Here is a 144,179-nt window from a genome sequence, read left to right on the forward strand (position 1 = left end):
GTGTCGGTATTGGATCCTCATTTGATAACATCCAAAGACAAGTAACATTGCAGTTTGCTGACACTTTAAGCAATCCTTTAATTGGGAACTACTAATAGTGTATTTCTATTGCAGCCAAGGACCAGGAAGATGCAAAAACATATTCACACCTTGCTGAGATGTTCACTACATTACTTTTTTTTTGCCCTGCGTGCCCAGTCTTGGATTTCTATTCTCAGTTTAAGGCCACTTTATGTGAAAAATCAGGCCATAGGGATAACGAGGCAGAAAAGATAGCCACGCAACTAAGATGAGAGCCTAGGAATGAGACATGACTGCTTACTCTGTGGCTTTTGGTAAGTCATTATAGGGTCAGATGCATAAAATCATTTAGTTATTTGAATTGTAAGTTCAGCTGGTTTGGTGCACACCTGCTTCCAGGCTTATTTATCTACTTTAAATATAATCACTCACTGGATAAAATAGTTAAACAACATACCTGCTAAGCCTTCTAGAACAGCATGTTCTTGCAGGTGTTCTTGCTATTGTTCCAGACAGCAGGAAAATGATGTCTTCTTGTCAGATGACCAAAACTTGGATGGTAGCAGCTGCACATGCGCATATCAACAGCTCAGTAACTGCCTAACGCCTGTCATGCTCTGTGTTGAACTGATGATACATGCTCAGCTCATCTGTGCATGTATGGTCAGTCCAATATATTTGGATTCAGTGATATTGGCAGATCTGAAATGTTAAAAGCAGGACCTTAGAAATCATGTATGATTTCTTCCAAGGAGATATCTCATCACTGGATTACTCTTCATGATTGGTTTACTGAGTCTTATCACATCATTTTGTCCCAGGGTTCATGAATCTTACATTTTTGACTGTGCAGTTTCACAGATTCACTGATCTTACACAATTACTGTGAGGAGAAGTATGTTAAATATTGGAAAGAGTACTGATACTGCTGGGAATTGCATAAATACCTATATTTAAATAGATTACATGTAAATAGACTCTACACTCCTATTGATTTCTTTAGAAAAAGTTTATGGCCTGGAACTTTTAGCTTCATTTGTCCTACTCACAATAGCAGGCTAACATAATGATTTCAAAACTGTATTTTACAGTCACCTGGCAAGAACTCTGTAAGACTCTTGATAACAGATGTGGGTTGTTAATCAGCTGCAGGGTTGTTGTGTTTCTTCTGTCTCTGTAACTTTTAAACCTTACCAGCTTGAAGTTCAAGAAACTGGGGCCTTTCTCACTCGTGATCTACTTTGTTGATTTCTGTGGCATGACTCCTAAGTAAAGTTAGGAAACCTGCAAAACAAACTGAGTGCTCCTCATGCTCAGTAGCAGTGGATCACAGAATCACAGAGTCACAGAATGGTTGAGGTTGGAAGGGACATCTGGAGATCATCTGGTCCAACCCCTTGCTCAAGAAGGGTCACCTAAAGCAGCTTGCCCAGGACCATGTCCTTGAGTATCTCCAGGGATGGAGACTCCACAACCTCTCTGTGCCAGTGCTCAGTTACCCTCACAGCAAAAAAGCATTTTTGATGTTCAGAGGGAACGTCCCCGGTTCAGTTTGTACCCATTTCCTCTTGTCCTGCATTCAGACACCTCTGAAAAGAGCCTGGTTCCATCTTCTTTGCATCCTTCCTTCAGATATTTATACACATTGATATGATCCCCTTGAGCCTGCTCTTCTCTAGGCTCAATAGTCCCAGCTCTCTCAGCCTTTCCTCATATGAGAGATGCTCCTGTCCCTTAAATATCTTCATGGCTCTTTACTGGACTCTCTCCAATATGCCTATGTCTCTCTTGTACTGAGGAGCCCAGAACTGGACACAAAATGCAAATCATAGAATAACTGGACTCTCCCCTTTTTAATCATTTGAGACATTTCTTTTTCCCCCATATTTCCATGGCAACCTGCCTTCTGGGGTCTAAATCATTTGTTCTACATGGCCATAACAAGCCCAATTTTCACAAACAGGTCATTCTTTGCTGAGGTTTTCCCCTCATAGGAAAAAACAGTGGTTGGTGGGTATAGATGTGTCAAAACTTCAAGCAGACATGGACAAGAAATCTGAGGGTTTCCTTAGGCACTTCTTCACCATGCAGGTCAGTACGTTGCACTGGTTATAGTGCTGAAAGTTCAGTCTCTGTCCTAATCCTATCCCAGTCCTCTTTCATCTTCTTTTGTCTTTCCCACTTCTCTTGCTCTAGTCCATTCGTAATATAATACTAGCAATCAAAAAATAGAATAAAAAAATGACAGAGCAAAGTCGGAGCCAGACTGCTCTGAACAGGATGGCCATATCCAGGCTTTTGTTTCAGACTTATGTAAAGACATCATGTACATTGTCAGTCCTCAAAGGTGTACAGTTCTATTCATTCTCAATTATTCTTTGCCATGAAAGTCTCCTATACTTAGAATGAAACCTAAAGACAAATAACAGAAGTCATTCAACTGAGCTGATACTCAGTAAGCAAAGAACCAACATAGTTTGTGAGCTCTGAAGTACCAGAACCACTCAAATATTTCTAAATGTGCTTGTGCGTTTCAGCTGCCTGCTGTAATGTTAAATTTTAAGGTTGTACTTTCCCCTGATGTTTGTTTACCCTACTACCTTTCCCTGATACTGCAGAACACTTATCAATTGCAGAGAAATTTGCAGAGAAATTATCCTTCTGCTTGTGCCTGTAAAGTATGATCCTCTACACAAACTCACCCAAAAGATTCTGGCTGGTAGTGGGGTTTAATCTTCTATCTGAAATTTAGCCACCCCATCTATCAGATTTAATACCAGAAGCAGCAGGCTTTAAAAAACCTAGGTTTTCTCTTTTTTGAGTAAGTAGAAATTTTTAAAATGGACTTCAGATATTGTACTTGCTTAAATCTCAAGAAACCTTTAGAAGAGACTTGAATAAAAGGTAAGAGATCATCTGGCCACAAAAATGATCAGGCAATCAGAGGGATAGAAAACCTCTTATATGAAGAAAGGATGAGAGAGTTGGGGTTGTTCAGTCTGGAGAAGAGAAGGCTCCGGGGAGACCTTATTGTGGCCTGTAGAAAGACAGACTTTTTACTAAGGCCTGTAGTGACAGGACAAGGGGCAATGGTTTTAAACTGAAAGAGGGTAGACTTAGATTGGATATAAGGAAGACATTTTTTATGACGAGGTTGATGAGACACTGGAACAGGTTTCCCAGAGAAGCTGTGGCTGCCCCCTCCCTGGCAGTGTTCAAGGCCAGGTTGGACGGGGCTTTGAGCAACCTGGTCTAGTGGAAGGTGTCCCTGCCCGTGGCAGGGGGTTGGACTAGGTGATCTTTAAAGGTCCTTTCCAATCTAAACTTTTCTATCATTCTATGGTTTAGAGCATGTTAGGTAAGGTAATGAGTCTCTGGTCTGTAATTTGTAACTAAAATCTAGCTAACTATCCAGTCTTAGACGTTAGATGTAGCATGCATGACATTTTCAAATGTAGGTTAAGGATGCATTGTTTGCTTGAAATTTTTACATGACTATTAACATCATGTTGGGAACATGCAAGTTTAGTAACATATTCTCACTTTAATGTCTTAGAAAAGTCTAATTTCTAATTTAAATATCTTTCTGTAATTTAAGACCATTACATTTTATTCTATCTGTAGTGGGCAAAGAATATTATATTCTATTTCTCACTGCCCCTATACGTATTTGAAGAATATTTTCATACATGCCTTCAGAGTTTTCTTTAGGTGAAGTGAGCTAAATTCTTTCTGCTTTATCTCAGAGTCCGTGTGTTTTACATCTCTCAAATCTCCTGAATTATCTCCAACTGGTGCATGTAGTTTTCACAAGTGTAATGTCCCAAAATCTCATTACGTCACATCTTCAGTGCTAAATTTTGATTTATGTATCCCGATCCAATGTTTTCTGTTTTCATTCCAGACTGATGCTATTGACTCACGTTCAGTTTGTGATGAAACATGCAGATATTTTTCTGACTGCTGCATCGTGTTGGGAAAATGCAGCTGTTTTTTCTATTCATGATTCGCTGTCAAGGTGGAAAGATTCTGCACATGGGATTGTGTAGGATTCTACCTCAGGTCTAGCACTAGTCAAAACTTCCATTAATATTTTGGATAACACAGTAGAGAGGATTATTAAATACCATTCAGCCATCAGCTGCAGAGGATCCCTTAACTGCCTGTGAAAGGGTATAATGCTGATTAAGAATCATCACAAGTTAAAAAATCAGTGTGAAAAGTATATGCAACCCAACACAGAAAAATGAGAAGTACTGCATTTATGTAGGAATAATTAGATACACATTATTAAGAGTGGGAACAACCAGACAGCACAATCAGAAAGCACTGTGAAACAGTGTCAAAACCACAGAGTTAGGATATATGGCTTTAATTGCTTGTTCCTTTTCCCAAGACCTGTTACTTTGTTATAGAAAGAATTTTTTTCCATTTCATACAATTTTACCCTGAGTAATCACAGCCTATTGCCTTTTCTGAAGATGATTTTTATCTTTATGAGTCATCTGGAACCTCATCTGTCTTTCAGGATTTCTCAAATATGTAGTCGGTCTGAGATTACAGCAACTTTTAAAATATAAACCACACTGGAAACGTGTGCCAGTCTCCACAGGTAAACTGGCTTTCCTGTACGGACATTTCATGCATATCTCAAACTGTTTCATAATGTTCTGTAGTATTTAATAAACATTTTTATTGCTGTCAGAGATAGTAAAATATTAGTTATTACTATGAAAAAGCACATTTTCACAATGCATATAGGTACCACAAAACTTGCATATTGAAGTGGAATCTCGTTTAAGAAGTTGTATAGACAGAAGGGTAAATATCTGATGTTGGCCCCTATGAATCTGACAGATATTCAGATATGAAGTCCTGTGGTGATCTACTTTCACAATGTAATATGACAGTAAACTCTGATGCCTCAGAGTTGAGGCCCAAAATTGCAGGAGTTCACATCTGATCTTCAGAGACAGAAGACACTAAATAAGTTAACAAAAGAGGCTGTGCATAAAATTACTTTGTATGACTATGGTTGGTGTGGCTTTGGACCAAAATGCAGTCAGACATTTGCTCTTAGTCTCTCTGGAGACTCCCTCCAGTTTGATTTCACACCTTGCCTCAGAATTCAAATAAGCTGAATATATCTTTGCCTTGCAGTACAGTTAAATTAATGTTCCCATGACCTGAGTTTCTAAGTTGAAAGTTGTCTTCTGAAAGACCCTGACTGTGTAGTGGGAAAAACGGAAGATGACATGTAGTTTTCATGCACTTTTGTAGCTAACAGAGGCAATATTTTTGGTTTTGCTTCTTACAAGTCAGCAAGTCAATTTCATTCATTTTAACTCACTCTGTTTTCTAAGAAATTAAAGTGAAAATATGTTGCTAAACATGTAAGTAATTGTACTCAGCTTAAAGCAACTCTCAGCCCTCTGATTTTAGAGAACACTGTTAAATTACATCTTAAGAAAACACGGTACTGCTCTTTGGACAGATGGTCAGTGTTTTATGAGCTTTTTTTTTTTTTTTTTAGTTCAATGAAAGTCCCACACCTGTTAACACAGAATATTGATAAATACAGTCAAAGGATTGGAAACTGTGTAACATGTTTGGGTTTAATTGAGACCTGGCAGCCCTGCAGGATGAAATAATCCACATATGATAATTTCTGAATGGGTAAAGGCACACATGTTCCCCAGTACAGTTTCTGGATATTAGTGTGGAGGTACCATTTGTTGGAGCAAAAGAGTAATTAAGTCTTTGTTCCTCTTCACTTGCACTGAGATGATTAGCAGGAGAACCTCGTTGTGCTTAGCATACTTCTGAGTTTTGCAAGGCAGACACTTTTCTCATAAGAGTTGGATTTAAGTATTTCAGACAGTCCAGTGAACAACCATGAGAGGACAACTTCTCTCAGCTGCTATGTCAGGCTCCATGCAGTGTGTGCACACCTTGCCACACTACCCTAGTTGCTCAGATGAGTAGTTAGCTGTTAGGCAGATCAAGCTGTTTATTCAGCTACTCAGCTCTTCTGCAGTAATTCTACCTTCTTCCTTGGGATGCACTAGTCCCTCCTCTTCAAGGTGAAAATGAACTCAATAATGCCATTTGTGGACAGAGATCATCTTAATTCATTTTCCCAGTGACTTTTGTGATAGACTTTTTCCTTTTTGGGCATCTATTAGCCTGTAGTCAGCTCCAAGGCACCTCACCTATTTATGAGCATTTTAACAGAAGGATATTAATAGGAATCCACATTGGATGCGAATTTACAATTCACTAATTCACACTATTCTTGCTGGAGACACTTCAGTGCTAAAGGCAAAATAGCTTACTGTACTTTCAAAGCAAGATTACTTTCTCCTAGCAAGACAAAGTGGCCTTAGTGGGAATTAGAGCAGCTAAGCTGCAGTGCTTGGAAATTTACATCCTAATTATCACAAATTAGCTTCTGCATCTGGGCCAGAACAAATATATGAAGAATACTCAGGGAGTTGTCCAGTGTGTTACCATTTCTGGCAGTATGATCTTCACTGAGATTTGTCTGGTCATATTCAGATCATCACAGTGGAAAACTCTTCTGCAGTTCAAATCAGCAAAAATGCTTTCTGATTTTCAATTATTTGGAAGCTTAAACTACCTCTCAAAAGGTAGCATACATATATACATGTTAGTGACAGCAGTAACTGATAGATGATTAATATAATTGTAAATGCCAGTACTGCTAAGTTGTCATCTTTGCTTCCATTTCAAGCTTGAGTCTGCCAACTTGATTAGCTTTGCTTAACTGAATAGTTTTGTTGATGTTAAGTGTTTCAATGGATATGAATTATTGTCACTAAAATGAATGCTGCAGAAGGCAAAATAACACCTCCACCTAAATACTTGCTGAAAAATACTTTTCTTGTAGATAACCATGTCCACAAAGAAAACCTGCCTGGAGTCAGTTTGATTTTGAGCGTTGCTTAAATTGCAATCCAAAGCAAAATCTTACGATATCTGTCAGGGAAAAAAAAGTTCATTCTTGTTATGTGCTGTTTCACATCAGTTTATAGATCAACAATTTATGTAACCCAGTCAGCAAGAAACATATATATATCATCTAGCCTCTGAATCAATCACCTGGCTGATGTCAAGGCAATTACATTAATATAACGCAGTTGCAGGTTCAAGGAGAAAAGAACTTAGTTTCTCTATAGAAGAACTAAATGCTTTAAACTGAGAAGCAGTGTGTGTGTGTGTGTGTGTGTGTGTGTGTGTGTGTGTGTGTACGCGCAGTGCTTGTGAGTCATGATAGTTTCTTAAAGGCTGTTTAACTTTCTGAAGTTGACATGAGTCATTATTCTCTTCCCAGGTAATGACTAGTTAAGATCACATTTAGCTCTTCCATTTCTCTAGTAATCTCTGAGATTTGTATTTCATTGATCTTCCAGTGAACAACTGCTTCAGAGCTCTGAGTGACAAGTAAAGGATTTAAGAAATAACACAAGATAGCTCCATTTGGAGAGCATGGATGACTAGAGCTGGCACCTGTTACTGCTCAGCCACTTTTGTCTCAGAAATTAAAGCGACGATTGGTTTAACAAAAGAAAGCAGACCTTGTCTTTAATAATTAATGTAGGTACAAAACATATAGGACTTCAAAAAAGGCAACTCTGAATGACGTAGATTTTATATTAACTTCCAAAAATAAGCCCAATAAGGGCAGAATTTTTACTCACTACATCATAATCACTGTTCCTCCTAGCTATTCCTAGAGTTAAATTGAGTATTTTCAGATGCCATTCCAAATATTTACTAAAGATCTAGACCCAAACTTTCATTATCTGACTCTTGTGGTTTAGGCAAATTTATTTAGATGTTTCAAGATAACAGAAAGAAAAAGAAGACAGAACACAAATTATTATATTTGTGGTATAAAATGCACTAGAACCTCCAACCAGGATTTCAAACATTTCCTGTTTTCTTCTTCATAAGAGATGGGTGAATCGCAGAGAATCACCTCTCTTGCTGGATATGCTTCAGACTGGAAATATTTTATATGATGTTAAAACCAGGACGGCTAATGTATTAAAGGTTTATATTTAGAATAGGAATGATCTTTCAGCACAGCATTCTCATGAGACTTCTTGCTAAAAATGTTCCCACTCCTCCATTGCCACCTCCAACCTTTTCTTCTGGTATTTTTCCAATTTACAATATGAATTCTTCAGTTCTTGTTGTCAAATGCTGAAATAGTTTTTATAACAGACTTTAACTGAACTGACTAGAAATTCTAAGTGATAACAGTGCTACAATCATTAGTTTAACTCCTACATTTAAAAATATCCCTATTTATGGGTTTTTCATTTTCTCTCCGGTATAATACGAGGAATGTGTTTCAAAGTTACAAAAGCTTAGGGGATCAGTTTGGACAATCTTTAATTAAATTCAGCATTTGATAAAGAGTTCTGTTATCAATATGCTAATAATAATAATAATAATACAACTTGTGGTTTTTGAGCAATTGATGGTTTTTTCTTTAAATGGAGGTCAATAAAACCTGATACTAATTTAGCAGAGGACAGGCAGGCAGGGTTATAAGGGTCCTGAGCTGATGACCACCAGTCTGTTTGTACTGTCACTGCAGTGCGTGCTGTTCTACATCTGTATAGCCTCCCCCTCCTTTCATGTCACAAATGTACCCACCTCGCATGAAACTACATCAAAAGGGAAAACAATTTTTCTGAATAAATACAGTCATAATTTAATGTTTATGTATTCCTTAGTCAATACTGTTATTTATGCAGACCATATTGTAACTATTCATTTATGCATGCAAGTTAAAAATGACTAAGATTATTAATTCAGTTAGAACACATATGCTGGCTTGGTGAAATACTGAATTTTTTTGAAACTATAGCAAAGATACCAGGCCTTGGTTTACTGCACTAGATTGTTGTTTGCTGGACAGCAGGGATAAGCATTCAGTAGCAGTTGCAGTATAAAGAGATAAAGAGCATTTGGTTTAATATGAGAGAATTTAGTTTTCCTCTGAGAAGGAGAGGTATTGAAGGGCAACACATACTTGACTTGTTCTGGCTTCTCTGTTCAGAATGATGGAGCCATGAGGTGTGATCTGATACAACCTGCAATGGGTGGGAGCAACCAGCAGGGTTTGTAGATTAGCAGAATATTTCAGCATCTGGGATGGGAAAGAAACACCATTAGGACAGAGGAATTTGGCCCAGAACGTTATTTCAGTGTTTGGACATATGCATATCTTATGCATATTGTCTAATTAGCATAGCTAGCTCTTCAGGATCTTTGGTGACTGTTGAAGCATAGGTTACTCATTCCAAAAATTTGTTATTCCATTTTGATTCCTTTGATGGAATTCAGTTATTCAGGATTGATAAAGTTGGAGCCCACTCTTTCCCCAGCTCAGACCCAAATTAAATTCTTTTTTAGCAGGATTAAGCAATGAAGTAGAACAGATAATGTCAAAGACTGTTAAGACTGTTTTAGATATTCCATGTTAAGATCTTATTCCTGCATGGGCTCTCATTTTTATGTTGGGCTTCCTCCCCAGACTTGAACAGTTCAGAAAAATGTTCATAGAAAAAAAAGGAGACATGTTGCCAATGTTGAAGATCTTATTACTAATTTACGGAGGGCTCCTGCCTTCTCCATGTATTGGAAGGACTTCACATATAGAAGGAGCTAACTTTTGGAAGATGATAATGACTTCTGTTGTTGCCATGAGTAATTATGGGGTTTGGCTTATTCTAATCCTTCTGAAAATTTCACACATAGTTATTAGAAATCTGTTGAAATTAAGCAAATTCTCTTTCTATTTCATTTTACTGGTTGTGCTTTAAAGCAGGACCTCCCCTGCAACTGCTATTTCCACTTGCGTTTACTACTCTGTCCTAGAACCAAGAGCAGAGATCCTCTCTTTCTGGAGCGTTTAGTATCCTGCCAGATAGCTCATCAATGGCGAGGAAGCAGTCTTAACAAAATCCCAGGAAACAAAAGCTGAATTTGGAGAAGGTGAAGAACTGTGAGGCAGTGGATGGACCAGGCTGGAACTATGAACTAGCAAGAAGGTAAGGGAAAGACAGGCTAACAGAAAAGAACCAAGCTGATAGAGGGGAGAGGAGGCTGGATAAACAGGGCAGAAAAGAATAGCTTAGGACTTAAGAGATGCAGTGAGACCCCTGCTCACAGAATCACTCTGTAACCCTGCAGATAATGGAAAAAGTTCCAGATTCCCTATTGTCAAACACTCTTCTATTTGCTAGAAAAACATCAGTGATATTGAGTCAAAAATGTGTATCATACCTCTGTGGTGCTGCTAATCAAAGCATGGGACAGAACAGTCACTGAGATCAATTAGTTCAGACGAGTATTTAAGTTGCAAATCTGAAGGCCCAGTTTTGCCAGTGGCCATTGTGGGCATGTGTGCAATAGTATACAATTCTGATATTGGCTGGCAAGTGAATAAATAGTGGAAGCAAAGCAGCAGTATAGTGTCATGCTCTGAACAGTCTTATTTTGCTATTTAGGAACATTTCGGTATTGCATATTAATCTATGCTTTTAAAATTGCGTTTTGATAATTAAAGACGGAGATCATAGACTGAGAGGAACCTTATGAAATTCAATAAGGACAAATATAAAGTTGTGTACTAGGGAAGGAATGGACCCTGGCAATGATACAGGCTGGGAACTCAGAAGTCCACTGAGACAGGCAGTGGAAGGTTGCCCAGAAGATGTTGGGCCATCTTTGTCCTTGGAGGTGGTCAAGACTCGACCAGATGAAGCCCTGCGCAACTAGTCAGACCTTGCATTTGTCCCTGCTTTGAGCAGGAGGCTGGACTAGAGACCTCCTGAGGTCCCTTCCAATGTAAACTTCCCAATGATCTTATGATAATGTAGTTAAAATTTATCAGCCAGTACCTACAAAAGAATGTAGGAACAGTATTCTTGCTAACAGCTGGTGGAATAGCATATTTATTCACCTGACAGTAAAATGAGATTATTGTCAGTGGGTTTGTGAACTACCATATTCCTGGTGTCTGAAAATAAGACTTCATTTAAAAAATGTCACTTGCCTTTATTATTGCAGAGGTAACCTTTCGAAAATGAACTGGCCATGAAGTAATACAGTCATTTCATCTGGAATCTGAAGATAATCTGAAATAATAAGGCATAAGAGTATGAAATGCTTCTGTTAATCTCTATGGGATACTAGCTGTAAAGCCCAATGACGGCAATTTTTATACAAGCATTGTTAATAATTTAGTATTACTTAAGGTTCACAAAAGAGAGAAGTAGATGTATTATTAAAATATACTGTCTAATGAATGACAATTCTCTACTATAATTAATATTATGGCTTTTCCTCTAACAGGCACCCAGTAGTATGTTACACTTAAAACTATACATTGTAACAATGATATATGAATCTTTAAACTATGGGCAACCTTGGCTGAGGGTATATCACCTTGTTGCCGGATTTATGGTGATTTTAGCCTCTCACTTCAGGGACTACTGGTCTTATAAAGACTTTTCCTTTAGGTTTCTACAGCTGTGGTATTTATTGGGGAGTTGAAAGGACTCGTTAGCAGTCCCTTCTCATCTCTGATGCTGTTCTATAAATTAGCCACTGGAAATTTCTTTCAGTACCTTCAAATTCTTTCATTATCTAGCATGAAATGTCATTTCATATAAAATCAAGTGCTCCAAGACCTGCTAGTGTAAGGACATCCTGAACTCATAAATCTACTAAATCTGTTTTCACAACGTATATAGGAACATTGGATGTCATTTGGTTTTGAGGGTTGCCTGCTGCTCACCAGATGCGCTTCTTTGTTATTAGTTATCTAGTGACTGAATTTTTATGGTTCCTTCATAGAGGTCCTCACAAAGTAAAAAGCCATCGTTAAGTAAAAAATCCCAAATCCTCTCTGTTTGTGCTTTGACCTATGATAATATTTGCAGAGTGATAGCCCTGAGAATCGGCATCTCAGTACTGGTTATACAAAAGCAGAACCACCATCTATTGTGATGACTCTGTATGAAATTGGGATCAGTCTGTACTGCAAAAAAAAGGTCTGCTTGATTCTCGAATTCCTTTGGGAACCTGCAGTCCTATTTTCCAATAAATATGCATGGTAAAGACAAATACTTTCTGTTTACAAACACCAAACACAAACTACAGAATATGCTTCAGTGATAGCCATAGCATTCCAAAATTTAATCTGCTTAAGCAAAACAAGGACCCTTACTGTCTTTTGTAAGAACCCTTTCTCTGAAGGTTTTACAAACACAGAGTCATGATCAGTTTGTGTGTATTGTGGAATACAGCCTACAAAAGCAGTTCATGTAAAAACCTGTGCTAGGAAGCATTGTTAAACTTGAAGTACCTTGTGTGACCCATCAGCAAATATATTTAAAAGAAATAGCCTCTGGTTAAAGATGAGAGAATACCATTTTTTAATCAATCTGAACATGAATATACTTTCAATTTCTTACTGACTTTCTACCTGGTATGAATTTAATCTCCATGCTACAGCTTTCTGAATATTTTTTGCTGCTGCATGCCCAGGTTACAGGTGTGTGCCACAGGGTGAGAGCTGCAGTCCTTTCTGGGGACAGACTGGGAGTACACGACCTGGAGCACGACCTGGACACAAGCATTTGTGAAATTTTGAAGAAAGCAAAATGAAAGATGAGGTGCTAAATCTGAGACTGTGGCTGCTAACACCAGTCACTGAACACCAGAGAGCAAGGATTACTGCATTTCCTAATGGACTGCTGCAGAACCTCTGAGCCTTTCATCTCTAATAATGGAAAAGAAACCCAGGTGTGTCTTAACGTGTGGATGTCATTTTGTTTATTTTGGGGAAAGGAGTGTTAAAATAGCAGTTTTGAAAGCAACAGGTTTTTTCTAGAGGTGGTTATACTCTGTCTGATGTGCCAGACCCCTTCAGCATTATCAACTCAGCTCCCATACCCTCCTTTCTGGCCTCTGTGATAGGCATTATTTCAAAGGAGCTCAGCTGGGTGCTGGACTGTAATTTCTCATGCAGCTAGGATCAGATCCATCAATTTATTTGAAGGTTAGGACCAAGACCTTAGAAGTGGATGGGGAGCTAATGGACAGACTGATGTTCCTGTTGTGTTCACAGAGGCTTAAACCAGTGAGGAAGGGGTCAGACACATCCATATTATTTTCACCCTTTGCCTCAGATGCCGTGGTCTGCAGAAGTCTCATTCAGAAATGACAAAGGAACGGCTCCCTGCTGCGAGGTCCTCATGCCACAGAGAGCTGTAATGAGTCTGTAACGAGGTGAGATAAGGAAGACTTCTGAGTGATTACCCAGACAAATCACAGAGATGTACTGAGTGAAGGGTAAATCTTTGCACCACTCTCCATCACTTAAATATCTCAGAATTCTTAAGGTATCCTCATGGTATAATATAAGAAGACAGCAGGACAAAAATGTCCTAATGCATCTTGGTGGGTTTTCCTTTCACTGTATAACAGAAACTTTTGTAATTAGTCAGCCACTAGCAATGAAAAATGACTAGAAATATGGCTAATGGGCAATATATGTTTCAAAATCCACATGAGGAAAGACTGCATGATCTTGGAAGTGTTGAGCTGTGCAACTGTCTCCTTGCAAAATGAGAAACAAATATTTTGTCTGTGTATTCACTGAAAAGTTCCAAATACATAGCTGGAATGTAAATGAAGATGAGAGACAGTGAAAAACAGGAGAATATTTACCTTGGGGTGTAGTCCTAAACTGAGATGTAATGGTTGTTTCCACTTCTGTCTTTTATGATACCTAGAGTGTATTTATATTTTTAGAGATATGCATATATATATATGTGTGTGTGTGTATACATATAAGTGCTCCAGAAAGAAATGTTTTGGTTTTCTTGGAAGCATCAGTTTTTCTGTGTTGAATCTTAACATAGGTAATATATATCCAGATATGAAAGTAACTGTGGCAAAATAAAAGAAAATAAATCAATCCAAGGATGACTTCTGTACCTCATTTAGAGCTCTTTTCAAAATGTGTGGTTATGAATAAATCATTTACTTTTGCAAGCATATGCTCTGCAGGATTTCAGATACAAAAGAATTAAAAGGTCAGAGAATTACAACGCGTTTACTGCATCCCTGTATGACAGAAAAGCTCATTACTATTTGCCGTCTTCTGTCCTTCTTAATTAAAGCATCAAATCACATGTACAGTCTGGAGTGGCTCGATTATAAAAATTTACATCCACCAGTTTATTCCTGATTGATTTATTAATTACTGGCCTTGACTCTTTTTTCAAATCAGCACCCTTTCCTCGGGGTAAAAGTGAATATTATATTAAAAAATAATACACCATAGCTTTAAACAAAAATATATTGTAAACTTAGAAAGCCAGTACTGAACTTGGCTTTGATGGAATTGCTATCTCTTGTACCATGAATTCTGACTTTTCACAGGTGACCACTGGCAAATTTCTAAATAGTTTTGTTACCGAACCCCCTTCCACCCATAAAAGGATAGAAAAAATGCTGCGAACTGGAATTATTTTTAAGTTTTGTAAGGATATTTCAAATATATAGCTTTCATCCATCGTTTTCAGAATATTTCTAAATGAGACTTCTGGTGGTTTTGTGGTGTTTCCTCCTGAAAAGTTTATGCTTACCAACCTGCCGTATTGTGTCAGCTGATGGGCTCCAAGGAGGTGGAAGAACTTTTGATGGTAAATCTAAAGCAGATCTACCGAAATGCTTAAGTCATGTCTGGAGACGTAGTTAAAGCCAAGGTAAGACGGCAGGTGCTTCCCCTTCCTTCTTCTAAATACGTGCTTCAGCAACTCGCTTATTGCCTCTACCTGAAAGTCATCGAGCGCACTCTCCCGATTTCTGGCATTTAAGCAAGGTTTGTCTTTATTTATCGGTAAATACCTTCATCTAGCGGGAAAGGTCGAGCTGATCCCACTTTGCCGAGCTACTCCGTCCCGGTTCATCAGCTCCAGGGCTCGGCTTGTGCCCCCTCTCCTGCCCTCCGCCTCCCCCCGCCGCCTGGGTGACGCCCGGGCCGCCGCCCCGGCCTCCGCCGACCGCGCTCCCGCCTCGGCCGGGCCCAGGCGCCCGGGCACGCCTCACCCCCTTTCCCTGATCCTAAAATGGAAAAATAATTTAAAAAGAAAAAAAAAAACAAAACCAAAACCAAAAAAACCCGAGGAACCCAAACCACTTCAAGTTTAGGCATATAACTGTCTTCTCAGGATTCGGCCTAAACTGATGCTCGTTCGTCTCGCGCTGCCGCGATCCACGATTTCGGTCAGGAACACGCGGCCGTGACGGCGGGCGCTGCCCGAGCGGCGGCAGGACCCCGCCGCCACCGAGCCCCCGCCGCGGGGACTCGCCCCTCGGGGGCGCCCTGGCGGCGGGGCCGCCCACCGCCGCGCCCCACCGGGGAGGGGAGAGCGGCGGCGGCGGCGGGGCCGGGCCGGGGCGGGCAGCCCAGAGGCTGCCGGCGCTGCGGGGGTCGGGGCGGGCTCGGCTGTGAGGGGCGCGGCGCGGCGGCCGCCCGTCCCCGCTCCCTGCCCGTCCCGGCTCTGCCGGTGACAGTCCCCTCCGCCCCGAGGGCGGCCAGTCACCCCGCCGGGATTTCGGGGGTCGCTGTTCTTTCTCTCGGTCGTCCGCCGGGACCCTCCGCGGGCGGCGGCGGGCGGCGCGGAGGGCTCTCCCCGCTATGGCCTTCACCTTCGCCGCCTTCTGCTACATGCTCTCGCTCGTCCTCTGCGCCGCCCTCATCTTCTTCGCCATCTGGCATGTGAGTACCCCGGTCCCCCCCGACCCCTCCGCCGCCCGCGGAGACCATTAAAAACGGCTCCAGCCCCGGCGGGAACACACGGACCGTTGAGGGGGGTCGTGCCGTGCGGGGAGAGGGGCGGCGGGGCTGGGGCTGGGGCGGGCAGCCCGCCCGGCGCCCGGGGAGCCGAGGCGAAGCCCCCCGCGGCCGAGCGGACCGCGCCGTGAAACCTCCGCGTGCGTTACTGTATTTATGAAGTTTTTACCAGCGTAAAGACCACCGGCAGTGCTTCGGCCAAAGCTTATAAAGCCGTAGGCGGCCGCCCGCGGCTCTGGGAAGCGCCTGCAGCCCGGCCGCCGCCCCGGCGCTGTCCGTGTGGGGACGGGACCCCCTGCGCGGCTGGTTCGGGCAGGAACGCCTCGAGCAGGGGCTGTGCTAAAGCCGGAGCTCGTCGAGGTAAGAACAGCCGCCCTCCTTGCCCGAGGATAGAGCCTTGTGAGGGAGAAACCGCCCCGCAGCCGATGAAGCAGTTAGGTTGTTTTCCCTTCAGTAAATTACTACGTTAAGAACTTTTTAAAAAGTCGGGTTGGAATTTGAAGCTTCCCCATCCTTCTAGCACGTGAACTGGATGCTGGAGTCCACCTTCACTGATGTCACTCGAAAGTGGTGGTGGCTCGTTCCTTACTGGACGCTGGGTGACTGGGGTACGTGTAAGCATGTAGCTCGCAAGGTGTTAATTTCCGCAGGAGTGAAATTATTCTTGCGCATAACTTGCAATCCTTTTAAACGGTTACATATTTTGGTATTATTTACGTGTGTCCTACACAAATAACTTCATGCCATAAACATTCAGGATGGAATAGGTTAAGTTGAAAAATAGAGCAAGTCTCACGAATGCCTCTACAGATAAGATTAAAAAAACCCTCTTTTGACTAACATACAAGGCAGGTACAGAATTTCTTTTTACTGAAACGAGAGCAAAGCTGCTAGCTCAGTTGTATGTAAGCATATTAGAAGTATGAAAGAGATCACTCTGTTACGAGAATTCTTTGAAAACCAGTTATTTTGAACTCTTAATGGTGCAGTTACAAGTTTTTTCTTCATGAAACCATGAAGGGGTGATGGTAGTGCCAAGTACTGTAGTGATGTCAAGTACTGCAAGTCTGAAAAACGTCTCTCTAGCAGTCAACCACTGCACTCTTGTTCTCTGAAAAAAAGGAGTAGTAAAATTTAGATGATTACTCATGTTTTTTCCCTTGCTCTTCCCCAAACCTTTAGGTCCCCGAAAGTGAGAATTCTGCAGCTTCTTCAAAGAATTTATAGTTAAAAGTATTCTACTCTGAATCTCTTACTACAAATTAAAAAGTTATTTTCTTCATTACTATCACATTTTAAATGATTTTTTTATATCTTTGAAGCCTGTTACTGTGTCATCTTTTCCTGGACTGTAGTTGTTGTTGTCTGAAGACATATAGTACTTCTAGCAAATATGGCAAATTATTCATCCGTGAATCAGTGTAGTTACTGCAAATTTATTCTTAGTGAAACATTTTTTAACTTTCAGTCTGTAAACTCGTGGAGAGCAATCCATTAGTTCTAGAGTTCTGTAAGAGGCAACTAGGAAAGGAAACCTTTTGTCAATGGGCTTATGTTTATGGTGCATGTTTCTTACATCTGTTGAAAAATTGTTGAGGGATTGAAATTTAAAATGGCTGGAAATGCTGTTCTGTTGTAACAGAGCAAGAATCGATACTGTCTTTTCTTATAAATAAATAAAAATTCTATTAAAATACATGGTTTGTGAAGGCCCATAGAATAACAGATTTCACACCCTTCCAGAATAAACTTTTAAGCATACCTGTTACCCACATGTACAAAACACAAGGATTTTTATTATCATTTCTGTAAGAATGGTTACAGTCTGGTTTCTTATTTCTTCTAAAATGTAGTCTAACACGTAGCTTCTGTATTGAGTCATAAGAGTTTCTTTTACCTTAAACATCTTGTGAAAATCTTCACAAGAAACAAAACTCCCACTCCTTCCCAGTGACCTGATTTTTTTTCACGGTAATATACTGTAAGGGACAGTAGATACATTTTAAATAGGGTCTCATAAGGGCAGTGGAGAATTTCAATAATAATATTTTCCTGTTAAAGGGCATTTTAAAGTGTTATTTTTTAAAAAGCCCACATTTGGTTACTAAGAATAAATTGTTGATTAATATGAGAGTCTCATCACTTTGAAAGATTCCTGAGGTTCTAAGACTGAATGAAAACTATATTTTGTAAATTATTTTAAAGGCAAGAAAAAACTGTAGCATTTGGACTTGATATTGTTCTAACCTGAAGCTGGCTGAGGTTTGGGCAGTTATCTGGAATGAATTAACAGTGGATCAAATAAATTCTCATTTTCTTCCTGCTGGGAAGTCAGATGAATTATAATTGTCATTAATATTGATGTAATAGGTTCAATAAAAACTGTGAAACCAAAATGAAGAGAGTAAAATGAGGATTTTTATTTTTGGAAACTGCTTTTCTGATGCCATTCTATACATTCTTGTGCTCTGTACTCTATGGGGCAGACAGAAGCTGGTCAGAATACTTTAAGGGAATTGTGACTAAAATACAGAAACTCCTTCAGACATCTGGAATATGAATTTTTTTTTTCCTACCTCTGAGTTATCTTCTTACATAGGTTACCAGTGGTGTCAGCCATGATTAAAAAACCCCGAAAACCCATATTAGATACTATCCGAAACATTTGTTTAAACTATGCACAATATTTATCTTAATGTGTTATTCCTGGAATTTCACTCATACATATTAAATGAAAGAAAACAACTGAAAAATTGAATTCTCCATGTACTACATAGTACCAATACCACTCTCTGTGGTGTGGGAATTTTTTAAGCATTTAGGTTTAATGACCACATTACCTCTATCTGTAATAACATGGTATCAGAAACATCATACAGAAGTGGATGTTTTCATGTCACTGTTGTGGAAGACTACTGGAGAATTTAGTAGAGGATGGTGACCTTTATGCTTAGTTTCTTCTAGCTAGCCTCTAGAATTTAATAAAACCTTACATTCCCATTACAGAATGATATAGACTGTTTTAAACAACTCTTTTGTTGTTCAGAGTAAACTTTATCTAACACTATGAATAAGTCCTTTCAAAATTCAGGAAAACTTTTCCATATGTGGCCTAAAACTGTTCCTTGAATTTGAATTCTCGTAAGTAAACAGTTTGGTAAAGTTTGCTATATTTGCAGCCATATTAGCTGAACGGGTATCAGCTAAATGAGACTGTCTTCAGATGAAGCTAGCGAGCATCAAAATCTTGAGCAAACTTTAGCGAGTGAATATCTTGGGGGGGGGGAAAAGGAATACACAGAGATACCTCAGTACAGTTGATTTGAGTATGTACTGCATGTGACTCTTGTTGCAGAAATGCAGTTACAGTAGTGCTCTGCTTGCTTTACTAGCTGAGGTATCATCTAAATGTGTTTTGGCCAAGGTGTCCTCTCATTTGGACTAATGCAGCTGAGCATATTTTGGTGCGGTTGCATGGTACAACTAACAGTAGAATTTGGTCTACTTAACTACATAATTTTATATCCTCACCTGATCATGTAATAAACTCAAGAACAGGGTGTACGGTCTTCTTACTAACAATCGCAGAGACTTTGTTTTGCTGTCCTCAGCTATTATTCTTCTTTATAAACAGCTTTTTACTAATCATTTTTACTCCATTTCTAAACTGTCTTAGACTAAGATTCAGCTTCCTGTTAACATTTAACTGAGCTAAGCCTGTCTGAACTCCCAAGGAGATTTGGCATACCACATTCATTTCTAGTGTAGCTCCACTGAGTTGTGTCTGAAGTGAAGTTGACTGAAGTTGACCAAATTGTGGTTTATTTTTCATCACTTTAAAATGTGACATGCTTGTGTGAAGTCCCATTCTCTTCAAATACTCTGGTTTTGGTAATCTGGGTCCTTCCCTCTTTTAAGGTGAAATGATCTGCTTTGAGATTTGTTATTTTAAGGAAAGCTTTAAGAAAGACCTTTCCAAAGGGTTCCGTTTTATAATACCACAGTAAAACAGTTCATAAATACCATGAACGTTACTGTTTAAAAGAAAGCATTTCTGGGGTGGGCCATCTCTTTCTGAAGTCATACCCCAGCATATCTGTGAATGTGTGCAACTGCTTCATAACCAGTAGTACTTCTGGATTGCCAGAAAGTATTAGGAGTATCATGCCAGTGAAAAAATTGATGGTGCCAGCCTGAGAAGTTGTACCAAACAGAATGCTTTCTGAAGTACTCTGAAATGATTGTGAATGCAAATGAATCTGGGAACAGCTCTCTGGCATGACAAGAATTGTGTGCGCTGAAATTGGTGACAGTTACTTGAACCAAGTATAATAAGAATAAAGCAGCAGAGTGTGGAATTTTTTTTTTTTTTGCTTTTTCATTTTAGGCTTCGCCCCTCTCCCCCCCCCCGCACCCCCTTATTTTTCTTGTGAAGTGTGAGGATAGTATTTAATTCTGATAAACTACCTTAGTATGACTTTGACTTGACTTACCAGTTAGAGGTTCACAGGTATACTTAAAAACAGTGGGAGGCAGGGACTGAACAGAGTAATAATACAGGCTAAGATTGACTTTCAGTTTTAAATTAAAGCTTTTTTTTTTTTTTTTTTTTTTCCAAACACCAGGGAAAGAAGCCCTTGGAATCTGTATTCGCTGCTGTTTCTGCTGTTGGTTTTGTGTGTTATGTTTAGCAGACAGCTTGAATTATCTATGCCTTGTTTTCTCATTTACTAAGTGTGGGTAATAAAACTAAACTCCAAGTACTGCATGTCATTTTATTTAACAACTATTCCTAAAATGCCTTTGCTTTCTGACAGAAGGTGCTATGGACATATAAGATGTTGCCACTTCTGTTATTTGTCACTGTGCTGTCCTGGTGATGTGGACAGTATTTTATAGTACTTAAGTTGCAGTAGCTTCGGTAAAAAATTCAGAAGCTCTCCAAGAGTTAGATATGTGGAACTTGGGGAATATTCAGTATCTGCTCACTTATGCTTCCTCATAATATTCCTAGCCTAATTTCTGATAAATTGTACAACCTTAATTTTAAAGATACATAAAAAGTACACAAGAGAATCATTTAAAGCTTGGGCTGATAGCAAATTCAGCTGAGCAAAGCACTTCAGCTGCAAACTAGGTGGTACTCTATCTATGTTCGCTGTGTATAAGTGTCTCACTCTGTAACTTTGGTTTGGAGGATAGCTATCTGTCTTACCTGAAACCAGTAAAGAGATCCATAAGCAAACTTGAACCCGTGCTTCTCTTTAGTAAAGGCTGCCCGTCATCTCAATTTAACCTCTTTACAATGCTTTAGAGCCTGTCTTGAAAAAGTAATTTCCTTACAGACTTGTGGTCAAGCTTGAATTTTCTTCCAGATATGGAAGTTCAGTGCTGTCCTTTAATGAGTCATTAATTCAGTGCTCTGAGAATACTGGATAATTATGTGATTTAAAAGAAAATCAAATTAAGGTTTGAACCGGAGCACAAATGCCATTGCTGTATGTTATACATATTTCTTGAAAACATTTTTTCTTCTCTAAGCAGCTAAGCGCTTTGTGTTTGAAGGTTTCATAGTCATGACAGTTTAAGGAATGGGTCTGGTATTTCCACTCTTTTTAAAGATAGAGCACAACCAGACTGGTCTGGCTATAACAGAGCTTTGTCAGTTCTCTTACAAGTTTTCTTTCAGAAGTTTGTCACATTAATGCTGACAGACAGTTATTAGGCCAGGCAGCACAGGCTGTGGAGCAAACTATATTTTATATTTTGGAAAATATGTGTATTTCAGTTTATTTACCTTGTCATGATTAAATAATTTTAAAAATCATCGAAGTCTTTGGGCTCTGCCACAGACTTAAATGCTGTGGAAAGATTAAATTGGATCTCTGTATATTCTTGAACTGTCATGATGAGATTTATTTGGAGAAAGGTTTTAAATTATGAGTGGTTGCCACTGGCTGTTATTCCAGATGCTTCACAAGTCACAGTGACTCCATTATCTGTGTAAAATAAATTATTCTGTGGAGTTTTGTGCCTCCACAAAAATGTGCAGAGAACTATTTAAATGTTATTTGGTTGTCATATATCCAGTATTTTTTTTCATCTTAAGATTAGTTGGAAAGTCCGTTTCCTGAAGGGATTTTATATCCAAATTGGTAAATAATGTATTTCTAGTGCTTTTTTTAAACTGCTATGCTTGTTAATAAGCGAGGCAATGTAGCTGTCATATTTTATTAGACCGTGAGTACATACAACTCTTAGATTGAGTCCGAGGCATGAGATTATAGCTCTTGCTACATATATTTGTTTATTCAGCCACCACTTACTACATTAAATCACACTTAAAACATTGAATTCAACCCTTGGACCTCTGGCTTAGTAGCTTTCCCCACCTCAGTATAAATACCCTTTTTATCAAAATATTTTTCAGAAAGAGGAAGAAGCTCAGCAGAGAATAAGAATCTTCTCCTTGCAGATACTAGACCTTTCTTTGACCTGTTTCTCTTCCTCAGCGCCTTGGACATGCAGTTCACTTACAGAATCACAGAATCATCTAGGTCAGAAAAGACCTTGAAGATCACTTAGTCCAACCATTAACCTAACACTGACAGTTCCCAACTACACCAGATCCCTCAGCGCTGTCGACCCGACTGTTAAACACCTCCAGGGATGGGGACTTCACCACCTCCCTGGGCAGCCCATTCCAACGCCTAACAACCCCTTCTGGAAAGAAATGCTTCCCAATATCCAGTCTAAACCTTCCCTGGTGCAACTTGAGGCCATTCCCTCTTGTCCTATCGCTTGTTACTTGGTTAAGAGACTCATCCCCAGCTCTCTGCACCCTCCTTTCAGGGAGCTGTAGAGGGCGATGAGGTCTCCCCTCAGCCTCCTCTTCTCCAGACTAAACACCCCCAGTTCCCTCAGCCGCTCCTCGTACGACCTGTGCTCCAGACCCTGCACCAGCTCCGTTGCCCTTTTCTGGACACGCTCGAGTCATTCAATGTCCTTTTTGTAGTGAGGGGCCCAAAACTGAACACAGGAATTGAGGTGAGGCCTCGCCAGTGCCGAGTACAGGGGTAAGATCCCTTCCCTGTCCCAAATAATCAGTGTTGCTGCTGACAGTCAGAGGTGACTCTACCCGTCAATGCAACTAAGTCTCACTTAAGTCATAAGCTGGGGTTACTGAGACTCTTACTCTCCAGAGATTGGTGGTCTGTTGGGGTGTTCGGTAGTGGGGGGGGGGGGGCTACAGTGATGGCCCCTGTGAGAAGCTTCTTGGAGCTCCCCAGCTCCAAGTCGGACCCACCTCTGGCCAAGGCTGAGCCAGTTAGCAATGGTCACTGCACCTCTGTGATAACGTATTTAAGAAGGGGAACTTGCGAGGAGGAGTTGGAGTTGTGAGGAGAAGTTGCAAGGGGGACACCTATGCAAACACCGAGGTCAGTGGAAGAAAGGAGGAGGCAAGGAGGAGTGCTGGCGCAGAGACGCACTGCAGCCCGTGGTGAGAGGGCAGGGCCACCTCCCTGCCGCCCATGGAGGTCACTGGAGGAGCAGAGATTTGCCTGCAGCCCGTGGAGGACCCCACACTGGAGCAGGTGGCTGTGACCGAAGAAGGTCGGGACTCTGTGGAAAGAAGCCCCCACTGTTGCAGTTCATCACTGGGAGGACTGCAACACATGGGAGGGTCCCACACCAGAGGAGCGCAGGAAGAGCTGCAGCCTGTGGGAAGGACTCATGTTGGAGAAAGTTCGTGGAGGACTGTCTCCCGTGAGAGAGACCCCACACTGGAGCAGGGGAAGAATGCGAGGAGTCCTCTCCTTGAGGCAGAAGGAGCAGCGAGACTGCAACCCCCATCCCCTGCCCCTTGTGCCACTGGTGGGGGGGAGGTAGAGAAATCAGGAGCAAAGCTGAGCCTGGGAAGAATGGAAGGGTGGGGAGAAGCTGTTTTTAAGATGTGGTTATACTTCTCACTGTCCTACTCTAAGTATTGGTGGTGGTGTTTGAATTAGTGATGTTCTTTTTCTTCCCTTACGAGTCTGTCTTTTGACTGTGAGTGTAATGAATGAGTCATCCATCCCTGTCCTTGTCTTGACTCCTGAGCCTTTTGCTTTATTTTATCTTTCCCATTCCTGGGAGGGGGAAGGAGTAAGCAAGCCGCTTCTTGGTGCTCAGTTGCCCACTGGGCTCAAACCATGACAGGTGGCTTGGAAAAGACTTGTACTTTCTGTGGCAACAAAGTTATCTCTCCCACATGAAAGATGTAAGAATTATTATTAATTCTACTCTACAAAGAGATAGTCACTTGAAGTCACAGGACAGAATCAGCTAATGAGGTAAAGGTAAAAGAATGTCAAATACTACTTGGTTTACTGGATCAACTTCTAGTGTTTCACAGTTGGCAACTCCCATGAAAAAGATTAAATTTATGACCATGATGCTGTGCAGAGAGCAAGATGCAATTTTATTGATAGAATAGTTCCTATGTTTCTTAATAATGATTAAAACTTCAGAAAGATCCAGTTGTTGTTAAAAGAAATAATAAAAAGTTCTTAGAATAATATTGATTGGAAGGGACTTAGGAAATCATCTAGTCAAATCTCTTCTTCAAGGCGGACCTAATTTCAAAGTTAGATCAGTCTGCTCAGGGCATGTCCAGATGACTTATGAACTCTCCATGGGTGGAGAGTTCACAGCCTCTCTGGGAACCTGTTCCAGTACTTCACTCCTCTCACTGTGAACATTCTTTTCTTACACACAGCTGCAATTTCTGTGGGTGTAACTTCTGGCTTTTTTCTCTCGTTCTCTTGGTGCATGCCCCTGAGAAAAGCTTTTTGCTGGCTGCTGTCTAATCTGCCCCAGGAAACTGAACGCAGTAATAAGATCCTGTCAGAGCCAAACCCGCTTCCCTCAGTCTCTCCTTGTATGTCATGTGCTCTAAACTTTTGTCCACCAGAATGTCCAGGTCCTTTTCTTCTGGATTGCTCCCAGACTGCAGTGTTGCATGTGGATAGTCTATCCCAGATGCAGGACTTTGCCCTTGTCTTGGTTGACCATCATGAGGCTTTCAGTGGCTGATTCCTCCAGCTTGACAAGGCTGCACTGAATGGCAGCCATGCCCTCCAGTATGTCAGCTGATCTCCCCAGTCTGGTGTCATCTGCAGACTTGCCTCATGTGTCTCATCTTCCAAGTCACTGATGAAGATGTCAAACAAGGCTTGCTCCAGTATTGATAACTGCAGAACACCGCTCCAAACTGGGCATCAGTCAGACTTCAAAACAGTGACTGCTACCTGTACCACCATTCTGATGGCACATCCAACTTTTCACCTTGTAATCTGTCCATTCTATCTCCCCAGTCTGAGTACTAAACTTTTCTTCTGGGACACAGCATGTTCCTCTTGCTTAGTGTTTCGTTGTGTGCCCAGAAAAATTCAGAGGAGCGTCAATGCACTTTGTGAAAGCAGGACAGAAGTCTTTATGTTTTTCTCCAGTTCTCAGTGAAAAAGTATTACTATATAAAGCAAGGATTTATTTTAGGAATGTCATTGTGAAAAGTTACATTAGAAGGCACTGAAAAATCACAAAACATTTACAATGGAAGTAGGTTTTCTTAGCAAGATACTGCTGGAGTTCTGAACGTACAGCTCCAGTTTTGATAGTATGAGCACATGAAGCAGAACATAAGGGAGATGAAAAAATAGTGCCTTCATTGAGTTGTCCCATAGTGCACTGCTTGCATCTCCTCACCAACGCAACAGGTCATGAAAAACCTTTGGGTTGGTTTTGGGTCCTTTTCTATTTCTGTGCATTTGTGGGTCATGTCATATTCTAGCTATAAGAGATAGATTAAAAAAAAAACCCAAACAACTGGAAGTCTAAGCTAAGCACATTGCTGGAGGAACCAAAGTTTAAAAAATTAAGGAGATCTACCCTGAAATGGTGAGAATGAGTAGTTATAGTCCTTATAGTTCTCTGATAACAGATATTGTGCAAGTGTCAGACATTACTGATATAAGCGCCATTGTTTTTAATAGAACGACATTTGATTTTTGAATGCATTTAAATGCCAGCCATCTTCATGCTGTGAGTCACTGTTTCAAGTGTTTGATTGTTTAGTCAATCTTCTGTTGCATTATTATTTTATTGTGTTATGAGTTCTGGCTAAATAGTTCACATTGTATCACCACCTAAGTATAAACTGCCTTGTACATTCACAGAATGGGCATTTATAAGCAAGTATAATGAAGGCTCCCTTGAGATCAATTTGATTGAGTGTGCTTCAGAGTTGTTCTTCCCTCAGTATTATATAAACACTATTAGCAGATCCTTTAGAAAATTGACTTGCTGATCATTTAAGTGGCAGGCCTGTTTGGAGCTTTGCTGAAATGTATCCTTAGCCTTAATCATGCTGCTGTAATTAAACTAAGGAGTTTCATAAGAACACAGGGGGACAGATGAGGATACTTTTTGGGCTGCTGTTATTTTACTCTCAACATTTGATCATTTTTACTAGTTGCTGTATCCCTTCCCCTTGCCCTGTTTCTGCAACCACAGCTGCATTGTTGCTGTATTACTTCACCTTGCCTTTTCCCTGCAAACGCAGTTGTGTGGCTGATTGACTGTTTTGTGTACCTGTGTGTGTCTTGGCCTTGGAATTATTTCCTCCAAGATATGCCCGACCTCTTTCTGGGAAAGAAAGAAAACTTGGGAAGATCTTGAACGTGGTCATCCCTGCCTGATGCCGCCTGCATTAGAAGAGTCCCTGTTCTCTTGTCCTGTCTCTTCTGGTCTGGCTGGGCTCCTGCTGTGATGCTGGGAGGCAGGAAGCACAGATCTGGCAGCATTTCTGCCTGCTGCCCCACAGCAGGCTCCTTTCTGAGACAGCATTGGTAGGGGCCCATTGATGAGTGAAGAATGGGGAATAAAAGCTGTGTGGGAAGGGGGGAAATGGGACTGTGGGAGGGAGGAGTTCAGGGAGAAAGATGTGAAGAAAAGACCAAATGAGAGGACGTGTATGAGTAAGGGACTAACAAGAGGGAGGATTGAGAACACAGAATTCTTGTTTGGGAGACAGTTATTTGAGAAGAGGCGGCTGCCTGAATCCAGAAGGTGTGGTTCAATTCAGGTGGTGGACATTTTTGGACAGCCAGTGTAATGAGTCTTCTGTGTGGGTATGGTGTAATATGTGACATGCCTGAACAGATTTTTTTAGTGACAGAACCCAGATGCCTTTATGTGTTTCCTGGATTTTGGTGAATGTGCATAAATCACTGCTAGTAGAAATGGAGAACACGAAAGAGGGGAAAAGAAGTAACAGCAGCAGTGTGAAACCTGTGAGGAAATGGAAGAGAACTCAATGTAAGGAGCATGTGGAGGAAAAGAAGGTAATAATTCTCCCAAGCATATATCAGTGTAGCAGAAATTAAGAATGTCAAAATAATAACTTGTGGGAATATGTGGGGATCTTTGAAAACTCAGGAATAGAATAAATTGTGGTGTGGTGACAAGATTGGAAACTTGCTTAGAGACAGCACTATCCAACTGGTCAATCTCTCATCCATGACTTTTATGTTACTGATACTAAAAAAAAATCTTCTCTTTTGATCTCATTCTCTTACCTCCGTCTTTGGAACAAATATTTTTTCTGGTTATATCTATTTTGGTACATTTTCCCATCTGTTTACTACCCTTTCCCTTAATTTATTCTGCAGAAATATCCTGTTTATTCCTAGCTTTGGGATTATCAGCTTTGTGCTGTTAACTAATAGAAGAAGTGCTTCAGTTCATTTTGAGAATAATTTATGAAGGTGGAGCTTTGTGGCTTTAATGTGTCTGTGTCTTTTTCCTCATATCCCCCATACTGTGGGTTTGATGAAAAGAAAAAGACAAGTAGAAACAAGTTTGAGGAAAAGTAAGGACAGAAGAATACACCCTCTCACATCTATAGGTAGCCACTTACATTGCCTCCAGCCAGAATTAACCTGCTATGGGTCCAATGTGACCAGACTATCACCTTCCAGATATGGCCAGCCTTTTGTATTTGATCTTTTACCAACTCATGTCTAGCCTGTCCCCAGTTTGTTGTGGAAAAAGATGGGTAGTGAAGAATTTGGCCTATGCCAGTAGAAGATGTACAAGTCGGTAGCAGTGTATCTGTGATATACAGGTAGTGAGAAATACATCTTAGTTGTTTCATTTCTGACTGTGCTATCTTAGTCGGTATGGAGTTTAGTATAAAGGGAAGCAAGGGCAAAGCAGCACTCTCTGCTGAAATCAAAGTTCCTCAGCCTCTCCTGGGTAAAGATAGAATATAATACTACTTTCTTCTCACCCTGGTTGGTTGAGAGGTCTGCAAACCAGTTCATCTGCACTAGCCATTACCTGAATCAGCGGCACAAATCTGAGATTAGCACTTCAGCTGTAAAGCTTGAAATCAAACTCCCGTAATTTGTTCTTGGTCCATTGAAGAGATCAAGTCTAGGAGTAAAGCTTTGGTTGAACTTTATACATCTGCTTGTTCAGTTTATCTGCAGATATGGTCTTTCTTTGCATCCTTTCCAGGACAGAAGAAAAAGCTGGTGCAAGAATCTGTATGACCTTTTCTAGGATGTCCTTTCTTAGCTTGATGATTGGGTGACTGTGGCTGAGAATCCATGCTGTAACAGGTTGTTTGTTTGCTTTTCAAGACAGTCCTGACTATCAGATCAAGTTAATACATAACGAACAAGCGACAGCTTTCCTGATACGACATGTCAATTTATTGGCACTGGTGCTCTGTAACTGATCTTGGGGTTTTGGTGCCGAACTGAAGAAATCAGAAGCAATTAGATATTGAAATGTTGAAAAGGTTTTAATCTTGTTATCTAAGTGGAAAAAACTGTTTGTTTTAGAAAGAATCCACATAACAATCTCCATTGCATGTGGGAGGAGGAGACCATATGCAGGACAGAATATTGGCGGCATGCTTGTGTCAAAAGTACAGGGAGTGTGGGAGATTCCCTATTGCTGCAGAGATTCAGCCTGTATTTCCCATAGCCTACAAAGGTGCAGAGATTTTGGGCCTTTTGGGCTGGTGGGAAGCATTGTCAAATCCTCTGTAAGATTTTACTGGTAGAAAGAAGAGCATGCATACAACTGTGTGGGAGTGCCAACTTCATATCTGCTGCCTTTGATTCAGACCCTGACATTAGCTTCACCACTGATCTATTGAGTCTCCAGACACAGGCATCCTGATAAGTGGAATGGTCTCACACTGTATTATATTCTTATACAGAAAAATTAGAGTAGGTCTCTTGCCTCTGTAATCCCTTCAGTGAAATGTATATTTTTGCACAGTAGCGTGATACCAGCAGTGGAACTGACACTGTTATCCATGTTTCAAAAAAATGAGTAGCCTGATGGTTCTCTTGTGAGAGATAGAAGGCATGATTTTTTGAGTCAGCTGAGGCAGAAGAATTGTTGCTACTACACTGAATGTAATTAAACTTAAGTAATGCATCTCCATGTATATGCAAGCTTTTTTCTGTTCAGAACAATGTGATGTATTCATCAGTCTTGGTAACAACTGTTTGTGTCCCTTTAAAAAAAAAGTTGAGGGGTAGCAGAATACTGCTGCTTTCCGAACTGTTTCCCTGTACTTAATGCGGTAATCTAAGGGTTGGTTGTGGGTTTTGTGTTGGTTTTGTTTGTTGGTTTTTTTTTTTTTTTAGAAAAAGAAAGAATTATGACAAAAAAATTATGAAATCCTTTGGGGTGGGAAGGAATCATGGCAGTCTGGACTTACCTTAAAAATTCCTCCTCTGCGTGAGGTCTGTTTTGAAATGTGTTCTAGCTGCAGGGAGCAAAACTATTAGCCTATTTAGAAGCAGAGTCTGTACAGCTATATTAGCAGCATCCCTCCTGCACAGCTTGCTTACTTGTCTTCCTTCTCTTAATGAACTGCAGTTTATATGTGCACAGCTGATTTTTGCCTGGCTGGGTTTCAGCTGGTCTAGACTGGAAGACAGTGAGTGGGTATAAAGTTGTGGTACAAGCACAGGTAGTCTCTGAACTCTGCCTTTGGGGAACATTTGTCTCTCTCCCAAAGGAGAGGGTTGACATCTCTGTTTCAGGATAACTGGAGAACATATTTCATGTCTGTGGTGAGCAAGTGAAATCTGTGTCCAGAATCCTGTTGTTAGCCAGTAAAACTGTTTCTCCTTGCAGTTGAACAAAATTATTTTAAAATGCCCGTTTCATAGCTGTTGTGGAAGTCTGTCAATAGATGCTTGTTAAATCATCCTTTTGGGAACATTGCGTTTGCAACGGAATTTTGCAGCTGCTGAGGTTTTTTTAGTGGTTTTGTCAAAAGTAATAACAAGTGAATTCTTTACATTCAGAAATCAGGTTGCTTTTTCAAATTATTGTCTGCAATGTTGCAGTAATAACCAGTAACTCATGGAGACGGTAACTTTCCATTCAAATCACTCAAAGCTCTGTACAGTATGGATGTATTCCTGAAGATAAATTTCTGTCTTTTTCACAATGTGGATGGAGTTTTTCATTCTTGTGCTAATACTGTGGACTGTTTCAGGTGACTGCCAAATAATTATTCTTAGTGGTTTCTCTTGCACCTCTCTGCAGACTTGAAAATCTGATTTGGTGTAGCTGAAGCAACAATACTCCTTTTGTCTAGCTGTAGAGTTTCTGTTTTTTCTTTTTTTTTCCTGTTCGTATAGTTTTTATTTATTCAGGGGAATACAGTGGTGTAACTGTACCAGTGCAGACTGCTGTGTTTGTGCACGTGTGCTCTCAGCAAGAGATTCCTCCTCTATGGATTTTCATTAATATATAATTAGAGTAGTATAATTATACCTCTATATTTCCATAGGTAGATAGGAAATCCTTTTGAATCATGTTTGCAGTATGGAGATTATGCGTTCTTAATTTTGCATATTGGTGTGTCTATTGAAAAAAAGACTTAGGATCTGGCTTAAATACTTGAGAAATTGCAATAAGATTTTAATGACTGTTAAGCTAGCTTAAGCTTCCAGTTAGAGCCTAAAAAGTTTAAATCATGTTGGCCTAAATGTAACATCCAACTTCAATAAAAAGATGGAGATGCTCAGGTGTATGTTTGGGCATCCCTGGATGGAGCCACAGGAGCTCGCTTTGCATTAGCAATGTGTTCAGATTTCTGTGTGGAGAGTTGTTTAGTAGTTGGCAGCATATGAAATTCAAGTTAAGTAGAGCAAGGAAATGCCATGCAATTGTTAGTGTGAAATCTGACAAATAGAACAATTTTCTACCCTTGAGTGATTTAAAACCATTTGCAATCTTAATCCAAAGGCACTGCTTAAAGCAATGCTCTGCTCTAGAGATGAACAACAGTACAATAATGAGACAGAAATGCATAGTTTCACTTCTCATATGTTATTAGTCTACTGACAGTATTCTTTGTTTCCCCTACGTTTTACATGGTGCAGCAATCCAGAGGCTTTGGTTCTGCCACTGATTCTGTAAATCATTTAATTTCTCTGAGCTTCATTTTTCCCCATGTATAAAAAATGGAAACAGTATTTTCCTTGAATTTGTGAAGACCTTAACTGCTTTGAAGGGAGATTTATAACTGCAAGGCATTGCTAGTTATTGTTGTTTACTTTTATTAATATGTGGTGAATTAGTAAGTGTAATATTTAGAGAAGTAAATACATTGGAGAGTGATAAGAGGAGAAAGGAATACCTTTCACCCCACTTTCTTCTGTGATTCTCATCAAAACCAGCATTTCAGATGCACTGGTCTGGGAAGCTACCAAGTTACTTGAGCAGGTATGATGAAAACCAAGATCTGAGCCTTTTTTTCTTTTTTAATAGGAGATGTTTAACAAAAAGATACAGATAAGGAATAAAATACAATAAAAAAGATAACATTTTCTGGCTTTTGAGGCAGGTTGCACATCCATTCGTGCAATTCTGAATAATCTTTCTAAGCAACTGCTGTCTATCACTCTCTAATAGAGAAGACCTCTTCATGCTAACAGAAAGTCAGGAGGGGCGATTTCCACTAGAATTATACTTGACAGTGTAAAGATCACTCTAAATTATTTTGCTTTATGTCCTGTCCTTGCTTCATTGATCATGTAACTGCAACTTCCAGAGGGATTTAAGCCTCACTTTAAATATAATCAGGATGCAAATGTGCCCCAATATGGCAACTTGAAATACCAAGCAGGTTTGTAGCTGACATCATATGGAGAAAGGCATGGGACTAAATATGAGATAACATTGAGACACTGACTGATACACCCATCTGGCTAATGGGGAAGTGCTGTTACAAATATCAGAGCACTTGCTGGGTTTCAGAGATAAGCAGTTGCAAACAGTCTAATAAAGGGGTGAGGGAAGGAACATTGTTGAGGATAGGCAAGGATTAAAGGTTTATTCTTTGATACTAACATGCAACATGGAGTTGCATACTTCACCTGTTAGTATAATATATCCATGTAAATTGCATTAGGCTGAATGATGTTTTTTGTCTTCTTGACTTTATCTAGTGCTTTTTCAGGGCGCGTATGTCTAAACTACCACGTGTTTTTCAGTACTCTGCCTGCTACAAAGAAACAGGTAATGCGTCATTTATGCATGTCATTGGGAGCTAAGACTGTATTCTGAAAGCTTGTGATGTGAACCAGGCAGGCAATATTTATTAACTCTATTAATAGTTTCCTTATCTGAAGTACAAACCCACACAAATGTTGTAGGTATTTGGCCTACAGGGCTTTCTAACTCCATTCCCCTGAATCTGAGTCTAAAGAAGCAGATTTTAGTGCATCTTTGGGTTATCTTTTCAAATAAGGGATATTGAAGTCCATAAATAGCAGTGATGATATTTACCACTATAAAACTCTTAGATTTCTAGATGATGTACTGAATTCCGTTACTAATTTGGAAGGTCCTGACTATTGAGACAGTTCCTACACCTGCCACTTATAAATTCCTGCAGTGTGGCTTTGATGCAGGGGTGGGGAGCAGAGCTGTGTCAGGCCTCTCTACTCAAACAGCTCCTGATCAGACTAAAGCTGTTAAGATGCAGTCATATGGGTAGCATGCAAGCAGCTTATCTTTGGCCACAGCTTGGCTGGATAGATTTCCCTGCCTTCTGAGTTGTCTTCATAGGAAATTCCTGATGTACTTCCTTGTCAGGGACACCTCGTCCCTTGGGATGCAGGAGCAGGCACAGAGTTCTCTTTGGACTTGGTTCCTGTTTAGATCAGCAAGGGGAGAGTGTGGTGTCCTCTCAGCCACAGAGAGCTGAGCCTGCTGGATAGCCAAGTAAAGCCCAAAACAGGAACCTTATTTCACCATTTTTTATTTCTCTGCCACTCATTATTGTGCTATCACATTATCCGTGGCCCTTTTCTCATGTTCATAAGGATCTTCCTTCTCCCTGCTGTTGGAAGTGAGGAGCTAATAATGCCAGGATAATTTGATACATGTAACTTATGTATAAAGGCTTGCAAAGAAATTTGGCAAGGAAAAGGTTTTGATTTTTTTCAAAAAAGGGATTGGTTAGATCTAGTTTCTATTGGCAGGTGTCAGTATAAAAAAGCTCCAGACACCCAAGAGTTAATCCACTGTTTTAAGAAAAAAAAAATCAAGTAGAGAATTAGTGCCAGCATCATTTAGCTCTGTTATTAATTCATATACAAGGGCTCTAATGCATAAGATTTGTGTGTGTATATGTGAGTTTGTATGAATGTCAATTAGCATGAGCTGTGATGGAATTGAAGACAAATGGATTTGGAGTTGTGTCAATTTTGATGCAAGTTCCTACAAAATAGAACTTTCTCATTTTACTAAGTAGCTGTTGTAATGAAGCAGTCTCGGTAATGTAATACATGGTTTGTGTTATCTCTGAACAAATTTAGAATTTAGGAGAAGTCTCCCGAACAAAACTCCCGGGTTTGTGCTGTCTTTCTAATGGAGTAGTGAAAAGGGAAATCATATGCCTCCTCCCTGTTTTAAAAATAAGCTTGGTGTATTTACCACTGATGTGGTGTCTGCAGAAATTGGGGGCTGAAGCTGACAACCCAGGAAGTCCCCTCCAGTTCTCTTTCCTGGATTCTGTTTTGACAAAAGTGACAATAAATTAATAACATTTACTGGCATTACTGTTTAATTGTAGGACAAACAAGATATACTTTGATCTAGAAAGTAAGAGGAAATGTTTCTACTAAGAAGTGTGTTTTCTTTAAAATAAATACAATGAAATATTGAACTATGTCTATAATCTGATTTGCCTAAAACCAAAATAAATTCCAAAGCAAAGTGTAGTGTTGGAACAAAATTTTGCTTTTTGTCTTAAATCTGGAAATTGTTTCAGAATCAGTTATTGGAAATGTTGGAAATACTTTTCTTCTGACTTAAAGAAAATATATTACTTTGAAAACTCTGATATGTGCACCTAATCCTCCTCTTACTGTAAATGAGGATCAGATTGCTTGTGGTAGTTACAAAATGCTAGTGTTCAGCATCATTGGTAGGGAGGCTAAAATAGACTTAAAATGCTTCCTTGATAGTTTGTATGTTTTCTGACTTCCATGTGTTGTTCAAAACGTACCTTAAGTTTTACTTTCTGCTTCCTTAAATCCTCCAGTACTGCAGTTTCAATATGCATTTCTTCATTTCCCTCTCTGAACTGTTTACGTAGTACTGATGCTATTGGTTACGGAGCAGCTGTACGCCCCCCAGGCTCCTGAGCAAGTAAATGTTAATGAATCTGTAACACATTTTGGATCCCCAGTAAATTGAAGTAGTTTGTTTTATGAAGAACTATTATTTTATTGGAGATCTTTTTACACCCAAAGAGAAAGTCATTGGGGCATGAATGAGAACAGCTTTGTAAACTTGTAATATTGCACAGCTCCAGCATTTTAAAATCAGCACACCTTAGTATCTAGCTCGTTGAAATACTGAATTTACTATAGTTACAATTGTAACCTTAATGAGTAACTTCGTGCTCTTTCAGTGGGTCATAAATTGAATGTGTGAACTTGAACGTGAAGCAGCTCTGAGGCTTGCCAGAAAACCTCATGAGCTGTGTTAAGTATAGATCTAAAACTGGGTAAAGACTGCTAGCGTTAAGAGCATCAGTGAGTAGCACCATAAATACTCATTAAATACAAAGTAAAAATATAAAAATTCCCTCTTTAAGAAGTGGAAAACAGAGTGTTACACTGATCTGGAGATTTTCTGAAGGGTTTGAAAGTTAACCCCAAGACCTAGAGCAGATACTGTATTTCAGCTTTCTGTCAACATATACATGATGCGTACAGCATGATTCTGTGTAGCATTGACCTCTGTGTTTAGCCTATTTAATTTCTCCCAAATTGACTCAAGAAGTGACATTGTACTTTGTCCCCTCTTCTGAAGGCAGAAAGTGACTTGTGAAGGGATTCTGGGAACTACTCTTTTTCTGCATGTCTACCCAGTTCCAGGTGTTTTAAGAATCAACTGATAACCCCTCTGTTACAAAGAAATGCAGGTATAGTCTAAAGGTGCATATTCTTAACTGAGAGCCTGCATCCTTTCCATGAAGTTAATTTTCTATTTAAGTAATAATTATAGAAAGTTTATAAACATTCTGGGTGTTTTCCCATCACTGTACCTTCATGTTTTTATTTGATGCCCTTTTTTGAGGGGGTGCAGGTAGATGATTGAGTGCAACAGCAGGCTGGGTTTTTTGCAGTAGAAGTTAGGTTCTGTCTTTTCTGCCTTCAGAGGCTGTGCAAGTTGTGCTCTGCAACTCAGTGGCAATCAAGATGTTGTAGGAAGACATTGATTTATTATAAAACTATATGAAATGAGAGCTGAACACAGTTTCTGCTGAGCAGACAGCTCTTGGTTTCAGGGGCTTAAAAGCCCCAGCCCATCAGATGTTTAGGAACATTTAGTAAAAACAAGTAATGAACAATACACTCAAGCACTGGCAAGTTAAGAAAAAAATATATATATATTCATGCATTCCATCCTTCTCCTGTGCTGATGAGCCAAAGTAGGCCAAATTGCTCTTATGTAGTTTAGTATCGTATAACAGGATTTGTTAGTATTACAGGCAGATTTTTTCCCCAGTAATTTGATCTAATTTTCTTCTTCTAGGCTAATGTCAGCACTTTATGGTGTTCTTAAAACGAGATTGTCGGGTTGATTCAGACCTGGTTTCAGTCATCTGTGATGCTGTGAGTGCTGAATTTATCAAAAAGTGGTCCTGGTGAGGGGGAGGGAAGACAGTACTTAAAAAGCAGTTTAAATCTCACCGCTACATTACTTGATGTGTCATGTACGGTCTCTGGGCCATATCAAAGACTGTAACAGTAATAAAATTATTTTACATTTAGCACTTCTTGGTAATTATAGGGTATTACAAGAATATTGAAAGTATTATGACCAACAGCCACTTAAGCTGAAATGAATGCTCTCATTGGAGATCGCAGCGGAGTTGTCAACTCAGAGGAACCCTTACAGAGGGGGAAGGGTTTTCCTTCCTGTGTTTATGTTCTTTGGTAGCATGAACCAGATCAGTTCAGCCAGAAGGGAAAGAGGGAAGAGAAGCAACCATCTTGAAAAAATGTTCACCAACCACATAGCTGAATTTCTTGTTCAGATTCATTTCATATCATCTTAAAAATTGGGTAACAAAATTGTTCTCTCAGTCTGTCACTTTGTCGATGTCATCATTCTCTGCATCTCTCTATGGGCTCCCCTTACTCCACCATGTCAAGGCAATGACTTATCATTTAAAAGGACCTTATTTTATGTCCTTTTGCATTCTTACCTGGCTGTCTCATCCATTTTGTCAGCTGCTGCTTCTGCTCAACAAAGTCCAACAAAGTAACTCACCCAGCTTGCATTGACATGGTTCAAACATGATAAATGTTCAGCACTATTTTCCAGACACAGTAAATATGTACATACAGCAGTTGATGGTCAGTCATGAAGTTTAGGAGCATGGTATGCTCCTAAACCTGTCCTCCTTCTGCCCATGTGCTGACTTGCAGACAGCCTATGAACTGCAGGTATGGGTGCTGTGAAAACTGTGTATGAGAGTGGAGGGGCAGAAAAAATGTTTAAATGAATGGTTAAATAAAGTTTCTTCAAGATGGGATTGTGGTACATTGACAGGGTGGTGGCAAGGAAACATATGTTAAGTGTTACTGTTATGTGGTTAGTGTGGTTGTCATCGAGTTCTGTTTTATCTTAACTTTTCTGAGATGCCAATAAGGAATAATATCCAACTTCTTTGCTGTCACTGAATTCACACCCACACCAACTCCACTGCCACCCTGAAACATCACATTCTCAATTAAAATATATTTCTGTAAGAGCTCAGGGATTAAAAAAAAATAGTATCTTCCTTAAAAATGATAAATCATAATTCATTCCTACAGTTAATAGGTGACATTTTCAGTTTGGGTGCATAAGTATAGGAAGAAAACAAAATTCAAATTCGATCTTATGTGAATATTTCATTATTCAAAGCTGTTCTTATCTGGAGAGATGAGCACAGAGAGTGCGGGTAATAAAAACAAATTTTATAAATATAATTGCAGTTGTAGCAGTACTGAAACATACGTTGTCATCACAATTTCATCTGTTCAATATGTGTTTAAACTGGGGCAAACTCCTTGCTGACTTACACTTGGAGTTTTGAGATTTGCAGATGGCGTGAATCACCAGAGAATGCAACCACTATTTTTATAAACCTTTAGTTTTATTAGGTGGGTAACACCCACAAGTACATTTCTATCAACAGAAAAAAGCATGGCTAGGGCAGTGGCAGAACAAACTTCCTGCACTGTTTTGCAATGTGGAATCACAGGGAAAATTCCCCAAATCAGAAGATAGTTAGGTATCCATTTTCCATTCAATCTCTGGGCATTTTCTGCGGTAATGATAAAAAGTATTTCTAAATATGATGCTTTTATTTTCCTGATACAGCTTTGCAAATAAACAGATAACTTTTTTTTTTTTTTTGAAGTTCCTAAATAAATATCAAATGGCCTTTATTCTCTTTATGTGAAGCTGTATACAACATTAGTATTTACTAATAGAAGTAAATTTCTCCTATGTGTGAGATCGGTCCCTGGCACATGTTTCCAAAATACTATCCACTCAGCTACCTCTCTAGCTTTGTGACTAGAGGCTAGTAATTTTTCTTTGGAACAGTCTGTTTATTGTGAGGCCTTTGGAGAGATGGGCTCGCTGATGTCCACATGCACAACATGTGTTTTGTAGTCTTAATTGCCACCCTGGATCAAATTAGATTGGATAACTAAAAGTTATTGTATGGTTTATAAAATACACTCATTTGTAAAGGCAGAATTATGGCAATTCATACGGTGAAGTGCCCTGACCAGGATCTACTACATTGTTTGCCTCCAAATGATCTACTCCGTCAAGATGCTGGTAAGTGTGGCAATTACAGAGGTGAAACAGACCTTGAGCATATGCAGATGCTGTCCCAGAGCATTCAGCAGCTCTGATCTGCTGATGTATGAGTAGCAGGTAGCTGTACTGCATCCAGCTGAAATGTAAATGGGTAGAAGATTGTTTCTCTAGAGTATGGCCAGAACACTGCACCTCCTCTGAAAGCATTGTGAGATACTTAATGGAGGCAAGTAGTTACTTGGTTTTTGTAGGGAAAGATGGCAACTCCAGCCACACAATGCCCTAGGTCATTAAACTGCTACAGTTATAATTGAAAGAGGAAGACATTTCCTAATTAATTATGTAAACCATGCTGCAGCATAACCCAGCCTTATTTTCAGTAATACAAAATAATTTTGTAATGCACAGTTACATAGTGTATTGTGAGCAACTGCCAATCTTCAGAAGCTACAGCTTTGTTTCCATCATTTCTCAATTGCTGTTTTAGGGCACACAATATTATGAGATTAAAAAAAAAAACCAAACATGCCCCCCAAAGGCTTTGGGAGTTTCTTTATATTCCTTCTAATTGTGAGCCTGCTTAATGTTATGCTTGCAAGCTTTTCACTGTGACTGAGAAATAGGAATGTTATTTTTCATAAATTAAAATAGATATCTTCATGTCATCACTGGATTTCTATTCCTGGAGATTTAACAAAATAAACTATTATGGAACTTTTTTGAAATAAAATATTAAGAATTGAGGAGGATTTATTTCTGTCAGCCTCCTTCCAGAGACACACTGAAACTTTTAATGAAGAAACTTTCCTCCAATCCTGTGTGCTTGATACAAGACTTCAGTCTGTTTCTTGCAGGTGTAGTAAGAATGCCTCTTAACATTGTCACAATTTGCATCCCAAAAGGTTTGTCTGTGAGGCTATTGTGTTTACACTCACTGGTTCCATGAAAATGATGTGCTTAATACTGTCAGATTTGTTTCAGTGCACTTAGATATAATGCATAAAACAACATAAAATAAATGATGTACCAGCAAATAAAGAGTAGGTTCTTGACTATGGAGCTGAGAATGCTGGGGAAAAAAAAAAAAAAAAAAAGAGAGAGAAAGCAAAAAATGGGGAAATCTCAATATGTAGTATATTTGAGGCTAATCTCTTTTCCAAACTGTAATTTAGGATTTCTTCAAGACTTAGCTGCATTAGTTAAGGCTAGCTCAACAGAGCTCTGCCTTAATGGTTCTGTCTTTCAGAGCAACCTAGTTCTTCATCTAAACATGCTGCAGGGTTGTCATCTTATCTCTGTGTTCAGTGGACCTTTAGAGGTTTTCCTGGACTTCTTTGGAGGGCCTCCATCTTATGATTCCAGTATTCAGGTTCCCCATGTTGTTGTCTCAGACCAGTCTTTCTGCACAGCATGAGCTGGATCTTGTACTGTCTGTCATTTCATGATGATCTCAAACTCCTGGTTGCTGTTACTGACTACCAAAAGGAAAAGCATAGCACATTCACTTTCCCCCCTCCCCCCCAAGGAAATTTCAGCTCATTTACAACAGAAAAAAAGCTGTTACCACTGTACATTCTTAAAAATAGTTGTCACTCAAAGCTCATAACAGTTTTCCATATTAAAGCTGTGTCTGTAAGTACCAGTGCAGTGAAGCAAAGAGAATTTAAGGGAGATGCACAAGATCCCAAAGTAAATCAGTGGCACAGCTATGAGCAGAGGCAGCTCTCTCACCTGTTACAGGACGATCCTTCCCCCTTTCTGTCAGTGCTGTCAGTGCCGATCTCAATACCCAGTTACAAACAGAAACGTGTGAGTCTCTCTGGCATGGTTGTTACCTGCTTAGCAGTTGGCCCAACTTGAGAATATGAAGATCTGTTCAAGAAGTATTAAATACAGAGGTGTCATGAGTCTTATTCTTCATAACTGTACTCTGACCCAAATAACAGGTTCTGTTATTTGCTCTTTTACCTTAGTCTAAACATCGTTGCAGATCTAATTTCTAACTTGTAGAGGTACTGCATCCGTGGGGAGAAATGCTTCACTTATAATCATGCTTTATAGTTCCCTTTGTGGTTTATCCTGGCACTTTGACTTGTCATAGTTGAATAAATTGAATACTGTAGAGTGCTCTTGTAAAATGCCACACTTTTGATTTTAAATGTGCTTCAGTGTGATGAATGCAGCATTAGAGTGGGATGAGGAGTAGTGCTTAGATTTGTGGATTGTGGCTCTAGGTTTTATTCTCAAGCCTCTCACCAGATTATTATTTTAATCACGGATAGACCATTTTCAGGATTTCCACTCCTGCATTCCATATATGTCAAATAAATGTGTTTTATCTGTACAACAGGTCTGTGTTGATACCCAGTTGGTTATTTTTTGAACAGCTAGGCAGCAGGCATGCTGTAACATGTCATAAAATGGTTGTTGCACTCATATACTAATTACCCAACTGCTACCTTGTACTTCCATCATCTTTTTATTGAGAACAAATACTTTCCTGGATTGTAAGTTGTCTAAAAAGGAATAATTGTTTTAACATCTATTTATGTGGTGCCTGTCATCGTGAGCTTTCATTCCTTGGGTGAAGCAAGCAGAATTACTAGAATACAAACATAAAGTTAAGAACATGCTTTGAGATCTTTGAATGAAATATGCTGAAGGTTATTACAGCTATTTTCTTTCCAGGGAAACATTATCAAACATTATTAGTTTTATGGGCACTTTTATCTGCCGTACTTTAAAAGCAGGCAGTAATTATCAGTGTGTCTCAATTCATCAGTTAATAGAGGAAACTAAAAGGCATGAGCAACAGACATCCCTCCATTAATGAGGTCTGAACTAAGGTTCTAAAACCTGCCGGAATTCAGGAAGGGCATGTTTTGCTCTAGAGTGGTTTACCTTTGAGGAATTTGCTTGGTAATGAATAGTGGCTTAATAATAATTAAGCTGATACTAATTCAGAATTAATATCTGAAGTGGGTTTAACAACTACTAAAAAGGGATGGTTGTGTATGTATTAAACCCGGAATAGTGTATCTGATTCATCTGTGTGTTTTAGAGAGCTAATGATTTTTTCCATCAACCCTGGAGATGTATTTTTGAAATAGTTTTATGTCATTTGGAAGTTTGAGAAAAGAAATCTAGCTGATATGAGGAAAGAAATCTGGAAAGCAACAATGCTGGAAAGGCTATAGATACAATTTTACAGAGTGACAGATTAATGGATTCTAGGTATCATATGTAGGAGTATCCCATGTTTTGTTTTAACTAGTCAGTTCTGAAAGAAGCATGTTATGGAAGCTAGTTTCCTATCTTTTGTCTGGAAAGGGAGGAAGGGAGGTGATGCATCTAACTGGTCCCTAAAGAAAGAATATGTGTTTGAATGTGTATTCATGACAATATTTGAAAAAATTGTTTTTCAGATAATTGCCTTTGATGAACTTCGGACAGACTTCAAAAGCCCAATAGATCAGTGCAACCCAGTCCACGCAGTAAGTACGAGTGGCTCACTAAGCAGCAGCTACTAAAGAAAGGGAGATGCCCAGAGCTGTCCATGAAAGTATGGGTATGGAAGTGAATGTACAGTCTGTTGCAAAGTCAACTGTATTTTGGATAATTGATTTATTGGGCCAGTCTTAGGAAGCCAGATGTTGACTGTTATGCTTGTAGCTTTCCATTCTGCTGAAGGAGGCAGGAAAATATTTTGGAAGTTCAAAACTGAAGGATATACATACTGTGATGATAATGCTTTCTTTTTATATTTTCATTCTGTGGCACAAGTTTTCGTTTTTGAAATCACTTGCTTTCTCTACGTTCAAGTATGGGATGACCACCTTTTCTCATACTGTCTGTATCAATGAGACAAAAGCTTGAAGGGATTTGAAAAGAAGTGCATTCCTAGACCTGTCTGTCCCATGTCAGGGCTCTATTTTCTGTTGTGCTTTAAGAGTAAATAACACATTCTGCTGCATCTGCTGTAGAAAAGGTTAAATATCACCCTGGGACTGTAAACTCAGTTTTACCTAATGAACTAAAATGCAACCCAGATTTAAGCATGTGAATATTCCTCTGTTAATTAAAGTGGTAATCTAGGGTGATTTAGCTGACTACAGATAAACATGCCTCAGATTTGTGCCACCAGAATTGAGAGCAGAACTTGGCTCCCTGTCATCTCACTGGGAATTACGATTATGACGGGTGCTGAATTTGATCTCTACAGAGTATCAAGTTATTGAATTGCCTACAAATGATAACGTAATTCAGTAGCTAGTACTTTGCCATTTGACCTTGTTTCATAACTCAGCAGAGGATTTGTGGTACTGCTTGGACCACTGACAGTTTTAAGCGTAATCTTTACGTGAATCTTTGAATAAGACTTGTTTCCTGTTCACTAACACATAAGCAAAGAATGAGAACAAAAGAAAGAAACTGTATGAAGAAATCCTATAGAGGACTTCAGTGGAAGTAATCTGGTTTTGAATTCACTTTATCTGTTTTTACTTCCCATCTTGAGAACTATGCACAAGCAATGTGTATTTATATGTACCAAATTCCAATAATTTGTTCTTTTCCCAAAACTTGTAAGATGCTCCATGCAGATAATTTCCTCTTACTTTAAAACGGTAATGGAATTAGTCTCCAGGATAAAAATGTTAATAGGTCCCTGTTTCAGTCATATTAGTGGTGGAATCAAAAAGTTAATTGTAGAGTTTCCAATAAAACACAACAAAGTAATCTGTGATCAATTGACATATTTGACTCTCTTCTATGAAACTTTCTGTGGTAACTCAAGCAATAATCTCAGATTGCTTTCTTCTGCACGGTATACACGTTGATGCCTTTTGTATTGACATAAAAGGAAGATTTTTAGCAGGTATTCCTTATTTCTAATATATTTGGTATTTTTTCCTTTTTCCATATGCATAGTTGCTCGTGCTCATCTTCCATTTATTTGGTGGAATAGTTTTCTTTACTGCAGTATAAGAATGTCTGACTTTCACTCATGTATCTTCTACAATGTTTTCATGACATAGAGCCTTTTTGACAAGAGAAGGCTGAATCAAGGGGCATTGCAGGCAAAAACAATGGCAGTACTGAGAATTTAATTCAAATTTCCTGGTTTACACTCTGTTACCTACAGTTCAAAGATAGGCTTCCTACTTCTCCAAGGCCAGCTGTAGGCATCTGTCTTCTAAAGGGAATTGAGAGGATTATCTTTCCCTCCCCTCCACTTTCCTCCTACTAAAGGCAAGAAAGTTTTCTGCAACTTCACAGGCACATTCATACACATCCTTTCTCATGTTTTCAACCATGAGTTTACAATTTCTGAATCCCTTTTAGGTCATGGATACCAGACAGAGGCACAAGATTTGTCTTGTGCCTATCAAGCTGCCACTGTCTCGTTGTCTTTCCAAAAGGATACTTTTTTTTAAAAAATGGCTTAAACTTGGGGACAGGAAAGGAAAAGAGACATTTCTTTGGAAAATAGAAATAAAAGTCAAGCTTGGAGCAAATTTAAGACACTTGAAAAGCAAAAAGCTTAGGGAGAGTTAGCTTCTCACATTGGTATGTTACCTGTTTAAAAGGTCATTCTTCAGAATATTTTTTCCCATGTCTAAATGAAAATATTACCAGATAAGTCTTAACAAGGACAACAAAACCACTGGGCCTTCTGCCGTGTAACCAACAGTAGAATCTTTCTCAGTAACTCCAGTAGTGGGGTTATATAGAATGAAATCTGATTTTTCTAGTGAATTTCTCATTATGAGCCATTTAAAAGAAAACCTGTCTTTGACTTGTCATCTTTCTGTGAATCAAACTTAAAGCATCTTTTTAGTCACAGTGCTTAATTACAGAGACTTTCAGTATTTCTGTATGCATCTCTTGTTTAAAGTGGCATTTCTAGGATGTTTCATATATTCCTAACTAATGGGTTAAATTCTAATATCATATGTTGCTCAGGCACCCTCTTAGTGATCGATAAAGGGCTGCCATACTAACTTTGTAGTTGTTTTTCCCATTCAGAATCATCCTGAAGCCAGAGGTTGTGAATCTGAAAATGCAAGACTGAGTATCTGTGGTATAGATTGGCACCATTGGATAGAGGTCACAAATGCTGACTTAAAAGGCGTTGCAACCTCTAGCTCAAGGCTAACACAGATTTGAATTCCCAGTTTCTATTGTGGCACCCAGTAACAGGTGAAAAAATAACTTATTGGGACTTTGAAATGGGTAAATAATTTGGCTTGCAAGCATTAGGTAAGAAGTGAGTACTCATGTTTCAGATTAATAATGTGTGGCTTCCCTGCAGCCATTAATTATGATCATGATCTTGACCCATTGTAATTGTAATACACTGTCTTTAATTCATAGCACCAGCTAATCTCCTACCTTTTTTTGTTACTTTTTCTTGACAGAGAGAGCGACTGAGAAATATTGAGCGTATTTGCTTCCTCCTGCGAAAGGTGAGCATAAAGTAGCCTAGGATTTGTGAAGTTTATGAGAATTAAAGCCATCCAGTGGTGATGTGTATTCATTTTCTCTTTGAATGATCCTCACACTCCATTCACGAAAGGCTGGTTTCTACTGCAGAAGGTGGAAGTCATCATGACCTTGAAAGGACAGAGTAAGACAAATTATAAAAGGTTAACATAATAGAGGACTTCTGGATAGGAACTGAAGCTTCAGAACATCAGCCATCCTTTTAGAACATGGTTTTCAAAGGTGGTGACTCGTTTTGCAGTTGCAGCTTGAGGTGCTTTTTATAGCCCTATCAGCAGATGATATTGTGGTAGTACAGGTTTTAAAAATACCCTTTTTTTGAACAGTGGCTTACTATTTGATAAGCTAAACATTTTATTAGCTACATATTTAATGTTTAAGTTTTTTAATTGGCTGAATAGAAAAGTTGATACAGTTATTATAACTTGACACAAGAGAGATGCTGAATGCCTGTGTTTCTGAGGGATTTGGAGTAACTTTTAAGTTGTAGTATTGATACATTCGTGGGTTTTACTCATCTGTAGCTTGGAAGAGGGTTTTCATAAACACTCATTGTTCTCCTGACTCTGTCCCATTAAAGTCAAAATAATCATAATTCCAAACCATTTCATTATATATATGTAGGTCTCTATAAATTGCCTTCCACAGCATAGTAATGGAGCCATCCAAATGATTCTTCATTTTTGCATAAAAAGGTCACTACTGAAGTGGACTGCTGACTGCATCCTAAGAACTAAATTGAGATACGGTTTTAAAAAACTGGTGGCCTCATCCTTACAGGTTTTGAGAAAGCCAGTGCTAGGGGATTATTGGTTTGGGGTGATGCAAAGACGTAGCTGTGACTCCATGCAGAATCTATGAAGTGACCTGCTCTGGTCAGAACCTGAGTCATATCTGTTTGGCACCGTTATGAGCATGTGACTCTTTGGAGCCACATTTAAGAACTTACTTAGCCTGTTTGTGAGACTAGAGGTATGAAAATAAAAGAAAATACTTGTCACAAGTAGCTTTCCATTTTATCAAATAGGCAGCCAGCCAGTTTCAAGCTGTGTCCCAGTTTCTTTGACATAAAGCAACTGGTGAGTAGTAATGTATTAATATATGTGAGCGCCATGGGAATGCCTTGCCTGCATCAGTGTTTAATTTTTATTGAGCCTCAGCCTCACTGTGAACAGAAAATGGAGCATTTTAGCTAATTACAGACTCTGTGTTCTTAAGGGATTGGCTTGCTTCTGGTTCACTTAAACAGTTTGTTAATTCAGCCTCTTCTTCAAAGTTCTCTGGGGACACATTATTTTTAATTGAGAGATTGTGTGCAAGAAGAGGAAGATGCAGTAACTACAGAGATTTGTAGTTTTCAAATCTGACAATCACTAAAAATAGCTTTAGTTTATGTAGTGTAAAGGATTCACGGTTCGGGAAGATTCTGGAAAAACAGTAAAAAAATGAGTGCCAGCTATACAGATACGGGAAAATAGCAGTTAAGATGCTTTCAGCAAGCACTAAATATATCCCTCATTATAACATTGTGTGGCTTTAGGTCTGTTTCTATGAAACAGCTACATATCTGTTTTCCTATGTCTTGAAGTCAGATAATTAAAGGGCTTTGAAAACAGTGATATCTTGCTATTTATGACATTAGAACTTAATGCTTAAGATATGCTGTAAATCTGTTTTTTAAAGAGGTTGTAGGCAGGCTATAAAAATATATTAGGTCTCATTATATCCTGGTTTTAGAAGGGGTTCTTGAGAATTATTAAATGGGCATATAATATGTCATATAAATCTGATCCTAGTGGGCAAAGAGTTTCTTAAGGATGGATTTTTTGGTTTTATCTCCAAAATACTTGGAGAAGACTATTAACAAACTGTGACCAGGTATGTGATATGTCATGAGATACTATAGAACTTATCTACATTTTCCAAAATAGAATGGAGGATGTAATTGTTCCACAGCCAGGCATTTTCTGAGATTTGGTTTGGGGAAAATGTTTCTATATCATTAAAACAAGTAGGATCATGTGAAGTAGATATATACGGTGTTGACATGTGTACATGCATGTACACATGGGTACATGTTTTTATGGTGCTATAGAATGAGAATTAGATCAGCCTAAGTTTTCTGCTTACTGAGGGATGATTAATTATGTATAAAGAAGCTAAGAATTTTATATAGCCATGGTCAAATCTGTTCTATCCTGAAGTAAATGAGAGGGAGGACTTATGTTCTGAAGCTAGCACAAAGCGAGGTTCTCTCAGGATACAGGTATCTCATTTCATTCAGTGGTGTGTTTTGGGGGTCTTATAGTATATATATGAGTTCATCTGTGTGCTCATTAAATTGTTGAATGTTCACCAGTGTCCACTGTGTGGCCGTTGGTGTGTCGTACAAGTGTTACGTGATTCACATAGGACATACACTAGTTTTGGTGGATGCTGTGGAGTCTGTGCTCTCTTGGTAAACTGCCTTTGTTTCTCTGAGGATATGTTTACATGACACACTACAATGCCGTACGGAGAAACACAAGCTAGTTGTGAATGAGCTGCCTTGAGCTAGTGGAAACAGTACAGGATACAGCAGTACAGGCTTCTTGGGCTCATTAGCCCTGCTGAGGAGTGGGATAGGTGAGGTGTGCCATATAGGTCTACCATGATTTTTGTGATTGAATATTTTGGTGGAGTTATTAAAATATATTCAGTTAATGGTGACCACAATATTATATAATTGCAGATGCATTTCAAGAAATCTACCTACCTGCTTGATTCCTGTTGGATATACTTATTTTAGCACTAAGGACAATTAGGAATTTCCTAGATTAAAACACAACCTATTTCATTAATCAACCACTGTGATATTATTACTTTACCTTTGAGGAAATTTAAATTAAGTTGTGTCTAGGTTATGCTCTGTAATTTCTGAATTAGACTGATAAATCCTTACTAAGGAGGAGAGTTGATTGAACTTGCTTCCTGCTCAGTGAGTGTATTTAGACTTCAGTCTGCTCATGCCAAGCACTGTGTCCAGATCCAGTCTCAGGAGAGGTTTCGATATGATCCCAAGAGCAAGATTAAGACACAAATGAGGTCAAATGCCATATACCCAGAACAGGTTTTTATTACTAAAAAAGTGAAGAGGGGTAGCAATAGGCAGAATGGAAGAAAAAGACAGAAATCAGGCAAAGATGCAAGATGGGGCTGCAAGAATAGACACCACCGTGGATCCAGCGGCGTCCCGTTGGTCCTCAGCCTTCAGTTCTTCTGTGGTGGGTGCGCATGGATCTGGCTTCGATGATGGATGCACCCTGAGCAAAATTTTCTGCTGCCTTTTTAAGTTCATCGTATCTGCTGATTAGCATATCTGGCCACGTTTAGGTTTTTTTCTCTCTGCTCCCACAGGTTCTGTTGCATCTGGCTTCTGGGCAGGAACGTTTGCCTCTTGTCAGTTCATTAGCAATGCAGGCATGGAGTCTGGCCCGCACAACAGAGCCACAGAGGGCTGCAGGATGGAGCCAGCTCAGTACACGTCTGCCCCTTTGAGGCTTGTCTAAGGAGTCCGACAATGCAACCGCAAAGAAGTGGGGGGGTGCATCCTTCAATACACTCCTACTTCTCTGGGCAACATCCCCCAGAGCAATTCACAGGCCGCAGCAGCTTCTCTTGGAGAGAAAAAAAAAAATTTGCACAGACACAAACAAACTTTGAGACAGTCATATGACATTTCAGTCTCTCACTGCTGAACAATATAAGTGACCTTTCTCAAATTATCAGCAAATATTTGTTTTTAAACCCCATTAAGCTAAAGTAAGAGTGATTTACAAACAGCAGAACTGGAACTTACCTGGGAGGGAATTGAGGTAGATAAAAGACAGACTTTTACTCATTTTCCTGCAGTAGTGGAGCATTTTAGTTAAGTTGGGCATAAAATTTGTGAAACTGCAAGTGTAAGAAAATATTGTACCAGAGCTCAATCCCTTTTTTAGTTTTATTTGGGGGAGGGTTGGGACTTTTTTTGCAAGTCCTGAAGGGATGATTGGAAGACAGCAAATCCAGCAAGAAATGTAACCACAGGCAAGGTGACATTAATCTCAAAGATGTTCCAGATGAACTTGAACTTGTCTTGAAAAATACAAACGTCTTCAAATAATCTTTTTTGAAGCAAGTTTTAACATTTATTTAGGAGTCTGGGGATTGCCAATGCTTGATCTGTTCTAGTACTTCTGTCACTCTGGTTTCCAGTGGAGCTGAATCTGAGTTGTAGTGGTGGAAATTTATTCTGTACTCAATAGTTCTGGTATTTACCAGATTCAATTCTGGTTTTTACTACTCTGCAAAAATAAATCTATCATCTTTTAAGTTTATATTCTGTAGTATATACACTAATACACATCAAAATTAAGTTTTACTATATTTACAGGTTTGAGTAAATAAATAAAACGAATGTTACCTTAAAGAGCAATTATAGAAGACATTCCATTTAAACTGAGATACTGTAAATAAAATGTAAAACCTAATGAGCATAATATATAGTCCCAGTCATCTGAGTGCCTGCATACAGTTTTATTTTGATATGTTTCCATTTTTAAATACTCTGTAAAAAAAGTCGAAATTACTTACATGTGTGAAAGTAACAGCAATTCAGAGGCATGAGTAGTCAGAAGCTTGAAGGGTTGTGGGTTAATACTACAGGTTCAACTGTAGATGGAGCATTCCAAGGAAGAAGATAAGGCTTGATCCTGTGTCTCTGTCATGCCTGTTTGTCACTATTGAATGCTCACTCAAAGCTTGAAAAAATCCCCATGATGTTTTCTGAAACGTTACTGAGCCTGTTGGATCAGCTAACAGGGAACAAGTTAGCTTTTTAGTTTTTCTTAATAGCAGATGAAAACAGTATTTTTGGAGTATGGAGGTGGTTCTACTTTATGTGTAGGTAAATATTATGGGAAATCAGATTTTTAAAAATTATCCCCATCTTTCCTTGTTTATCCTTATTCAGCTGACCATTTTTTTCCCCTGCATATTTCAGATGAAGGAGGCTGACCAATGTGCACTAGTAATTGCCATATGAAATATTTGTACTTGGACCTTGTTAGGTTCCAGACCTTCACCTACCAGTAGCTCCTACCATTGTCTGCATGTAGCACCTACAGTCAGCATACCCCTTTGGAGAGTGTCACGTGTCACGGTAGCCGATTTCAGTTGACTGATCATGTTCTTTTCTTCTTGATGAATTTTCTGGTTATTACAATGATCACTCTTTCTGTTGTTCTGCCTCATAGTCACTGACAAGCCTGAAATAATGTGATGGATTTTAAGTGTGTGTTTCTGGATATGTCAGTTGATTGCTTCAGCATGGATTTAGGGATTTATAGATGTGTGACATTCTTTTAGCCAGTCTGCAGGCTGATAGTCATTAGCAGAGTACTTCTGTAAGCCTGTAGTTTAATGTAAAGGTTATATAAACAAGTTTAGCAAATGGGATATATAATCACAAAAAAATTTCAAAGTGGTGTGTATCCATCCATAAGTAAGAAGGAATCATACTTCCTTCCTGGGACTGAAAAATCTCATAGGCAGAAGCTACAGCAATAAGACAATTAGTTCATTGCAGAACTGGGAATAGCAGGAATAGTTTTACTTTTTGTAGCACTATAAATGTTTTACAACCTCAGTAGAGATGTTTTAATTCCTCATTTAGTTACACTTGACAGAAAAAGAAAATGCTGCAGCATAGCCACATTAGAGGGGTAAGTCTGCAGAGTAAAAACATACCGGGTTTGTAGTATGCATTATATTCAGCACCTCCTAACAGTAGTCAAAATTTAGTCTTTGAAGTTTAGATGCTTGTGTTATCTGAGAGTAAACCAGAATTTTTAGTCTAATCATAAGGTATTTTTGGACTGTGGAAATAGCAGTGGAATTCTGCCTCACAGGACAAAGAGGCTGATGTTTCCAGAGTCTTGATAAGCTGCTGCTATAACAAAGATCACAAAGGGAACAAAAAATTACACCATGTGACATTTTTTCCTGTTAATAGTGATTGTTACAATGATGGAACACATGAACTTTGTTCACTGTCATTAGAGACCAAAGAGTTCATCATTGTTACTGATTTCTCAGTACGTGTTGTATTTCTTGACGTATCTAATTCTCTCTCTTTTCATACTTCATCAATATGATGAAACTGCTGAGTTTTGACTAATCAGCTGGGTAGCAGGAAAACTGTCAGGACACTTTCCTACTGAGTGACTGGAAGTGCAAACCCTTATCAAGAGACAGTGAGGATAACTTCTGAAGAATGGATATAGAATTATGTGTATAGAAAACATACTGAGGGTACCCAGGTTATTATTCAGTGTGTCTCTGTGACTCAGTGCAATATAGAAGCTTGTTTCCAAGCAGGCATTGCTGTGTATAAAACGATTTAATTAAATACTGTGTATTTTTAAAATAATTTTAATCATCTCAAATGTGCCTTCTTTTTTTTTCCCCACTCTTTGCACTGAAGTTCAGTTGTTCAAAATGGAGTTGGTTTATATCAAAAAGCTTTCTGAACATCCCTGGATTTAGGAAGGGTTTGACTTCAAGTTTGACATTCATGCTTATTGTTCATCTCTGAGATCGAATAAGAACAAAAGCAGCTGTGATAGCCCTCTGTGGGCCCTCTGTCTCTCCTTGAAGTCAACAGCTTGGAGCAATCTCTGTTTATTGCTCTGGGATGAGAAACGTGTTGATATTCAAGCATAAACCCATGTGGAATAGGCCTGGACATTGATTTGGATTTGAAGTTCTTATAATTTAGACACCATTTAGATAAAATCATCATTGTTGGTGGTTATCATCAAATATGTCTGACTTTGTGTAGAAATTCCCAGTGAAACTCAGGAGGAACCACAAAGGTCAAACTCTGAGTAGAATGAGGGGAAGAAATACAAGTTTTAGATTAGACAATTCAGCACTTGCCTTTATAGCACTTCATTTGAGCTAGTAATGCTTTACTCCTTGCAAAATCATAGTTTTCTTCATTTTGGGTTTGGCCATTACTGGGAGAGAACTGTGTCATGAGGGAAGGTGGCTGGTACATATTTCCAGGAAGTCGGGGGTGCCTTTTGATTGCATCATATAGTTTTGTCAAGATCTGAACTTTTTATTAACTGTCCTGATAAACAATTGAATATGAAACAGTTGTTCAGTGATACTTTTTTTAGAGGTTTAAACATATAATCTGTTGTGGGGACTACAGTGATATTCTGAATTAACATTATCTTATGAAAACTTGCATTTTAAAGGTGTCCTCAATAAATTCAAAAGAGTGGTTTCAGGCTGTTCTATTTGTCTTCCTTCTGGAAGAAAATATAATACAGGAGCAAATCTGCTTTTGTTGCCTTTAGGTGGAAATTCTGCTGGTTTACGTTTTGCTGCTCTAAATATTACATTCTTTTTTTATTTCCTTAGTTGGATACTTTGATCTTTGCAGGCCCTGTTGTGCTTCAGCCAGACATTCCTTTCAGCAAGACTTGGCTCTCCTTTTCTATTATGCTATCATTAGTGTTTGTGTTACAGCAATGCTTCCAAGCTCAGGTAAAGAATAAGGCCTTATTGTGCCAGGTGCTACAAAAACCACATGGTAATAAATATGAAGAGCATTTGTTTACACTCATAAGATATGTACACAACAGGAAAGGAAAGGTTGTGCGGCTGATCTGATGACAGAAATCCTGTTTTTGGAGAGCTACTTAGTTTTCTTGTTAGCAGGCAGTTTGAATCTTTTATTTTTAATTGAAGCTAAGTTTTGTTCACTGTTTTTGAGGGCTCTGATGGTTCATTGAGTTAATAATTGTGTGTAGTCTTTAATCTCTACAGCAGCTGTTCAAATCCAGACCAATCTGTAGTCAGACTCAAACTACTGTAGTCTGACTGGTGACTGTTGGGAGTAAACTATCTTGTGTCGTATGCTTGTGTGATGCTTGCTTTACAGAAATAATAATAAACATAGAAAATATAATGAGGTAGATCTCTGTCAGCATTATAGAGAGTATGAATTACACCCCCAGCTATACATATGCACATGTAATTAGCTCCTAAGCTGCCTCAGAAGAAATTCTAGAGTTTGCATGCAGGCACTGGAATAAAGGATACTGCTGTTTCTAAAGCATTAATTAGATCTGCAGATTTTGTAGGATGTAAGCTTGCCACGCTATATGTATTCCTTCAGTTAGGACTTGGATTGTAATTACAATGTCTTTCATAAAACTAAATTAATTTAAGTTCTCTCTTGTTTGAACTGACCTAGGATGTTTTTAGGTACATTAGACTGAGCATGTGTGAGAGACATAACACTGGTAAGTGTGTATTTCAATATTCGGTACTCATTTGAAAGATATTGCTAAGCTGCTATTAGATGATAAAACCAACTTTTCTTCTGGCTTTCAGAGGAACTCTGACGAGGTATTTTTATATTAGGAAAGAGTGACTTTACACTCTAAGGATAAAATTTGAAGTTAGCTAAAAATGTATTAGTACTGAATTTTTAGTTTATGGAAATTGTGACTTATGGATGAGTCCGTTTTAGACAATTTGGTACAGCATCTCTTGTTAGTCAAAAGAGGCATGAGGTAAATTTTGAATCTGCTGGTCACATAAACAACAGGGCTGTCCTTAGGTTGTGCAAGTGAAAGAAAGCATAGCTTGACAGGGGAAGTAGGGATACAGGAAAAGCAAGTAAAATGTTTTTAACTAAGTATTACACACTTTCACTAGCTCTGTGTTGGTTTAGTTATTTTCTGCAGCTTGCCTAAAAGAGGGTAGAGTTAACATATTGATAGTAATTCAAACTTGGTAGAGATTTTATTTGCATCTGGAAACATGAGGGACATGTTTTTCCCTGAATCTTGCAATAAATTTGCAGGATAGACAAAAAATGTAGGTCTTCAGTACCTTTGTTGCTGAGCTGCTGTTTCCTCTTTTGCACTCTGATAGGACATTCACTACAGATCATCTAAAAGCTTCTCTCCTTTCCTCTCTTAAATCTTTTCTGCCTACTCTTTTGTTACATTTATTATCTATGAAGAATGAAATGGGATAAAATGGGGGCATGCCCTATACAATTAGTCTCTTGGGCACCAACATAGTTTTAATTTCATCAGAAAGAGTGAAACTTGGCACAGTAGCTATTTTGCAGGCCTGACAGTAGAATTGGGACCAAAAAGCTGGCAGTATTTTTACTGTCTGCATGAATAATTCCATGAATATTCTTGATTAGAGATAGTGCATCTCTTCTTCACACTTTTTATTTTACTGTAAATATTGGTTTCATATTTACTAGAAAGTTATTACTATTGCAATAAAAATACTGAACATAATCCCTTTCATCCTTTCCTTGTATACAGTACCATATCAGGAAAGAAAGTCCTTAAGATAGGACTTGAGAATTTAGAGGAAGTATAGTGGTTTTGGCAGGCAATTCATTCACTACTGACACTCATTTATCATGTGCATTGTGCCAACACTATTTTTAGTGAAATTTACAAGTTCCTGAATTCAGCACTTCTCAAAACTTAGAACATTTTTAGCAATCATTACCTAAGGATGTCTGTGTGCTTACAGTATCCTGCTGTGTCTGCACAGGTGTTCAAAGCAGCGGTAGATGGTAAGGGGAATAGTTACAAAACTATTGCAAGAGAGAAGAGTGGCAGTCACAGTTTGGTCCTTATTCCCCTTTTACTCCAGGGAGGAAGTAATAGTTGCCAGTGCAATTCCTGGTGGAAATGGAAGTATCCTTTGAAGGGAGATACATATGGTTATTCATAATATTATTACTCATTAAAATATTTATGTATAAAACTGTTTCAGGTTAACTGACTGTATTTTGCTGTTAATCTCATCTTTTAAATGTTTATTCAATAATGAAAGTGGCAAGCAAAGTATCACCCTGTAATAGCTAACCTCTTGCTTTACAATTTAGCTTCTTCCAGTACTGTTCTGGAGGATATGTAAACATATGCCCTTACAGTATCAGAACATCGCAAGTAACAGCAGAATAAGGCTGAAGATGCAGAAAAATGTGCATGAGTAACTGTTGCCTGTAATGTACCCCTGAGAGCAGTGTACTTCTCAGCTGCTTGGAGTAATGTAATTTATGCATCTGTTCCTCAGAGCTGTGTTGAAGATATTGGCAAAATTTGACTTGCTAATGGAGTGGATGTGCTCTAATTTGGTATGCTATAAAGTAAATATTTGCATTTTAATAAAACTAAAGAAATTGGGGTTAAATCAAATGTCGCTGTTATGTTTAGCAGAATGTTCATTGTGGATTTAAGTCAGGATCAGACCCTATAAAGCCACTATGCAATTACAAAAAGCAATATAGTACCTAAAAATAGAGTGCAATGATTTTACATCATACCTGTTATATGGATGAAAATTGTTTCTGCTGGGAGTTAAATGTCCTACCTTGCATTTAGATGGTGATGTTTTAAATAAAGCTGTTAGAATAGCAGGGTGGGGATTGTCTTTACTGTGTCTGCACTGTGCCAAATCTGCTTCCTCAGACTGACAGTCTTTGCACTCCAGATACTGAAACAGCCCTTTAGTGAACACTTAGTTTTCAGCATTTATGAAACCGTCAATCTTAAGGGGGACCCCTGGGAGAAGGCCTGAGGGCCCTTCCTGTGACATGCAGATGGCTGAACTTCATTTTAATAATTGCTGAGATTTCTGCAATTGTAGACCTGCTTCTGAAATGAGAGACTGGTTTTTGAGACCCTAGCAAGCAGCTGTCGTTTTAACCAGTTTGGGGAGAGCAGTCAAAGATGACATGAACTCTTGGAGTAACCCAGCTGTGGGGCATCCTGGCGGGTTGTGTCTGAAACACAATATGGGGTAGGGCAAGAAAGTGTTTGTTACCCTATTTCGTGTCAGGGCTGTGAAAATTAAAGAAGTTCACGCTCCAGGGTTGCTAACCCAGCTTCTGTTACTGTTTCTGAATTAAGGTTAAAAAAAGAAAGGTTGTGAAGATACCTCCCTGATCCCTGCTGAGTGGAAAAGAACAGTTAGCAGAGGAGAGATACACTTGTAAGATCACAGCACATCTGCCTTAATGATGTGTCTTCCAAGGACAGGGCACTTTTTGAATTGTGCTGGTGGGTGCCAGTGCAGGCTTTATAGCGGAGAAGTCTTTTTTTAAATCCATTTTATAACCTCTTCACCTGTTGGCTGTTATGACCTCCCATAGTCTATGCAGTACAGAGATATTTATAGATATTCTTGATGAATGTCCCATGAAGACCTGATCTTCTGCTGTCACTCTTGTTAAAGTTACTATCTGTATTGTGACAAAGCTTAAATATTCTAGTCATAAATGAGCTCCAGTGGAATCTATAGATTTTAAACATAATTATCCTTATATTGCAGAAGGCAAATATGAGACAATGAGAAGTGAAATGATAGGCCTAAATATAGGTGTGTTTAGTAGCTGAGATAGAAAGAGCATCCAGAAATACTTTATTATAATATTAGATCTTGTACTGTGTTACAGATAGATATGGCGAGCTTTGTGAGAATGATAATTAGGCTCTTTGTGTTACTCATTTCGTTGTCTGGTATTTGTGCTGTGGAGTAACTTATGCTCACATCCACTTAATACTGTTTAAAAAAATTCCAGTAATGCATTAGAATGATGACATTTCCTTTACAAAACGTTGGCTTTTTGCTGATTCACTTCATTGTAATCCAGAAAGGTGGAGGGGTGAAACACATGTTATATCCTTTTTTTTGTTTATGTTCTGCGTTTGTTAACATTGTGTCTTGCATGTGTGCACCATTGCTTTCCTTCAGATAAAATGTAAACCTGTACATGTGAACTTAGTAGGTTCAGCTGCAGGTTGTTGTTTTGATGAACTGGAATCCATTTTCCAGACATTTTCTCTTCAACTAGTTGCATACATCTCTGTAACAAACTGTTAAATACTTCTAGAGGTTTGCATAACATGGTTTTGAATTGCTTAAAATGCTGTGGTTATAGGTTTGTGCTATAACAATTTAAACTATGCAACTGAATTTCTAAGTGATTGCTATAAGCAACTAGAGAACAGAGCTTGTAGAGACGCAAGCAAGTGTGGATTTTAAAAGGAGAATTGAAAGAAATTGAATTTGAAAATTTGGACTGAAAACCTTAGTATATTTACTGTGACAGCACTGTATTGGGCTCTAGGGCAGCCTTTCAGAGGAGGTTTTGGAAGTCAAGTAACTCAAATAATTTAAAGTAGATTAGAAAGATACACTAGAAAATGTATGTGGGAAGCCTTCCTGTATTTCTACAGTAAATTTTATGTGTTTCATACAGTGAAGTGCAAGCAGTATGTTTAAAACTGTTGTAAATGTTAAGATGTATGGTCTGTGTATTTAAGTTACACACAGTTGACCCTGCTTCCTTGGTTTGTGCAACAGCAGAAGCAAACAGATACGATTTATTGGTTTCAACGTGTGTACATTCTACATAGGTGCCCGGTCTGGGCTAATGCACATGCTGCTACTATTTTCCTGTGTGTTTCTGCTCCCCCCCCCAATTTGCTTGCATTACATTTCTGACTTTTGGTCGATGTTGTTCAATTAGCAGAATTTCAGTCATGTAAATAATTGTCTCCCTTTGGTCTCACAATGCCTTTAATTCAGCAGTTTATACTCCTCAGTAACTCCAGTTAGCTCTGGCAGGCTCTGTTAGGATCAGCTATAGAGTGTAATTAAAGTAACTCTTGTGTTCTGAAATCCTTGGGTGCATGTCCATCCCCTCTTTCCCTGCTACCTATGAGGAAAAATTCTACATGTCACCTTTAGCAAAGGGATATGGTGGCAAAAAGCAGCAAAGTGAGCACCACAGGGGCAAGCTGCAGCCATCCTTAGTGGAAGTAGGTGCAGCAGCATTAGCCACAGCAATAAAGCAGCATGCACTTAGATCAGGGCCGATTTGGGGCTCTGGAGTGATTCAGTGCATGCATGGTATTTTCAGTTTCTTGTTGCTTTTAGGTGGATGGAAAAGGGCTTGTGTGTTTGTAAGGTGAACAACTTGTTTTCCACTTGGGTGATCACCAGAGCTCTTACATTAGGTGAAGGAGATTCAACCTGCACTTTTCTTCCATTTTTTTCCTGCCATCTGTGGGGTGAGAAGGTAGGCATTCAGAAGGGACGTTGTCTTGGCCTTCAACAGCGTAATGAAGACTCTCAGAAACCCTGGGAAGGGTAGAGTGTCTAATGGCTGGCAATTTCTGGGTATGCTGTAAAATCTGTGATTACAGTATGGAGGCTGGCATGCACAGATGGAGACAAATGCAGACTCAGAGTCTTTTTGGGGAAGAAACAGCAGTTCTGTGAGAATTACTGTTATTGTGTAGCACTTGGGAGTATTGGTACTAAGCAAAGTGCTGGAAAGGAGCATGAGGTCTTGACACTTCAGTGGCTTAGCAGTGACTGAGAAAACGGTTTGATTCACTTGTTGCAGTTGATTTGCTAAGCGTCAGAATTTAATAGCACTGATGAAAGGAGATTACTATTCCTTCTATAATATCTTCCCAGTTTTGGTTTCTGCAAGGTATTTCATGTGTCCTGTTTACTGTCAAGACAAACTATAAGAGTCGTTCCATGTAAAAATGACACAATGTTCTGTAAAAGCAAAATTACCTTTGAGAAGGAGGTGTCCATATGTAATAAACAGAATAAGGAGGAGAAGTACTGACAGAAAAAGGTGGCTTTATCTTTTGTATAAGAACAACAGAATATATTTAGGAAATAAGAAACTGAATAAAATTATTTAGGACTGAGCCTCCCCCGAGATGCCCTTTTGCAGTTGCTATCTACAGAGATCTTTGTATTCCTGTAAACACAAAGAAACTGCTGACAGGTGCTTAGCTTCAGTGCTTGCTTTCCCATGCTTTAGCCAAACCTAGATGTCTATACATAGCAAAGCCTGCCTTATTTTCTTTGGAATTAGGGGGGAGGAATCTATCTACCTGTGCATGTATGTGTGCACTACTTTGAATGTATTGAATATTTATGGTGAGATGGTAATAGTATGAGTATGGTATCTACTTAAGATTTTACATTTTAAATGCAAATGATGGATTGTTAATAAGGATTTTGAATATTTACTGGTATGGTTGTTTACTTAACTATACATACCAGAGCAAAACTTAGAAAGGTATAGTAGTTTCTTTCCCTTGCTTATGTTATAGCAAAAGATGTTTCTGATTAGCAGCATTTTGGGCTAGAAGCTGGCGTCCTTTTCAGTCTTTCCTGTGGTTTTCCACAAGTAAATGTCAGCCAGCAGAATTTCTGGTGATAAATTTGTAATGCCATTAGCTTGGGACTCAAAGCAATCAAGTTGCAGCCCTTAAGAAAGAACTGTGTTGCTTTGCCAGTTTCTCTTTCAACTGCGTGTTCCATAACCATCTCAAGATGGTTAGAAAACAGAGGTTGTCTTCTGAATCAGGGTGTTCCTGGTTCAAAATAGAAGTATAGTGTTTATATCCCAAAATGTTTACCATCTGACAGCTTCATACACTCCCCCAGGAATGAATTAAAAAGCTTAGTTTAATTCCTGTTGCACAGATATCTGTATCACAGTGGTTACTGCTGTAGTTGACTACCTCAGCAGGAACAACAAGGATTGACTGTTGCTTGTTTCTCAGCCAGCTTTCTTCTCTCCAGGAGCCAAAGCCCGTGTTTGCTAAAGTTGATTGAAAGTTTCCATTGGTTTTGGAGGGCATCGTGTCAAACTGCAGGATGATTCTTAGAGCCAAGAACTGAGGCAGTGTTATTTTTCAGTTATTTAGTTACTCAGTTTACTTTACCTCACAAGCCTTGCTATTAGTGGCTTTCTACACTTTATGCTTTCAATTCTCTCACCTCCTTTTAGATTTGGACTCTTAGGTAAATCACCTGAATAAAAGCTGTAATTGGCTTTGTGGGCTGGGCTTTGTTTTCTTCTTTGCATTAATTGTCTTCAGAAACAGGGATCAGCACTGATCCTTCATTTATTTATGTCCACGGCAAAATATCACTCCAAGAAAAAGGTGCAGAGACATAAATGACCCATTTGTTATTCTGTCAAAAGCATAGGTAGATTTAATTTACACCAGAAACTGTGACTGTTTCTGAGAGTTCACTGCTTCCTTTGTTTTCTTTCTAGCTCCACAGCAGATTTCTCCTTTTGTTTTGCTTTTTAAGCTCTGCATAATTTTCACCATGGGTTTCCTTCCGTGTTATTACCAGCCAGGCATGATCAGGCACCAGGGTTGTGTTCTTGCTAAGTATGTGGACTGTGTTGAAATCAGAAATCAAATACGTGATAATGAATGTAATATGCTTTTAAGTGTTGTGATGTTTAGTGGGTAGATGTACATCATGAAGACCTTTCTTGTCTGCAATTTGTGATGAAGATGAATCATTCTTTAGGGAAAGGTTATAGTCATGTTGTAAATCACATTCTAAAAATGAAAAAAAAAAAATCCAGCAGTGATAAATAACTACCATCTGGAATCTGAACTATGTAATTGTATTATGATTTGTCATCCACATAAACTTTTGAGAATGTTTAAGTTGAAGGCGTAGACACAGAGATAACCGAATGTGTTAACTACTTCAAGTAGTGAAGTTAAATGAAAGCCAAAAAAAGATGTTCCATGTGAGGTGGAAATACTCCTAGAACCAAGAAGATGAAAATCATTGCAGCAGAGCTGTATGGGATTAGGTAGGCATTGGGAGTAGCTGTATAGTAGTAGGTTTTACATTGTTTTCAAACACAGGTCTCACTTTACTTAATTGACAGATGAAAATGAATTTACATCAGAGGAAGCCCCTCAAATGCTTTTTGTGATTTAACTTTGGTTGATGTAGCTCCAGTATGCAGCAAGAGGTGCAGATGAACTGTGTATGGGATTGGATAGCTTTGAGAAATATGTACTGCTGGAAATTAATCTCTTCTGTGACTTGAAGTAAAGAAATAGAGATTTCTGAGAAAAGGCATTGGAAGAAAACAACAGAAGAAAGCCAGCTAAGAAATGAGAAAGCAGTGAAAAAAGAAAAATGCCTTTAGAAATAACTACTCTGAATCAACATCACAAATTTCTTCTTCTGCCAGCTGCCCACTCACTTTCTCTTTTAATAGAAACAATCATCTTGGGTCTGAAACAAGGAGTGTGAGGAGACATGGATTTACTGAGGAAATGAGTTTACTGTCTTAGTGGGTTTTAGCTGGCAAGACTGACTTAGTAATGGATTTGATCTCTTTAGGGTGTATATAACATATCAAAATTGTAGAAGCAGCCTTTTATTTTTCCAAGGACACTCCTGCAATATAGAAGTGAAGCTTCAGTAATAGTTTTATTATTTCCTTTCTGAATGCATCAGTAATGAAGCAGTTCTTTAAGAACTCTTTTACAGACACTCATTTAGTCTCACAATGTTTCTGTGAGGGAGGCAGTAATGTAATCTCCATTTTGTAGACAGAAATCTGGAGTACCAGCTAAGACAGTAAGTGATTTGTCCCAAGCCTCCCAACAAGCCCCTGGAGTACGGCCATGGTTAGGGCCTGAACAAACCTCACACTATCTTGTACTCATTGCTCATAGCCAAGCCGCCCTGTCAACTGAGTTATGTCTGGGGACAGACACAGGGAAGACTAGCAGAGATAGTTTGTTTTCCAAAAAACTGCTTAAGTGGCTAAAATCGAAGAGGTGTTTTACTGACATCTGTTATTTCCATTCCTTTCTTTTTAGCTGGTGTTGCCGGAGTACTCTATCCATAGTCTTTTCTGCATAATGTTTTTGTGCGCTCAAGAGTGGCTGACACTGGGGTTAAATGTTCCTTTGCTTTTTTATCACTTCTGGAGGTAAGCGCATCTTTTATATGCTGACTGCTTGTTAGCCTTATTTGCCAGCTCGGCACACACGCAGATTGTATGAATTATAAAGTGCAGTGATAGGAGTATGGCTGAGTATCTTTGCCTAGAAGCTTTTGCCTAGAAGCAACTGAAACTTACAAAAAGTAAAATATTTTTCATGAATATTTGGGATGGGTAAAAAAACCACATAATAATATAAACGTGACTTTCAGTTACTAACTTAGATAAATATTCTGAAGACTGTCAGGGTGCACCCATCACAACTGAACGAAAACTTGGAAATTAAATAGGCTGGAATCTGAAAGGGGAACTTGGTGAGGCTCTAAATACTTCAGAGATAGGGAGTTGTAAGGCAGTTCATATCTGAAAGGTTTTGGACCTATTCATTCAGCCCTAGCCAGAAAACCTTTCCATTGGAGTTGTGAAACAGAGACTGGACAGGTTGATGGAATTTTGCTTCTCATCTTTGTTGGCAGCTTTATGCTTTCTTTTTCTAATATAAAGTAAGTTGTTTCTTGCTGTACAGTAGAGAGTTTCTGTTCTGCAAGAGAAGTTGCTCTTAGAGACTCTTGGAGTAGGGATTGCGGTAGGTGAAGAGCTGTTGTCTTCACCCTGCCCACATGAAAAAGTGGGGAGTGTTTCCACTCTGGATCTCTGCTATGTGTTTATATTCGCCTCTGCTATGTGTTTATATTCACTGAGGAGCTTTCAGACTTGATCACGTAAGACCTGTTGTTGAGCAGCTTTAATGTTTTTTGGAAGGGCAGTGCAGGTGCTGCTGCTGCATCTTCCTCTGCATTCCAGTGGAGGATCAGCCTTCTGTTGCCTCTGAAGATAACCAAGAAAGAGACATCAGTTTTTGTGGCTGTCAGTCTGGAGTCTTCACTAGTTTTGCATTTCCACAGTGTTTGTAGAAGCACAGGTTATTTTTGTCTGTCAGGTTCTCTTTGTGTTACAAAGATACGTGTGGTAGCATATATCTCCTGTTGTGAAATAGCTTGAGAATAGTTCTGTAAAAAAGGCAAAACCATTATCTCAACAAGGAAGTAAAAACTAGTAGCTTTTTTACACTGTTTTCTGCAAAAGCTTGGTAGTAATAGAGAGGCATATGATAAAGTGTATTATTCAGAAGTTAGAGTACCAGTATAGTCTGCAAAAAGCTAAATTATGTGAAGCTATGAGTGCTTTTCTCCCTATTGGTTGGGTGCAGCAAAAATAATAATGTTTTATGGTGCTGTTTCACTAAGGGCTAACATTGTCACGTTGTATGACAATAATACTGGTTTTTAAAGTTTTTATAAACAAATTAAAAAAAATTTATGTCCAAGGTGAAAATCGTCAGACTCTAAATAATGGTATCAACCTTTGGTGAGAACTTTTGATTGTCTTTGTTTCCACGATTCTCCATATGCTTTGCTGTAATTACTCCATAGTTTCTACTGGTTTATCTACAGACAGGTTTTAGTTCATTGTGTGAAGTCCTGCACAAAACCATGGGAAGATACTGTGTAGTATCTTCATCTCAATGAAGATAATTAAGCAAGGTCTCACCTGTGGTCTCTGTAAAAGAATTTGTAATGTTATTAGAGATTGTAAGTGGATGTGACTAACACTGTAAGGGAGGAAGGCAAAGTTGTTGTGAGAACATTTACTTACCAAGTTTGCTGGTGGTCACTTGTTTGGGGCTTTTATATCTACCTGGCTGTCTGTTTATTTATCTATCTATCTATAAGCAATCCCAGCAATCTTCAGTGTTTACATTACTATTTCAAAGCAACATAAATAGCAATATTTCATCTGATTCATGCTAATCTTAAAGCAGCTCATTAACCGTTGTTGGGGTCTTCTTTTTGGTTTGCTTTTGCTTTTTACTGCAAAGTAACAGACAAAAACTCCTTTACCAAAAAAAAAAAATAAATTCTTTCCTCAGGATTTTCTCAAACATCCAGTCATTGCTGAGAATAATCAGAAATTTCTCCTATGTAAGAAGAAAAACATTTTCCAATTAAAATTATTTGGATAAAAAATTTTTGGGCAGTGCTATGTGTAGAAAACATTAGTCAGCCAGCTCTTATATTACTCCTTATTGACTTTTTTCCATTTCAGAGTTGGAGGAACTGAGCTATCAGTTGGTTGAGACTGTCACCTTTCATCATGTCTGAAATCAGTTGTGTAGATGCAGTTAAAGCCCAGTAATCCTTCCTCCATGCTGTGATCACAAGCTGCCACATATTGTCACTCACAATATGTTAGTTGTTAGTGAGTGAGCCAGAAATAACTATATAGGAAGGGGGTATGTTTCAATCTAAAGAATTAATAGAACACAGAAAGTCCACATTCATGAGTTGCTCGGTTTTATAAGAACAGTCTTTTAACAATGTCTGGAAATAGAGGTTTGAAAAAGAGAGGAAAATTCCTCCTATAGCATAGAGGATGTTTCCTCTGAGCTGGTGATCAGTAGGGTGTATATCTGCACATATTTAATACAGAATATTACAGAGTCATTCCATATGTCTTCTCCTGCTCTTTCAGGTATTTTCGTTGCCCAGCAGATAGTTCAGAGCTAGCATATGATCCACCTGCAGTCATGAATGCAGATACCTTGAGTTACTGTCAAAAAGAGGCCTGGTGTAAGCTAGCTTTCTATCTCCTTTCCTTCTTCTACTATCTGTACTGGTAAGTCTGGTCATCTCACTGAGGCAGTAGTAGCTGCTTTTCAGTTGGCATGTGAAATTGTATTTAGGAATGACTGGAACCAATTGGCCCATTTCCTTAACCTTTATAAAACTTGCTTCTGATCTTGATTCAGGGAAGCATGCTTACTTACAGAAGCATGTGCTTACATCTGCTGAAACCTCAGTACAGAATATTAACTGTTTATCTAAGGCCTGAGCCAGGCCCCAGGGACAACCCAAGGAAAAAATTTTTGCTCCTCTACATAGTCTCTTAGGATGGGTGAAATAGCAAATATTATGATAATGACATTACATCAAATGACAATGATAATGTTCTTATGAGTCAAGAGAATTATAAGAAAAATACTACATCTGCTGGTGTAGTGGTGCTCAAGATGGTAAGTAAATGGGTAGGTAGGTGGTGGGTAGGAACATGGGGTGCATCATGCCTGTAGTCATTCCTACACACTCCCTTTGATGACAGGGTAAGTCCGTGCGTGGTCCAAACCCCTAATTTAAGTACATTCTTGAAGATACACACCCCAGTCGTGTGTTGACCCCCCTGCCCCTTTCAGCTATCAGATGTCCTTAGGGCACAGTCAGAAATGCCCAGTGCAAGAATACGTGAGGATCATGTTTAAGGTAAGGCCTTGGCAGAATCCGTGTGCTTTTAGTCATCCTTGTAATCACACCATAAAACTACTTGACAACAAAGGTTAACCCACTTTTAATGGAGGTGGTTTTCTATGATGCCTTTCTTCTGCTCCTTCCATAATGTATTTGTGTAGAGTGCCTCTTCAAGACAGTCTTGCATGCAGTAATCCCTCTGTCAGTCGGGTTTATACACTGGTGGAAGAAGATAAATGTCATTTCTCCTTTGATTACCAGTTCCTTTGCTGTTCTGTTGTTCCCCATATCCTGAGGAGTCATTGCTGCAGGTTTTTGTTTCTCAATATTACTTTTAAATGCTATTGAGAACAAAGTTTTCTGTCCTCATGTGCATGTGTATGTGCTTGTGTCTGCATACATGAGAGGGAGAAAGAAAGTAGAAGGGCCCAGACTTACAGAAGCTGGTACGTGTCTGACTCACACTGAGATGGATGGGGCATGAGAATCTGAGCAGTTTAAGATCCGGTAGCTTTGTGGGTTTGGGCTGTGCACCTTTGCCTGCCAGTCCTCTTCATGGGACTGAGAGTGGAAAGCATGGCAGTTATGCTAGACAAGCTCTGTTGGTAGTGCAAGGAGAGATGGCAAGGCATGGCTTGAGAGAGAAGGATTTTTAGCCCCACTTTTTTGTGATGGCTAAAAGACCCTGTCAAAATCAGCTATGCAGTGTGGTCTAGCATTTCTGCTGGGACTCTTCTGTTGTGCAGCTTCCTCTGAGCCCTGCTTTCTTCATTCTAAAATGTGGCCATAATCCAAAATCCACTGCTTGGTGCTAAATAAAATAGTATTAATTACATTCATTTTTGCTGTGCTTTCCAGGGTATTGTCAGAATTAGAATTGCAGTAAAATGGAGCCGTGGCAATATATTCTGATTTCTTCACTTTTCAGAGTTGCACTTAATATGTATGGATTCACTCCAGCTGGTGTCTGCATTTTATGTTTCTTCTACTGCAAGGTTTTTTTTTCCAAAGGAAACAAAATAATGCAGTTTCATGGGAAACCTTGCTTGTCCTGCTGAGAGTTGCTGGTTGAAGTTTCAAACATCAAACATGCTAAAGCAAAATGATTTTGTTTCTTCACTGTTCAAATTCAGACATCAGACTGCACTTTAATAAGCTCAAACACAGCTTGTGGTGCAGTAGGATTTCGATAATGAATTTGTTATTTCTTAAGTGCTTTTTGATACCCATCTTGAATACACCATAATTAAGATGCTTTAGAGAGATAGAAAGAATGCAAAGGAAAGCACAGGCCATTACAGTCAGACCTGAGGAACAGACAGTAGAGGGTTATAAAAATCAAAGTGCTCTGTATGCTTCAAAAGGATACTTTCATATTGTGTCTTTCTTTTACATTCAGCATGATCTACACTTTGGTGAGCTCTTAACTGAAAGATCATCATTAAAGACTGAAAACAGCAAAGGCTGGAGGTGCAAGAATGAGTGAGCCAAGGGATGCATGATTTAAAAAAAAAAAAAAAAAAAAAAAGGAAGACTTTGAAACCAAGAAGTAAATAGAGTGCATGAAACAGACACCCAGCAAGAAGAAGCAGAATAACACGGGAGAATGGCTGAGTTAACTGTGTTTGTCTCAAGTTTCTCAATGTGTTGCAGTAGATGACTTTGAAAACCCAAACAAAAAAACCACAGCAAGGTGGGCTAAGTTACTCAACTATTTACCTTTCCAGGGTTAATGCTGCTTGTTTTAGTGGATTCATTATAAACTATAGTCCCTACTATATTCCAGGGAGCAAAGCTTCTTTTCTTAATGACTGTTCTGGACTGAGGAAGCGGAGGGCAAGATCACCTTACACAGAATGAACAGCTATACAACATGTTCTGAAAATGAGCACCGACTGGAGTTCAGATAAGAGTGACTGTTCTGCAGGGATGTTCGCATGACACTAATCAAGCAGGGATGTCAGATCTTGTGGAATGTCTTCGGTGTTGGTTTTTTTTTTTAAACCCATAATAACGATAACAAAAGAATTGGCAGTTGCAGTGTTCTGTTTTGTAATGATATGCTATTCCTGTAGGTGAATATCCAATGTATTTCTGTACTTCATTTGTGATGCACCAGTAACATACAGTGATGTGTATAAATACATGGGATTTGACCTAATAACAGTAAGCACTAATCAGAATACTGTTCCTCTGACTGAAAAAAAAAAAAAAGTAACAAATATTAAGGAGGATTGTAACATAGATATTATACTCATCACAATACTGGATAACAAAATACTGGACCAAGTAATCATGGTCTGTAATTCTGTTTTGCAGCTTTATTTCTGATGTCAAATTTAAGCTGAAACAAATGTACAAAGTGTTTTTGTCTTGTATGAGGTTTGTATTGAAAGATGTTCAGTTTTTTATAATTTAAAAGTTTTTAAATTTTATCATATAATTCTAATTTAAATTCAAATATATGGGCTGTATATGTTTATATATATATGTATATACAAATGCACATCTACATAAATACTCACAAACCATTTACATTTTAGGTTAATCTGTTTGATTGACAGGTCAGAGGCATCAAGTGTCCAGAACTGCTGCTAAATATATTTCAGCGCTGAACCTAGTGGACCAGGGCTGGTTCCCTCAAAGTCACTAAGGTATTTCAATGCAGCCACTGGTGCTCTGAGTAGTAGGCAAGCTTGTAAGATCAAGACTAACACCAGTGCATGCACAGAGACCACTTGGATCTTGCATTGTGAATGAGCTAATAATGTTGCAGAGAACAATGCGGAGAGGCCCATCTGTACCTCAGCTTGGTTACAGCTGGTCTTGTTAGCACTAGCTCATTGTTGACCCTGCTGAATTTGGTCTGGCTATTGAAAGCCAACAGATTGTTCCTGGACCAAATTCTGAGGACTTTTTAGTCTGGGCACAGGATTTCATCAGGAGAGATGCAGTCTCCTGTTCAGGGCTGCCTCTGTGCTAGCATACTGTGTTTCAGAGCACAGTGCAGAAGCAGTGCCTGAATGGAGTCTTCTCATATCTGGCAAGATCCAAACTGAGCTGGAGTTACTGCATGTGTACTGTGCCAAGACTCTTTCTGCTTTCATCTGGCTACGTTAACAAAATTAAATCCTGTTAGCCTGCAAAGCACAGTTGCTGCCTGCAAACTGTCTGCTCCTGGACCATGCCAACTCCCAGCTCGTGCCTGGGTGTTGCTTGGAAGAGTACTACCTGGCCTGCACAAAAATTATGCTGGGGTCATTCAAACAATATTTAGATGATCAGGTTGTCCCAAGTGCTGGCATTCTTTAATTTACAAGTACAGACATAACCAGTGGGTCTTACTGGATGTAGTTTAATTTCTTACAACATAGCATTCCCAGTTCTGGAAGCACACGACAAGACTGCCAAATCAGGTTACTTGGGAAGCTAATTGGGGTTCTGGTGGTTCATTAGTTTGGATTGCACACACTACAGAAGTGGCTAAACTGCCTTCAAAATCACCTGCAATACAGATGCATTCGCTTGGAGTGTGCTTGAGCTAAGGAAGTTTGCTGGGTCATTACAGACCTGACTGATAAAGCTCTACTGCCATTAGTTAGCCATTACGTTAATGCACAACCCATAACAAGCTGATGATTGTCTGTAACTGAATTCCTTCTCTATATCCTAACTAAAGCATCTAGTTCTACAGAAGTATAGGAACTAGATTCACAAGAACAAATCACAGTGAGTAACTTCTAGGTATCTTGCTACTTCATAAAACTCTCGACTCTGAGCAGGTAACTGAATCTTTTCATGCATCTCTCAGGACATGTAGGAGGTGGAAAGAAATTAATTCAGGTTTCCTATATTCCATATATGTACTTCAAAGTCAGTTTCATCGAAAGGCCTGGAATTTTTTCATGAGGTTGGACGGGTGAAAGTATGATCGTGTCTTTCTTGAAAACACACCATTTTCAGATCCTGAGATTTAGGCATGAGCTAGACTGCTAGCAGGTCAGTAGCCTGCCCACAGGGCTGGGTAGAAGCTCTGTGAGTTTTTGTAACTGTGATTGGCATCTAATTCTTGACTTTGCACAAGAGGCACTTAAATGCGTAGGTCTTCTGAATGTAGCTTCAAGGAAATAATACTTGAATGGATGTGCTGGGTCACTTGAAAGAAGTTTTCAGTTTCAGGCAACTTCATCAATAGACTTCTGAAACTTCACTTGAAAGCAGAACAGTTTGTTTGATCCCACTAGTGCTATAAGCAAGCATTTCCAGGATCTCACTGCTCTGGTACTAGAAAGTATTTCCATGTTTCCAGAGCTAATTTATTCCTTGATAATTTAGTCCACTTGCTTTTTAGCCACATTAGCCTAAATATACTTTATCTCATGCTGCTTATATATATTTATATATATATATATATATATATATATATGAGCAGTCCTTTCCAGCCTCCATTCTGTTCAAAGTGAACTGTCTTTTTTTTGATCCTCCCATAGTAAAGCTCTTCATTCTCCAGGTTTTTAAAGGATTTCTCTGTTGTCTTTCTGGTCAAATTAATATTTCTTAAAGGTGGATGATCACAGATGTTCAGAGTATTCTGGAGAGTATCTTACCCTAACTAGTCCTTATGGACTAGTTCTAATGGACAGTGAAAGCTAACATTCTCAATTCTTTCCAATAAACCTTATTCAAAAAAGTAATCCCACAGCTCTCAATAGCATTTTGTTTCTCTTCAAGCAAAATGTAATTTAAAGTCAATGGAAAAATTGTTTAATATGGGGATATTTTCCCTTTCACTGAAGTTAGTGAAGCTTCTCCTGAGCAGAAATGATTTATGAAACTGGCCAAAGCGTTAGTTGGAGGAAGTTTAATGTAAGACAGAACCAACCAAGAACACCCAAGTCCAACCCAGAACACAAGAGCAATGAGATCTTCTAGAGCGTCAGTATCAAGGAGCTAGTAGTGCTGTGGACTTCACAGACAGCAGAGTAAGATACAGCCCTCAGCACGTTCCTGGCTTTATGTTGTTACCCAGGTGGGTTGCAGTATCTTGCTGGGTTACTCCAACAGACTATGACCGCTTGGCTACAGTCCAGTGCTAAACCATTACATGGTGGTGCTGCTGTAGTGGCAGGTAGACTTCGATACTGTATTCATACTGCTATTCAAATCAGTGATTTTCTTACACTGACAGGCTTGTCTCTCTGGATTTGTCAAAGGGTACAAAGTACATTTTTTTTCTAAAGTCAAATCGCTCTGTTATATAACATGAAGTTTATGATTATTGTAAAAAGTCCAGAAATTTACCCTGGATTCTTCTTCTGGCAGTGTGATCTGGCCCCTGAACAGTTGTACTCATATACAGTGGATGTTCTCAAGATCAGATTTGTCGTTTTCTCTGTTAGATTTACCAGCCCTATTATAAAAGAAGCAGCACAAACAGAGGAAATAAGAATGAAGACTACAAGATATCCATTGCCCTCTTAACCCCATGCTATGTGTCTGGCTAAACACAGGCTAAGCATACTTTGACCAAAGCAAGGGACGTAAATAACTGCATAGCTGTTGATGAAGAACATAAAAAATGCTGTGATCTTTGATCACAAGGCACTCTTTTCCATGTCACACTTTTAAGGGGGAAATAATCTATGCTATCCCTTTTGTCTCTGGTTTCCTCCGTGCTGGTTGGTGGAGGCTAGAGATTCTTCCCCAGGCCTGCTCCCTTTCTGCCTTTTCCTGGAAAGGTGAATGTCATTACTTAGGACCAGCAGTTCTCCTTCTCTCACATACTGTGGTGATACAGATATATCCCACAAAAGTCATAAGAAAACATGTCATCTCCTTCTGCTCCTTCAAACAGGTGTGCAATAAGCACACACTTAAATGAGTATTAATTTTCCTCATTTACACCATCTGTAAAGCGAGAGTGGTGATACCTAGATTGTGAAATTTTTCCATACTTATAATATGCTTTTTTGTTGTTGTTTATCTGTTTCGGATTTTTTTTTTTTTTTTTTTGTAACTGTTGAATCTGCTTAAAGGAAAAATGTGGGAGATGGAAAAAAATGTGAGTGCATGAGACCTGAACAAGCTGCTTGCCAAAGGGGTAGCTACACAGTGTGGTGTCCTGTAGCTGCCTGTTTCTGGAAGCGATGGAAAGGCAGCCTGTTGGCAAGGTGTTGCTCTGTGGTTCTGCCTGTCCTATATATAGTCAGGTAATTGAAGCAACGCTGAATAAAATTTTTGGTGCTATGACTGTTTCAGTTTCAAATACAGCAAATCAATGCTGATAGCAGAATGCTTCGCCTACAAATAATTAACTGCACTTAAGCTGTCAGAAATGTTTTTCCATCTGTTTCCTTGGGCCGTACTCTTCCTTTTGCAGAAGCCACTGAAAGTGGAAGAAAAAGTTCTTCAACCTACACCTTCTTACAGGAACTACACTGAGGTCATTATGATCTGGCACTGCTGTTGGGGTCATGATTACTCATACATTAGTGTGGGTATTAGCAATCTATTGCCTTTTCTTTCTCCATTCTGTCTCCACACAGATATTTTTGTAAAAAAAAATTTTTTTACGGGGAATGATACAAAATCTTTGAGTTTACTGAAGATTTTCTGTTGTTACCAATAGACTTCAGATAATGTTCATTACTCTAAAGCTGTGTGGGAAATAAGTTCACACTGGAAATTCCCTAAAGTTTTGCTGGTAGGGTTCTTGTCCTTTAGATCCTGCTATCAACATCCATTTAACTTAATTGTATTAATGGAAGAGGAAAATGCACTTGAGAGGGATTAAGTGTAACATTTCATTGCCCATGCCAGACTGTCACAGAAAGTTATACCAACTTGGTAAAATCTGCCTTCATGGAAATTAATGGAAATCTTGCCTCTTATTTCACGTGAGCCCCACTTAGGATTGTACTATTTACGCCAAGAAGTCAATGGAAATTAAAAATAGAAAAAAAACTTAAAGCAATTTTTAATTAATCAAAAACGTTAATGGATGTTACATAAAGCTTGGGTCGCTACAAATAACACAGGAGATCAAAAGTTTGAAAGCAAGATTTTTTTTTATTTGGGAAGCAACAAATATTAGACTGCCATCCGTGCTGCACTGAACTTTGCATTGGTGATCTCAATCCATATTCCTGCTTTGGTGAGTTTTTTCATCATTCATTTCTCATGAACACGTTGTTCTGATTTATTCTGGTTCTGCACAGTAATGCAGTTGTAGGTGGGAAGGAGGGAAAATTCTGCTCTAAAATATAGAATTCCCCCTTTTTTTCTCCAAGATAACCTATGAACTTGCTGCAACATAATTCTAATGATGTATTTCAGTGGTACATCTCAGCCTAAGAATGAAGCTGTTTGCTGCAGATAATATTCTGCTGCAGTTTAATAAATCACAGTTCTAAAAAAAATTTAAAGTGCTTACACAATTAAAGGAGTTCTTTTCTTACCTTTAAATTGCTGGCCAACCTCTCATGCAAGAGAAAATGTACTTTTGTGGCCCAATTCCATGACCTTCTGGGTAGTCAAACTCTCAGTAAAGCTCTGAGGGATGTAAAGCACTTCTAAACATTTTTTTCTAATAATGAGACCCCATGTTTAAGTCATATATTATGGTAATGGAAATGAAGAAGTAAAAAAACCCAAACTCTCTTATTTAGTCAAAGCTTTAATAGATATTGCTGCTTTTTTTCCCCATGAAGTATCCCTAATATCATTAGTCTGTTGACAGATCTGAAGAAACTTGACTGTCCTGCTGTTCTGACAGGTTCAGTCTTGTTTTGCAAGTCAGATTTGCAACCACTGATCATTAGCATGAAACACTGACTGGAAAGCATAACTCCTCTAAACCACGCCAAGATTTATGAGAATGTCTTAAGTAACACGGCAGAGATCCAGTCTTACAGAATAGCTCTCACCTGTGCATAGTAATATAGAGTACCAAGCAAGTAATAGTACAAGTAATATATAATACAATTCATATAGTACAAACAAAGAAGAATTTCTGTTCCATCTGTAATACTGATATTTTTTGTAATACAGTATTTTGCTTGGTGTAAAAAGCAATAGAAATTACAAGACAGAAGATAATCAGGCTGCAGCAGTTAACAGGAATGAAAAGTTTCACCAAGTTATTGCTAAACATTTCAAGTAATTACTGTTTCTGACAGTTACGGACAGCTTGGAGTTAGCAAATTTTGATGCTGATAGTGGCTTTAGCAACACTTATGTTTGCTTCTCTGGGAATAAGAATCCATGTTTCTATCTAAAACATTTAACACATTTTCAGACCTTTCCTGGCTCTCAATATATAGCAAATTTAAATGTATACAAGTGAAATGCAAATACAAAATTTAGCAATCCTGGTAGAGACTTTAGCAAATTTCTGGAGGGCCTTGTTATTCAAAGGTAATGTCGAGGTTTAGTGTCATTTATTGCCGGTCTTTGGACTGTTGAAGCCCACTTGAATGCTGCCGTTGTCAACAACAGTTCTGCAAGAATATGATCAAATACAAGCTTGGTTCTGTCTTCCCAGCTGCCCAGAAACATCTTGTCATGTAGCCACATCTACAACAGAACAGATGACATCCACTTTGTCACTTTGAATCACTTGCCCTTCCAGAAGGTAAGAACATCACAGTCCAAAACTCTTTTTAGCCATTTGCAGCCTGTGATGTTGACCTGCCTTGTCTTTACAAGAACACACTGGTCTCCAGGTTGAAAAATACCATCAGACAAGAGCAATTTCCACTGACCTATTCTTGAGCTTCAGGTTTTACTGTTTTGGGGTGCATTTTTTTTTGTCTGAAAGGACAATTCATTGCTTATGCCTAATAACCAGCATCACTACATTGGTTTTGGAAGTCTTCTTCCCACCTATCCTTTTGTTGGGTGCATTTTAGTACATATCAAAGTATACTAAATCCATGTTTCTCCTCAGGTCTGACTTTCCACATTCCTGCTCTTTCAGTGCTGAGTAGTTGTCCAGCCATAAAGGGTATATAAATTAATTATAAAGTTGTATAAAATAACTGGTAGAAGAGAGCTCTTATCTATCCTTTCTTATAAAAAAAATTGAGAGGCAAAGATGTGAAACATAAAAAAATAAAAATAAATATATGCGTTTTAATCAATGAACGCATTGTCACAAAAGATACAAGTATCAGGACACCAAATATTCACTATTGTTCCATGTGAACCTATATCCTCATATAGTTAACAAACACTTCCATAGTGACATTTGAAATAATAGAAGAGTTATAAACCCACAGCTTTCAGGAGCCATCCAATTGCCAATGCTTTGAGTTCAGTAGACAATTTAATTATTATAATTTATTATTATATTATTATCTATTACAAAGTATTTTCCGCTTTGTTCTGAAATGCCTAGAGGTGGCTGCTGTCAAGAGATAGCAGCTGAAGCCAGATAGACCATTGCTGTGTTCATTCAAGGACTGAGATTCTGTTTTCAAATGACCATAAATCCAGAACATCTAGTGAGTTAGAAACTGTGTTTCAAATTATTAACTTTTCTTCACCGAGGATAAAAATTTTAAAAGTTCCTAAATTGCTTTGAAGTGTAAGTCTAATTTTCACAAATATTTCAATATTTACTTAGTAGAGTTAACAATCCTGAGAACCTCTTGAAAGTGAGATGAAACACTTGTTCACATACCAAGACTTCAGTACACAGGAGAAAGCAGTAAGAATTTGCCACACAGTAGCTATTCCTCACCGGTTCCTTGTATTTGCAGTCTGTATACTACAGCCCTGTCAAGCAAAGTCTGCAGTTTTACAAGTAGTTTGCACTGGAAGTGCCCACAGAGGAAGTTAATGCAGAATAGCTAATGAACTCTTCAGTCCTTCCTTGCTCTTTAGATTTACTTTCCCCACAGGTGAATTCTTAGGCTCCTAAATACTTTAGGCACTTCAGAATGTTATTTGAGTGTGGTCTACTTATCCTGTTAACTGCAGGATACATCCTCTAATCAGCTAACCAGAAAGGATATCAAATTAAGGCAAAGTCAGATAATCCCTTTTTAAGAAATGAAGTTCTCATGGTTGAGTTAGCCGAACTGAGAAAATGAGAGCTCAGTTCTTGCCCACTACACAGCCTACCTTTGCCACTTTGAGCAGGCACTTAATCTCTCAGCTCACCATCTCCTAACTCGAGGTGATAGCACTTCCTTTCTCCCTCATTTTGTTTGTCTTGTCAGTTTAGATTATGAACTGTTGTGAGATGGAGCTCTTTTTTTGAGTAATGTCTGGCACTGCATAGTTGAAATTGGGAATTACATGTCTAGATGGTAATATAAATAATTAATTCTTTTTATCATGGGAAGAAGCAACTGAATTCAGTAGAATTAGTCAAAATGTATTTGTTCCACTGTCACCCAGATCGGTACCTGGGCTGGTATGTTGCTGTGCAATAGGGCCTACTGACAAGTGTGCTTTAGCTTCTGAATGAATGCATGTAAAGCTGTAATTTGATGCTGCCAAAAAGCACTAAAATGTAAAGAATAAAAAAAATCCAAACAGCTCCCTATTTCAGTATTTTACACCCTTCCAATTTCTCTTTGCTCTACCCTTTAATCCTCTTCCTTTATCACACAATGGCATCCTGTTTTACTCATCTTTCAGTGCTGCACTGAAAGCAAACCCAGTGCAAACTCAGACTAAAAGAGCGGGACTGGTTCTAATCCCAATCGTTTGTCTGCTTGTGGATATTTATTTGAGAATAAAATTATCATATATTTCTTTTAAATAGGTATAAATGGAAACCAGCTATTCTGATAGAAATCCTTTTTATTCTGGAATATGAATAAAGCCACATGTGTACAGGACTATGATTTTTAAATTTATTTATCTTCATTTGCACAGATTTGTTATTAGACTAGATCAGAAGCATAGAAGTTGTCTCCATTTGACAAAGGATGTTAGATTTTGATAGATGTATCCTAGCTGCAAAACAGCAGAGCTGTGTTCACAGGCAAGAACGTGCCCCAGTTGCAAGCACTGGTGTAAGCCCTCTCCAGCCTTTCATGGTGTGGAGTCATGCATGTTACTGGTGGGCAACTGGCCTCCAAGCCAATGCACTTGATTTTGCACTGCAGCGGCTGCGGAGCATTCACAGCTTAGCTCCACTATGGGACCAGTGTTTATAATCAGAAGGGAAGTAAAAACCACCCAGGAAGTTACTGTATTAAACAGTGCCAAACTTCTGCAAAGTGGAGACATGTTTAACCCTTGTTTCTTCCATCACAGTTTATATCACCCCTTGAATTTGGCAACGTAGTATTTCAGTTCTAGATCCTTGAGTTCAACACTCAAGTAGACTGGGTTTTTTTATACATGTGTATATATTTTCTAAGAGATTGAACGAGATGAACTATAAAGGAATCCATCCCCTTTTGTAAAGGGTTTTCCATCCCTTTTATTGTCCATTTATAAGCCTTTAAATACTTTGGTATTTAACTTCATGTTCCTTGATATGCACATACACACACAAGCTAACTAGAAGCTAAATAAATTCTTGTCCTATAATATAATGAACAAAGGCAGTGCTCTTCTGTTATCTCTGTGTATCTACCAGTTATAGCAGGTCCAAACAGTAATATTACTTATGGGATTATACAGAGCAAGAAGAGGAAGCTGTATTTCTGGACTGCAGTGGCTTTTGTAAAAGTTCATTTAAAATTCATTTTTGACAAGCGCCACAGGCGGCTTCAGAGGAGCCACTGTGCAGTCTTTGTAAGCCACACCACCTCAGGTTTTTTGGGAGTCTTTGTTCAAGGGATGTTGGAGACACTCCCTGAAAGTGCTCATTCTTTTACTCTTTGGCCTTGAAAACCTAGATGCAGTTAGCAAGGTCTGCAGCAAGAAAATTAAAGCTGATCAATCCTGCCTGTCATCCAGAGCACTGTCATTCTTACAGCAGCAGACAGCACTTTGGCTTTGAATATCTGTGAAGGCATTTGTTGCATTTTCTATCATGGATTTGCCTTATGAGAGCAGGAAATGTCCCTTTAAGTTAATTGTTAAATAAGATTATTAAATTGTATTGCTAAATGTGAATCATTCTTTCAAAACCTGTTGCCTTTAAGTAGAAGCAGTATTTATACTCCAAAAGCTTCCTGAAGTGGTAGCGGCAGCAGCAGAATTTTAATGTACCTTCTCTCATTCATCATTTGAAGTCTACAACAACAAGCGATGAATCTTTGATGAACCTTGTCAAGCTTCCTTCAGATTCTAATAGCAGTTTTATAAGCTTCAAAGAAGTCAGAAACATTTTGTTATGACTGTGTCTACTTTTTTCTCTGTGAGCACTCAGCCCAGTGCTGAACACTAATACATCACTGAATTAGAAGGTCTTGTCCCTGTGTTTTAGTGTAAATGAAAACCTATGTGGCAAGTACCAGAAGGGTGTGTTCCACAGAAATCCTAATAAAAACTGCCAGGCTGCAGGGATCTTTTTAAAGATTTTTTTTTTAAATATATTGTTATTATAAGTGTAATGAATCCGTTGAACCTATCTAGAGGCACTCTCTTTTTCCAGAGCACTGAATTGATGATGCTTTTTTCATTTCTAGTTCTAGGGCTTCATTTTCTCTCTGCAACATATTTTAACATCCATGAAACACACTTCTGTCTCCAACAGATATCTTGTTCCCAGAGCTCGGTACAAATTTTATCAGAGACAAATAGTTTGTTCTCAAATGAGGACATTACTTTTGTCATTTCTTCTTTTGTCATCTTGTTTTCATGCCTCACCCTGCTAGAGGCTAGAGTCTGAACTACTGCATGCAAGCACGGGGAACTCAAAGACCTGGAAATTTGTTTATTGTTAACACAACCTTTGCAGTCACCAGTATTACTGGCTACAAAAATAACCTGCTCTTTTAAAAGTTTGCTCTGGAACTTTATGATTGCAGAAACTCTGGATATAGTTTCACTCCTGGATGAAGACATATCTGCATGGCTGTCTGGTTTCAAGGCTCTCAGAGACAGAGCAACTGATTGACAGAAGATTCTTGACACCTTGCAAAGCCCAAATGGAGCAAAGCTGCCTTGCCATGTCCTTGCAATGATCAGGAGCAATGGGAATTCATCCTGCCTTGGATGAATCCATCCTGCCTTGCTGATTATGACTGCTGGAGTGGCTCTTTGGGAACTGCTATTAGCTGGCCCATGCTGAGATCAGCTTTCTTATTATATTAAATGATGGGCTACCCTGTCAGTTCTCGCTTGTTTCACCAGTGTTTCAGTTCAGCAGTACATTAAAGAGATATAGTGATTGCAGAGAAGTAGAGCAAAAATACACAGGTTGTTTAATGGTCTTCTGCAAATTAGTAGTGAGACTACAGACTCCTTATATCCTCTCAGAGTAGACAGGTATTTATCAATTCCGGTCAACTATGAAAATTTTAGTTTCAGTCACTGATGGCTTAACCTGCAGGCTATGTGTGCAGAGGTGAATTTATCGGGAAAGCTTCATCAATAGTGAGTGAAAGCAGTTATCAAGTAACACTGGAAGTGATGTGTTCTCTTTTAAGCCTGACTTTTGAGTCTATGGTTTCTCCAGTATGTTCAGAAAATTCTCATAGTATTGGTCCATGTAATTCGTTTGACTGTGACTAGTGACCCCTCTTCACATGAGGATCGAATTCACTAGTTGGATTCTTGATCCACCTACAGTCAGTCACAGTGGCCAAACTTTTAGCTGTATCTCCTTGTTCCTTCCTGGAAAGCTTCTTGCATTTCCTGACTTCTCGGTTTCTGCCAGGTGATGTCTGGAGATACACCTTTTCACAAAAATGGGAAGTTTGTATATTTACATGAGGTGTCCATATGTAGCTCGGACAGCACAATCCCAGGAAACCAGAGTATGGATGAGGTGACTGTTTTGTGTCTTCAGTGCTGGCAAAGTAGACCGACTTCATCCTGTGATAGATGCCAATCTTTGGTAACCCGAAACCCTGTGAAGTGCCTGGGATGATCAGATCCGTGGATGTCCATGCCTAACTGTTCATACGGACTGTCTACCTCAGTAACCTGTTTCCTACAGTGGCCAGAGTCTTAGAGGAACACTTAACGGGGCGTTAATAGATGTGATACAATCTGTCCATCATGTTAAGTCTCATCCTGACCTCTTATAGCTGGAGATTGGTACAAATTCCTTAAGCCTGAATATCCCTGAAATGTTAATTGTAACTAATTTTTTTAATAGATACAAATATCCAAACTTTTTAATTCCAGCTAAATTTTTGGGTTTATGTTGCTATGGGCTCTAGAATTTTATTAGACGTTGTTTGGGGACAAAAAATTCTTTTACTGCTTTAGAATGTAATCCTAGTTTCATTGAAAGTCCCCATTCCCTTTGGTTATGAGATTGGTAAGAGAGAAGTTCCTGATGTATTACCGTTACAATATTCATGATCAAATTCTATCATGAACCACTTTGTCTTCTTTTTTTTAGTGATAAATACCAGAATTCTGAGTGTTTCTGCACCTATTTTTCTATGCCTCATCTCAGCCTTTCTCTCTTTTTGTGACAACATAACTGCATATATTTTTAGTCTGGATAATCTGAACAACATTTTTGTATTCTCTGTTATTCATTGTTCTTCTTCACATGCAACTGTGCATGTTTATTTTTTTGTGTTTAAATTACAGCTGCTGTGAAGCAGAAGTCTTCCCTGAGCTCTCCAACTGTGATAGCGAGCTGGGCAGACATCCAGCTGGGCAGATTGGACTGAAATATCCAGTTGGACCAATTCTTTATTTGTATTTGGAACCCAAAGCAGCTACTTTTAAAACTGAAATAAAGCTGTGTTCTAGCCGTTGCAACATACAGTCCATTGACCAAAGAGAGCTGTAGAACAACCTCTTTGCTCTGGCCCGTGATTCTGCAGCAGAAACATTACTTCTGACAAGCCCCCTGAAAGGCACATACACCCCCAAACAGAATTGTTGCTCATCCTGATTTCTCAAGCTGAGAGGTGCGACATCGTAAGAGGGAGAGGAGAGAGGGAACATAGACGTAGATGAAGAAAATTAACTTTGGAGGGAAGCAGGACAGTATGGAAAGTGTGTAAGTTCTGAACCCATCTGGCACTCGTAGCAGATAAACTGGAATATTTAGTGGCCCATCCATTTATCCAAGCAAAAGTATCTGCCCACCACTGGAGCTGCTATTCCAGGACTCATTGCAGCAGTTTATTAGTACTTAGTCGAGCAGCTTACCGAGCTGCTTATCACCATTTCTCTTCTTGAAGCTACTGCCCCTGCACCTCTGCTAACAAGATGTTTTTTTATGAGTGTTCCCTAATCTACACCAGTGAAAAGCATCAGCTCACATTTACCAGCCCTCTGAACTCATATAACGATACTGAAGACCATATTGTCAGGGGAGCCTGCACATATCTCCTGCCTCTGCTGCTTCTGGCATGGTGCATGGTGGATGGTCACAAACATGAACATCTGAAACCATGACAGGTGAAGCTGCCATTAAAGACCCTATATGGAAAATAACAACTCGTTTTTTCTGGCATTTGGGGCGTTATGTACTAGTTGGGAATTAGAAAAGACTCAGACAAACTTGAAACTGCCCTAGGCTTAAAATCTGGACTGACTCTTTTTGGAGAGTCAGAGAATTTGTATCATCTCTTTATTCTCTGGTTGCTGGGACTGGAAGAGAAAACTTGGAAAAAAGGAAAAAATCTGTTTTTCCCAAGCAGCCAGTTCTCTTCCTCCAACCTGAAGAGGCTGGTTTGTTTTAATAACCCATGCTATGGGTAGGTGGTTGTCTGACCAGGCCCATCAGAACTTCTGAGGTAGATTTTCTGTGTCATTGCTGCAGACTTGAGAAGCAGATGAAATATTGTACTCTGACATGGGTTCAGTATGTGATCATGGTCAAATGACCTAGCATTTCTACACTTCTGTTCTTTCATCCTTACAATGGAGATTTAGATACTGTGTCCTGGCACTGCACTGTGAGGTGCATCTATAGCCTGTAAAGGAGTTTGCATACATCAAGTGTGACACGTTTTACTAACAAAAAAAACCCTTTTCTAATGAAGAGAGGCAGCATCTTTTAATATTTTAAATATTTGACAGAGAAGCTTAGGTTTATTTCTGATTATCCTAATGACTTATTGTCAATGAGGCATCACTTCATTTTCAAGAACATTGATTTCCCCTCTCTCTAAAATTGGGTGAATGCTGAATTGAAAAAGGAAAGTTCCAGATCGAAAATATCAGAGAAAAGAACATTATTGATATCACAGCTGACTAATACTGTGTACCTTGAAATAAGGGATTTTGAATGGTTAACAAATTGCATGTCCTGTTATGAAAGCTGCCTTGGCAGCAGAAGCCTTTAAAATTGTATTATTGAATGACTTTGTTTTTAAGAAATTGTAAGTCCTTATTTACCTAATAGTCCAACAAGTTCATCAACTCAGCTCCTGTTTGTAAGAAATTTAATGCATTTTATTAGCACTCTGAGCAATTCATAAGCCTGTGGGTTGCAGCCCAATACACAGAAGTCTTTCAGGTCTGACTGCATGCTAACTCTCAGGAATATACTAGTTGAATGACAGTTACCAGAATTACCTAGTTTTATTCACATTCAGCAAGTGAAGGGGGAGACAATGGTTAAGGCAGCCTGTAGAACAGTGCTCCCATAATCCTCTGATTCAGGTCAGTGAAGTTAGTTCACTTGAGAATCTGTTTGAGAATGAAAACTAACATAACTAATGCTGGTGCCTGACAAGTGATAACTCATTTCAATTACCAAAGAGCAATTTCTGCTCTCAGCAGCACAGCAGGTTGAGTTCTGACTTATAGAAACAATTTGTAATAGTGGATCAAAAATGCATTCTTTTTCATCTGGAATATTTAATTTATTAGGCAAGTTGGGGTTGCACAGTGGTATAGCAATTCCATTACATTTCCAGCTCAAAAAATGGCATTTAAAAGCAAAAAAAAAAAAAAAAGAGACATGCTAGCTATTTGTTATGCTAACAAAAAGTTTGGCTGAAATCTTGGCAGGTCCTTAAGGAGATGTTGTGGTTCTGTTCTCCAGGTTCTGAACTGTAGCGCCCAAGGTGGGACTGGATCATTAACACCAGTGATGCGCAAAAGCCAGAATTTCTAGGGCTCTTTAAAATCCTGGGGTAAAGAACATAATTGATTTAGAGTTGGCTTGGTTTGGGTTTGTTTGTTGTAAAAAGCATTTAAACTATTGTAGGAATTGCAAGTCCCTTCCTATCTCCGTACCAGAAAACACACTAAAAAAACCAGCTACAAACTTTTAATATAACCTATGTTGTGCTCTGACACTATAGTAATGGTAGGATTGCTGTTAATTTTTTATATTAGATTTACTGTCTGAGACCAAGCTGTGATAGATATCAAACAACTTAATTGTGTATTTATATTCTCAGAAAACAATTTTGGTTTCACAATGTGACCAAACTCCTTACTGGGTTATTTGTAATTTGAGAATATTCTGCCTAAACCTTAATTGGCTTTCTGATTTCCAAAGTCCTTGCAGTCATTTGAAGAGGGAAAGGTTTATTAATACTCACTAGAGACAAGAGGTGAAAAATAAGAAAAAAATGTTAATTTCTGTTTATAAATTAATAAAAGATGCTGTTCTTGAAAATGTTTTCTCTACCTTGTTGCACTTGTAGCATCTTGCGGAAAATCTTATGGTCCGTCTTCAGAAATGAGTTAATTGATGATTAGGCTGATGTATTCAGGGGACAGACTCTCTTTCCTGCTGGTTTTATTGCTGCTAAGAAGTACCCTGTGGCTTGGAAAATGCAAAAGGAATATGCTGTACTGCTAAAACCACTAAAGCTGCTAAAAATTTTAAAAAATTTGCAAAAAGCCCCAAAACTGCAAAAAAGCTATAGATGCTCTGATAAACCTGATAAAACATGCTAAACCACACTAAAACATACTAAAATTGCTTAAAACACTACAACACAGTAAGCCTGCTAAAGCATGCGAAGCACAGAAAAACCACAAACCCACAAAAAACCCACATGCACACACAAAAGCAAAAAATGCAGAAAACAGTATAAGTTGCTACAACGTGCTGAATCACATAAAACATGAAAATCTTGCAAACCCCACCAAACCAGCAAAAACTGAAAGAACAACAAATGCTAAAACTGGAAGAAAAATATTCAGAAAATGATAAAATTGCAAAATTGATAACAAGTAAAAAATGCTAAAAACGCTAAAAAACTGAAGATGCGAGAATTCAGTCTGAAGGGGAAATTCAGTCCCTTCTCTGAAGCATCTGGAGTATCCATCAGTCTGGAAGTAATACCCATTTCTCTACACTGCAGCCACTTTATTATTCTTATAGCATAGAACAATTACTTCTGTAACATAGACAACTTTTACTAATAACATTTTGCTTATACACTATGCACTACATCTAAGAATCTAGGGGGCTTTCAACTTCTGTTGGTGTTATAATAAAGATGTGGCACACAGGAATGGTGCTGGCCTCTGCCACACTGGATGAATTGGCCAAGCAAACAGCTGTATCCCAGTAGCTTACTCCAGCAGCTGCATTACATCAGTTCTTACCCCTGTTTCACAGCTGGAGATTCAAGAAGACAGAGAGGTGAAGGTCAAACAGTCTGAACTTTGAAACAGGTCTCTAAAACTACTTTAAAAATTCCGTCTTACTGGTTAGATATCTACTGCCTGCTTGAGGACTGTGGGTACTTGTGATCCAGGTCATTCATCTCACGAAGTGATGACATCTGATATTCCATGGATTAAACAGCAGGTAATGGAGGGACTCAACAAAGTCATCAGCTATCTCCTAAGCTATTGCTATCACTATCAACTATCCACTAAACATAACAAACATTCTCTGAGACTTGAAGAATAATGATGCCTTATCACTTTTTGCATAATTAACTGCTTGGTTTTACAGTAAAATTGTTTTTATTGTAGATGTGTGGTCACATAGGACGTGATGGTTTTTTAATCTTTTTTATTTCATCACTTACTGCCCTGCCACTATTACATGCTGTGTTCCCATGGAGTTTAATCCTCACGTCTCTAAAATATTAAAACCACTTGAGACACAAGGTCAATGTTGCCATGCATGCAGTGAATACTAATGCAGATGCTGTGTTTCACATTCCAGACTGAGTGATGAGTCTTTCAGGAGGAGGAAGGATCAGAAAATCTTTTAAATGCTGCATGAACATTGACAGCTTTATTATAGTGTAAATCAAATCAAAGGAAACACGTTCAACAAAACTTAAGAGTTCGTTAGGGGTTTTTTTTTATTATTTAGGAAATACCACATAAGAAATGTAATTTTATTTTATGATCTATATTAACTGCATGTCTAAATGCAACTGTACAGTTTCTGTAAGTGTGATGTATACAGAGTGAGTAAACTGTTGCATAAAATGGGGCTATATAGAACACTTGTGTGAATGGCAAAATCCATACACGAGCTAACATGTGCAACAGACTGTGATTTATTTCTTGGCATGTAAAATTGCATACATGGAGTTCAGAGTTGCCTGGCAAGTGTCAGCAGTTACTGGTTCCAAGAGCTGCTGTTGTACTTGTGTATTACCACAACATCTGGTCATAATTCATAAATATTTCATGGGTTTTCATGGTGTCTCACTGAACTAGGAGGACTTGGTGGTTAAGGTGTAAATTCAGACTCTGTGCTCTGCAACCAGGAGGAAAGAATAAAGATGACAAGAGAAGCAGACAGGTAATCAGACTAAATTAATTGATGGAGTAGAGGCAAAAGCCCACTTAACAAGGGAGAAGAACGGATGAGCAAGAGGGAGAATTTAAAATGATAAGTAAATTTGTTCTGTCTTTCTGTATATGTTTCTTACTGGTCATCTGAGTTCCAAGAAAACACAATTCCAAGTATGGAGACTGGGAAGCTTGCAGTTACGCAGAGCACAGGAGCAAAATAATAGTGGCAAGTAAAATCCTGAACTGGAGCTTGCTGATTTCAATTTCTAATCAGACCTGTCTCATGGCACAGAATAAATGATAATTATAAGCACTGCAGGAGCTTGTTGCTGTCACGACAGAATTCTGATCATTCTGTATCTGTTATTTAATTAAATTTGCTTATAAATTCCACATTACATGACATTAAAGATAAGGTTCGAAGTTGTTCTTCATTTGGTTTCTTTTCACCTTTTAATCCATCAAAGTTTCTAAGCCCAAACCGCTCCATTATGCTTTCTTCCCTGAAAAGCTGTTAAATCTGTTATTTTTATTATAACAGCCTGCTCCTTTCAAACTCATTCATGCATTGAAACAAAGGGCTGAGTATTCCACAGTGACTTAAACTTTGACTTGTTTTTATTAAGTGTAATGGATCTGATTAGCTATTTACGGAGGTAATCATATGGCCGCTGCTGCACAGCATCTGAATACCTGCAATAGTACAAAAATTATCATACAGGATTTCCAGCCTTTGGGGACTGTGTTTCTGATTTCAGATTGAACAGCTCAGAGACTATACAGAAAACATGTGTTTACAAACATCTCACACGTTCTTTCCCTACTAGGGAGAAATCTGTTGGTAGAAAGTTTGGGCCAAAGAAGAGTTCAGAGAACTGAATGAGGCTGAGGCTCAGCTCTGCCACTAATTTGCACGGGGCTTCCCCCCCCGCTTTTTTTTTTTGCCATTAACTTCAACGTAGCCTGAATTTAACTAGAGAATTGGAGGGACTGAGCAGTGGAAGTGATCACTTCTATAGGGGTTCTGTGCTTCTGTGCAGCTGTGGTTATTTGATGCTACCATTTCTTAGCTTCTTGAGTAGAAGCTTTAACATCCCAGATTTCCCTTTGTTAAAAATCTTGAATTATGTCCTTAGTGGTAGTGATGAGCCAACATTTTTTTCTTCAAAGGAATTCACATACCTTTTCTTAGTATCCTCTTTCCCTGGACTGACTTGGAATTGTTTTATTCATCTTACAGTTTGGTGTCTTTATCCCTAACACAAATTGCAAATGATCAGTTTATGATGTTTATACAGCTTAATAAAACTCTCTTTTTTTTTTAAACCAGAAAAATATATCCTGACACATCAACTGATTGAAAATTGGTTTCACATATAAGTCATTTGTTGTAAAAACTATTTCCTAATATGAAATCCAAGTCTGCATTCCGTATTCTACACTTGGTGCTGTTTGCTATTAAAGGAAGTTTAACAAGAAGAGAGCTGATAAGAATTTATAATGGTCTGTGAGAAATATAGTGAGTTTACAGTGATTTAGCATATTTTATGGATTTCATACAATACATTCTGCTCTTAACTACAAAGGCTCCTTTAAGCAAAAATGATCTTTAGTCTTAGCATTCATCGATACATGACAATGCAGTGGCTCTGAAGAGCATTACACACTTCTGCTGCTGTTCTGCGTGTTCATGTTCATATTTCAGTTGGCACTGGTCTGCACTGAGATACAAATTGCAGTTGACTAAAACCAATTTATATATGAGATGTTAATACAAAAGCCCACATTATTTTAATTAATGTGGTATTTGCATACCTAGTCTTCCTAAAACGAATCCTTTGTTGTATCTTGTGTTTGGTTTTAGAGAAGTACAATACTGCATCATTTTAACCTTTGTTGAAGATAGTTGCATAGTTGTAGTAATATATTGCCTTTTTTATGAGCAAAAAGGTCCTTTAAAAAGGTGAATAAAACAATTAAATAGAGGGATTTAAATATATTTATTATATAACTGAATTCAAAAAGGATGAACACTACAGCTCAAAAGTTGTTAACTCAAAAAGGATGAGCACAACTTAACTTCAGTTCTAACTTCACTTTCAACTTGGTCATGTCTTCTGAATCCTTACTGAAATAGCACTGTGGCTTCCTTAAAATCTGTCCCGGTCAAGTCTAGAAAACTTACTCTTCTATTTCTAATGCCAGTAAGACACTCATCCTTTTCTGCTTAACTTAGCAGAGAGACATTTTTTTCAGACCCAATCTTTTTTTTTTTTTTTTTTTTCCCCCAGCATTACAGTTCATCACCTTTCATGTAAATTTTGCTCTTTCTAATTTACCTTATTGGAGGCTGAAGTGATAGTCCTTAGCCACTTGAGAAATTTTTATTGCAGGGTGGATATAATGTAGCCAGAGCAAAGAATTCATGTGTTCACATGATTGTAGGGAAACGAATGTTGTTATTCTGCTGAAGTGTCACTTGTTAATAATTCAGGATAGCAACAGCTGAAAAATAACTGTATAGCAGTTACACCAATCAGGTGCTCTTAATAAATCAAAATGGAAGGAATTTCACTACTGAGGCAAAATGAGGCCTAATTTTGCATGAAATTAGCCCCATAGTATCTCTAAGCAATCAGAGCTTTTCCTTTTTACTGTCCAGATATACAGTCTGAATAAAGTGTGTGGGACCAGAGCATTTGGTACGGCACTTCCAGGCAAACAACAGCTGCACAGGAACAGGTAATTTGGTAGCACATCATTAATGGTTTCCCTGCATCCTGAGACACAAAGCACTGTACATCGTGGCTGGTTCCCAAAGTACGAGAAGAACTTACAGCATGGCAGAGCAAGTTGTATAAGAGGTAAAGGGCAGGTACAGCACTTCCCACTGTGCTTGATATCGTGTGTGTGTGTGAAGCCAAGCAGTGGAGACAGGCAGTGGGTGAGGAACAAAGCAATTCCACGTAATGAAGCTGCTCTCCCACCAACTATTGGGAAAGTGATGCTGCAGAGCACTTGGATATATTTTTTTTGTCTGGGAATACTTGACAGGAAAGCAATGACTTTTGCACTTCTGAGGTGGTAGTTGCTATTCTGAATTGCCTAAGAAGCACAACTACAAGGAAAAATTTTCTAGCTGTTTTATTTTGAACAAGCATATACACATGTGCTGCCTAGATAGTTCGTGATTATTTAACATCTTGTGAGTCTGACTCCTTAATTAGACTAACAATTTGAAATTGCATTCAACAATGCAGGATACAGTTTATATCAGAAATGCCCATAGTAATTATTAAGAATGTAAAAGAGATGACCTAGACGTGATTTAACTAAAAAATTTTCAGCAAAAGAAATTAAATAAACACTCAATGTTCCTGTGAGATGAGAAAAGCGAGTCCCTCATCACTCTCTCAGTGTGTGATTTTATGCAAAACTGGTCTGTCATGCTAATTCAAGGATTAGTTCTTGCTGTTTGGCCTCCCTTTTCTTGTCCTCCACATGGTTTTGAATAATGAAATCCTCTAACAATATACCTGTATTATTAGTGAGAACATATCTCAGATTTCTACATAGAAATAACTACACCTCAGGCAGTGACCTTACTGAACCTCCTAGAGGAAGCACCTCTAGCACATTAACTAATAATTTACTCAATACATTAATCATAATTATTCTTTTAGAACAGGTTATGTTAGGTTATGTGATTAAGGGTTCATCTCCATGACACAAAGAAGCATAGCAGTGCTGTGGTAGGTGAGGGAAGCCCCGGTAATTCAGCCTGAAGGTATGGGATATGTTATGGGATGCAGGGGAAGAGCTTTTGGTGATTGTACAAGACCTATGACAGGATGTTTACGAGAGGAACCAAAGGTCTGAGAAGGGACAAGTATGAGAAAATAGAAAGATAAGGAGACAGCCACGTGTATGCTCATCTGACTGCCCCCTGCGCCTCATCAGCATAGTCTACCCCATTTTCTCACTAAACTCTGTTTCTGAATACTGTCCTGAGTGAGGGGAGTCTCTGCTCTTCATGTATGTGGGGGGGGGATTTAAATGCCAGAAACTGGGGTGGGCACCGTGGTTCACAGCAGGGGCCCATGTGTCTCTGTGTCCGCAATGGGAGAGATGGGAGAGATGAGAGTCCGTGCCCATCTCTCTAACCACCATCTGGGTGCGTATGTCAGGGTGTGATCACTAGCGACTATCAAGCAGGACCAGTGACAATCAGGATAAGAAGCTTGGGAGCCAGGTTTCAAGGTGGCTGTATGTCTGGGTTGGATACTGGAGAGCTCAGTGTCACAAGGTGGCTACTGGAGGGACCAGGAGGGCCAAGCCAGCTACTGGTGAGACCATGGGGTCTGGGGCTGACTGAGACCAGTTTGTATGCCAGTGTCTGTGTATGAGGCAACTGGAGCTGAGAGGATCCAAGGGCCAGCTACTGGGGCCATGCTGTCCATGTATGTATACATTTTCCATCAATGGACCTTTATCCTGATCAGCCAGAGAGTGAACAGGATGAGGCCATTGGTATCATTTGTGTGTGCATTTCTGTCTGGGGTAACATGTGTGTGTTTATCCTCTACTAGCAAGACGATAAAGCTGTTTCTGTTATCTCCTGGTTACCATAAGGTGAGCTTTCCTATACATCAGGTACACTGAGTACTGGGGGTGAGAGGGAGGAGCTTTGAGGCAAATATGTAGACAAATAAAAGTAAGGTACCTTGTTTGTTCTGGGCCACAATTAGACCATTTCCGGGCTCCTGTAAAAAAAAAAAAAAAAAATTAAAAAAAAATTCTTTTTTGTATCTTTCCTTCTGTTTATCTGTAAATATTGTTATATATGTTCAGCTGTTATTTGATGTTTTTATCCTGTCTAAAGATGGACTGTAGTTAGTGTCGAGAGAGGGATTTGTTACCAGGCGCTCCACCTGAGCTCAGCTGCAGTTTCAAACACACAAAGGATGCAGCTCCTCAGCTTCAGCAGAAAGGTAGGCAGAACGCACAGCTCATGGTGGCTAAGCTGCTGCAATGCGGTCCTTGATATATCTCTGCTTCCCTCCTTCAGGCAAAGTGGGAGTTGTGCTCAGAAGAACGTGTGACCTAATGGTGTTCTGCTGACTGAATACAGGTGATACCCTGATATGATTACTGTTAATGGAAATACAACACAGTGCTTAGGCTTTGTTTTTCTTTTTTAAGAACAAGCTTCCCTGATTACAAAGTGGGTTTATATAAGATTCAGTGAGGAGTTTCACTTCAGGAATCCTGGATTAGTTTCGATACTAGCTTGCAGAAACTAGTGTGACATTTTCAGAGAAAACTGGAAGCTTCAAAAGTTTCTTTTGATACAGAGTTAAAATGACCACTGGAACTGTGTGTGGAGCTTCATCAGTTTTATTTTTACTGGATGCACAATAGAAAAGATATTTCTTTAAACAATTTATTGCAGTTACTGTCCTGCATTATCATCATCATTATTAATACCAAACAATTTCATGTTCCCTTAGATCCTTTCCTTTTCCTATGGATGACCTATGCCAAGAGCAGCCATGTTTTTCTTGTGAATATGGTTTACAAATGTAAAAATTTTTCATGATACCACTTTCATCTTGAATCTTCCAGCCCAGATAGATGAGAACAATGACGGGCATGAATAATCTATCAGTGGTATATATCTTTGTTAGCTCAATATTTTTTCAGTGATCTTGAAATGGAAATGAGAAAAAAAATCTGTATGCGTGTTGTATTTATGCATTAACGGGTGAGAGTTTAAATTATTATTTAATATTTCTATTTAAGACACCAGACATTTAATCATCTGATTGCCCAGACTCTTCCTCAGTATTCCATCAAGTTTATGAATATCCTGTAATGACAGATGGCAAAGGGATTTTCACGACAGTCAATGAATGACTGGAGTTGCTGAGGGATAAAGGCAAAGAGCTACATAACCATCTGTAGGAAAAGGACAATACTGACTTCTCAGAATAAAATCTTTGGCTAACAACTTATTAAATTTTCCTTTTTTCCCAATCATATTTTTTTCCTAGGTTTTGTCTTTCAGAACCTTTTGGAGTGTTATGGAACAAAAGTGGTATACTGCCAGGCCAGTTAGCCAAATATGCCACTTTTAGCATTTTTTGACAATAGAGAGTGATGGAAGCCATTATAATCTGGGGATCAACAAAATTTTGCCAACATGTTGGCAAAATACTTTTCTGTGAAGAATTTCAGACTTATATGGAACACATTCATTGTCTTAAAACAAAATAGCAAGAGCTAGGTCAGGTACCTGACTGCGTATTTATTGACTGCCTATGTGCTTCTCCCTTCTGGCTTTTTGAAAGATTAGAGCATATAACATTTTAGTGGAGTCTAACATCAGTAGCTTGACTAGCAGATTATTGTGAAAGCCATGCTTTCAGAGAAAATTTGTCTTTCTTCTTTACTAATACTGTTTGAAGGATCTTCTTTGACTTCCCTTATTTGGTTCTAGATTAGTCTTGCAAAATGCCAGAAATTCAGTCTCAGTTAAGTCTGCAGAGCTGACACACATCAGCATTTGTTGTTACATCTTAAATGAAACTCAAAAGACAAAAATCCTGCAGAAGACAATCATCGACAGCCTTGTCAATTTGTCAACTCTCTCCATGATGCAGTGCCACACTACAGAAATTGTTGAAAGAAGTTAATGAACTCATTTACTATTGGTTTTACTCAGCATTATCATGGAACAGTTTTCACCCATCAAAAATTAACCTTACTTCACCTCTCAATTGCAGGATTTTATTGCTGCAATGACTGCCCTCTGGTCAGAGGTCAGTATGTATGGACCAAGGCTGGTGCTACGGAAGCCGTGTGGCACGGCCTGTCTGGGGAGAGCCACTAGCCCTCAGCGCCTAGCAACGGTCCCCCACAGCAACCCCACAACGGTCACTGCTAGTGGCCAGGGGCCCTGCCCCATCCAGCCCAATGGCTCCTGGTTGGAGGTAATGGCCAGGTCAGCAGCCACGGAGATGGTGAGTGGAGCTGGGAGAGCCTGTCTGCTTTTTGGGTGTGGAAAGAAAGCTTGCATGATGGATCCCGAAATGTAGAAGCATTAAAGTTGATCTCTACTTCATGGCTACTGCTAGTATAGCTGCTTCTGTATCAAAAAATGTTTGGCCTATACAACATTATTAGTATATGTGCCACCTCCGAGGCACAATTGCAGTCTTTTTGGATCTAGCTGTTATGGGTAAAGAGTTTGTTACTACTCAGTTGGAGCTTACCACTTCCACAGTTGAGTTAACTTTGCCTGCGAACTACCCTGATCAGTTCTGAGCAGAGTTAGCTGTTGCATTGGTTTGAACCATCTGTTCTGCACTAAATAGATTGAGGAACCTGCAGGTGATGTCTGAAAGCGCATTGATTGTGGGATTATTAGCTACTACTTTAAGGGTAAAAAGTGGTGAGGAAAGAGCAGCACTTTGTATTCTTGGGATATGAGTGGATGTCTTGGATCTAGTAGGAGTGGTTTGAAGGGGTTATTGTCACCATGTGCTTGCAGCTGCCTCAACAACTACTTCTCACAGCACTTCCCTGCTGAAACTGTTTTAGACTGTTCAAAACATAGTTTGTAAAGTAGTACTACAAGAAGGTGGAAAGTTCCACTTCTCAACATAGGATGCTTTTATGTTGCCAAAAAAGTAATGTTACCTGATGTTCAAAAATAGGCTAAACATCCACATTAATATTAGATCATAACTGATCAAACCTCTTCAAGACATCATGAAATTTAAGGTATGTTCATGCTTTACCATCTTTCACTTAATCTTTAATCTAATGAGCACAGTGACCACCTGCCACTGTGGATACAGCTAGATCTAAAAAATGTTGTGTAGTTTCAGAAGAGAGCCATTGGGATAAGTCAAGTCCTCCTTCCTTCCATTTCCCAATTTTAAGATCAACTGAGTGACCTGAGTCCTGATACACAGGGTTACTTATGGATCCTAGAGAAACAGGAGAAAAAAACTGAGCCCAAGCAATCAGCTATGCTTGCAGCCTCATAAAACTATGTTCTGCTGCTGAGTTGCCTTAACTCCCACTGGAATAATCAAGTCTGCCTCACTGACTTGTTACACTGAGTCTCAAAATCCCAGAAGATGCTATAGCCAATTGGAATCTGAATGTGAAACAAGGCAAGATCTTTACCTCTTTATATTTTATCTATGATGTCATACATTTTCTCTTATGGAATATACAATAGAAACTAACACTTCAAGTGGTATTTGGAATTCATCTGAAGATCTGGATAAATAATAATATTGAAGAATGTATGGTGTCTATATTTCATTAACACTGTTTATAAACTCCAGTTCCAGGGTTTAAATATTGTTGAACTGTGATTCAAACTTTGATCCATTTTTAATCTACAGTTTTGGAATTCTTTGCAGATCCCTGGAGGTATTTAAAAGACATGTAGATGTGACACTTAGGGACATGGTTTAGTGGTGGACTTGGCAGTGTTAGGTTAACAGTTGGACTTGATGATCTTAAGGGTCTTTTCCAACCTAAATGTCTCTATGATTTATTCTTCTATGTACTCTGTTTGTTTAAATCACTGAAACTGCAATATGCAACATCATTTCAGTGGTGCTTCTTGAATTTAAGTATTTGATCTAAATAGTTCATAAGGTTTATAATAGAATGCAAATAAAGCATCTTTTTCTAGACTGTGTCCATTAGGACATCTGTCACTTTTTGGGTGGGAAATAAGAGTGTTTAATTCTGGGAGATACAGGCTGTAAGCTAATAACATATGAAATGAAGATGATGAAGGAACTGTGTGTCCTGTCAGACTACTACCCCCTATTACATATCTGTCTTGGGTCCATCAATGGCCACATCAATGGAAAGATGAAATTGCTTTTCCTTGACCCTTTTAAGCAGATGTTGGCACAAGGCAGCATTTATAAGTGGTGAACACAGAGCAGGCTGGTTTTATGCAGTGAGCTATCATGGTTGAGACAGATGCTACTAGTTTCGCAGGTGTTGATCTGCAATAATCTATTTCAATCTAAATTTGATTTTATACATATCTTTGCGGTTCATAATTAACTATTTGTCCTTGTTTTGGCTGGGATAGAGTTAATTTTTTTTCTTAGCAGCTAGAATAGTGCTGTGTTTTGGATTCAGTATGGAATTTGGTATGAGAAGAATGCAGGTAATACACTGATGTTTTCAGCTGTTGCTATGAGATCTAGGACGCGCCAACTCCCTGTCTCCTGCCCATGCGCAGGTGTACAAGAAGCTGGGAGGGAGCACAGCCAGAGCACTGGACCCAAGTTAGCCACTGAAATATTCCATATCCCGTAACACCGTGCTCAATGTATAAAGAAGGGGCAGCCAGGAAGGAAGGGGCTCTCTCTCCCTTCTGAGATTGTGATCGCAGGATCTTGATATTTTGGGATTGCTAGCTGGGAATGAGCTGGGTATCAGTCAGCAGGTGGTGAGTAATCGCACTGTACATTACCCATTTGTACTTTCTATTACTGTTATTGGTTTATTTTGTTACAATTATTAAGCCATTTTTACCTCAACCTGTGTGTTTCCCTTTACCCCTTCAGTTTATTCCCCCATCCCCCAGGCAGGGGGAGGGTGAATGAGAGGCTGTGTGGTGTTTGGCTGCCAGTTGGGTGCAAACCATGACATTGTTGCATATCAGCTTCTGGAGACCGAGACAACAGTCAAAGTATATAATACTTAACATTTTTAACATGTTACATATTACCACATCGGGGCTTTGATGATGCTGTGATTCTGAAACATGTGAGGGAATGGAGAAAGGGGACCTAACTGGGAAAACAAGCTACTGTGATATCTGAGTGAGGTTTGCAAGTCAGGAATGAAGACACCTGCTCTGTCATGGTTTTGAATGATTTTTTTAAAAAATTTTGTATTAATATCTTCCTGATCAGAAAGTACAATGGTCTTTTTGAACTAGATTTTCTAGATTACTATTTTTGGCTGGATTTAGCATTTAAAAAAATTCTCAGAATATGTTTTCAGGCTCTTTTAATCTTTGCATATATACTCTATATAGTATATAACTCTTAAAAAAATCAGAAATTCTTTTTTTTCTTGTAGACATCCCTGTAAAATGTACATTTTTATCTAAATTATGATTAATGCAGTAAATGTGTTTGGCTTTATAGTTCTACATTATTTATTTTTCAGAGCAAATGTATGTTTCATTTGCCACTTAGTGTACAATTAACTGGTTTTAATTTGTTGACTGTGTGAGCTTTCAGTTCCAACACTGCAGAAGCAAATATCAGAACACCACCTGATTTCTAATAAGCCATGCAGATATTCTCAAGTATGAAGTTCACTCTGAGAGTATAGTGGGAAGATAGTCATTGCTGCAGATTTAATTCAATAGTTATTTTCTTGCTGTTAGGCTGAAGGATACCTACCCCAGATGAGTGAGCAAAACAAAATGCTGAAAGAAAAATTAATATCTCGTCTCCGGTTTGAACCAGAGAGGGCAGAGGTACTGCTTATGGTAAAAGGCAGATATATTGTGTGTGAACCAACTGACAGCAGTGAAGAAGACAACAGTGAACTGGTGAGAATGTGCATGATTTTAAATTAGACTATGTGTTAATATTTTAATTGCAGTTAATATCCTTCTAGCTATAGTTCCATTATACTAAAGGTTGACTTAGAGTTTATGGATACACTTGTATATTGTCTTAAGCTAAAGCTAAATACAAAAGCATGTATGTTCCTGAATCCTTTCTAAATCTGGGTGACCAAAATACCTAATTTAGATCTTTAAAAATGCTGGTCAGTTGCTGGTAATCCTGGAGTCAGGGTTATCTCATGCACTCATAAATTAAAACTGGTGCTGTTGTATGTGTGCTTCTGGACTGAACATGCTGGGCAACAGTGGCGGTTGAAAAATATAGCATTGCCAAGCTGTTAGAGGTGTCTTAAGAGTGGTCAGACTTGCAGTAGAATATAGGGACTTCTAGAGACTCTCTGGGAGTTTGCAACAGTGTTAAGGTAATTTTGCCAGCACAGCTTTGGGCATATTGGGAAGTTTTGTAAAACTGAAAAAAGTGATGTTAAACTAATGTGTAGGCAGGCATCCTTTGTTTGGATAACCTTGGTATACATAGGATAAACCTAGATTTCTGTGTACAGTATTTTGTTTGTTTGCTTTAAATCTGGCTTCTGCCTGGGAAAATGTAATACGAATACATTTTGATTACATATTTAGAGCCTGTGCAGTCTTCCTCCTAGGGACCTTGTAAGGAAAATTCCAGAGGCTGCCATTTATTGTGAGGCATTTTCCTGGAGGAAATATTTGATACTAAGTAATAATGATATGTGGGAATTTGGAAGAAGAGTGGTTTTGCTTGAAACCAAAGTACAATCCTGCCATTGTTGGAGGGATCCTCTTAATTTGTTATAACCCACTACCTTCTGTCTCTCCAAAGCAGAGTACAGTGGAGATCCTCACATAACTTAATTCTTCCTACCAAATGTGCTACAGTATGGATTAGCCTTCATCATTTAAAATATCTTCTCATACCAGTAAACTGTAGCTTTCAAATATGAGGCAGAGACATTATATTCAGTTATCTTAGTTTTTTCTTATCCAGTGTAAACAGTTTCTTTTCATCATATCAGGTAGCAAAATTCTATTTTATGATGCTAGTTTGAATAACCAAAATCAAACCTCTACATTTTATATATGTCAATCCCTTACTTCCTGTATAAATTCATGTAAATTATTCTAATTTACATGATTAATGGAAGCATTTTCATTGAGTTAGTGTTTGTTTCAAGTGTCCTGAAAAACAATGGCTACTTGTTCTAAACTTAGAATTTCCTTTTCTGAAGGTTTGTAACTATTAGGCTTAGGTTGATGGAAACAGGAGAAAGCAATTTTATGCTCCATATGAAAATAATAGACATTCATTTTAGTGCTTTGAGCACCATTATTTTTAAGTCATTTATCAAGATTCTTTATATAAGTAAATTTTTGTGCCTGTAAAATGCTGTATGTCTTGTCAGAAAAATTCTATAATGAAAGCCAAGTTAGGCTATCAGTTGGTTTGAAAATGTTTTCCATGCCTATTGAATGTCATCTTTGATTTTTTTTAGTTTATAATATATGATCATTCACTCAATAGTTACTAAAATTTATGTATTTCTCTGCTCTTTCTTCCCAGTCATCCTCAGTAGAGAAGAAATACCCTATTCTTCACACAGCAGTTTACAGACCAAACACAGAAAGGAAACACAAAGCAACAATAAAAGTGGAAGGCATATATTTTGGAAATGTGTATGTGAAATTATATTTCTTTATGATAAGTTTTTCTTCTCTGCTACTTAAAATTTGAAACAGCAATGGATGTATTCTACTGAATTATTTGACTACTTCCCTGCAAATTCTGTAAAGCTTGGACCGATGCTCCAGCATAAATTTTATAATTTTCACCCATTGCAATAGAGCCTGATCCAGTATATGTCACTGAAAATCTGGAGAAGTGCTAGCGAAGTCATTGCAACCAGAATACAGTCTAGTCAATGGGGAATTATATACTATATGAACCAGTGCAAATGTATTCCTATGTACTGTCTGGCTTTCACCTGTATAAAAGAAGACAAGCATTAGTGATTTTCAAATTTAATGATAGAATATGATGACTGAGTCGATTTAAGTGCTTATGTTTGTTGTCCTGAAGTGAAACTGAAGGACTGTTCATATTGCTCACAAATACTGTATCAAAAAACCTTTGAAGTGGCATGACAAGGTGAAGGGATGATGTATGAATTACATTTGCCATGTGATAAGATGCAAACAAATGTGAAAATTTGCCAAGAACTGAAGGTTCAGAAAAATTGCTGTAGTGGGATCACTGAAGTCCAGTATTCTGTCTCTGACATTAGCAGAGTAGAGCCTATTTGGGGTGACCATGCAAGCCTCACTGACTGCCTTCTGCAGTCCATTTCCCTTGTAATCCCTTAGCATCCATAATTATTGCATTATGAATGTTTGGGGCTGTAGCATTTACATGTATCTGTTTATGAACCTGTTGACCATGAACTTGACTTCTCCCTTTCTAAACATCCTCAAACCGTCATCCTCCATGGATACCTGTGGCAGGAAGCTTTAGAAGATCGTAATCCTCAGTCTCCTGGCACAGTCCATCTTTTGGTTTGCTTTCTCTTTCATACAGGTGATGAGAAAAGAAAGAATTTTTCAGAGACTGAAGAGACAAGAATAGGATTTTTTTCTCAATGGATTTTGAACTAATTGATCTCTTGCATCTAAACTCAGATGTAGACATCTGGAGGATGTGAACTCAATTTGTGAAAAATGAGGTTTTGTGTATTGGAACCTAAATTTTCATCATTCCCGAGCCAGTCAGAATGGTCTCCATCCTAAATATTGGAAAGTATCTGAACACTAAGGATCTGCATTCTGGCTTGTATCACCAGCCACAATATGTGCTGCTAATTGTCTAGTTTAATTACTAAGTGATGTGAGAGAAAGCTGAGGGGAGGAATTCAAGCATGGAAATTGAAGATGAAAGTATTTCTGGGGAGTGATTAGGCAGTATTAAAGCACAGATTAGGAAACTGCCAGTCTTCATTAGTCTCAGTACTCACAGTACAACTTACTTTGTCTATTTTGAACAGATAAAACTTTTGGCTTTGTAAATTTGTCTTCAGGAAAGCACATAGGTGCTGCTACTAGTATATCAGGGACTGCTAACAGATTTCTGTCTCATCCTTCACATACTGTGTTTGACTTTGCCAGCAGTTTATCATTCTTCAGTCAACAGAGGAACCTTATTTGGGGTTTCCTTTTGCTACCCAAGGTTTCACTTTTTTGCTCTGACACCTCTTTTCACAAGGCACAACTCCTCTTACCACAGAACTGTCTGCACTGGCTGTACCATCCAGTTCAGTACAGTTTAGTTCTCCACTCCTTTTTTAGATTTTTCTCACAAGTTTCTTTAAGAAATCTTCTCTGCTGTAACTGTGAGACTGTGAAGAAAGGATTCTATAACAGTTAGCTTCTAGTCCCCAAAATAAAGGATGCCCCTGTATCTTTGAATTAAGGAAGAGCCAGTCTCCATTCACAGAGTCAAGTATTAAGATAATTGCTAACCACCATAATCCTCCTTTGCAGCCAGGGATCTGGTTTGCACCTCTGACATTTGGGAATAAATTTTCACATTTGCTTGCATCTTATCACATGTAATTCATAGTGAATGAGGGCCAATACTGAAGATGATTCTACTGTGTCCTAGCTAGAGAAGAGATCAGTTTAAAAAAGGAAAAAGTGTTTCTTCCTAACAGTTAGCAGAGGACAGCTGCATAATCTTGACCCAGGGAACAGTAAAGATGCAAAAATCAAACTTTATTCTAGCACAAATAATGGAATTTATAAGACCATGTCAGAGTTTGGCCAAATTAGACTTCCTCCAAGAATTACTGATCTGAGTGGACATTGGTATCTCTCAATGTGACAGTCTGAGGAGGGAGATAAGAACTTACCTGTCTATTCTGAGCCATGTTGTCTCCTGCATCTGTGTATTGTTGCATGACAGGCGTGCCTCAGATATGTCCAAGGGAGTGACTGTGGTCTCTGCCAGATAAGCAGTAAAATATTGATACCTAGATAACCACTGTATATGATTATCTAGATAGTAGATAATCACTGTTCTGTTACCAGGTCCCCTCTCACTTTCTCCCATCTTTCCAGAAAGTGGCTACTGTTCCTGTTCTTTCTGATTAGTCCCTGAACTACCACATGCACATTCATGCACTTCTTTGAGGTTCAAGATCTCTAGAAGAGCCACACTGAGAATGCTAAGGTTATATCTAGTCGAGATTGCTGTTATGTCAGGCAAAGCTGCTCTTTCTCTCAAAAACCTGAAATCAGTCTTCAAAGGAACAGGCTGCTGTCGAAGTGCTGCCCACAGCTAAGTGTGCACGCACCGGAAGAAAGAAATTAGAGTGAACAAGTACCAGGAGAAGAAAGAAGTTACGGGATAGAGCAACGTCTTTGAGATGTAGTTTTGGTGACTCTGTCCTTCCTTTTAGTAGTTTGCATTATGGAATTCTGTTCTGGAAGATAAACTTCAAGACTTGTGTATTGATCTTTCATGCTCTTGTGGGAAGTGTGTATATAGTGTGTGGCTGCTGCTAAAGCAAAAATTTCTGGCACGTGAGTTTTAATTTCAGCTGCTCTGTGTGATTCTTCGATGCCATTGACACTTTGAAATAATTTAGATTATGAATTAGCCTTTTCAGTCTGGATTATATAGCCTGAATTCTTTACAATGTATCCATAACAGAGTAGGGGCAACAGTTAGTTGAAGCGTAGTTATCTTCATTCATTTCCCCACCACTGTTCCTGTAGTTTATTTTTGATTGTTTCTGAAGATGTAATTGACTAAATGAGAGCAAGCTCTGAATAAAATCATTACTTCCTTCGTGGTTTTTATTTATTTTTTGTTTTGTCCTGACAAGTGAATGTAGTTGAAACTTCACAGATTAAAAATATATCTAAACTGTGCATGTTTTAGTGATGCAGAGGCTGTCATCCACAAGAAGCTGCTGTAGTTGACTCTCCTGTGTCCTTTTTTTTTTTGTATTCTAACTGCTGATAGTTATTTTTCTTATGTTTGCATAAAGGCAGGCTAATGTAGGGCATATACTTTCCAGAGCTCTCTAGTTTAACCTTGAATTACTTTTTCGTGTGTATTAAACTTATTTAAGAGATTTTCAGATTGATTTACAAATTTAAGAATGAACTTGAAAAAAAACCCACTGTAATGCAAAACCTGTATTACAGGATTCTTATTTTTATGCTTTCTCTAGGAAATAATTTAATTTACAAAATACAATTTATTATCTTCTTTCTGCTTTCATAGTAGATACCATGCTGTTGGGATTACTAAGGATGAGAACAAATTATAGCATTGATTTACTGAAGTATTATTTTCTTGGTTGTATTTCCCAGAGCTTAAGCTTAGTTTAACATTGAAGCTCTTTTAACTTCAAGACAAATCAAAATAATGGGCAGGTTTTATGTAATATTGCTTCTAATACCTAGAGTGTAAGAGAACAAGAGGTATGGATGTAATTTTATTTAGATTTCTTTTCCCACCCTCACTGTATGTTTTATTCATAATGAGTAAAGCTCTAATTCTGTGCTGTAGGACAGCTGTATCTTAATCATAAATTAAAACCATTATACAAGTCCCATTTTAGTTGGTTGTTCAATTTTGCCTGTATGACTGCATCTTTAGGTTTTTTCCTAAAAAGGTATATTGTTCGATTTTAGACTCTCAAGGATACATAAAGAGGGAAGAGAAGAATCTGTTTGTCAGCCTACTAGCATGTCAGAGCATGAGGCAATGAAGTTAAAAAGGAGCATAATAAAACCGGCATCCCTAATGTCAAAGAATGAGATTTTGAAAAAGACACTTCCTGCAACTTCTGCTTACAAAGATGTTCAGTCTGGTTTTGGCACACCAGCTTCATCTTCTGTACATGGTAAAGTACCTAAAATGACAGAAAGTGGGGTAATAGAAGACATTACTTTCTTCCCTCATCGTTGTAACAATTCTTTTTGAAACAGTCGTACATATACTGTGTCTTCCCGTGCATTTCTAACAAAGAGTACTGTAAGTCACAAGCATTCATTCCAGTTCTAACTTCAAGCATGGTCTGATAGCTCATTTTCTGGTTTTCTGCCAAAAATAACTGACTTACCGGGCTTCTAATATTTTCTGAGATACAATGTTGCAGTGGGCAGCTCTACATGAACATACACCCTGTCCTTCTCTCTAAAGGAGGGAATTTGAAGGATTAAATTAAATTAAATTAAATTAATTTAATTAAATTCCATTCTAAAGGAGGGAGTGCTCTTCTTTCTCTGGGCATTGCAGGGGATGCAACCAGCACTTTCTTTGTAGGTGGTGAATACATAAAGAAACTCCTGCAAAGCTTCACATCTTTTAAAAAACAAAAATAGTGTAGATGTAACACTGACTTTAACTCAGTATACCAACTGCAAAGTGCATAAGAGTGTGCATTTATTCTGGTTTTCAAAAAGTTACAGTTACACCTACTTCTTTTCTGTGTAGATTTACCTATTCAAAGTTTCTTTCAATGGGAAGGCTGTGTAATGGGTCTTGAATATGTTTTTTCCAGCAGATGTTAATGAAAACTAAATATATGATGGTCTTTCCTGTTGTTCTCCAGTCAGCTTGGGGTTTTTTTGAAGTTTGAAGTGAGATCATCTCTCTAAAGTACAGAATCATAATTCACTGAGGTTGTATGTATGGGAGAATACATACAACTTCCCACATCACAAAGACTTGGTGGCCTTATGAACACAATTCTTGCTCTTTGAAAGTCATTGCAGGTTTCAAACTGACATCAACAGGTCAAAATTCAAGCAAGTCTGGAAGCTGAAGCTCATTTACATCAGTAATTTTTAGACTAGACTTTGAATGAAACTTACAGAAAACATTTTTGAATCATTTGTGCCCTTGAAGTCTTCGGCACATTAAAAATGAAAATTAAGAAACTGTGCCTTGTTAAACAAGGCATTGAAGTGTAGGGTTGTATTGAGTCTGCTTGGGATGAAGTTAACTTTCTTTGAAGTAGTCCATATGCAGCTGTGCTTTATATTTGTGGCTAGAACAGCGATAATAAGGCATCCATGTTTTGGCTATTGCTGAGCAGGCTTCTTTCCTAGGATCCAGGCTTTCTCTCTTTCAGAATGGATGATAAGGTTTTCCAGTAATAAACAGAACCAAACAAACAGCAAAAGTCAATGTTATCCCCTTTACCTCATGGGATAGACAGGAAACAAATATTATGTTTCTTATCCAAACATACTGAAGTAACTGATGTCAACTGATGATCTGAATACAAGTTTTAATGTCTTGCTAACAAAAAGAAACATCACCTCTGTGTGTGTACGTCTATATACAAATATTAAAACCATCAGAATGCATTTGTGGAAGTAGACATTGCAGAAATGTAAACTTGTAGGAACGTTAAAATTAGAAAATAATTGTGCATAATGATCTGCTTTAAATGACTAATATTTTCCTTTTTAATGTGTCAGCTGCAGATAATATACAAAAGACTGAAATGCAAACAGCTGTTTTGGAACCAAGTTGCCATGAGAAAACTTGTGAGCAACTAAAAGTTGAAAGATCTTCCAAAAAACTTTCGAGAACCAAAGTTCATTCTTATGATAGAACAGGTACGTAAATTGTAGCATTGGAAGTAATGGAGAATATACTCAATTGCTACTGTCTTTCCTCATCCTCTCCTGCCTTTAGAGTAAGAGTACATGTGTAGGGAAGAGTGATACAGTTGTAAATGAGAGCGCGCTGTCATTTTAAACATTATTTCAAAGAGGAACAACTTTACCCTCTGTATTCACCTTCTAATGGGTTTTTTTTATACCCGATCTCAGAGCAGAATTTCAGACAGCATTCAAACTTTTCTTTTAATGTTGTTTATATTTTAGAGTCAGCTACAGTAAGTTTTCTTTTAATCAGAAGACTTGTAAAGAGTAGTCATGTTTTCCCACTTCCAGAATTAGTGTTGGGAAAAATAGATTTTGGTCATTATTTCTCCATTAAAAATACCTATCGCTGAGTCTAAAAATGTGGAAGGAGTGATACCACAACTGGATTTCTTTTTTTTTTTTTTCTTTTTTGCAAACTTTTTGTCTATGTCCATTTTAATAGGGATGAAAAAACATAGGAAAAAGTATTTTTAATGCTTTTCGGGACTTTGCAAATTGTTTTCCATAATGTTGCAAGGTCTTTTGGTCCGCTAGTGTTCTCCTATGCAGGACTAGATTGATCTGGTTAGTGGAGTACTATGTTTCCATGTAAAAAGGAATTTATTTTTAATATTAGAAAGAAATGTATTATTGTTATTCTTTTATTTTCACCATTCTTCTTGCTGAGATTTTGCTCTTCAAGAGCCCTTCCTTACTCTTCCAGGATTTTTATCATTTGAGAAGGTCTTTGGGCAGTAAGTCATGTTTTTTCTACTGAGTACTTTGAATTTTGCTGTGTAAATTACACAAAATCACTGTAAAATCACTGGAAATTGAAATTACTTGAACTCAATTGAACCACTGTCCTTCAACTGCAGTAAAACAAATTTGGAATATCTGATGGCTTGGGTTTTTTTTTTGAGGAAGACTTTCTGACACATATTTTTAATGTCTTACAACTCAGCCTGAATAACATTAGACTAATCCTTCACACCTGTTAAGGCTTATGCAATGAAACTAAAGAATGAATGGCTGTTGTGTAGTAAATGTAAAGCTTTTGTGTTTAAGGGGAAAAAAAAAAACCCACTTTTTTTTCTTTTCTTGATGTACCAGAACCAATTGATGATGATGTTATAATACATATTTTGAGGCTTCGAGGCAAACTTGGATGGCAAACAGAACTACCATCATGTGAACGGTTAGCTAGAGAGGCTGATGTGGCCAGATTTCAGAAGTTCACACTTACGGTGAATTTTACTTTCCCTTCTCCACATCCTGTGCAATTACACATTCTAGAAATGATGTTGGTTATAAATCTAAAATACTTATTTCCCAAAAGTTTTTGCCTCTAAAAAAGGGTAGATCTGTTTTTAGAATCAAGAAAATGTTTAATGTTTAAAGAGAATAAACTCTTAGAATTCTAATTAGCAGGCTTGAATTACACTTTGCAATGGTCAGAGCCATAGTAGAGTTCTGTGAGGAGATGGTACCTAGGATTATTCTGGGAGGAGAGCAGTGGTACCTAGAATTATTTTTTCCATCTCTTTGTGCATAGCAATCACTTAAACTCAGTACTTAGCCAGTGCTCCCCATAGTTGAGCTGTTCTAGCACCAAGCTGAATTGTGATGATGTCTGTCCTGATCAGACATGCCATGTATGAGGCCAGTATTTGTTGTGAGTGGTACTGGGCAGTGTGCTCTTCATGTAGCCAGATTGGATGCTGCCTGTATTCTTGTACTAGTTTGGTGCATTCAATGACAGACAGACACATATCTGGTTTAATTATAAGTTTGCATACACACTTTTTAATGAAGAAAAAAAAAAGTCAATACAGCAAAAGTAATCAGGTTTTTTTCAATGTGCAATGTGAAACATTTTGAATGCACAATAAAAATAAAATCTATCTTATATTTTGTCCCTTGGGAGTTTTGATTTCAGATCTGGCTGCAAAATTTTTAAGAAGCATTACAACTGTCCACAAAACTAAAAATCCTTCCAGCTATAATGACATATTTTCAAAAGAACTAGGTATCACTGGTATTTACAATCTTTAACTGTATAGGTGTTTGCTACTAAAGAGCTTTTTTTTTTTTTTAATCTTAGCAGTGTTTACCACTTTTTATAGATGGAGAAACTTAACTACTAAAAAGTTTGTTCAGATTTGAATAAAAAAGTTAAAACATTAATAGGGTTATATGAAACTGTTTTCTCAACAAGAAATAGTCGTATTTAACTAGCTGTTGCTGGAACTGAAAAATAATTATTTAGAGCAGAAATAGTAGAAAAATGTGATGATAGTAGAATAACTTTCTAGTCCATTCAGTGTTGCTACTAAGTATCTTATCAGAACTTCTGGGTACTTTTTTACTTTTCTTCTCATAGTAAAATATATAGATATATCATTTGTAATGATGAAAAATAAATTACATATATACATGTAAATAATTTCCTCTTTTGACAGAAGCCTTTACCTCTCAAAGATAGTGGGGAATATATATATTGTCTTGAACGAAACAGGAACAACTTTAAAGTTCCCTACAACCCATACGATTTAGAGGTTGTCTCTACAAATACAGCTATGCAGAACAAAGAATATTGGACCATTACAGCTTCATTTGTGTCTAAGGTAGTATGTTGTACAACACACAGAATAACATGAACCTAGAGATTTCCACAGAAAGAACATTTTGGTTTTCAATTATTGTCATGTATTCCCATTGCAATTATGTTATCTTCTTTGCTTAAGAGCTTACTAGTCCCTCCTAAAGACAAGTCGCCTGTTGGCTTTGAGCTGAACATAGTTCATCCTTTTGCTCAGGCACGTGTTTAGAGCTTGAACTGTGGTACAGCTCAAGACTAGGTGTATCAGAAGATGGGTAACTTAAAACTTAGCATCCAGTAACCCACCAACCATCTGCATTTCTAGACGTAGTAATGCAGACCATCCTGTGTGTTCCCATCTCAGACAAGGGCATACCCTCTGCTGATAGTTGTGCGTGGCAGTTGGTAACGTTCATGCCTTAATTTGCTTTTTCTGTTCTTTTACTCTTTGCATTGTAAATGGGTAAGCCCTTAGGGACTTATTAATTAGTCTTTGTTTAGTCGTGACAGCATTTTCTTTTTAAAAAATAAAAGACCGAAGTTTGTTCTCTGTCTCAGAATGACATCTCACAACTGGTTTAAGCCCATGTAAGGCTGCTGAGAGACTGGCTTTAAGCCACCGTCTCCATTGCATTGGCACTGGTGATTTCATGGCCAGTATGTTGGATCATCTCACTAATTTAGCATAAAATGAATAAAAATACCTTATAGGTTTATTTATCTTGTTGGGTGAATTTTCAGTCACGTTAGAGAGCTAACCCATCTCACCAGGAGCACAGAGTACTGTGTACAGATATTCCTGAAAGAAGCACTAAAAATAATACCTTTTAAGAATATGAGCACCACATTTCTTGATGTTTCATCAGTTCTTAAATGTCTTTGAACACAACTCAACTTTGAAACCCTTTTTCTCTTCAGCATCAGTAAATTTTAGAACTAGTATGACACTAAACTTTCATGGAAGAAGTGATAATTGCATAATTTACATAATTGGATTGTTGCTGGATGCTAAAGTTAAACTTTTTTGTTGTATGTATGAGATACATGATTTGAATGTCAGAAAATTACAGACATAGCTTAGAAACTGATGCAATTACTGTTGTTAAAATGAGGAAAATGTATTTTCTATCAGTGGAGTTACTAAGCTTTTATAAAATCAAATTGGAGGAAAAGAATAAATGTTGGGAACCTGACAGTAGAAAAGGCTGTGACCTTGTTCCTTTGCCTTCAGAATGCTTGGTGTAGTACAGAAATTTGAAGTACAATCTTAATTTAAATACAAAGTGATTTGTTCCAAAACATCTGTAATAAAAAATCTACTACTTGCTTTAGCTAAACCACAGAATGATTCACTCAAAATAATTAATTAATGCCTAGCAGCTGATCTTCTATCTCTTATACTCCTATGAAAGATACTGAAGATTTCTACGAAAGTACATATGCCCATTGCCACTTTACTGTATCCCTGCCAGTCAGATTCCAGTCCATGATTTGAAAAGGAATTATGCTAATTTATAATTCGTGCTTTTTATATCATTTCACACAGGTTTGAACATTCTCTCTGGAGAATGAAAATCTATTTGCTTACCCTGTTGTTGATTTGTTTCTAAGATGCTCTTTCTCTACTTGAAAGATATGGCAGAGGTTCAAGAAATGGTTTTTTGGAGTTTGCTGCCAGAATGTGTTATGGTGACCACCCTCTGGGTGGGTGTATCTGCTCACATTATATTGAAAATTTCCACAGGTCTAACTCTCTTTTCTTCTTATTCAGTGTTGTATCACATAGTGATGGGAAGAAATTGTTATTCCATAGTTTTACTTGCTAACAATAAATAAGTACATTCAAATTTTTCCTTCTTACATACTTTCTGTGAGATGAACATTTTTGTACAAGAAAGGTATTCAGTAAGCCTAAATAAGTGGACTTTTAAATGTACTGAGGGGCTTTCCTAACAAGGGACAAACACAGGCAACTGCCTGAATACTTTCCTGAATAGTGTATATGTGCCATAATGACATATTTTGAATGACTGAAGCATCCTAATATTTGAAATGACAAAAACATGTAACTGTAAGCTTGTTCAAAATTAAACAAAAACTGCATAGGTAGACAAGATAAAACATGATCAGTGTTGCCACTGCTGAGGTCATCAGTATTTATGCTTTTTTGTCTTTGATAATGAAGATTCAGTAACACTTGTCAAATTCTTTTTCAAAAGGAGTTGTGTATTTTTTCTTAATTTTTTCCCTAGTTTTCTGCAGTCCATGGAGAAATAGAAATAACACCAGTGCCACAATGGCTGCATGAAAGACACCTGTATTCGAGGTTACTTAATCTGGATTTATTTTCCAATTTCCGGTAAGGAAATGAAAAAAAATTAATTGACATTAACCAATTGCAGTAATAATTTTTGATATCTTTGTGTGATAAAATGCCAACTTAATACCGTGTTAATTCCTGCATAGGCATTTTTAAGAATGACAATATCTAAAGACTACTCAAGATCTTTTTGGTTCTTATGTCTAAATCATTAATGGAACCAAAACATCTTGTTTATGTTTCATCTTTGATTATTTTTTGTTTCATCTTGTTTATTTATTTGGCCTTAGAAGAAATAAGAATATCTCTAATAATATCTTCCTATGCACTAATTTTTAGGAGGCAAGTTAATTCATCCATTTGTTCTCTTCCATATTACATAAACTGTATGAAACAGCTAATAACATTCACCTTATATAGAATGCATTCAAGCAAATTATGTGTAAAATAGAAGAAAATATTTAGTGGCTGGCTGTTTTGGAAACATCAGTAAAAATATTATAGCTGAATTTTAACCTCTTGCTTAGACTAATATTAAACATCCACCTCCTACACATTTGTCTCTATATTTTCCTTTTATTACTTTTTTAGGGGGAGATACTTGTTTCTGGTTTATTTTTTTACTTTCATGTAAAGAATATTGCTGGAAGTGATTCAGTTTTGGGACTCGACCATGTGTCTCATGTTGGATTTGTGCATGAAAGCTTTTTTGTGCCTGCACCAGTCCTCACCACAATGATGGCATCACAAATTTCACACATTTTCAAAAATGCATTTTATGTTTGCCAGTGCCACATTCCACATATAAACATTAACCAAAGTAATCATGATTTTACTTTAATATATCGCTCCACAAAATTCTGATAATGTTTGTTGTTACTGAATATGTGTGTATATATGTCAATCAGAGAATTAAAGACTGCCGTGATGGGAATGTTTAGACAACAAATAAGCCAATTTTAAACTTTTAAACGAAATTTTACTCAACTGACATTCTTTAACTATTCACTTTATTCTAATGCTTAGTTCATATCATTTATCAGTCATTATGACTCCATAGTCAGTTAATCCCTCACAGTCTCTACCTGTGAGCATGCTGTACCACAGTGCTGATGTGGTGTGTTTAGCCCATTCTTGATTGCCTTACTCACTGAGGTTGAGGTGGCAAGACTCAAAACCTGTCTGCCAGGGGAAGCTGAAAGGATAATGAACATGTTGCATCTCTTCTCCCAGCCCAACCACACTGGGGATCCTACACCTTTATACATGTATTGTGTTTATATTGTTTCTAGACAATTGGCCTCTGCCTCTGGGCTAGGTGTTGCAAAAGCTTAATGAACACTTTCCCAGCCTGAAAAAGGTTCATTATCCTGTAGCTTTGCTGTTTGGTTGTTTTGGCGTTTGTTTATTTGTTTGTTTCTTTGTTGATTTTCCCTAGTTGGCTGCTGTTTCTTTTCTTAAAGTAAACGTAGTATTTGCCCAGCTTTGGAAGGTCTATTTTATCACTGCCCAGTAACTGAGTTATGGGTTTAGGGACCCTTTGTTTTCAACTTGTGGTCATATTTTCAAGGCCTTTACTGTTATCCTGTGCTTAACCTACATCTCAACAAGAAATGTCTGGTACTAAGGTCCAGTTTACACAGGAAGTTTGGAGAACAAGTTGGTAAGAAGCCTAACCGACCAGGACTGGGTCTTGGTATGGTTAACATAAGGCACAGTTAGCTTAAAGCTTCTGGTTTATTATTGGCAGTGGCAATACTGTTTTTACTGGACAAAAAAATGCTTATGCAATTATGATACATCAAGGATGCTCATGTTTGGGTTTAAAACAAGCTAATGTTATTGTTTGCTTAGTGTACTTTTTCTTTTGTGGATATGACAGGCCTCTGCTTTAGCTATACTTTTCCTACATCTGTCAAAACAGATGAAGAGATATGGAGGCAATGTTTGGTAGCAGATTTAGAAAGTGGGAATTGGCTAAATAGATCTGCATCTGTCTCCCAATAGCATAAGTGCTGTTCATGACCTGTTGCAACAGTAGGTATGATAGTCCATAAAATTTACATGCATAAATAACTATTTCTATTGCTTCTAGAATGAAGAAATGCTTTCTAGTATGGAAAATCAATGTTAGAAGAAGCAAGAACAAGACCAAGTCATTTTGACTATAGGTTTTTCATGGGAAAAGAATTCAAGAATACTTCATCTCCTTCTGTAAACGTTACCAATTTGCATCTTATTTTCCATAAATACTTTCTTCAATAAAGAACATTATTCAAATGCCAGATAACTTGTTGATAACAGCATGGAAGATTTGCTCTAATAAAACTTTTATGGTGCCTTTATATTGCTGTTAAGGAGCCTGGAATTTTAATGTGAAGAAAGCTGAGCTTTAATTTGATGTTTGTCTAGTGCCAAGCACAGTGGGATTCTGCTTTATGACTAGGGATTTTTGCTATAAATGAGATGAAAATAATAATTAATATAGTTTTATATTGTAGCATGAGAGTGGTTGCACCAAATCCAGGCTGAATATGGGCTAAAAGAAAAGATGGAATTCAGTCTGTATGTTGAGGCAAGTAAATAAAATCCCATCACACTTCATCTATTCTCAAGGCCATCCTTTATTGGTATGTAAATAATATTTGTATTGTGTAGGATTGATTATGAAAAAGACATTGTTAACTCTTCACAAGAAATTTTTTTCCCCTTTTATGGAAATGTATCCTACTGTTAAGATTACCAAGTTTTTAATAAGCCATTATGTGAGGAAGAGACTTCTTTACAGGGTTTATATCAAATGATTAACTTTGTGCTGAGAGCACATGGATTAGATCTTTCACTTGTACCTAGAGGTAAGGAACTGGGAAATGTTGATGGCCTTTTTGTTCCATTAGAACAGTGGAAAAGTCATAAACTGTCAGGTAGTCCTTTGTCTGTCTAAATTTAAAAGTACTGAAATAGGAAAGGTATTTGAATAAACAGGGTTTTTAACTGCATGAAATCTGAAAACTGTCATTTATGGAGTGTATAATTAAAAATAATATATGATGAGTCAGCTTCTGAAAAAAAAATCATGTTTTCTCTTTGCTTGGCATTAGTCAGAGACACATTCATTAATTCATACATTAATGTTTAACAGCTACATATCGCTTTCCCTAAAAGCAGATTTTTTGTAGGTGGCAAGTTCATAAAAATTCAGTTGGGGCACTTTAAATGACCTGACTATAGAGTATTTTTAGTATGTTTTGTCAAAATCAGATTTGTCTTTTGAAAGGTTTCTATGCCATGAAATCATATGACCTTAAACTGTAACCCTTTTATAAACTAGAAAGTAGTTCTGATACTCTCTGCAATTCAGCATTTGAATAAATTTGTGTAGAAGCTGTTCCAGTAAACAGAGATGGTGAAAGAGAACATAGTTCCTATAGAGTCCATAAATTTGTTCTATCTAGTTTGGGGGTTTGGTTTTATTCCTCAGTATTTTGCTGCTCACACAAAGTTTATGGACCTTCATATAGGTAGGTTAGGGCAGGATACTTTTTCAAAAGGAAATTACAGAAGGACTTCTAATGCTATGTTGACTACACAGCCTGTTTATGCAACTGAATTTTTCCTAAAATAATTTTGATCTCTACGTGTTAAGAAAAGCAAATTAAAAGATATTTTGTTGAATTTGCTCAAATCTTTGTATTTCTTATATGTCATGTTGAAGCAAAGCTCTTCAAAGTTTATTCATGCAATGAATAGATTGGATTATGCTATTCTGTGTTTTAAAATCATTGAAGAGTACTCGAAACATGGATAGTGAAATGCAAACACATTTGAACAGCACATTGACTGCTTGCCATATTTCTGTATTCTACACAAAGGTGTGCATGTTGTTTCATACAAATCACAAAAACAAAAGAAACCTGTTTTGATTTGGAGACCACATAACGGCTTTGTTATCAGAAATAAGAGGTTGTGATCTTAGCGTACTTATGTATATTTATTCTGCCCATTACAGTGCTCCTTTTTGGTCTGTATTCCACCACAGAACTTGAGCCTAAGATTTTGTTATCAGGAGCATCTGATGAAGAGAGACCCTCCCTCTGAATATCCCAGTGCTATCAGCCAAAGGCATAAAACTCAGTGCTGCTTCTCATCACCTTACAAGCCCTTCCTAGTACTTACAGTGACATATTTTAATGGTGTTATTATAAAGGAGTTGTCTCTTAAATAAAGGAATAGCTGGTATCACTTTAGTTGTCCTAAATTCTCAGATTTTTCTTTACTCATGGTTTCAGTCATTTACTCCATTGAACAATTGGTTATGTTAATGAAGATAAAACTGTCTAAGATTTATATAAAATGTTTTCAAAGATTGGAGAGACTTTAAAGGAATCTTACATAAAATAAAAAGAAAACAAATTCTAGAAAAGACTAAGCACTTAGCAGCTCTCTGGACTTGCTAGGGTAGAACATAAGTTTATGCCTTACAGAAAAAAATGCTGTATCTAGTTGTTCAAGGATTTGCACAAGTATTAGAAACTGGCCCTTCACCTTTTTTTTAAAAAAATAAAAGCTTTAGACAACAAAGGAAATTAAGAATGTCAAAACCAAAGCAACACTTGTCTCCCAGCCTTCTCCCTTCATGCTTTTTAGATTAAAGGTTCATAAATCTTTTATAGCCTGACTGGCAGCTCAGCAAGGACCTCTTCAGCAGCTGATGATAAAAGCCACCAGGGCATCATGTGGTATCTCAGTGCTCACTCGGTACTGACTGCCATTCTTGCAAATGTGGTGAGAGTGGTTTAAGTCATGCTAATTCCACTGTTGATTACTGGAGTGCCATTATTCATAGTTACTGCTCCAGTACTTTCCTATGACAGTCCATAATTTGTCAGTGTTCCCCTATAGTACCACAATCAACCACATTCTGCTCGCTCAGAGGACTTAGTAGTGAGCATCAGCATTTTTTCTTTTTTATGCTATCAGTACTATTTTGCACATATCTAAAATTATTTGTAGCTTGGTACCCAGTGTTGGTATTAATCCTTTTAGGGCATGAGAAAAACTCCCCAGCTTGTAAGAGCTATGTCAGTAATAAAAACTAGATCCTGACCCATGTTTTCCTTCCTTGCCAACCAAGAGGGACTGATTCAGAAGGAGTATAATTCAGAAAAATAAACACAAGAAAGCTGTCTTCACAGTGTTTGATAGCAGTCTGCATACTTGTAAGGCGACTATAATAATGTCTGCTCTGGAGGTATGGGTTGTGGATAAAACCTTTAACCAATGGATATTACTCTCACTTCTGGTTAAGGTTAAGTAGATCATCAGTTAATGGGAACTTAACCAGACATAGCAAAGTTACTATGACAAACCCTGTCAGAGAAGGCAGCTGGTCTGCCGATAACCCGATTGGAGAAGAGTTTGACCTTGATAAGATTCCAGTGTACCCTTGAGATAAGGAAGCTTTGCTTAAAGCAAACAACTTTCAAGGAGCTGCTGACTACATAGCTGGATGAAGCAAGCAGGGAGGAAATTGATAAATGTTATCCAACGAGAATGTTAAAAACAACTTTTTGACCAATTATATTGTAACACTCTGGCACCTGAAATATATAAAAATGCATGCTTTTGGTAATAAAAAAGCTAGCCGCTTGTTCACCCATGTGAGTGTGTGTGTGTCACTTTGTCTCTACAGTGACAAAACCCCTTTCTTCAGAAAGAGAAGCCAGCTGCTTTCAGATTTCAGAAAGATCTTGTCAAATAGAGCAAAGTCCTACAAGTAAAAATAAAACCTCAAATAATAAAATGAGTTCTTTAGTAAGAAAAACTGCTAATAAGAAAAAGCAGTACAAAAAAGAAATATCAAATTATTTTCTTCCAGACAAGGTATGATTTTATCAATTGGGATTCTTCTAAGTTTTCACTTTAAAATTTCCATAATATTTACAGGTGAAATTAAGATTTGTTATCACAGGAAAGGTTAACTTCTGTTAAAAATAGTACTGTAGGAACCCCTGCATGCAAAAACCAAAATCTTCTGTCATTTCAGTCAATGAAGTTGTTCAGACCTTTCTGACACCATTTTTTCCTGGAATGTCAGTGAGGATGAAAATAGCCAAAGTTCCTCCATTTTAAAAGAGTGTCGCGTACTTTTAAATAAGTAGAGTTTAAGACCTCCAAGTATTTCTACTTAGTCTAAAATAAAAATAACACAAGCTGTAGCTTTACTAGAGGCAGTTCTTTTACACCTCTAACAAGAACCAGATCAAGGAAGAAATGGAAGTTTTTTACAAGTTTTTTTTTCCTTCTCTATTTACAGCTCCATTATACCACCAGTGTCCTAACAACTTCAGGGCAGCTAATTTAGTCATTCCAATTGGCAAATGCTATGGGTTTTTCTGTGTCACTTCATTTTTAGGTACTACATTTCAGGAACATCAACAGTTATTAAAAGGACAGTCATTCAGTTGCTCTGCTTCCTCCACTTTCACCTTCCTTCATTGTTCTTAGTTAGGACTTTGTCTCAAGAGTAGAAGTCTCGGTTATTTTGAATTTTGAAATTGGGATTTTTGTTTTGGGATGAGTTTTTTTGGTGTTGGATGTTAGATATGTGCTATCCCTAGTATACATGACATTCTGGAGAGCTTTTTCTTTACTCATTTCCTCCTGCAGTGAAGTATTTAAATTAATTAGAAACCTTTATGTAAACACACTGGTCATGTGATATAGATATGTGCAACCCATGTCAACCACACTTGTTTTATGGTGAAAGAACTGAGAAGTGAAGGAGGAAGAACCTGCTTTTTACACTGTTTGCTGAAGGTTCAGGGACATTCACAGTACAACCACTATCCTGAAGGATGCTCCAGACCAAAATGTTAATTTTATATACAGAAGATGCACAAAAATAGAGTAGGAAACTAAGTAAGAGAAACGATACTTACTGTACATTAGCTGTAATTCCTTGAGAAAATTCCCCAAGAGGAAAGGCTGAAGTTTTTGCTGTGTGAATCTTCTCCATCTGGTTTGAGTAGCTCTACAGGAACCTCTGCTGTGATTCTTTACTATGAAGGCTGCAATGGAGGGTGAAAACAGCAGCTAAAACCATGATGAGATTGGAAACTACTTGTAGAAATAGACCTATGCTACCGTAACAACGCATGTGTCACAGGGTCAAGAAATGCAGTTTAAGTGTCAGTGGTACTTTAACTGTAGAAGAATAATCTCAGAAAGTCTTTATTTAAGCCCCAGAAGTGTGTGCACTGCTATATAAAATGAAGCAATATCTGTCCTGAAAAGTTAACATTATAGTAACAAAACACTGAGGGAGAACCTGAGAGGGAAATAATACTGAAATTGTTGATATCATAAACCAAGAATTTTTAGGCAGGCTTTGAAAGAATTTAAAAATGATTACACAGAATAACAAGTTGAATAAACGTAAGAATGTACAATTTTGTGCCTTTACAGCTGTTTGCCTTTTTGATAATGCTGTTCCTTGGAGGTGCAGTAGTTTAGAGTGTGTTTAAATAATTGCTTGAAATTGAGTTGCTTATTCTATTGCATCTTACATATAACCGCACGCTTCAAGAACAATGCAACTGCAAGTAGAACGTGTTAAAATAGTCCTTAACCTAACAAAATCCTAATATTTCTTAGACAATTGGTTGCAGTTAAGAGTTAGACATTTCTATTGTACAGAATAAAACAACATATTTTCTCTTGCAATGTTAAATTTACAGATGTCAAGTCTTCTGTCTCTTAGTAGTTCGATGGCACAAGTAGAATCCAAGAGCAGACAGTTCATATTATTATCTTAGCATGGTGAATAATGCTAACACTGTAAACACCAAAATCAACACTATAAAAGGAAGTATCTTCAGAAGATTTCAAGAACATGCTAGTTAAGTATACAAATCGTATGAAATAAGTCCTAAGAATGACTACTGAAAAACATATCCGTATGATCAAATTGAAAAGCTTTAACTATGAGAAAGACTGCCTTCCACATTTTGACAGCCCTCCATTTGGTTTATATAACACATTTGTCTATGAATAATAAAATTTCAGAAATACATTCCCATCTCTTTCAGTTAAGTGGATTTATAGCTGATAAGACATAAACACTGACAGAGATAAATGAGAACTTGTATGTCATTGTTTTCCATATTTACAGTTCAGAGATACTTTGAAATCAAATGCTGCTTCTTGACAATGATGTCACTAGACCTTTATAATGTCTGCTTGGCACTGTGAACTGCATTCTGTGTAAATCATGGTTCTTTCTCAAAGCGACATGTACAATAGCCTGTATGCCTATTCATAAAGTGGATATGCATGTCTCTACCCTGTGAGGACTTTTTATTGTGGTGGGCACACCAAGACTCTGCTTCCCTTTGTCTTGAATACCTGAGAAGACAGAGTCATTCCTTTCAGTTACCAAGTAGTGATAGACCATTTCACATCTAAATTTTTCAAACAGTTCAGGTACCAGTGCCTCCTCCCACGCCTTCTTTAAATATTACACCATTTCTGAGCCATCCAGCACAGATACAGTACTTGATGAAGTGGTTCTACAATTATTTCTGTGACAGAGTCCAGAACCAGCTGTTTAGCACAACCGTCTAGAGGCTTACTTTTGGAATCAAATGCACATAGTTTTAAGGAAATTATGCCCAGTAGCTTTACTGTTTGAAGTCAGTAGTCTACATTTCCTGCTCTTCTCCTTCTGTAACCTCAGAAGACTATGATATATTTGCACTTTTACATGTGCTAAGACTAAGATGCCATTGCATGAGCTCTACTGTATCCTGTGCATTGTATCCCTGTGCATTCCACAAGATGCCTGTTCTATGACAAAGAAAGAATCTAGAGGTAAAGTCAGGAATCCCAAGTGATAAAAACACTGCATTCGATTTTTCCCCTTCTTTATTATGACAAATTCCCACAGTGTTGCATAAATCTATTTTTCAGAATGCCTCATGTTGTCCACTTTTGCCTGGGATTTCTGTTTGCTTGCATTTTTAGCCATCCCTCCATGTAATCTTACACTCTTGCTGACACATGTGTTCTCGATAGCTATATTTGTGCAATATTTATTGAACATAAGATTGATTTTATCTTAATGTTTCATACCTCTTTCACTCTTTAGACACAAACCAGTAAGAACTGGTAACGTTGAGGTTTCCAGCTTGTTCTCATTACCTTGTTCCTTTTGGCTTTTCTAATGCATTCTTTTGCTCATTTCATAGCAAAGATACATAAAGATTTATACGCTGTAGAATCTTTTTTTCTGTCCTGGGTAATATTCTGAGGGATCTGTGTGTATAGATAGAAACATTTGTCCAGCCCTTTTAAACTAAGACTAAGTGACCTGAGAGCTCTTATGAAAATATTTTCCTGCACTTAGGACTTGAGCAGTACCCACACTGATACAGACTTGAAGCATGTGTGATATCCCACTGACCTCAGTTACACTGAAATCTGTATCTCTCTAGGCTAAAAATCTTACACAATAAAGAGTAGTTCAATTTGATCAAAGAAATTACATGTATACAAAAGTAAAGGAGAAATTATAATCTCGGAATCTAAAAATGTATTTTTCTCTGTTGCATGTCATTAATTTTTGATTTTGTACCAAAAAAAAAAAAGTGTTTCCACTTTCAGTATTGATAGGATTGATAGGTAAATGAAAACATATGTACAGCTAGATAATATCAATTTCTGATTTTAAATACATTAAAACTTATAAAATATTTAGTGACAAAGAATCAAACAACGGAATAGCAAATTAGCTGTTATTCTCCTCACTGAAAACCTCAAATTCGCAGAAGAATGATTCAAGGGGATAATACAACAGCTTATTACACTGTAGAAAGAGTGAGTTCTTCAGGAATATTAGTAATTCTCTTCAAATATAATATTCTCTTTGAAATTGCTGTCTCTTTATAAAAACTTTTTAATGAAATATGTGTAAAGCATAATGTGTCGCTTGATAGTTTTAGGTATTTTTGAAATACCATTATGTCATTAACTGCATACAATTTGTTTAATCTTAGAAATCAGTGCATGCAGGACAGCAAGGAGAGCAATTACTGTTGCCAGTAACTGGCCAACTCAGGTAGAGAAGTTCATATAATTTAGCAATAAAATTTTGGTAAGTGTGTCCATATCAAATCAGTAACTCACTACATTTTTAGCTGTGCTTCCTTGGAATCACACACTGGGGTTAGTGAACAACTATTAACTGTTTCAGATTTTAGTATCTCTTCAGTAGAATCCAATGTACCTTAATAACTAAATTGAGTTTAACTTTGCTTTATTCATTTACATAAAAACAATTTACTGCCTGTATCAGTATTTTGTACTTAAATTTCTGCCAACAATGTAAGGTGCATTAATATTAATAACATATAAAATGACATGAATTAGAGGCATGAGATCAGAAAAGGCATAATTGAAAACTAAATCGTTTTCTCTGATGCCATTTTTGTTAAAACTTTTTTGCTCAAAAGAGGAGAAAATTTTGAGTGTTGGTTTGGGATTTTCTTCAGAGAAATTTACATTAGGATTTTTTCCTAACAAAGCAGATATAGAGAAGACGATAGCCTATAGAAGACTAGAGAAGGCTAGACAGTAGATCTGATAGATTAAGGCATTTATCTGTGATTTGAGACATGTGGGTTGAAATCATTGTTTTGCCTGATCCATTGCATTTGGAAATGAAGCAATTTCTGTTTGGAATTAGCAATATTTCTTGGGTATGTCTACCTAGTGTTTTGAATGTTGATATGAGCTTGTTGTATCCATGATTTGAGCTAGTAAGTTGCAGTGCATCAGAAATTTTTAGAAATTTTTTTCTATTGGTTTGTTCGTTGATTGGGGTTTTTTTCCAACACAGAATTGGAAGGGAGTGCTGGATGATCTTACCTGATTAATTTCAGAATTGTTTCAAGGCATTGATTTCAATAAAAAAGAAGGGAAAACCTAGTGATGGCTGTTCTTTCAATGCCACCTTAATTAATATGGGCAACCTGTTTTCAGGCTTGTGTTGGCATAATATTACTTTGGCCCTACCGGTGGAGGGAAGACTACAAACTGAAAGATTTTAGGAAAAATCTTTGGTACTTTCGCATACTAGAGTTTTTGAGAAAAAAAAAAAATCAGACACTGAGCTTGCTTTGCACGTGAGGTTTTTGGATGTTTGCTGTTTATAGTTTAGTTTTGAGAGGATGACTTTGCAGAAAAAAATATTGTCTAGTTTATGCAGAATTATGAAAAAAACTTTTAAAAGTAAATAAAGTAACATGCATTTATTTGTGTTTTTCCCTAAAAAATAATGCTAGGAATAGCACATTGGCATCTCGTTATAGTTAGGTTTTCCATGTAAGTATTGGCCCATATAAATATAAATCAATTCCGTTCCCTATAATGGTTGTGATTAGGAAACTAGGTTAGATAGAGCAGTGAATGGAAAAAGAACGAGCAGTGAAAGACATCTTTAGGAGATCCTTGAAGCTGAAAGTGATAATGATCTATTGGGGAATCTGCAAGCACTTGCTGAATGATGCCATACAGAAATCCTGCATGAGATGCTCCCGTAATGGAAAGAGCAGTTTCCCAAGGGAGGTGTTCTGCATGGGCTGTTTTGCCAGCACCACTCCTGGAGCTCAAGGTAGGCGCGATTCTATGTGTCACTGTTAGTACAGACGTTTCCTAAAAGTGAAATCTCGTAGATTAGCCAGCTTGAACTACAGTTGCTTCAAGATTAGTAATTGGTTTTTGTCCTTGTTTTTTAAAATGTCCAGGGATGTTTTGTTGTCAAAGACTTGACATACTGGTGCACTTGATAAGGCTCATCTATGGCATCAAAATTGTTCTTCTTGTCCACACATTAACATTAAAAGAGAGCTATTTCAGCCCTAGAAGACATCCCTGCTACATTTGTGGATATTTTGAAATAGGATGTGAAAGTTAAAATAAAACTAATAGAAATCAGCTGCTTTTTTGGTAAGAATTATGTTTGAGTCCTGCAGAACTTAACATTGACATGTTAACTGGATTAGCTATAGAAATTTTACAAGCTTGATCAATTTAAATCTATTTTCAACTGTCATATGAAACAATTTTGGAAGTTGCTCTTCCAAATAAAAAGTTAATCTAATAAATTAACTATCGTGTCACCTAAGATCTATTGCATTTTTTTTATTTATTAGAATGGAATCAGTATTTCATCTTCAGAAAGCTGCAGATACCTGTCGCATGTTGCATTGAGCATTTCTAGGCATGGACGCAGACATTGCAATTATCTCGACATCTGAACAGCTTCCTTCTTACACAAAATGGGTGTGTAAATGTTTTTGTTTTCTGAGGAGGAGGTCTAAGGTTGGCTGTAAGGGTTCATTTTGTTTTCTTGCTGAATCTCAGTGTTACTTGGTCAGACTCGAGAACTTGTTTTAATTATGGCCCCTAGTAATTTAATTATCAGCCTTCTCAAAGTCTGCTGTGCTTTTTGGGACCCTAAAATTTCAAGATCTGTAGACATGTACCAGATAATCCTGTTCTGCTCCAGCAGGTCACTTTTGCCAAAACTTGTTAAAAAGAAAAAAATCAGGAAGGTTTCTGACTGTATTATTTCTATCACAGGAGAATTTCCCAGGCTCAGCTGATGTTAGGAACTTAAATCCTTTGCTTGCCACAGCCATCTTGTCTAGTGTAAATAACTGGAATGAGAATAAGAAACTAATCTTGTAGGAGATTTGGAAACTTCAGCACCAGGCAGTACTTTCCAGCTTATTACTGTGTTCAAGGAAACCTCTAGAAAGAGTGAAAAATTCTGAGCTAATAGCTTATGCAGTAGAAAGAAAACTTCAAAATGTCTAACCATGAGAAATATGTACATCCACTATAACTTTTCCCAGTGATGAACTTTTTTATGATGTTAGTAATAGGAGCTCAAACATGGACATTAGAGTTGTGTTTTATAATTACCAGGTTTTGTGCTGGTTGTTTCTAGAGTGTGGTGCATTTTTTTGGAGATCAGACTGTTAAACTAATGCATATGGAGAAAAAAATGGTGCTTTGATCTCTCTCTCAACAAAAACCCCAATTAATAATCAAATTACTATTAAAGAATGCAATGAAACTTTTATTTCCATCTTAATCATCTGCAGAATGTTTCTTGACTTGCAGTTGTGCCTGTATGATGACTTGATATAAATATGCTAGAGCTGACTCGAGCTGTATGGGAAGAGAAAGCATTGTCTAACCAAAATTAACAACTCAATTACAAAGCCTAATAGAATTATGTTGTTGTTTGTTTTTTTTCTATTAGAAGATAGATTCTATTTACAGGCCAAAATTAGCAATCCTAGTCATGCTATATAACCTTTTCCATCTCCAACCGTTATTTTTCTTTGCCATTTGACAGCTATAGCCCACAAGGTGAGGGAAAATACTTCTGGCAAAAATGCTAAAATAAGGGATTCAGAAAGGTTTGACTTTGCAGCCTGTTCTTCTGAATAATATTTGCATATTCTGAATTGTACACAGGGTGCTTGATAGCAACATAGTTAACTGGAACAGCGTATAACCTTTCTGTCTTCAAGTCATAGGGTGCATGTCCACTCTAACTGTAGGTGCCTTTGTACTGTTTGAGAAAAAGGAGTTTTCTCAAGTCTCTGCAGTAAGTGGCTGCTGAGCTGCAGCAGCTCAGTCAGTGCCTGAGAACATACTGGAGAGAAAGGTTGCTCCAGACTTGACTACAGAGTAGCAAAGAGGATAAGAGCCCTTGGTACCAAGCCATCCATGCATTGGTCCTTCCTTCTGTGCTCACGACCATTAAGCAGGAGGTTGTCTGCTGTTACGCTCTGGCTTTAAAAATAGTATTCTTCTTTCAGAAGAGGATGATTTTAGGACTTCTTGGAACCATAAAGCTGGCTGTCTAAACTGTACACCAAATTTGACAGGCTACCCACTGTAGTTCTGTGCCAAAAGGGTGGATAGCAGATACTAGATCTATGTGAAAATTACTGCTGTTCCTTTCCTGTGCTTTCCCCTCACTTTGGTTACTAATTGCAGCAAAGGAAAGGTCAAAGTCACCCAAGAATGACTCAGCCAACCAAATAAACAGGATACATTCTTTTGATTTCTTAAGTTCAGACTCACACGTTATCAAAAGCTTTTTGTCAGATCTGAATTTAATGTCATGACATTTTAAAGTTATATCATTGAGCTCCAGAGACAGCTCTCCTAGCTTTCTCTTCAACCTCCCTTTCAGGCTGTGATAGACGCTGATTACAGTCTCTTGTGTGTTGGAAGTGACAACTGCATACCTGGCAAGGCTGGCTCTCTCAGGATTCTAAAATTGCAGATGGTTCTTGTCCCTTCAGAGGGACAGAGTTTATTCAATGACAAATCAAATCAAATTATTCTGTTTAAGTCATTGCAGGCAGCTTACCCAGAACTATTTCCTGCTATTTGAGTACGTACACTCAGATGTCTGCAATACCTTTTGTTTCTGGTGTCTCTGTCATCACAGCTCTCTTACCATCAGAAACTTCAAGGAGAAAGCAAAATCAAAGCCACTGTGAGGCTGTTCTGGCTTCTTCTGCTTCAGTTAATCTCACCTTTCTTTTTCCATACCTCAAGGTGTGATTACTGCCTTCATAAATGCAGTGGTTCCTCCAAGAGACCTTGCTACTCTACAGGACTGGGGAGGCTCGATGCATTGCCAGGTCCTCCCAGTCCTCTCTCACTGTTCCATGTCAGTGATGACTGATCACTTAGTCTTTGAATTGGATACCACACAGGCAGCTTGAGAACCCAGGACATGTGGGAAATAAAGGAGACGAGCTTTCATACCTAGATATCCTTAATACTGTTAACATCTCTTCCAGAGCTCAGAACACTGAGAAGTCAACTGATGAGTCATAACTGCTGTCATACTGTGATATCTTAAATTGAGAAGCAGGATGGAGAAAAGATCCTTTGCTTTCTGCTGAAAAGCTGTTGGTTTATTGGGTGATGTCTCAGGTTTAGGCTCTCAATAATCTGCTTCACCAGCAGCATGGAGCATGTGAACAAACAGCCTGAACTCATTTCAGATTATTAGCAGATAATAAGGGAGGATGTTTCTTAAGACAATTTTAAAAAAAACAAGTATATTTTCAGGGACAGCTTCTTCCATGAGATATGGTAACATAGAGAGGAAGACTCGACACTGTAACTTACGTAATTTATGTCTATAATGTTATAGCTAATAATCTTGGATCCTCACAAGTCTCACACATAAATGGAAATACTGACAGTAGAAAGCAATTCACTAGATATAATGAGCTGGCTATAGTGAAACAAATTCTTCTGTTCCACCCAATCTAAGTCCATGCTTTAGGTCTCGATTTCTCTCAGATTAGACTCCCTCCTTGGCCTGGAAGAATTTAGGTTGTCCCTGAGCTTGGACTGTGTTTAGTTAACAGAAACCTCTGCTCACTAGCACTCTAGTGAGATTCTTCTCAATTCCAGTTTTCTTCAACTACATTAGGATTTATGAGCATATTTCCTTTCACCCCATATCTTATTGCTGAGTAGTTCTTCATATCCTTTATTTTTTCTGCTAATAATGTTATAATTACTGCAGCTTTTTTTTCCTCTTCCTCCAGACTTCACAATTTCAGAGTGGAGAAATCGGAGAACATCAAGAGGAGTTTATCATTTTACATACAAGGTCAAATCTTTCAGATGCTGCCCCAAATATTTTCATTTAATTGCTAGAGATCCAAGCAATATTTGTAGAGGAGCTGTTAAACTGGACAAAAGTCTGTATTATTCATTACGATTTATGTCATGATCTATTTCCAAATAATCACCTCACAGAGCTGAAGCTGTATTAGCATTCTTGCCCAAAAATTGTTCCTTCCTAAGCATATTCAAACAAACTATCTGGATTTCTGCTCCCCTCAAGTAATCAGTATGTCATCTGGGGCCAACACTGTATTAGGCAAAAGGGTGTCACGGTTTGTGTTTGTATGAAGAGCTCCAAGATCTTCCTCTAATTTATTGTCCTTTATGGCATTTGGTATCACCTAAATATGGAATAAGTATATGTAATATAATAAATAATAATATGTAGACTATTTATCAGAGTAGAAAATGTTATTACCAATAGCTGAAGTCCTTTCAGATACAGTAGTCTTACACTACATCCCTCCTTCCCTTTTTTTTTGCAGGTCAGTGTTTCTCTTAAACTCCATGCTCAGAGAAACTTAGTACCTGGAAGTGCACTCCAACCTGAATCCAAACATGTCATGGCAGGGGAAAGGGCTTGGAAGTTCCCTTATGTTAATGCCAGGACTCAAAGAGCTTTTGGACCCAAATGCCTGTGTTCCACTAGCCTTTAAAATTAAAGCACCTGTAAGGAGTATATATGGTAAACGTTTTATGTTTTAAATATCCTGCATTTTATACCTTGCATGAATGTTTAATCTGTAAACTCTCTCATAATGCTTCACCACAGACTACTGCCATTGACTCTAGCTGAACACCCTAGGACAGGCTGACACGGTTGTAACTGCAAGAAGCAGGCAACAGAGCCTGCTTATGGTCACCAGAACTACTCATATGTAATTATGGAAAAAATGTCAGTCATTTAATGAAATAAGTTGACTTGGCTTTAGCTCATTTCTGCTTCTTTTCCTCCACTCTTCACAACGATGTAGCCAGAATCTGTAACTGTACGTGCTTAAGAAGACCAAACTGCTTCTGTAGAGGTTTAGTATGAAGTGTTTTTGTGGCACACAGCTAAGCATCTTGGAAATTTAATTCTACACCAGTCATGCCTGTCAAATGGTTACTGCAATGGCACTGTGGTCAAAGTTATTTACAATATAAAGCACACATAATTTATATTCTGCTTGTTCCTCATCATAAGCTTTTTTCTGGTATTTATTCATATCAATACTTTCCAGCAGGCATATGAGAATGGCATCCTAGACACCTGTGTGTTAGAGAAATCTGGGGTTAATTAGGAGGTTAACTCATGTCCTTCTCTTGCATATCTCTGAGAACTGAAAGGGAGTAAAAACATAAAGACTATTTCTTTGACCTAACCGTAAGTCACAGACGAGTCAACAAAGTGTTACAACCATACATACCAAAGGCCATTGAAAAACTGCCTGATCTTCTGCTTTTGTCCAACACTAGAGGGAAAGTATCACCTGAAACAATGGCTTTTTGGTTTTTATTAATTTTGTATCTATATATTTTTGGCATGGATTAAATAAATGGGAGAGATGTAGATGACAAATTGACATGAAGCAACAGTTTTCTACATACAGAAAAACAACTGTTGTCTGTGGTGAAGGTTGGAATTGCTATCATGTCTCTCTTTCTGGCAGCCAGCCGATTTTGCAGTATTTTTTCTATCAAAGAATAATTTATCAACTCAAAATCTTGAGAAATATTGTTTCTCAGTCCTTTAAGCTAAGTTAGGTAGGTGACAATGCAATGGGTAGTGCAACTGATTGTTTACAATCTGACTTTTCCGACTTCACTGTAATTTTGATAAGGAATGCATCAGAAATGTTTACTGTTAAAAGTGGTAGTAAACTCTCTATCTGCTTGTTGTCTGGGAAACCATATACAAGAATCAGAACAGAATTAAAAAAACAAACTTTGATTTCCAGATTTTTTTTGGCACTTAGGAAAATAGTGATAGTGGAATCCTAAGGATATAATAAAATAATGAAGAAAGTAAGATGGATGATTTGTCAGCTCTATTTTAACTTTTAATTTTGTACGCAGCACAGAAGTCAGCATGAAGTTGGCTAAACAGACATTTTGGTAAGTGAAGTTAGTTACATAACATCCTTTGCTGACTTTTTAAACTTTGCCCCTCATAGATCCATTTTTAATATCAGCTTTTAAACAAAACAAATATTTGTGTTAATGGTTTTCTGCATTCAGAATTACGTTAGAAGTATTTAATTACTCTAAAAAATAGTTTCAAGTGAGATTACTTAGTTATTATTGAACAGTTTTATTATGTCCAAGCACCTTTCTTTTTCTTTCTCTTTCTTTCTTTCTTTCTTTCTTTCTTTCTTTCTTTCTTTCTTTCTTTCTTTCTTTCTTTCTTTCCTTTCTTTCTTTCCCTCATTTAATCTAAAGTTTACATGTTTTAGGCAGTATTTTAAATGTAGTATGTTGTTTAAAGGCAGTATGTTGTCTGATCTTCTCTCAGAAATAAATTGTCATTTTTCCAGATAGAGACAGAAGAATATTTAAAAGTAGAAAAGTAGTAGCTGTAATTGCATTTTGTTTTCTAAAATTTTATTTTATTTGAAATATTAGCTTGGTTGTTTAAATCTATCGTTTTTTCTTGTTTCTTTATCCATAGAAGGCCTAGGATGTTTCCTTGGGTTCTGACTGTACCTCTCCAAGCAGTGGAAGAAATAAGATCAGTTACTATTTTCTTTCATATTTTTGCACATTAGTTCTCCCTCCACCTTCTCTACAGTCCTTGTAATGTGTTTTTCCAGAAATAGGTCAGATATTTTTGAGGAATCAGCATGTCAGATACTTTAAAAAGCATGAATGCTCTCTAACAGTTTCAGTAAAATATTTTTTTTTCTTTTTCATACTGCACTCCGAAGCTGTACATACTCTGTACAATAAAGAGGAAGGGCTTTTAGATATTAAGAAATCAACCTGGGAGGATAAAATACAGGAAGGCATTCAAGTATCTCCCCAAAACAGACTGAGATTTCTCAGCTGTGAAAAAAATTTCTGATACAAGACAGTGATCAAACTGCCCCTCAGCACTGAGAAAGATTTTAAAGTCTTAAAATAGCTTTAATTTAAAAAGCTAGACGTTATTTCATTTCTATTTGAGTGAAACTGTAAAGGTATCTAAAGTTTGAGGATATATTGTTCTGAAAATGGATTGGTTTTATTGTATTTCTGAACTTGTGATTCTTTAAGCCAAAATGCTGACAGAAAAGGTTGAAACAGCATATGTTGAGTGTTATTTGCTTGCCGCAGCTAGGCTTGGTCACATACATTTCACTGTGCTCCCAATACTTCTGATAAACTGTATCACATCTTGAAATGAAATGCCATCAACCACTGCAAGTTGCCAAAGGCACTGCACAATTTGGACTGTTTCCTAGAAGGAATTTAGATGGATTCATATTTTATGCTATGTTGGGTTTGTGTCCTGATGTTAATAGAACACACAGCTGCAACCATGCATAAATGTTACAGAGCCCCTCTGTAGCTTGTACCTATTCAACACGAAAGTCATTCTTTGCACATAAGAAACTCAACTGAAAGAGCAGAGGCATGGATGAAAAGTGTGAAGGAACATATTGAAATCTTGGGTGGCATTTGACTGCATTAAACTGCAGTCACTTTAGCCAAGCATATCTTAATGACCAGCTTTTAGTTAGCCAACATTCACGAATTATTAGGTAATTAAAAGAAAAATCAATTTAATCAAATCAATATCACAGAGGCACAAAATCTCTGGCCAACAATTTGCCATTTCATTAATGCAAATTTGTAATGATCTTTTAGCAGCCATTTTTTAGAACTAAAGGTCTTCCAAGATTTTGTCTTCAGAGGTCAATAGAAGACACACAAGACTATTTTCCAGAGTCACTCCCTTCTCCAGATCTGTTACTGAAACCATGGCAGAAAAGTTTATACAAATTCCTCTGCTTCCCACCAGAAGAAAAAAAAAAAAAACAACAAAAAACAACAACAAAAAACCCCAAACAAAACTAAAATACCCAACAAAAAACAACAAACTGCTGATCCTGCTGGTCACCACCTGGCCCAGGTTGTTTTTACTCCAGGACTCACAGGTTGGTGAGTTCAGGCACCCCAGAGACATTTTGTGAGATCTTTCTCTGTACATTTAGATCAACTTAAATGTCAGAATCTGTTTCTCCTCCTTCTGGCCTGGGTGCTGGATATCACCAGGGTTTACTACAGAGCAGCCATAATTCTGTTAGCAACATGCTAGTATTATTAGGAAATTGTTCAGAAAACCTTTTTTGTCAAATTGGCTGTTTTATGGCAGAGTTTACAACCAGATCACATTATTCTGTGTTACCATTCATGTCTTCTACTCTGGACACTCTTAGAACTGAAAATGTCTCCTAGACCTGAAAATGTCAATATTTTCCAGCCTTGTACCTCCAGATCTGGGACTTGGGATTGGAACTAGGCAATCTTTAAAGATCCCTTCCACTCCAAACCATTCTGTGATTCTATGAGTAGATTGAAGGCTGTTCTGTTTTTCTCATGGGGAAATCAATGAGAGGATTTTGATCAGGAGGATTTTGATTAGAGCTTTTTCCTAATCCAGTCCACCAATGGGACTTCAATCTTATGGGAAATCCTTTACTGTTTACTTCTTAACAGGAAAGTCCCTTATACCCATGGCAAAACTTTCCCACCTTCATTAGACTTTCCGATAGCAATTGTATTTGCTAGAGAAGGAAAAAATCGAACCTCTGATAGATGATTTTTTGAGGATGAAGTAACTCTCAGGACACTCCCAGGCATCTTGCACGTGTCTATATTCTAAGTCACAAAATTAATTTGCTTGTGATTTCTTCCAAACCCGTGTGAAACCATTGCAAGAGATTGCTGTCATATACCGAGCCTTAGTTGTGCTTTATCTTTTTATACTGACACAAAAAAATCCTTTAAAGGCATTCCTTATCTGTTAGTGTCATGTGCTGAGAAGTCCTAAAATTTTATTTAATGAAAGAGAATTTCTCCCTGTCCAAACATCTTACAAGATCATTAAAAGGGAATCCTCTGAACCAGTCAGGGCTCATTCAGTAAGAGCTCAGGCCAAAATGGGATTTTTTTCATGGAGCATGCCTGCAGACAGAAACTGCAAAGCAGCCATTTGAAACTCCACTTAATTCTTAATTTGCAATATGCTCCCACTGAGCTTTAACAAGCCAAACCTGAACTCACAGAAATCAGGACTATAGTTTTACCCATTGCTTTGGTGCCTGTCTGGATGTTGGTTTATTTGGATGTCGAATGATTCTCAATGTTAAACCACTCTGTCTCTCTGTTGTGATTTAAAATGCTATATAACACTAGGAAAGAATACCAGAAGTACAGTTAAATGGCCATACATTGCTCAGGAAGGTTCTGTCAGTGAGAGGTCTTGAGACCTCTTTCAGCAACTGCAGCAACTTAAAATTGGGGCAGCTGTTCATTAGTTGTGCTAAGATACATTTCACAGCCATGGCTGCTCATCACCTGCCTAAAGACAAAAAGTGGCACTTTCTTATCTGACCACAGTGAGATTCCTTGAGGGCTTGTTCAGCCAACGCAGACTAGTTAAGGATCTGTTCCCAGAAAATTTAAATTCGCTCCTTTCAGCCAGCATTCTTACTTCACTTGTCACTGTCCTTTCTTGATGCTGACTCTTTTGAAACAGTAAGAAAAAAAATCCAGCTTCCTGTTGCTGTTCTGCTCTTCTGGGATAGGGCTTTTCCCAGGATACATCTTAGTTTTTCCCTACAGTGGACTCTGACTTTTACCTTAGTCAGAAATTAATCTGCTGGTGGTCTTTCCTGTATCTTATACCATGACAACTCCAGCATAATTTAATTTCCTCAATGACATATATGCCCAATCATTCTATTTATGAAGGAAAAAATCTTTCAGTAGGACTTCTTGCATTGTTTCCACAAGAGAGATATTTGGATGCACATGTCTATATGAAAACATATCTTCTTAGGCATCCAGATACTGACAGCAACAGTTCTAGTCTTTATGTTCTTTTTCTGTAAAAATTGATGAAAAATTTTGTCATCTCTTGTTTATTTTAGATTACAAAATTTTGTAGACTTTGATGGTTTTATTACATGTATATTCTCCTGTCATGATGAGACCCTTAACTATTACAGTAATACATACACAGTGATAAATATATATATCTAATCAGACTGAAGAGATCAACTTCAATGTGTTTTTCATGAACATAAATCATATTCCTGACCTATGATGATACTTACTTCAAGTGGGAGGAAGCTTGCGGGGCACTCCCTCGCAGAGTAGCTGAGAATAAGCCAGTTGAACAAATTAGGTGTGAAGCTCAAAGACATTTATGAGTAGAGGCAGACTGGGAGAATCAAGCAGATATAATATTTCAGTATCTATTTCACATGTTCTCTGTCAGTTGCTATTTTAATCCATTACTACTTAAAACCTGGCTTTGTTGATGGGATTTTTAATCCTATTTTCTTATTTTCTCACTTAACATTTCACTTAGAAGAAGCTGTGAAAATGATGTATTTCTGTAATAGCACACACAGGCACAACACATGAATAATTTGATGGAAGAAGTTTTAGACAAACGTATTTATGGTGGAGCTTATGTATCTCTAATCTAATATTCTGTAACTTCTCGAAATAGAAATGTACAATGCAGAGACCTGATGCAGTCTTAAACATAGTATTGAAAATGTTACACTTATTGTAATACGATAAGTCATATTATCTATAGTATTATTACCATTTCAATGTTAATGGTGAGTTTTCATAATGTCATGAAGAAATACTTAATTTTGTTTCATTTAGTTCCATTTTCTAAATGATATAAAATAATACCAGGCACACTTAATAAAACAGTTATTATAATGGACTAAATTGCGGGTTTATATTACCTTTTTTTTTATAATTACAATTCTGAATACAGACATCTGTTAGCAGAAATATTAATTAATGTAATTAGAGTATATATTTTACATATATTTAAGCTATTGAAGTCATGTAGATAAATGGGGAATCTTTTCATTACAGTTGTATATTGCTAGCAGTTTCAGAAAGAATATCTATTTAGCGTACTTTTTACAGCTCAGATTATGGCTATAGATAGGTAAAAGTTGCTGTAAATTGTGTGGACCATGAAATATCGATTGGGGGAGCGCTGCAGCCAAAAAAGTGTAGAACTTCATATGATACAGCTAATGTGGCTCCAATGGTGTAATCAAGCCCTTACTTCAAAAGTTCAAGAGGTTTGTAGTAGACGATAGTTTAGACTGCTGACAAAAATCATGAGGACATTAAGCAATTTCTTTTATTGGCCAGTACCCTATAAAATATCAACTGCATTAAAGGAACTGAGCACAAAAATACAAAGTAAACCATGGAGTTAGAGTGAGATTGGAAATTTGTGGGTTTGCTATTAAAAAAATTGTGAAAATTACAATTACAATTAAAATTTTGTCTTGTTTTAATAAAAAACATTTAAGAAATATATCTACGGCTATATCTGATATCAGCACCTTTGTCCATAGCTATATTCAGCACTGTGTGTCACAACATGCTCCCAACACCAGCTAAGTGCTATCACACATTTAATCTATAAGATCTCTACAAGATATGCTGCATCGCTTTACACATTCAAGAGCAACGTGAGAATATTTTAGATTGTGTGTAGACTAAACAGGAAAAAACAGAAGTCAGTAACTTTCCCAATTGTCAAGGCTGTTCAAAATGTGTTACTAAATGTAAAAGGAGAACGGAGGACAGGAAGGCTTCAGAAATAAGCTCCTGCCCCATGGAGAGTCCAGTGAGCACGAGGTGAGTGGGAGTAACCTTTCCTATTGCCGTAAGCATTCCGTCTTGGAGTCCCGGGAAAGAAATGCTCCTGGTGTCCTGTCTGTAGGCAAGCATGAAAGGACCCGGGCCAATTTCAATCTTGACCAGGAGGTGCTGTACTGAAGCTTTTGCTCCCTTGTGTGTAAGCCACATTTAATATACCAGTTCTTGTATGATGGGGTGTAATGCACAAGCCTTATAGCAGCATGTGCTTTATGTGATTGTACATTAGTAGGGTCAGGTGTGTCTAATCTTTATTTTCATGGATTTGAGGGCTATACTGGTGAAAGTGGAATGTAGTGGAACTATAGCATCACTAATTACATTATAAAGAGGGAGATAATTCACATTTTCTTCATATGCAAGAGTGAAAGACATCAGCCGATACTTCTGTCAAAGGAACTATATAAGTATTTGGAGATGATGTTCCCAGGGTTCTTTTAGCAAGAATAATAATCTTAAATTGATTTAAGATTTTTAAAATATTTTAAGATTTTAAAATATGTATTTATAAAATATTAACAATTACACATGCACACACAAAGGGTTGTAGTTGCTCTTACACGCTAAGAGTTAAATCTGAGAAGTTCAAGTTGTTCTGCCTCCTTAAGTTCAGGCAAACAAAACAACCACAGAAACCTTTCAGCTTTCAGGAATGTCCTTGTGGAAGCCTTGTGGAACTGGGATAACAGATACTGGATACTGCTTGAGCAAATCCTGTGCTTAAGAAATGTGCCACCCCCACTCCCATGCTTTTGAACCCACAGGCCGGAGCACTGATTGCCTTCCAAGGTAAATATGTGGGGCTGAACCCAGGCATGTGCCCCAGCGCTCCACGGGCATACCCTGGATTTAAACAAGCCACAGGCTGGTGTCACTTCTCACATTACACAAGAAAGCACCAGCTGAAGACAGCAGACAGAAATAGACTCAAGTAAGAGCTCCTCCAGAGAGAAATCTCCATCCTTCTGCAAGGGTTTGAGGGCTGCCCCAGGCTGAAGCTCAGCTTGAGGAGCACATCCCCGGCTTGGTGGCGTGTCTCCGGCCGTGCACGGGGGACGGGGACTGTGGGCTGCAGCGGTGCACTGCTCCGCTGGGATTTCTGGATTTGCTCAAAGGTGCCTTTGAATAACGTCTGATATATCAGAGCCCTCTGCCGGGCACGCACAACAAACGGGCAGTGCTCCCTGCACGCCGGCGGTTGAGCAGGGGAGCACGGCGGTCCTCACTATACAAAATAAAGACACTGCAGGATTTTTTTTTATCCTTTAACAGGATAATAACTAGTCTTCCGTGATTAGAAGTCTTTGCCTGATGCCCACTTTGAGATCGTTGTTCTCTCTCGGATTGCTCTGTCCCCAATGTGCCTTCAAACTTGGCTAATGTACAACGACTGGGAGTTTGTATGGATTTAAACAGTGATGATGAAAACTCATAAAAGAACAATCTACTGAGTGCTATTAAATACAAAGATAATGGCTTTCATTTTGGAAGCCTTAGAACCACGAATTTTTGCAGACAAACAAATACCCCTGGGGATGTACCATTCCAGCGGTAACATCTGCTCTCCCACACTGGTTATGAGGTAAAAGAATCTTTGGCAGAATTTTTTTCTGAATGAAGATCAAGACAAACAAATCTAAAAAAATTAGAATATAGTAGGTTCTATTACAGGTTTAATAATAATTTTGTGCTTAATGGCAATTAGTGATCAGAATTAGTTAGAAATAATTAGTAATAATGACATTTGTACAGAACCTTACCCTTTCTGGCACTGCTGCAGACTTTCTGTTTCTTCACTGCATGATTGAAAGGAACAGAAAGCAGTTGCAGCTTTGGCACTTTATTGGATTAAAATGTTGAATTTTAGCCACACTTAATGATTAACCTATTTAAAGATTAACAAGGTGGTTTGGTAGAATATATTATGATTAATATAGTGACTTAATCACAGATTTGAGAATGACAAGATTCACGTCTACTTACTACAAGATATTCTAAATCCAAGTATATATGTATAAACATAAAATATACACACACACAGAAACAGCACTTTACTGGATATCCGGTAAAATACATAGACATCCACACTTGTGAAGGCAAAATGTGTGTATTCAAGCACATAAATAAGTAAAGAGGTGGATGGGAGAGGCTAGTTTATGGTTAAAATTTCCCTCTTCTCGAGTTTGGAGAAAATACTCGCAATGTATTGGTATTTCTTAATGGGCGATCATTGAGATTTGAGAAGTTGTCTGACTTCACCCTGGCCTTCTATTGGTTTTGTGGGTGGGCAATCTTCAATCTTCAAGAAATCTGTTCCTGAGAGACATCCCAGCTCGGGGGAGATGTTGGTCACAGCCCATCATGATTCAGGAGAACTCAGAGGGTCTCACTTAGAATCGCTGTTTACAGGGTCTGAGATAATTGACTTTCTTCAGGTTACTTTTACATTTCAGCCCAGTGTGGATGACAGACTATCTGGGTGCTTTCTAGCAGTTGTGCAAGCCCGGAACTTTCTAGATCTTGACGTTCTGGTACCACTCGCTTTGAGCTGCAACGCAAGTACAGGTGTCAAGAGATACTGATTGTTACTATTGTTCTTAAGAGAGGGGGGCAGAAACCAAGTCAGCTAATGGGGTGCCTTAACACTCTGGTCTACTGCCTTTCCCAATCCATTTGACCTGACAAAGAGTCTGTCTCCAAGTGGCAGGGAAGACAGGAGTCAGGAGCGTATAGGATGCCTTTATGCTCTGGTTCCCTACCTTTCCCTATTCATCTTACCTTGGCATATGACCCAGGCAGGGAAAATTGCACCAAGCACCGAGGCCCCAGGCGGGAAGGGCAGGGGGAGTTGCACCACCACAGCTGGTGGCTTCAGTGAGGCTGTGACAGGAAAAAGCACGGAAAACTCAGGCTCTTCAGTATGTGGAACAGACAACATGTGCAGGACTTGGTCCATGATTTGTTCTTTACAAGCAATTATTTTAAAAAGAAACCAAGAGGTTTAAAGCAACAATAATAATATACCTGCCTTTCTTTCCATTAACTTCTTAGTGGCAAGAATCGCCTGTCCCTTCCAGCTTTTCTACATACATTCACAAATTTCAGCTCTTTTTTCCTAGTTAGTTACCACAAATGTCATAAGGTTGCTTTCTCACAGAAGGAATGAAGTTTTCTTACTCTATCCCTACTCCCATGTTATTCATGGAAGCTGCCAAACATCTTAGAGGGGCAGCAAGGGCTTTTTGACAGCCAGGTGACCACAGAGTGCTGGTAAGAAAAACAATCTCATCTGAATTATCCTAAAAGTAAAAATGTGATCCCCGTGAAAACAGTCTTTCATTTATAATCCTCACTTGTTCTGATGAGGGTTACCTTAAGCTATCTGCCTCTCTGCGGTCTGCCTAGTAAGTACCTCTTTAAAAAATTGAGTTAACATAAAAGTATTTAGCTTCTTCAACCTAATAAGCCGAAATTTATATTCTAAATGAAAATATTTTAATGCTACGTAATGTTATAAATTGATTAGGAATTTTTCATTCTATAGGTCTTACATTTCCATCAGAGTACCTCCTGACAAGCTCTTGCTTTTCTAAGCATTAATAACATTTTACAAAAACCTGGAGATTATAGCCTCAGCTTCTCTCCTTTTTGCACAGTAGCAGGACAAAACCTACCCTTCAAAACAGTTTTCTCTTCAAATATGCCAAACTGTTTCAGAGGTTTCTCAGTCCTGATGTTCTCAGGGATGGGAAGATGATTAATTGAAGTCCTTTACTAGGAATGTTTTTTAGGAGATTTAGCAGATTCAAATGCAGTCTGAATTTTGGAGAAGGGCTTGATTTGTATGAGAAGGAGGAACTGGATGATACTGATGTGAATCTTACAGCTATTGCTGAAAAAGATAATTACTCTAATGGCATATAAACTACTCTAATTTTTCTGCAGGTTGTATGTTAAGCATTAATTATTTAGTGCTGAAATTTCTATATAGGTGCTTAGTAATTTTTCAAAAGAAAATTAGCCTCTGGAGTCAGTTTTCTCTGTTTCATTTTTAAAGTGCAAGTTTAATTCTGTCATATTCAAAAAAGTACCTCAGCTTGGGCCACTTGATGCTTGATCTTATAGATACAACTGATATTATAGAAGTGTTGGGTTTTATTTCTTCACAAGAAGAACAAAATGTTGGTCTGCTGATAAATTTCCACTATGGCTGAGGTGAATTCTTACAACTATGGAAAAATAGTTGTTTAAGACTGATGCTCACATAAGGGGTGCAGGTTTAAACAGTGCTATAAGAGGAAACCTTCCTTAACATTTAATATGTCTAACTTTTCTTTTAGGTAAGGTAAATAATGTTTCAAACCATGCATTTGCATAGTCAGGAGTGCAGGATTTAAAACTGATCACCTAATTTTGTAAATTGTTAATAAATAAACACTAATAAAAAGTGGTAAATTTAACATACTCTCAAAAGCAACTAAAGAGCTGTGTTGAACCCAATGCTATTCTATGTAACTGCTGTGAGAACTGGCCTGAAAAATCTCCTGTATGTTGCAAAAACCTGTCTTAGCCATGACTGATTTTTAATCAAAATAGGTGGTATAAATAAAGCATATCTTTTTCTTTCATTTCCTTCTTCACAGTGATATTTTTCTCATTTACAGTTAGTATAGAACTCAGATCTAGAAGTGCATGAAAATCTACAACTGAATTTTTAAAAATGGCTTAAATGGAAAATTTTACTCTTCTTGGCCTGATTACATGAGTACAAATCAGAAATGATTCCATGGAAATCAACGTGACTGTAGTAATGTACTCTCAGGAAAATATATAGGTCCACAGGATACAAGACTGTCATAAAAGTTTGCATTTTTTAAAAAAATCAGGATAAAGATATTCTTGCTTCTCATTGAAAAAGAATTTTTACTTCGAAAATATACTTATTACATAGATCTGCTCTTTATCAAAGACAACTTAACCAGCATACATTTGATGTAAAGTGAAATTTTATGTTTTCCAAAATTTATGATACAAAGACTTTTGTTTTTCAACATCAATGCATATTTTACCCAATAATTCAGATAATTTTCCTTACAGTACACTGTTGTCATTTGACTTCATTTTTATCACTTTATGATCAGAGGCAGAATTCAGCCATCCATATTGCTTAACCTTCTTGTCAGTAATCATATAGTATTCCTTTAACATAGAAGTGGCTAATGTAAATACTAACACATCATGTTTCACTGCATGTAACAAAATCACTTAAATTTAAATGTGAAGTACACCTAAATTAAAACCTTAACTACATTGGGTTTATTTTTTTTCTTTCTTGAATTGTGCTCTATTCCAGAATTTAACCGCATGTGTTGAAACCCAACAAAAGCGCCCTGAGGATAATGAAGAGCCACTTGACTGACACAAAGTGGGATTATGTCACTCCCAGTCGCTACTGGCAGTTCCTAGCTACCATCTCAAGACAACTACAGCGATCAGAAATGAAACCTCTGTGTAACAGGTGATAAACCAGCGCCATTTACGTTACACACTTTGTGTGGAGCTCCCATTGTACTGCTGTAGTCAAGTCTCATCTTTATAGAGAGAAACTTAATCTGTGCCCATGGAACCTGCCTGCACATGGATACCGATGTTGTGTAGCAGGGACAAGTGCTCTAAAGCTTACTGCAGGTAACTATGGAATATAAATACCTCCACGGTGACAATGTTTATTTGTTTCTTAAAGCACGCAATAATCCCTCTTTTGTTTAATACTTGCTTCAGCTCTATATTCAGGGTTATCAGCAAATGATACTAGAAACAGCCTAAGTGCATTTGTTACGTAGGAACAGCTAAGCCTGTGTGGATTGAAAATTATCTACCTATAATTTAATGAGGGTGGGGACACACACAATTATTTATACTTATAACTTACAGCAGTAGTCTTTGGTTAGGTCTGCAGGCCATGCTGCATGTGTGCAGCTGACTGAGGGGAAGTTTTGCCCATTCTCCTCTGTCACAGAATCTCAGCCTTCATCCCACCAACAAATGTTATTCAGTATTAAAACCAGTCAAAACATTAAGCTGAATCTGGGCTATTATTTCTTATAGCAAACTTACAAGAATACAACTGTGAAACACACATTGCAGTTAATTTTATTTCTAAGGACTTTTTTTTTTTTTATAACGGTCTAACCAAATGCAGAAGCAATGCTTTCAGCCGCAGAAATGCAGGACAAGTTACTTGTCTTTGGTCTTCAAATACAATAAAAATCAATGGTAGTTCAAAATATATTGTTGCTTTTAATCAGTACCTTTCCATATCTTTAGTGTCATCTTGTATTATTTCACCTCAAAACCTAATTCCTGTACATAATTCTGTGGCTTGCTCTTAAAAATGAAAACCATTTTTTTCCCTTGTCACCTCATGGCTAAAGAACCATGAGCATATACAAACCTCTGCATTTTTTCAGTCATATCAGTTTGATCTAAGAGAAGAACTCTCTCCACATATATTTGTGTGTGCACCATGCAACAGATTTGGTCCCAGTGAAACCCAGTGACATTCCTTGTTGGCTCATTTCAGAGACATCACTCAGTAACCTGTCATTTTTTCTTGAAATTCTGTCAAGAAAGTGTTTTCCTACCAAAAAGATGTTTTCCTGCCAAAAAGATTTTTCCCTGAAACAGGAGACAGAACACATCATGAAAGCTGCACAGACTCACTAGCTGTGAAATAATTTGAACGCTTGTTAAATAAGATGAAGAGATCACCCTCGCATAAACAAGGGTTGTTGCAGAATATGCTCAGGTACAGTGTCCCTAGTGATCGTTTTCAGATTTGCGCTTCTGCAGATGAAGTCTTACTAGTTGCTAAGATTCCAGCTCCCATTTATTTTGGTGGGAATTGAGAATTTTTGGTCTGGCTAAAGTTCCATTCTCTGAAGGCTGTGATAAGCAGACATAAACACATACAGAAACTGTCATACCATTCTGATATCTATCTTTTGCCTACAGTATCAGTTTGCTCTCAGAGGAGTCTTGACAAGATTATAAAATCACAAGTAGGAAAGAGCATGAAATAATTCTGCTTTGGTTCTTTGAATCATCAGTCTGTTTGAACAACTTTGCATGAGCATCATTTGTCTTACCAGTAGAAAGACTTTTCTATTAATAGTTACAGTACAGGTTTTTTTAAAGCTGTGTTGCCAAAAGCAAATGGCTGGAATTTTAACGTGGCTTTGAGTTCAACACTTTTCCTTTTTTTTTTTTTTTTCCCTTTCTCTGCTCATTAATTTCCACTTATATTCCTAAGGATCTACCAGGTATTACAGTAGTTTTCACAGGAATCCACTTCATCTGATTTAAGCTTTAGATAGATTTCTTTCTGGTCAGTTGATTAACATTTAAGTTTCTGCAGCTTGAAATACAGGAACAAGAAAGTCCTTAGTCAGGCTGACTAACCCTAGAACTATACAGCTCCAACAGGGAATGCAAGCACTGTAAGGAAGAGCCCCAGGAAGCTTGTCCTAGGAAGAGTGGACAAGCTCATGTGTGCACAGCTCAAGGCTCAGGGACCTCGAGACTACCTGGTCATATTAATAATTGGATGCATAGAGTGAACAAGGCATACCTGTGTATATATCTTGGTTTAAATGTCAGCCTATGTTTCCACTGATGAAACAGTCACGTTTCTCACGTTTCTTGGGATCACTGTTAAATATTTCTCCAAACATCTCCAAAGACATTTCTCATGGCTGTTGGGTAGAATGACTGAAATTCTCTGAGCATATGCAACTTCCACAAGGGAATATTACTGGCTCAAAATCCCCCATTTTCAATTGCAAGGCATCTCCATTTACATTTCACACAGGTCCTCAGGATGGGCTTTATGATCCAATAGCTGTTAAAGAATTATTGCTACACGTTCGGCTTTCCTTTCTTCAGCCAAGGAGGAAACTGAAGAACATGTGGACTCACTGAACCATTACCCTCCTATAATCCTTTATGCAGAGGGCAGACAGAGAAGTAAATGGTTACACTGAAAAAATATCATCTTGCAACAGTAAGCCATGCTATTCATTAATGTGAACATATGGAGCCCACACTGTGAAGTAACAAGCATCTAGTAAATAACCTGCTCCACCAAGCATATGTAATTTGATATGCAACACTGTAAAAGACCTAAAAGGGTTTCGCTGTAGTCCACCTGCCTGTGAATACAGAGATCAAGTCATTTCCTACCCCTATTCAGACTGCAGGAAAACAAACTACCTCAGGATACAAAAGCAAAATTATTTGAAACATTTGGCTACGGTGGCACTGGATAGTCTTCTAAGGAGAAAGATGGATGCTATGTTGACATAAGGTCAATATGACAACCACGGACAAAAAAACAAAAAAGCTGAAGTACCAATGCACTTGGGCAATGTGTGACAGGAGCACCCAGCAGGGCTAGGGCTTTTAATGTGGCCACCACTGGCTCTTCTGTGCCTTTATTTCACACCTCCGGCAGCACAGCATGGTTGCTGTCACATACCCACCCTGGTCAGGTGCAGACTTGTACTCACCCCCTCACCATGGCAGGAAAAGGTAGGGGGTCCTCTGGTTGGCAGACAAGGCCACAAGTCAACAAATCACCTCGGTTGAGAGAAGTTTCTAGAACACTGACCACATATAACCACAGCTCAGATCCAACCAGGCTATAAAATGGGGCCCCTGCCAGAGTGCCCTTTGAGTCTTTCTCCTGGGAGCAGCAGGTCTGTGAGGGTAAGCCCTCCCCTTGCGTCTGGGAAAGGAAACTTCCTGGGACTGAGCACCCTCACCTCCCCTTGGTGAGCAAACACTCCCTCTGGATATCCCTGAGGGAGTCCTCGCCCCCTTGGGTGAGCGTTTACACCTTCTGGGTACCCTCGGGGCAGTATGCACATGCTTTGGAGTGTGTCATCATGCTCCGGTATCCTTTCACAGTAGTAACTTCCCCAACAGGTACATCGAACCTAGAGTTTGTTAGATGTTACTGGAGGAGTTTTAGTTATCCCCATCATCTCAGTGGTTTCAGCTGAGATGTGGTGACAAATCAGTTTGTTCACATTTTTTATCTGCATGAAGGCTCTTCGGTATACCTCCGTAAGACAGCTTCAGTCTTTTCTTCAACAGGTTTTCCCATTCCTGTGATGGGACATAAAATACTTTTCTCACGGTATTCTAACATTCTTATTACTTCTATTTTTATATACAAAAAGGTAGAATTGATGTTTTAAAAAAAACTTCTACCAAAAAAAAATTCAATGCTTAGGTTTACCGAAATATTAAAAATGTGAAAGCACCATCAAAGTATTTTCTTCTAATTTTAGGGAACTGCCCCACCAGAAAACAGCGTTGGGAGTTTTTGGTTATATACAGATGGTGCAAGATGCTTTCCCTCCACACCTGGGAGAGGTTTTACACCCACTCCCTCAAACAGCTTTCACTCAACGAGAGGTAAGAACTATGCTTCTGATAAAGTTTTAATGAGCTACTGTAAACATAATTTAAGCATTTTTATTACCTGTGGTAACTTTCTGTAGGCAAAATTATGGTAACTGTTCCTTTAGTCATGTATCATATTCCCACCAGAATCTTGTTTACACTAGCACAAAACGTGTTTCCTGTGCAGTACCCCTTCAGCTGTATCCCACCACTACATGAAATTGTTTGGTTTTGACCTCTAATAGAAGCTGTGGGGAAAAAATACAATGTATTGCAGGTAAAGCAAGTGTTAATTCTGGCTTTTGCCAGTTAAAATTAATTGTATTTCTGGATTAACTGAATGGAGGAAGAAAAGAGGAATGCATTAACATTGCCCACTCCCCTGGACTCCCTGAGGACCCAGGGGACCATCACCTCCAGGCTTACCCATGCACTGTAACATCAGTCACCTACCACGTGAGCAAGGACAAAGGCAGGCGCCCGGCTGTGCCAGCTCCACGACTGGCAATTTTCAGACATGTTTAACAAGTATTTCATTCCTCTGAAACCATCATCTATTTCCAGTAAAGAATCACTTTTTCCTAACTTAGTAACAACTGAAGTTACTATCCACTGAGGTTTTTGAGCCTGCTTTTCCTTCCTCTGACATGAAAAACTTGTTAGTGCTTTGATTTTCTGCAGTCCAGGCAGACGAGCAAAAGTCGCCGACAGAGAGAGACACAATTCAAAGAACAAATATGCTCTCCGGCTGATCGTGGATCGGTAAACTTTCGCACAAAGAGAAGCAGAAGAAAAAGGAGAAGTGGAGATCTTTTAAGTGGAGAGACCTCCTTTTCTTAAATTCCCAGACAGGCTAAGAGAAGCACCATACATGAGCTTGTAAACACTCAACCCACAACCACAGATACAGAAGGAACTTCAGCAAACTTGCATCTTTACTTTGTAAGATAAATCAAATGTAATTTTTTTCAGATACCACCAAAGAAAAATAAATGCACTACTTCATTTTAAGCAAAAGCTTTATTTTAACTTATAGGCTTGTTTGTATTAAAAACAATTACTTCAAAATCAAATTCACATAAAACTCAGCGTGTAAATAAATCGAAGTTATCATTGGTCAAGATCCATTTCTGAAAGACAAAGGCTCTGAATTATGTTTTAACAACCTTGTGTGGCAACAGATAAAACTGGGATAGCAGTAGCATCTTCTAGTTCACAGGTTGAGGAGTTAAACTGTCCCCCCTTCAGTAGACTTTAAAACATCAACTGCGAATTAGTGCAGCAAAATGATTGCTCTATTTCCCACTAATCCATCGAGCAACCACTGAAAAAAGTATCCCAATTTAATCTCTGCTTCACAGGGTAAGTGCTCTCCAGTGTTGTTACCGATGCAGGCACTGCTATTTTCTTTCAGGAATCAAAGTACTTGTCTTAAAACATTTTCCTTACAACACCAACATACAGATTTTCAGAGGAGAATGCCACAATCAAGCTACATTATATACACTTCAAATGTACAGTTAACTTTAAAAAATGCCCGTGTACAAAATAGACTGTTCTTTTATTTAAAAAGCTATGTGCTAGATTTCAATTACATCAACATTCTAAAAGAACTGAAAATAACTGATGAAGAATAGTAACATTCCGAGTTATTAGGAACCTTCCTGCGGCAAGCAGAGAGGTACCTGCTCTGTATTTAAGATCCTAATAAGCTTTTTTGGGCAACTTGTGCTATAAACCTCAGCTATGAAGTATGTGAAAAGCTCTCAGTTGTGATGACAGAATAAAAGCTAGTTAATTAATGCAAGATTATTTCAGTAAAATACAAAATTATTCTACTTCTGAAGCAAATACTGCAAGGGCATCTGATTTACAGCCAGTTAGACAAAGAATACAACTACTGACTAGAACACATATATTAGTTAAAAAACCAAATATATACAAAAATATATTAGAAAGTGGTTGAGTTTAACCACAGGCTCATGTAAAAAATGTTGTTTTAAATAGCAATAGCAAAAAAATAGCTGTTTTCTCTATCTGCAACAGTATAAAAGGCAAAACCTACATATGAGGTAGCAATGCCAAATTAAAACACACACTTTGGATTGAGGAGTATTTCCAAAATTTTCATAGCATATCTGTCAATACAAATATTTAAATGAATACTTCAATTGTTTCAAGAATTAATACATTAATTTACAAAAACCTTATTCAATGAACTTTTTAAAAAAAAATTACTGGAAATTGATTTAGTCACAGATTTCTTCTGTTTCTAAAAAGCTATCGCATTTTCAAATCCAAACACTGTACAGCAAAAACGTGAAGGTTTTATCATACACACTCAGCAAACACTATGGTACATTAAGACACAATTTACAAAGATCAGAATAAGCCAACTGTGGTCATTTTATTCTTTTCTGTCAAATACACAAACTGCACCTTTTTCTACCCCATGTTCAATGCCAGATGCAGGATTAAGGTTCACAACTCATTCCACAGCTCTGCTCACAGCTGAAACAAGTGTTTGTATCATCTACCTTCAGGAGTCTGAGCCAGAAGCATGGCTTCACTCTAGGGTGAGGAGCACAGCCAGGTGGCAGCTCAGAGTCCCCCTTGGTCTGTGCCAAAACTGCCTCAAGAAGGTGGGGATGGGATGGGAGTTATGCCCCTTCACTTCTCCTTCTGATCCCATCCCTTTGTCCCTCCTGCAGGTGCAGGGCAGGATGGGCAGCCTGAGCCTCCCTGACCAAAAGAATCCCATTAATGAAAAGCCAGGAGGGGGACAACCACCCAGCTGAACTGTGCCAGCTCTGGGCCCAAGGCTGCAGAGCACTGCCAGGACCACAGGGCCCTTATGTGGGTCAAATCTTCTGCTTCCAGCTCCACTGACCAAAAAGACCCTGCTGCTCCTCCAATTCAGACAACTGAGTCAGACATCTGAAGTTAGATGGTACAAGTAACACCAAAAAATTAACTGGATGGAATTGCTGGATTTACTGTATTA

The 144,179-nt window shown here is 38.0% G+C and overlaps 3 protein-coding genes across 5 annotated transcripts in view; 2 read left to right on the plus strand and 1 right to left on the minus strand.

Annotated features, from left to right (window-relative positions):
- The first annotated feature begins 15,578 nt into the window (after positions 1–15,578).
- On the plus strand, positions 15,579–67,429 carry CNIH3 (cornichon family AMPA receptor auxiliary protein 3). Its single transcript, XM_074926381.1, has 7 exons — positions 15,579–15,856; positions 41,782–41,850; positions 44,776–44,823; positions 61,627–61,739; positions 64,284–64,427; positions 66,453–66,746; positions 66,840–67,429. Exons 1-6 carry the CDS (start codon positions 15,776–15,778, stop codon positions 66,478–66,480), a joined length of 483 nt encoding a protein of 160 aa, XP_074782482.1. The 5' UTR covers positions 15,579–15,775; the 3' UTR covers positions 66,481–66,746; positions 66,840–67,429.
- A 33,869-nt stretch (positions 67,430–101,298) lies between these two features.
- Positions 101,299–110,259, plus strand: DNAH14 (dynein axonemal heavy chain 14). The gene is made up of 6 exons (XM_074899933.1): positions 101,299–101,398; positions 102,984–103,124; positions 104,268–104,401; positions 105,617–105,781; positions 108,009–108,115; positions 110,172–110,259. Exons 1-6 carry the CDS (start codon positions 101,299–101,301, stop codon positions 110,239–110,241), a joined length of 717 nt encoding a protein of 238 aa, XP_074756034.1. The 3' UTR covers positions 110,242–110,259.
- A 31,917-nt stretch (positions 110,260–142,176) lies between these two features.
- Positions 142,177–144,179, minus strand: part of LBR (lamin B receptor) — a 21,590-nt gene continuing 19,587 nt past the window's right edge. For all 3 annotated transcript variants that reach the window (XM_074897301.1, XM_074897298.1, XM_074897300.1), the window contains exon 14: positions 142,177–144,179. This exon is cut by the window's right edge and continues 495 nt beyond it. The gene's annotated coding sequence lies outside the window, so the exon portion shown is untranslated.

The sequence above is a fragment of the Athene noctua genome, chromosome 1, assembly GCF_965140245.1.
Source record: "Athene noctua chromosome 1, bAthNoc1.hap1.1, whole genome shotgun sequence".
Classification (NCBI taxonomy): domain Eukaryota; kingdom Metazoa; phylum Chordata; class Aves; order Strigiformes; family Strigidae; genus Athene; species Athene noctua.

Coding starts and splice junctions, on each gene's coding strand:
- CNIH3 (XM_074926381.1), top strand. CDS start 15,776: ATGGCCTTCACCTTCGCCGCCTTCTGCTACATGCTCTCGCTCGTCCTC. Junction 61,740..64,283: donor CTTTTTTATCACTTCTGGAG/GTAAGCGCATCT, acceptor CTGCTCTTTCAG/GTATTTTCGTTGCCCAGCAG. Junction 64,428..66,452: donor TTCTTCTACTATCTGTACTG/GTAAGTCTGGTC, acceptor TTTTACATTCAG/CATGATCTACACTTTGGTGA.
- DNAH14 (XM_074899933.1), top strand. CDS start 101,299: ATGTCAAAGAATGAGATTTTGAAAAAGACACTTCCTGCAACTTCTGCT. Junction 101,399..102,983: donor AGCTTCATCTTCTGTACATG/GTAAAGTACCTA, acceptor TTAATGTGTCAG/CTGCAGATAATATACAAAAG. Junction 104,402..105,616: donor TTCAGAAGTTCACACTTACG/GTGAATTTTACT, acceptor CTCTTTTGACAG/AAGCCTTTACCTCTCAAAGA.